This window comes from Pangasianodon hypophthalmus, chromosome 15, assembly GCF_027358585.1.
Source record: "Pangasianodon hypophthalmus isolate fPanHyp1 chromosome 15, fPanHyp1.pri, whole genome shotgun sequence".
Taxonomy (NCBI): Eukaryota; Metazoa; Chordata; class Actinopteri; order Siluriformes; family Pangasiidae; genus Pangasianodon; species Pangasianodon hypophthalmus.
The window spans coordinates 14,327,385-14,449,280 of record NC_069724.1 but is presented as its reverse complement, the minus strand read 5'-3'; the positions used below and the strand labels follow the sequence as shown (position 1 = coordinate 14,449,280).

Below are 121,896 nucleotides of genomic sequence, written 5' to 3'. Positions count from 1 at the left end.
TGTCTTGAAAAAAAACAAAAAAACAAAAGCATTCTTCGAAAAAATGAAAATACAGAAGAAAGGAAAGTGAAAAAATACAGCACATAAAAACGATAATGCAAAATTATTAATAAAAAAGAAAGAAACAGTATAGTTTAAATGCCAGTGCAGGCAAGAACCTCACAGTACTCTTAACACTTTAACTGCACACAAGTGCACTCCATTCAAGTAATTATGTGAGTTCTGACAGATATTAGTTGTAGCAGAACTAATTTAGGGGTTTCACAGCAAATGGGGTAAATCCTTATGTGAATTACAAAAACTTTTAAATTTTTTTTTGCAAACGATATTGATATTTGTACTTCAATATTTTTTGTTATTTTACGTTGATTCATTACATTCAAGTTCAACAGTTGAATACTTATGCAAGGCATTGTATATAAACTTGCTTATAGTGAAAAAGAGGTTGAAATATCAGTCTCTTAAAACAGGCAATCATATTTTAAAATGTATATATTTTAATAATTATGCACATATCATCATAACAGTAGGTGTGGATATTAGCATTTTACAAATCATGACAGGCACAGGACAAAAGGACAAAACCTTTCAAACAACAAACTTTGTCCATCAGAAAAGTAGTAAGAATATTCAGGGAAGTTCTCATAGAGCGTATAAGCCTTTTTCAGATTAAATACATTTTTTAAGTAATGCCTCTTCTCTAAAGACCCTATTTTGCATTTTGGCACAATGGTGTCAATTCTACTCAGTACATTTCCCCAAAAGGACAAACAGGAAACTCAAAAAATGAAACTACAGAACTTCTTGTAGCAAGGTCACATGCATTGCTGAAGAAGGAAAAAAAAAAGCCAAAAAGTAGTAATCTGAACAGAAAGACAAAAAACAATCCCTTAAGTTGATGCACTTGATATAGCCCTGACTCCTAGCTTGGTAGTTGTGGCTACTGATTCCTGATCACCATCACAGAAATGTCTTCAGTGTACAACATGACTACCACAGCTGACTGACTTCTAACAAAGTGCATCTAACATCAGGGTGTAAGATGCTAATTTGTGTTGTGTTTGTGATCAATCACAGTTCGGACACGGCAGGAGAAGCTGAGTGTATATGTATTTAAGAAGTGTTTAACTCTCAACAGGCAGACTCAGTCCACTTCTGTGAGGCCACAAGGTCTTCTGAACTCCTGACCTCTCTCATGGATCCACTTGTTAGACACTGTTGACCAGAACAGAACAGAACGAAATGTTACTGTCAAATAGTAATAGTGTTGACAAAACATAGTTCAAGGCTGTGTCATGATCATTAGAGTAACAAAAAAACGTAATAAAAAAGAAACATCAGCCTGATAAGTGCAGCTACAAACACGCTGAATATAATAATTATACCTTATGAGTATTCCATTCATTTCAAACACAAACCTAAGGGTGACTAAATGTAACCTGTGTGTTTAAACTAAATGTAAAAGTAGCTGTTGTAGTGTGGTACACAGTTTTCAGAAAGGTAGGGGTGTAACGATGCATTGTGATGCAAAAATTTGATGATATGCATTGTGGACTACGTTTACATGCACATCAATATTCCGATATTAAATGGAAATTGGCAATTTTCTAATTAGTATTGAGTCATGTAAACACCGGAATTTGAATGCCCGATTCAGATTACGACAACACTCTGATTCCCACTCCTGGAATATGCCTGTTTTAACTGGAAATACCTTATTCACAAAGTCCACTGAAAGGAGATATATGCACGTGCTCAGTCTGCAAAGAATTGTGGGTACTTGGCTTAACAGATGCTTATGCGACCCTTTCCATTTCGTGGCGGTGTTGTCAGGCATTTTTGATAGTGAGAACTGTTAGTGTCTGTTAATTAAATTAGTGTAAAAAAGTAGTAATAAAACTAATACCTGAGCATACTCCATAACCAACGGTATAGAGTTCACAGGAACATATAAACATCGTATTCGGTATATGGCTGCAACTTGAATATAGACCTTAAACAGAATTTGATGTGCATGTAAATGTAGTCATTGTGGAAATCAGCATTCTATTAATTGTGCATCTAACTGGACTGTTTGAATACTAGATGTCCCAATCTTTGCAACCCAGTGAGTTAAAATTTATAGACAGCATGCTAGGCCTGATAGTTCCGGATCACACTGACACGCATTATATGTTATACAGTTACACAACCACATTATAACAGTTAAAAAATGATCTCTTCAGTACCTTTCAATTGACAACAGGCCTGTGCAGCTGAGATCTAGACTGCCCAAGAAAGAGGTCACAGGTATTTGAGCTGACTTTGGAGCTCTATTTCCAGCTAAAATGACACTTTAGTCACTGGCTATCATTATGTTTCCATCTATCATGTTCCCACAAAGTCAGAGACTTTGTTTATTCAAGCACATTTTTGGGAGAATTTATAAATTTTTATATTTAATCTTAAAATAAGGTGAATCATTATTACATTTTGTTTACAATATTAAACTTCTGTTTTTAGAATTGATTTATTTAGTTATATACAGACAAAAATGCACAGTGTTTTGAACTGATTATGATTCAGAAATAAAAAAGTCAGAAAATAAAATTCTTTTTAGTCATAATTTTTCTTCAAGTTTTGTTCAAAATATTCTGAGAATCACATTGAATCGAATTGTGTATCACGTATCATTACACCCCTACTGGCCAGACATTTTTGTTCTAGAGCAGATTTTGCTGGCTAAGAGAAAATATGTTGCCAGAGCATCTCCCCACAGGAGCCCCAGAGACCCAGGGAAGGCTCAGCATAATTTACAGTTAAAGGGGTCCCTTACTACAAAAATTTTGAGAATCCCTGCCTTATGCTAATAAAAAACTGTCAGTTATAATATATTATACAATACATAATGTAGCATTTTCATGCATGTTTAGATGGTCTTTCAATCATTTCCGTAATTATTAATGTCCCTTTCTAATACATTACCTTTATGGGAATTTATTTTTAAATATGCTTACTGGAGTGAGAAAATGTAAGCTTAATACCATTGGGATGCTTGTGCAGAGAACTGGCAGTCAAATTTCCAAAATAAAACCTGGGTTATACAGGTCTATAAATATTTGGACATTGACAAAGTTAACATTTTAGCTGTCTATCACAGTATAAAAGGTGTAGAGTTGATTTCAAGTGTGGCATTTGCATTTAGAATCTGTTGCTGTTAACTCTCAATATGAAGTTGTGGCAGCAGGGGCACGGTCAAGCATCAGCTGAACCATCAGGTAACCGTAACTGTCACCAGTGTGTGTTAATGGCCAGTTTACTTATGTGTGCTTTGTTCAGCCTTTCAGAGGACTGCTGTGAGCCAGAGAGAAGGAGAGTGACAGAGCCTGCAACACCCACACACACGCACATGGAGCATGAGCTTGAACATTGAACTTCTTCAGGTGTGGTTGTATGCAGCTGTCCCTACTAGTTACCTAAACACAAAAAATATGGGGTTCGGGATGAACAAGGCTATGCTTGACATGGGAGTAATCAAGGAGTCCCACAGTGATTAGAGAGCCCCATGGTCTTGGTGTCCAAGGCTGATGGGTTGGTCCGTTTGACAGACAGTCAGTTACTGGTAGAAAGATTGATGACAAAAATAGATGTAGGGATGGAGTGATACAGGCAGATAGAGGGATAGGGACTGTTACTGGAAGAAAGACAGTAAGACAAAGAAAGAAAGAAAGAAAAAGAAAGAAAAGAAAGAAAGAAAGAAGATGGAGAGATAGAAGGGGAGACAGATGGAGACATAGAGTAAAATAGGTAGGTAGATAGAGTGAGTGAGTGTTACTGGTAGACAGAGATGGAGTGAGAAAGTATTTGTCATAGAAATATAGATGGAGAGATAGAGTGAAACAGGTAGATGGATGGAAGGAGTGTTATTCAGAGAAAAACAGTGAGGGAGTGATACAGGTAGATTGATAGAAGGAAATATGGAGAGAGTGAAATATGGAAAGAAAGAACAGATGAAGATAAAGACAAAGATAAATAAAAAGAAGAGTGCTGGTGGTAGAAAGGTAGATGGAGTGAAAGAGTGTTAACTGTGTAATGACAAATGAAGACAGTGATTTGGATAGAAAGATATGTAGAGTTTAATAGATAGATAGGGAGTCAATACTTGCAGAGTTGATTAGATTGGGTGCCAAAACTTAAAGCCAAAAATACTGGTCAACTAGTAAAAATGAGTAGTTATGCAACCGTAAGTACAGTTAGGAAATCTTCATTCTTCAGGTATTCACCTATGTTTTAAAATTAGGGGTGTAACAATCTGACAATTCAAATCAATTTAAGATCAATTTAAAAGGCAATTGAACTTAATCCTGGGGTGATAAAATTTACTTATAATCAATAATGACAATGAATCAGTATTTACTCAGTAATATATTACTTGATTATGTGAGGCAATATTTGTACATATATTCGCATTAAGAATGTACTAACAGTGAATTTCTGCATTGTTTGACTCAAGACAAGATGTATGATTTTGTTCCTGTGATTCTCCTTATAACACTGTTGATGATACATTTAGGACAGTATGACCCAGACTTCATCCTGTTGTTGTTCCATTTTTGATATATGACATTAAGGGCAAAGTGAGTCAGACTTATTGTCTATTTTAACTTATGTATTTTTAGATCCTGGTTTTCCATACATGATATCCTGTTTTTGTACAAAAGGCATCAGAATCGTGTGATTAAGTCATGTCTAATAAACCCTATAAACCCACAGTAACGAAGCTTCAGCAAAAGGGCTCTTGACTTGTCGGTTCTTGAGAATCTTACTAGTACATGTTTTGCCTGAGTTCTGTCTCTTCAAATTCTTATAGGTGGATTTGTATGACATTTCTTGGCATCCCTGGGTGGGCCCTGATAGCTCAGTGGAGGATTACTGGAGGAGAGGTTAATAGCTCTGGTGCACACCACTTTCAAATTGGATACTTAGTGTATTTCCCCTGTGACGACACACTCCCTGCGATTCTAATGATTTCCCCAATAGGTGACCAGGTAGAAACAGGGGACTGTTGAGAATTCCTATTCTCAGAAAAAAATATGTATTAGAGAAATCGAGGTCTGGGACCCAGCAGGTTCACTGTTTCGAACAGTAACCCTTCCAAAGAAGTCCAAACCTGCAGGAGCCCATAGAGAAATGTTAAGAAGTGGGCACAAGGTAGATGAAGATCAGCTAAAATTGTGATATACGTTAACTAAAGGAAAATTTCCCAAAACTGGCACTCCGAGTATTTTAAATTAAATTAAATTAATAAATTAATTAGAAACATGTAGAGCTATTATGCAGGAGAAAATTCTAGGAGTGGAGTACATTGGGGAGAGTTTGGAAAACAGGAAAGAGAGGCAAGACTTAGCAGAGATGAGAGGAAAGCTGGCACGACAAAGGTAAACCCCCTCCCTATCATAAAACAATGATTAAAACTCAGTTAAAAAGTGATCTTGAAGTGTGTGCTAGTTTGTGTCCTAGGCTGCAGCCCAATGCTCCACCACCTCCATTGTCTCCTCCTTTGTCTCAAGTGAGCACACAACCTCTTCCACTGCAGGAGAGCGAGTTTACTCATCATACGGAAAGACCAGTCGCAGAGGGACAGGCAGAACATTCAGAGATGGAAGAAACAAAGATGCCTGAAGCAGCAGGGCCAACGCCTTCTGAACATAAGATATTCAGAGGAGGTAAGGAATATATGGCCCCTATGGTCACCCGAAACAGCTTCCTTTGGTGGAATTTCCTAACCCTCGTACTAGACCAGGACAGAATCTTGTGGTCTATGTTTATCGACCTCTTGAAATGACTGAACTGGACTCAGTGGTCACGGACATCACAGATCCTAAGGTGAATGTTTAACAATGCATTAAAGACTTTGAAGCTTTGGATGATATTGTCAAGTTAACTATCACCAAATGGACTAAGGTTTTGCAAGTGTTTGGTCTTAAATAGGGAGAGATAAGTACCGAAGGCGATGCACATGCATGGGATCTTAATGGCATTTCTTATTGTGCTCATTCACCTGTTTCCAGTCCACTCTTCATGGTAAAAAAGAAGAATGGTAAATATAGGCTGGTACAAGATTTGCGACTATAAACGATGTAGTATATCCCTCTCCACCTGTTGTTCCTAACCCATCAACCATTCTTAGTGAAATTCCACCTGACTCTCTGTGATTGATTTTGCTAATGTTTTTTTCTCTATTCCAGTACACCCAGACAGCAGATACTGGTTCTCCTTTTGTTTTAAAGGGAAGAGATACCAGTGGAACATGATGCCACAAGGGTTTACTGATTTGCCCAACATGTTCTCTACCCATCTTTTGCAAAACCTTGAGGCTTTCCTGCATCCCCCTGCAGGTACACTATATGGACAAAAGTCCAAAAAAAACCCTGAATGTACACAATTGTCTAGGACGTCTTTGTATGCTGTAGCATTACATTTTCCCTTCCCTGGAACTAAGAGGTCCAAACCTGCTCCAGCATGACAATACCCCTGTGCACAAAGTGAGCTCCATGAAGACATGGTTTGCCAAGGTTGGAGTGGAAGAACTCGAGTGTCCCACACAGAGCCCTAGCCTCAACCCCACTGAACACCTTTGGGATGAAATAGAACACCAACTGGTACCCCAGACCTCCTCACCCAACATCAGTGCCTGACCTCACTAATGCTGTTGTAGCTGAATGAACACAAATCCCACAGCCACACTCCAAAATCTAGTGAACAAGTGATGTCCTTTTTTGGGGGATGAAGAATTATTGCAGAACCTGGATTCCAGATTATGCAGAAATTTCATAACCACTTTCTAAGACACTCTCAATGTATGATCATGTTGAATGGACAGCAGAGGCTCATCTTGCTTTTGAAAAACTGAAAATGGCTGTTTTGTCTTCTTGTTTAGGCAGTCCAGACTATTCAAAGCCTTTTTGTTTGTATGTTCATGAGAAGAATGGGTTTATGTTATCTGTTCTCACACAACAACATGGGGACAGACAATGTCCCATAGCCTACTACTCGAAACAATTGGACCCTGTGATGCAGGGCCATCCTCACTGTGTTCCTCACTGAAGCTGTTTTATGATTGACTGATCTAGTAGATATGCATGATTTACATGTCTATGTACCTCATGATGTGTATAAGATCATCACTAATGCATGAACCATGTATTCATCAAACTCCAAACTTCTCACTTTTCACAATGTTCTCTTTTCTTTACAAAATGTTACTCTGCATTGTTGTAACACTGTAAATCCAGCCACTCTCTTACCTACCATTGAGGATGGAATACCACACAACTGTCTCACAGTTCTTGACATTGTTTCTAAACCTCGTCCTGACATTACAGATGTTCCTGGTTCTAATGCTGATTGTGTGTTCTTTGTAGATGGTTCCATTCTCCGACTTTCTGATGGAGAATGCCATTTGCACATCAGATTCGGTTGCTGAAGCATATCATCTGCCAAAATCTTTTTCTGCCCAAGCAGCAGAGCATTTTGCTCTCACCAGAGAATGCATTCTTGCACAAGGGAAATCTATTAGTGTTTTCACAGATAGCAAGTATGCTTTTCGCACATAACATGATACTGGCGTTCTTTAACATCGTGGTTTCCTTACATCTTCTGGGAAACCTATCATTATGAATCTTTTGGAAGCTGTCCTCTTGCCATCGCGAGTGTCTGTCTGTAAGTGTCTGGCACACACTAAACATGATGATTTTATTTCTTTGGATAATGCCTTTGCAGATTCCACAGTGAAGCAAGTTGACCTCTGATTTTTTTCTTTCACTTCTATACAGGATCAACCTTTCATTCAACAACAAGCTACACCAATGGAGCTGAGAGACTGGCATTGTACCAAAGACCTTGTTACTAATGTGTGGACTGACAACGAGAACAGACCAGCTCTTCCTAAAGCTGTGTTCCCTTTTCTTGCCAAAATTACTCACAGCACTGACCATGTTTCTAAGGGAGGTATGACAAACACTGTGAATAAACAATGGCATGTGCCTGGGTTTTCAAATTTGCTGTAATCATAAAATCATGTTATCGATAATTACCTGATTATTATTGTTATTGAATTATTACTGATTATTACTGATTGTTATTAAAATGGTCACCCATTTTTCTCTGGAATACATGGAAGGGAGGAATCTCAAAAATTAAAGAACTACAATGAACTACATACACTGTACAAACAGAGTCTGCTAGAAGAGAAACACTATGTTTGCTAAAGCATGTGTGTTAATAAGATCTTTACACCCTAATGTGTAAAACATAAATAATATTTTTAACTGATGTGTAAATAATTTACTGAAAATCTGATACTTTTAAAATAATCCTTCTCTACTTCATCATCACTCACAAATAAATAAGAGGCCTACCCCAGACACTGAACAATGTTGGTCACATATTCATAAATTGTATCATATTGTATCATATCGTTTCAGATTCAGTGGTATCGTCAAACATTGTATGATAGCCTTATGAATCAAAATTGTATTGTATGGATGCCTGTGGCTTAAACCCCTAATTAAAATACTGGTATCTCCCTTACTCACCCCATTTACTACCAACTAAAACTGGGCAGGCTGCATGTCTTGTTCGGTAATCTCCCTCTCCACTCCTGAAGAGATTGTACCAGAACACTGCTGTACCCTAGAAGCACAGGAATGAAAAACACAATAAATGGCACTACTAACAACATACAACATGCAGACATACAATATACGGTCAAAGTATATAGTCATCTGATCATAACAGCCATATGTAGGCCTGCAGGTTGTTATAGCAGCAAAGGGGGGACCAACTCCATATTAATACCCATGGATATGGAATGGGATGTTCAATGGTCAGGTGTCCACATACTTTATGCCATATAGTGTATTAACCAAGCTTTGTGTAATGTTCACTGCTAGAGTCACACGGTCAAAAATGTTACCCAGCTTACCTCCTAACAGTGATCATTAAAAAAGTATTATGTAAGCTTTCTGGATTGTTCCCTCATGATCTCACTCCAGCTAGCAAATCAACAAATTGTACATTAGCATACAGTATGATAACAACATATTCAGCTAAACCTGAAAGAGGATACTGAGACACTAAGAAAATTTGTCCTCTAGACACAAGTGAAGTATCCAAAAGAATCCAGAAACCTTGTTCAATGTGGGTTCTAACCTGCATAAGGTTTCTCAAGATAAGATATTTTATACTGATATTCTAGTATAAAGAAATCTTTCACAGGTTAGATTTAGAAAAAATTAAATAACACATAGAAAAGGATGGGTTCCCAATCTTGTTCCATCCTCTTGTCATTGTAGACTTTCCTTTGACTCTTTCCTCTGGCTTGCTCATTAGGACTCTAAATCCATATTCAGAGGCTGCTTCTGAAAGGCTACTTTGTGTTGATGTCTATTATTAAAAGTACATACAAATTAAATTGAATTCACACTAAATTGTAAAATGATTGATATGGAGCTTCTCCCTGTCACGGTTCATGGGTTCACCGGCCCCTTCTGGCCGTTTCATGTACTACGGTTGATTAGTCATTGCTTTCAGCTGCCACTCATTACCGGCTCTATTTATACCTCAGCGTTTGTCCTGTCTTTTGTCAGTTCGTTGTCTTCATGTTTGTGCTTTTTCAGTTCCGCGGTTGCGCTGTGTGCATTGAACTCTGGAGGATTACTGTTTCCAGCTGGCTTCCTGGGACTGTCCGTTCAGCCTGTTCAGTATTTGCAACCTCATTAAAAGCCTCAGTTTACTCGCTATTGAATCCGCCTCCTTTTTTTCGCCGTGACAGAACGAACTGACTATTATTATGGATTCAGCAAGTGCCGCTGGCGTCAACAGTTTTCTCTCGGACACGGCCACGCGTCTTGACAGGCAAGAGGAACAAATGGTCGCCACGGGTCACGCAGTACGGGCTTTGGTGGCGCAGGTGTCCGAGCTCACTGCCCAAGTGCAACTACTGAGAACCGGACTGGTGACATCACCCACTGCGCCAGCTCCTCAAGATTTAACCCCTCAATCGCCGCTTACTACTCAACCCGAGCCACGCCTACCACCTCCCGCCTCATACTCTTTTCTCTCCAGCCCCAGACCTTCTCCACCGAGCGATCCAAGGTGGCGCTGGTGCTGACGTTACTGTCGGGGAAGGCGGCGTTGTGGGGGACAGCAGTATGGGAAAACCAACACCTGTGTTGTGCCTCATTCCAGACACTCGCCGAGGAGATGAGGAGGGTTTTTGATCGGGCCGTGACGGGACGCAAGGCAGCTCGGAAGCTGGCCGACTTAAGTCAGGGCGATCTTCCGGTTTCGGATTACTCTGTTGAGTTCCGCACCCTGGCGGCGGAGTGTAATTGGAACGAGGAGGCGCAGTGGGATATGTTCCTGCATGGGCTGGCAGACCGCATCCAGAGGGAGATATTCATGCTAGAGCTCCCAACGTCCCTGGACGGGCTTATCGCCCTGGCCATTAAGGTGGACGCACGCCTACAGCAGCAGGAACAGCGGGGGCTACGACGCGCAGTTCCGGTTGCCGTGGATCTCCCGGTTTCCCTCTCCAGCGATGCGGTCAGCTCTGCGCACGATCCGGAGCCCATGCAGGTGGGCAGAGCCCGACTGTCCCGGGAGGAGAGGGATCGCCATCGGACAAAAGGATTGTGCCTCTATTGCGGAGGGGCGGGACACATTGCCTCGGCTGTCCGGTAAAAGCCACCGCCCGACAGTAGATCAGAGGTTACTGTCGGGTGGAACAGCGGCGGGTAAAGCCTCTTCTACAACGCTCCTTCCGGTACGGCTGCAGCAGGGAAGCACACTTCACCCCGGTCAAGCCCTTTTGGACTCTGGAGCGGAAGGTAATTTTATGCCACTGCCCGACGGTAGCCACCGCCCGACGGTAGACATATATGAACTGATCAACCATATCTCTCAGCACGTCAGGCGAGTGCTCCTTTGGCTGCTCGAGAATGGGCTTTTTGTCAAGGCGGAGAAATGCGTTTTTCATGCACAGTCCGTTCCGTTCCTGGGGTTCATCGTTTCGTCTGGGGGGGTGCGCATGGATCCCGATAAGATCAAGGCTGTGGTGGATTGGCCAGCCCCTGGCTCTCGCAAGGCCCTGCAGATGTTTCTGGGGTTCGCCAATTTTTACCGGCGTTTCATTCGCAACTTCAGCCAACTCGCTGCCCCTCTGACCGCCTTGACCTCCACCAAGACGGCGTTTAGCTGGTCGAGCACAGCCCACGCTGCTTTTACCAACCTCAAGAGCCGCTTCGTTTTGGCCCCTATTCTTATTGCCCCTGATCCGTCGCGTCAGCTTGTGGTGGAGGTCGACGCTTAGGAGGTGGGGGTGGGCGCGGTTCTGTCCCAGCGCTCCTCCGCGGACGGCAAGATGCATCCGTGCGCCTTTTTTTTTCATCGCCTGTCTCTCGCCGAACAGAATTATGACATTGGTAATAGAGAGCTGTTGGCGATGAAGTTGGCCTTAGAGGAGTGGCGTCATTGGTTGGAAGGCTCGGGGGTGCCTTTTATCGTCTGGACTGATCATAAGAACCTTGAATATATCAGATCAGCCAAACGTCTTAACTCCAGGCAGGCTCGGTGGGCTCTTTTTTTCGGTCGTTTCATTTTTTCCATCTCATATCGTCCGGGCTCTAAGAACATCAAGCCCGACGCCTTGTCCCGCGTTTTTGATGGTTCCGATCAGCAGACTACTCCCGAGCTTATTTTACCCGAGAGACTTGTGGTCTCCACCATCACTTGGGAGATTAAGTCTAAGGTCTGCATGGCCTTACAAGGGGTAACGCCTCCGTCCGGGTGCCCACCGGGTCGGTTATTTGTGCCGGACAGGTTAAGGTCTGACGTCATCCGCTGGTGCCACTGCTCTAAGGTTGCTTGTCATCCGGGGATTAGTCGTACTGCCTTTTTGGTCAAACAACGGTTCTGGTGGCCATTGATGGCTCGTTACATTCGGGAGTTTGTTTTGGCTTGCTCGGTCTGTGCCAGTTGTAAGACTTCCAATCGGCCCCCAGAGGGTCTCCTTCAACCGCTGTCTGTCCCTTCTAGACCCTGGTCCCACATAACGTTAGATTTCGTTTCTGCCCTCCCTCTGTCCCAGGGTAACATGGTGGTTTTGACCGTGGTGGACCGGTTCTCGAAGGCGGCCCATTTTATTCCCCTGCCCAAATTGCCTTCTGCCAGGGAGACGGCAGTTACTGTCGTTGATCACGTCTTTCGCATTCATGGCCTCCCGACTGATGTGGTTTCTGACAGGGGTCCCCAGTTCGTTTCCAAATTTTGGAGAGAGTTTTGTCGGTTACTGGGGGCGAGTGTTAGCCTTTCGTCTGGTTTCCATCCTCAGAGCAACGGGCAGTCCGAGTGAGCCAAACAAGATCTGGAGCGGGTGTTACGATGTTTGGTTTCACAGAACCTGTCCTCTTGGAGCCAACAGCTCTCTTGTGTAGCTTAGGGTACCAGCCACCTATTTTTCCCAGCCTGGAATCCGAAGTCGCGGTCCCCTCTGCCCACACCTTCGTCCAGAAGTGCCGTCGCACCTGGAGAACTGTTCGTCAGACACTTCTCCGGGTGGGTGCGCGCACCAAGGCTCAGGCTGATCGCCACCGGGCGAAGCCTCCCGTCTATGTCGTCGGTCAAAAAGTGTGGCTTTCTAGTAAAGATATTCTGCTCCGCTCCGTTTCGAGTAAATTGGCTCCCAAATTCATTGGCCCATTCATTGTCACTAAGATTCTTTGCCCAGTGGCAGTCCGCCTCAAACTTCCGCCAGCGTACAGGAGAATCCATCCCGTGTTCCACGTATCCAAATTGAAACCTGTTTTTCACTCGCCTATTAATCTGCCAGCCCCCCCCTTCTGGCCGTTTCGTGTACTACGGTTGATTAGTCATTGCTTTCAGCTCATTATCGGCTCTATTTATACCTCAGCGTTTGTCCTGTATTTTGTCAGTTCTTTGTCTTCATGTTTGTGCCTTTTCAGTTCCGCGGTTGCGCTGCGTGCCTTGAACTCTGGAGGATTACTGTTTCCAGCTGGCTTCCTGGGACTGTCCGTTCAGCCTGTTCAGTATCTGCAACCTCATTAAAAGCCTCAGTTTACTCGCTATTGAATCCGCCTCCTTTTTTTCGCAGTGACACTCCCCTTCTCTGTTTGTCATATACAGTTCTCTCCAAAAGGATTGAAGCGGCAAGGCAAATTCTTTTTTTTGTGTGTGTGTGTGTGTTATACATTGAAGATATTTGAGTTCAAAATATGAATATGAGACGATAAATCAGAATTTCAGCTTTAATTTCCTGATATTTACTCTCATGAAACACTTTATTAGGAATCTGTACACCTACATATTCATACAATTATCTAATCAGCCAATTATGTGGCAGCAGTGCAATGCATAAAATCATGCAATGACAGACCAGCAGCTTCAGGGAATATTCACATCAACCATCAGAACAGGGAAAAAATGTAATCCCAGTGATTTTGACCGTGTCATGATTGTTGGTGCCCGATCGGTGGGTTTGAGTATTTCTATAACCGCTGATCTCCTGGGATTTTCATGCACAACAGTCCCTAGAGTTTACTCAGAATGGTGTAATAAAGAAAAAATATCCAGTGAGTGGCAGTTCTGGGGACAGAAATGCCTTGTTGAAGAGCAAGGTCAACGGAGAATGGCCAGATTTGTTCGAGCTGACAGAAAGGCCACAGGAACTAAGATAAACACTATGTACAATTGTGGTGAGCATAAAAGCATCTCAGAACTGGACAACTGAAGACTGGAAAAACTTAGCCTGGTACTGTATGATGAATCTCGATTTCTGCTGAGCCACACAGATGGTAGGGTCATAATTTGGGGCCAACAATATGAATCCATGGACCAAACCTGTCAAAAACCTGTCATTTTACCCATCATCTAATGGCTACTTCCAGCATAATGCACCATGTCACAAAGCAAAAGCTGTCTCAAAAAACTGGTTTCATGAACATGACAATGAGTTCAGTGTTCTTCAGGGGCCTTCCCAGTCACCGGATCTGAGTCAAATAGAACACCTTTTGGATGTAGTAGAACTGGAGATTCGCTGCATGAAAGTGCAAAATGAACTGCGTGATGCAATTATGTCAACATGGAACAGAATCACGGATGTTTCCATCATCTTCTGGAATCCATGCCACGAAGAATTGAGGCTGAGTTTAGAGCAAGGGGAGGCCCTACTCAGTATTAGTATAGTGTTCCTAAAAAAGTGCTCAGTGACTGTATATCTAGCTATGTTAAACAAATTAGAACATGGCACCTCTGGTGGCAGACCACCCAATATTTGGTGAACAAAAGTATTGGAACAGATCATCTTAAAGTAAATTAAATTAAAGAACAGTTAATATTTGGTTGCATATTCCTTGCTTGCAATAATTACATCAAGTCGGCGACCCACTGACATCACCAAACTGTTGCATTCTTCTTTTGTGATACTGTTCCAGGCTTTTATTGCAGCTTCTTTCATTTGTTATTTGTTTTAGGGGGTTTCTCCCTTCAGTCTCCTCTTCATGCTCAATTGGGTTAAGGTCTGGTGATTGACTTGGCCACTCTAAAACCTTCCAGTTTTTTCCATCGATGAAGTCCTTTGTTGTGTTGGCAGTGTTTTTTGGGTCATTTTGGGTCTTGCTGCATGATGAAGTTCCACCCAATTAGTTTGGATGCATTTCCCTTTAAATTGGCAGACAGACTGTTTCTGTAGACTTCTGAATTCATTCTGCTGGTACGACCATGAGTTAAATCATCAATGAATATTAGTGAGCCGGTTCCAGAAGCAGCCATGCATGCCCACGCCATGACAAATCCGTCATTGTGCTTGTATGTTTGGATCATGAGTAGATCCTTTCTTTCTTTATACCAAGAGGTTAATCTTGGTTCCTTTTGTGGATCATCATTGTATTTCTTCATGAATTCCAATCTGGCCTTCTGCTTCTTACTGCTGATGAGTGGTTTGCATCTTGTGGTATGGCTCTATAAGTCTTCTTCAAATAGTGGATTGTGATACCTTCATCCCTGCCCTGTTGGGGTTATTTGTTATATCACTGACTGTTGTTTTTGGGTTTTTCTTCACAGCTCTCACGATGTTTCTGTCATGAGCTGCTGCTGTTTTCCTTGGACAATTTTTTCGATGTCTGGTACACTAGTGGGTTCTTGCTTTTACAGCACATTCCAAATTGTTGTATTGGCTATGCCCAATGCTTATGCAATGGCTCTGATTGATTTACCCTCTCTTCTCATCTTCAAAATGGCTTGCTTCGCTCCCATAGACAGCTCTCTGGTCTTCATGTTGGCTTATCCTTTTTAACAACAAATACAGTCTTCACAGAAGAAACCCAGGGCTCAAACCAAGAGTAGACATTTATAGCTATTACTTGTTTAAATAATCAATCTAACAGGGCACACCTGGGCAACAAGAAACACCTGTCAGTCACATTTTAATATTTTTGATCACTTGAAGAATGGGTGGGTTCCTACAAAAGATCCCATGTTCTAAGTTGTTTTACACATCTAGATGTAAATATCAGTAAATGAAAGCTGAAATTCTGATCTATCGTCTCATATTCATCTATTGATCTCAAACGCAAATGTCTTCAGTGTATAGCAAAAACATATATATAAGAACTGGTCTTGCCATTCCAACACTTTAGAAGGGGACAGTATTTGTACTTTTCTTTCTACTCCAGTATTTTTCTTTTTAAGTCTCCTGCCAGACTATGTGGACTATATTGTGGAGTATCCAAAAACACACCCACTGTCAGTGCCTCCCATGTACTGCAAAAATGTTTTTAAATTCAATATACAATTTATGTTTGAGGTTGCTGACTAAGCACATTGACATAAGTTTTTATAGATTTTTTTAAAATAGTTTTTATAGGTTAACTACTATACAAGTATCTAGAAAGGTATCTTCTTCCCAGATTAAAGCAGTGGGCATGAATGAGACAGAAACTTTGTGAACTAAGTCACTAGAATGTTGTGGGCAATGGTAAATGAATCCTACCTTTCTTGGCCAGATAGCGGCGCCAAAATCTGGAAACACAGTGGCACCACCAGCTTCCACATCACTCATCTGCCATTAGAAAAGTAAATGTAAAAAAAAAAACAAACAAAAAAAAAACGTGTGTGTGTGTGTAAATAATACAAGGAGAAATGGCCCCTGTGTTTTCTTCCCATCGTAACCCTATCACTTCCATCTCTTTGTACTTATGGCATTCTATACTATTAGTAAAAAAGCAAACAGCCACACTCTGGAAATCCAACTGTCTGAACCGCAATCTGACAAAGGATCTGAAGAGTGGTATAGCTATAAAATGATTTTTGCACTGTCACATATAAGATCATTTTCACAGAATAGGTTGATGACTTGAACTCAGTACTGTACAATGCATAGATTATTAGAGACTATTATGGTTCCTGGAATCTTTCAACTAGAAACTTATTGAATGCTCACCTAGCCAGCAATCGTAACTAATATTACTGAAAAGTGCATTTTGACAGATTTAGCTTAAGTAAAATAAACCACTGAGATTATGACAATGCAAATTGAAACTCAGACTGATTGTGTATACTGTCAGGTCCATAAATATTCAGACATTTACAGTTTGGTTTTCTTTATATTGGTCTTTACTTTATATTAGTCTTTACTGCAGCTGTTTCCAGTTCTTATTGGTTCTTGGGAAGTATTGCCTTCAGTTTTGCCTTCAGAAAATGAAATACATCCTCTATTGGTCACAGGTCAGGTGACTGAATTGGCCATTGCAGAACATTCCACTTCTTTACCTTAAAAAAGTCTTAGGTTGCTTTTGAAGTATGCATTGGGTCATTGTCCATTTGCATTGTGAAGCGCTGTCCAATGAGTTTTGAAGCATATGGCTGAATCTTAGCAGCTAATATTGCCCTATATACTTCAGAATTCACCCTGCTGCTTTTGTCAGCAGTCACATTAAATACAGTAAATACAAGGGAACCAGTTCCAATACATACATGCCCATGCCATACATGCCCACGCCATAAGATGGTATGTTTCAGATCAGTTCCTTCCATTCTCCATATTCTTCTCTTCCCATCATTCAGGTACAAGTTGCTTTTTGGGTCCTCTGTCCATAGAATGTTGTTCCAGAACTTTTTTTTTTTTTGGACAAACTCTAATCTGGTCTTCCTGTTTTTGAGGCTTACCAGTGGTTTACATCTCGTGGTAACCCCTTTGTATTTACTCTGGGGAAGTCTTCTCTTGATTGTTGACTTTGACACGGATACACCTACCTCCTGGAGGGCGTTCTTGATCTGGCAAACCATTGTGAAGGAGTTTTTCTTCACCAGAGAAAGAATTATTGTCATCCACCACAGTTGTTTTCTGTGGTCTTTCATGCGTTTTGGTGTTCCTGAGCTCACCAGTGCACTCTTTCTTTTTAAGAATGTACCAAATAGTTGATTTGGTCATACCTAATATTTTTCCTATCTCTCTGAGGGGTTTGTTTTTTGTTTGTTTTGAATTTACTTGTTTACTTTATATTGAGAGTTAACAGCAGCAAATTCCAAATTCAAACACTACATTTGAAATCAAATCTAGACATTTTATCTGCTTACTTCTAAATGAAATAATGAGGGAACATTATTCACACCTGACCAAGGAACAGCTGAGCAATCAACTGTCCATTGACAATAACTTTCTCAATGTCCAAATATTTACAGACCTGACTGTCTATACACATACAGTCATTAAAATGTTATTTTTGCAATGTTAGCTGAAAAAGCACTGGCTGACAATAGGGCCTTTCGCACCGCTTTAGTTCCAGAACTAAATTTACAGTACTAAAGTACTGGGCGATTTTGCGTGAACTATTTCCCAGTACCATTTAAAGGGTTGCATTTGCACCGACAGTGGGCACTAGGAAGTGACGTAAGCCGGTCGACAGCAACGTCATTTGTGCATGGCGTTCAACAACGGAAACAACCGGAGGATGGAGGATGCTGTGATCGGAGCTGTGTTTTTGTTGTGTCTCGCGGGTTTCACAATAATGGACATGGAATGTCGACGTATACGTAAAGCGAAATAAGTTGACACTATAGTATGTTTACACAGAGTTTTAAATCATGGCGGGTGAGGGCGTTTTCATATGCATTTGGCCAATCAACGTCTACTTACGTCACAGATAGTACCAGTTGTGCTAGTTAGACCCTGCTCCGGAGTAGGAGCTAATTTGGTTCTCGAAAAAGGCAGTCTGGTACTAAAATCGCACCCAGTTCCGGAGGTGCAAAAACGCCAAAAAGTAGGTAGTTCCAAAATTAGTTCAGGTACTATGAAAATGTTCCCGCTGTGCGAAAGGCACTACTGTGACTCATGGAATGCTAAATGTACTTTTGTCATATATTTGGCCCAATTTTATGGTAATTATTTGCATCAATTATGCATTGTAAACTATTTAATAAACAAGAATCCAATGCCATAGCACCTTTGTATGACTAGTGAAGATCATGCACACTATAAAGGATATGCCAGAAGAAGCCAGTGTGAGACTTATGAGCAGCTATTAATTTACATTAGATTTCATTAATGTACAGCTATTTACCTATACCTAATTAAGCAAAAAAAAAATATATTTTTCAATGTGTAAAAACATTAAATTATAACACATGATGGCAATATTGAAAAAGAGCACATTTATTGGTGAAATGACCCCGGAACTGTCACTCATTAAAAATTCATTACTCTCACCAGGGGGGACTCAGAGCATACATACTTACATAATTTAAAAAAGTAGCCACACGATTTCCTGTGCCTAATGATTTGAAAGCCTCGGTCTCATCTTTCTATGAAGATAAAATTTCACAGTAAAAACAGAGTAAAGAAACAGCTTGCTTCAGAGCGCACACATGTACTTACGTAGTTAAGAAAGGTGGCAAGCCTATTTCCATCAACCTTGAGGTTGCTGTCAAAAGGACGCTGCAACAGACATTTATAATTTTAAACCAAACTGAACTGACCAGCTGAAAGGGCTCCAATCTTTGAGGTTCTCACCACACAGAAATGGTGAAAAAAAAGCACAAAAAAATGACAAAGAAAAAGTTGAGGACATTTTTCATTTGGATTAAACAAGTACTGTAAATTCTAATGAATTTGAAGTACTTGCTAGTTCAATCTGCCTAAAGATATTTACCCATCCATAGTTTTGGAATTACTTGTAACTACAATCTGTACCAGCTGTAAAGTATGATCTAATACAAATCTTGTAAGATACAATTCTCTGTAAATACAGACAGGTCCATAAGTATTTGGACAGTGACACAGTTTTTGTAATTTTCCTTCTGTACACCACAACAATGGATGTCCTTAATTTGTCATGGGGAAACAGGCCACACCTGGCCATAAAACTGTTTATCAGCCAATTACATGTGAACCTGTGAAAATGGAGGGACTCTAAAAAAAAAAAAATGGCTGTAAGTTAATGCAATATTTTATTAAACCCTTTGAATTAAAGTCTACCCTTCAATCACATCTTGATTGCTTCATTTCAAATCCATTGTGGTGGTGTACAATGGAAAATTGTGTCACTGTCCAAATACTTATGGACCTGACTGTAGGTACTTGCAATTGAACTATCAATATTATAGTGGCGTTTCATTTTCATTTCTGGTAGGCTTTGCTAGAGACAGTTCATGATTAGTGATTTGAATTAAACCTGTTAGGATTGAATTTAAGAAAGTGGCTGTTGCTAATATTTATGCTTTACGCTAATCTAATAATATGATTCCTTAAAAAGTGCCTAACAATTATCATTTCAATTCCCGGTATTATATTATAAATAAGCATTTAATGCACGTTTCGCCAAGCCTCGCCAGTTAGTTACATTTGCTACACTGGATAAAGTGTTTCTTGAAAAGTAAAAGTTTTACCATGTCACATTCATAACATTTTTGTTATCAAAAATTTCTGAGAGTAGATTAACAGGTCTCCAATATGGATCTGAAGGCATTTTAACAGAATAAATACATTTAATTTAAAAGCTTGTAATGAAGTCTTCCACAATGTTTAATCCTAAACCTCTCCTTCTGTGTTTTAGGATTATGAAATTTCAGAATTTCACAATCCATAAATTCTTGCACTATTGATTTACAGGTATCCCACACTCAAAGCAGTGAAAGCTTGTTGAGGTGCCATGTTAAATACACTATATTACCAAAAGTATTCGGTCACCTGCCTTGACTCACATATGAACTTAAGTGCCATCCCATTCCTAACCCATAGGGTTCAATATGATGTCGGTCCACCTTTTGCAGCTATTACAGCTTCAACTCTTCTGGGAAGGCTGTCCACAAGGTTGAGGAGTGTGTTTATAGGAATTTTTGACCATTCTTCCAAAAGCGCATTGGTGAGGTCACACACTGATGTTGGTCGAGAAGGCCTGGCTCTCAGTCTCCCCTTTAATTCATCCCAAAGGTGTTCTATCGGGTTCAGGTCAGGACTCTGTGCAGGCCAGTCAAGTTCATCCACACCAGACTCTGTCATCCATGTCTTTATGGACCTTGCTTTGTGCACTGGTGCACAGTCATGTTGGAAGAGGAAGGGGCCCGCTCCAAACTGTTCCCACAAGGTTGGGAGCATGGAATTGTCCAAAATGTTTTGGTATCCTGAAGCATTCAAAGTTCCTTTCACTGGAACTAAGGGGCCAAGCCCAACTCCTGAAAAACAACCCCACACCATAATTCCTCCTCCACCAAATTTCACACTCGGCACAATGCAGTCCGAAATGTACCGTTCTCCTGGCAACCGCCAAACCCAGACTCGTCCATCAGATTGCCAGATGGAAAAGCGTGATTCATCACTCCAGAGAACACGTCTCCACTGCTCTAGAGTCCAGTGGCGGCGTGCTTTACACCACTGCATCCGACGCTTTGCATTGCACTTGGTGATGTGTGGCTTGGATGCAGCTGCTCGGCCATGGAAACCCATTCCATGAAGCTCTCTGCGTACTGTACTTGGGCTAATCTGAAGGTCACATGAAGTTTGGAGCTCTGTAGCAATTGACTGTGAAGAAAGTCGACGATCTCTTTGCACTATGCGCTTCAGCATCCGCTGACCCCTCTCCGTCAGTTTACGTGGCCTACCACTTCGTGGCTGAGTTGCTGTTGTTCCCAAACTCTTCCATTTTGTTATGATAAAGCTGACAGTTGACTGCGGAATATTTAGGAGCGAGGAAATTTCACGACTGGATTTGTTGCACAGGTGGCATCCTATGACAGTTCCACGCTCGAATTCACTGAGCTCCTGAGAGCGGCCCATTCTTTCACAAATGTTTGTAAAAACAGTCTGCATGCCTAAGTGCTTGATTTTATACACCTGTGGCCAGGCCAAGTGATTAGGACACCTGATTCTGATCATTTGGATGGGTGACCGAATACTTTTGGTAATATAGTGTATGTTAAGTTGACTGGGCAATCACTGATTAGGGGATGGATTTATTGAAAGTCTTAAAAGCTTGAGAGCGATAAGCTATTGAAACAACCAGGAAAGCCTTGCACAGTGCTTACCCTTGAGAAGTCATAATGTGGCTCATATTGACCTCCAACCCCATAGTTAGCAACCTATATTCGGGAAAAAAATAATAGGTCATATTATGAAAAAGGTCATAACTGAAAAAGTCATAGTTTTTATTCCAATAATATAACAATTATTTGCTCCACAAAAGAAGCCAATTTGACCATAAAACCAAACAAACAAGCAAAAAAAAAAAACCCACAAACCCTTGCTCATGCAGTGTTTAGTAAGTGTGTTCTTTTAACATCCTACCTAGATTCTATTATAGCAAAAACCCTAAACAATTAAATGCACACAATGTTCTATACAGACTTAATAGATTATTTTGATGTAAATGAGCATAATCAGGTGTAGACTTGGGGTGGACGATAGAAACTCATTCAAAATTCTGTAGAAATATTTTCTACTATCCAGACAATAATGATATGATATCCTAAAAAGCAATTTTAAATTGGATTATTATAATTATTATTATTACTATTATTATTATTAGTAGTAGTAGTAGTAGTAGTAATAGTAGTTGTTGTTGTTATATCAAGCTGTGCCACAATGGAGTTTATTTGTGTGTGTGTGTGTGTGTGTGTGTGTGTGTGTGTATGAGGAAAGTTTTCAGTGCCAGAAAATGATTTTGGTAGTATTTGAAACCATCAACACTTACACATAAGACAAGTTCTATTCAGTATTAGTACACTAGCACAAACCACTAAAATTATAGCATGTTTTTTTTCCCCATACTCTCTGCATTGCTATGTTCATGATATTCAATATGTAGCTTACTACCAGGAGGCAGGGGACACTAATAGTCAGGATCCATAGCCTCATGCTATACTGCTCATATTGTAAATAAAACCCATATCAGTATTGTCACATAATGTGAGTGGAGAGGGATGCAAGTGCAATATTAAGCGTTTATTGAGAGGCAGGCAGACAAATCCAAAAACAAAGAGCAAACAGGTGATCATAAACAGGCACAGGGTCAGGCGATCAGCACACAGTCATAACTAAGCAAAACAAACACGTGAATCAAGAAACAGGCAAGAAGTCAAAACCGGAGCAAACACACAGAACAAAACGGCTAGGTAAAGCCAGGCAGCAAAAACACTGAACAACAATACTGCGCAAGGCACAAAGACACATGGTGGGGGGTGAGGGGTGTATAAGTATACAAACTAATCAAGGGCAAACTGGGAACAGGTAAGATTTATCATGGCATGTGAGGGGAAAGATCAAATAACGATACAGGGGCAGACACAGGACAGAAACCAAAACAAAAACACACATAGCAACATAAAGACATAACCTGGAAGTGTGCGCTGTCGCGCTGCTGGTTGCTTAAGCTTGCTGAGCGCTTTTTCACTTTGGGCTCAGCACGAGGGGGAAATACCTGACAGATCGTGTACAAAAGTTCGAATCGCATACAAAAGCTCTCCCATGGCAGTTCCGCCCCTCTGGGCAAATTATCGACAAAAGACCCAAGGTCCCGGGGCAGGCATTGTCTCTCCTGTTGGATTCTCCCAGAGGATCCGGGAAGCAGACATTGTGCATATTGGCCGGAGGCAGGCAGTGGGTCAATGACAGGCTGACCGAGGTCAGGTGGCGGGCTAGGACAGGTTCGCCAATGTGTCAGGTGGCAGGAACAAGGCTTGGAAGGCCACGCCATTGGCCTCTGGCGTGAGCGAGTCTTGGGAGGTCGCCTCTTCGGTCTCAGGCTTGAGCAGGTCATGGTAGACCACCTCGTTGGTCTCAGGGTGGAGCTCTGGAGGTGAGGCCGCCATGTTGGCCTCTGGCTGAAGCTCTACAGGGGAGGCCACCACGTTGGCCTCTTCATAGTAGCTGATGAACAGCCAAACGGGTTCGTCCAACAGGCTGGCCCTCCCCAAAAAATTCGAAGCAAAAGTCCCCCTTCCCATAAATCACCCTCATTAAACAAATGAACTCAGCCACGCTTCACAGGCCTATGGTTCCCGTGGTGACCAGAAGCTCCACCCACTGATGGGCCCTGCTGGTGAACCGGTACAGCAAGAATATGAGCCACTGTTTCTCTTCGGACTTGAGGTTCAACAGGCTGGAAAAATATAATAGGGTCTACAGCATGAATCCTTTAAAAAGGTCTTCAGGGCCATCAAAGGGGTAAGGGGATACATGAAAGTCTGGGGGAAGTGGACTGAATTGAATGCCGGCATGGTGATCCCGGTGTAGCGCCCCTCTCGCCTTCCTGCTGCATCCATGTTGTAAGCGCAGTATTCTGTCACGTAATGTGACTGTAGATGGATGCAATATAAAGCGTTTATTGAGAGGCAAGCAGACAAATCCAAAAACGAAGCGCAAACACATAGTGAAAAACAGACACAGGGTCAGATGATCAGCAAACAGGCATAACTAGCCAACCCAGAAGTGCACGCTGTCGCTCTGCCGGTTGCTTAAGCATGCTGAGCTTGGCTCTCAGCACAAGGGGGAAATACCTGACAAGTATACATATTTTCATGAAATACATACAGTTCTTCCTGAAAGTATTGGAACAGCAAGGCCAATTCTTGGAACATGTGACTGACAGGTGCTTCTTGTGGTCCAGGTGTGCCCTGTTAGATTGTTGATTGTTTAAACAATTGGGAAGACTGCATTTGTTGGTAAAAAGGATAAACCAACATGAAGACCAGACAGCTGTCTATGGGAGAAAGGCAAGAAAAAGGGAAAATCAAAAATCAAGAGCCTCCGCATAATCATTGGGCATAGTCAAGCATTGGGTATATCCGTTACAACAATTTGCAATGTCTCGAAAAAGAAAGAAACAAGTGTGTACTAACAACCAGACATCAAACAGGTCAGACACAGAAAGCAACAGCAGTTGTGACAGAAACTTTGTGAGAGCTATGAAGAAAAACCCAACAACAACACCATCAACCTCCACAGGGCAGGGGTGAAAGTATCACAAACCACCATTCGAAGAAGACTCAGAGAGCAGAAATACAGAAGCCATAACAAGATGCACGGTGGAGTTAGTGTCATGGCTTGGGCTTGCATAACTGCTTCTGGAATAGACTTACTAATCTTTATTGATGATGTAACTCATGATGGTAGCAGCAGAATGGATTCTGAAGTCTACGGAAACGTTCTGTCTGCCAATTTACAAAGAAATGTATACAATCTAACTGGGAGAAACTTCATCATGCAGCAAGACAATGACCCAAAACACACTGCCAACACAACATAGGGGGAAAAAGTAGAAGGCCAAGTCAATCACCAGACCCAACTGAGCAGGCATTTCACCTCCTGAAGAGGAGATTGAAGGGAGAAATTCCCAAAACAAACAACAACTGAAAGAAGCTGCAGTACAATCCTGGAAAAGCATCTGAAAAGAAGAATGCAACAGTTTGGTGATGTCAGTGGGTTGCAGGCTTGATGCAATTATTGCAAGGGATATGCAACCAAATGTTTTTTTTTTTTTTAACTTTAATTTACTTTAAGACTATCTGCTCCAATGCTTTGGCTCACCAAAACATGGAGTGGTCTGCCAACCAAGGTGCCATGTTCCAAGTTGTTTAACACAACTAGTTATAAAATATCAGGAAATTAAAGCTGAAATTCTATTGTGTCATATTCATCTTTTCAGTGTATAGCAAAAATAAAGGAATTGGCCTTGCTGTTCCTATACTTTCAGAGGGGACTGTATTTATCAAACTTGTGGTCCATATAATATATTCACATTTGTTTTTGCATATTGCTCATATTGTTTATAAGGCGCCTTTGCACATATTTAATTTTGCACATTTTCATTATGCACATAATCCTTCTGCACATTCTGTCATACATATTTCTTTGTATATAGCTTCATATTGCACATTTAAAAATATTGTTCATATTCATCACTTGATCTATGTATCTCACTGGTAACAACCGCATACTGTAGCCCTGTCTAGTAGTTGTACTGGACCTTATTGCAGCACTTGATACACTAAATCATGCTATTCTTCTGCATTAGCTTAAATGTAGTGCTGGCATCCAGGGGACTACTCTAAATTGGTTTGCCTCCTACCTCAAAGACAGGACATTTTCTTTCATTGAGAATTGGTAATTTCTCATCTTCCTCAGCAGCAATCACCAGTGGCGTACCTCAGGGCTGCATCCTGGGCCTGTGCTGTTCCCATTGTACAAGCATGTACAAGCACCATCCCCTTCAGTCATTTTTTTTGTAAATTCAACAGTTCCTACCATTTTTACCTGACTACACACAGCTGTAATTCCCACTAAAACCTGATAAAAATGTCTCTTTGCAAATTATTTTTTGATTGTATTTTCGATATTAAATGTTGGATATCTAAAAAATGCTAATTAATGGCAAGACAGAAGTGATTATATTTGGTCATCCAGATTCTACAAAAACTAAAGCTAACAAACTGGTGCCTCTATCAAGTAACATACAAAGCTATGCAAAAAAAAATCTTGCTGAAATTTTTGACTATGGTCTGAAATTTGAAAAGCAGGTAAACGCCGTTGTGAGGGGAAGCTTTTTTCAAAGGAGAACTATTGCCAAATTAAAACATGTCTTGTCTAGATCTGGAGGCTGTTATTCACACTTTCATTTCCTCTTGCACTGATTATTGTAATTCCCTCTACATGGGACTGGTGCAAAATGAAGCTGCTCAGATCCTGACTGCCACCAAAAAGGGGGAAGGCATCTCTCCTGTCCTGGCCTCCCTTCATTGGCAGGCAGTTAAGCACAGAATAGAGATGCTACAAGCTACTTTTAACTTTTCTGTCGACTCTGGTAAAGGTGACTGGGCCTTTTCTGTTGCAGCTCCAAAATTATGGAACAGCTTTCACTTTTTGATAAAGGCATTCCCCTACTGTAGACATTTATAAATCCAATTTAAAATGGTATTTATTCTCCCAGGCATTTGAAGGTCTTTAGGATCTGTAGTATTAGGCCTTGGTTTTGACATTTTTTCCAAATTTCATTAGCCTTCATTCAATTTGGAGCTTCTCTTAAGCCCATTTTACATCAGACCATGGTGGCTGCAAATTCAAAACTCTGTCATGTTCATCAGAGTGACCTTTACACTGAGCTTGCAGTGCCACTATTTAAAATAAAAATAAGTGTATTTTTGCATGGCACAGTCATGGTTTGAAGCTAGAAAAACTACAAGATACATTCTATATTCTACAGGGTATCCCTATCATGCACGTGTGTGAAATTTCAGCCAGTACACAGTGCACGCTCTGTTGTCGGTTAAAATCCACTTTATGAATGATGGATAGACTGAGCTCATTACATTAATGAAATTTAGATTAATTAACTTTGTGATCATATAGAGTGGTAATGTTTAAAATAATCAAAATGTCTTACAGATACATGAAGGTTATATTTACTAAACCAGAGCATGAAAGCACAGAAATTAATGCTCTATGCCCCAATGCATGCGGGCCACAATGCTTGTAGTATAAAATTAACCTTACACTCATGAAAATATTATGTGCCATGCATTACGTTATGCATTACCTGACCCAACTGATGGTGACATTTGTTAGCACTTATTTACAGGAAGCAAAGTTCAATAAGGTCGCTGGGCCAGTTACCATGCTTTAGCTTACTTTTTAGTTCCAACCTGGGAGATATGAATAGGGTCTGTTGGCTAATTTAAACACTCACATGGGTATTGTAATGTTAGATGCATTTCTTTCAGGAATAATAATAACCATCATTGTAAACAAGTTTCAACTAATTATTTAAGCAGCTCAAGGGCTGTTTCTGATTGACCATTTTTGGACTAATCATGATATCCAGGTTATGGTAAAATCCATATTGTGGCATTGCATCATAAAGGTATTCAATTTTAATGCCGGTATACCTCCAGCCCTAGTGTGGACAAAAGATAAATTTTTTAGCTTGTCCATGTATCAATTGGAAAAGCCATTGTGCTGTCCAGTCCCATGTTTTGGTGGCCAAGAAAAACAGCTGACTAGCCTAAAAAGTGGTAATGTAATGTGATAACATACAGTACTGTGCAAAAGTCTTAGGTACATGCAAAGAAATGCTGTAGAGCAATGATGCCTTCAAAAATAATGAAATTAAATATTTCTACATTTTAAAAAAAATACTATAAAGTGCAGTAAACAGTAATAAATGGAACAAAGTCAATATTTGGTGTGACAGCCTGTTGCTTTAAAAATAAAAAAAAACTCTCAGGGTACAGTGTGTGTAGTTTTATAAGGAAATGCGCTTTTGCACTTGCTTCTTATATTTGCAGCAAAACCCAGCAGCTTTCATTATGTATTTTTGTCTGAAAAGTGGTCTCTTAGGTAATATTCTGCTTTCTTTATTGCCATACAAACACTGTTCTGTAACATTTAATTTTGTGCTGGAAAACTAGCTTTTGGATCTAAAATTGGTTGTTTCCTTAGACAAAGCATTAATTGTTGGAGACTTTAATATTCATTTTGATAATCCAGATGACCCTCTAAGAACAGCAGTTGTGTCCATTCTTGATTCAGTAGGGATCAATCAGAATGTAATAGGACCCACTCATAGTGGTGGTCACACGCTTGACTTGATACTAACATTCAGATTAAATATAGAAAATACAGTCTCATTTCCACAGTCTGAAGCTATCTTAGATCATTACCTTATCTCATTTAAAATGTGTCTTAATCATAATATATGCACATTGCCACGTCAATGCATCAAACGTACTTTCACATCAGCAACTGCACAGAGTTTTATCAGTAATCTCCCAGATTTATCAACCATGATTGGACCACTGTCTGATCCCGAAGAACTTGACCAGGCAACTGAATGCTTAGAATCAACGTTCTGCTACTCGCTAGATAAGGTAGCTCCACTTAAAAGAAAAATAATTCGAGAGAAAAAGCTAGCACCCTGGTATAGCGATCACACACAAACTTTAAAACAGACCACTCAAAAACTAGAACATAAATGGCGTCAAACTAAATCGGTAGTATTTCAAATGGAAGGAGAGCCTTTTGAGCTATAAGAAAGCTCTTAGTGCTGCTAGGTTGATGTATCTCTCCACCCTAACTGAAGATAACAAAAATAATCCTAGATTCTTATTTAATATTGTAGCAGAATTAACTAGAAATAAGACCACAATAGAAACATGCACACAATTATTATATAGCAGTGATGACTTTATGAATTATGAGGCAAAAAATTCAGACTATTAATTTAAAACCAGACAGTTTTATAGCTAACCCTATAGATAATAATATAATAATATCAGATCAACAAGTACAATGTTTACAATTAGTAATTACAAAATTACTAATTTCATCATCAAAATCATCAACCTGTACACTAGATCCTTTACCTACATGTTTCTTCAAACAGATAATTCCTGAAACAATCAAATCTCTTTTAAAGATAATCAGTTCTTCCCTTAGCATTGGCTATGTACCTAAATATTTTAAACTAGCAGTTATCAAGCCCTTGATTAAAAAACCTGACCTTGACTCCTGTCAGCTGTATAACTATAGGCCAATATCAAATCTCCCCTTTATTTCCAAGATCCTAGAAAAGGTTGTAGCACAGCAGCTATGCTCATACTTACATAGGAATAACATTCATGAAATGTATCAGTCAGGATTTAGGCCTCATCATAGCACAGAGACAGCACTGGTTAAAGTGGTAAATGACTTACTACTGGCCTCTGATCAGGGTTGTGTCTCCTTACTTGTGCTGCTTGACCTTAGTGCAGCTTTTGATACCATTGATCATGCTATTCTCCTCGATAGACTAGAAAATGTTGTAGGCATTAAGGGAACGGCCCTTTCCTGGCTAAGGTCTTATTTGACTGATCGTTATCAGTTTGTAGAGGTACAGTGGGGCAAAAAAGTATTTAGTCAGCCACCAATTGTGCAAGTTCTCCCACTTAAAAAGATGAGAGAGGCCTGTAATTTTCATCATAGGTACACTTCAGCTATGAGAGACAGAATGGGGGAAAGAATCCAGGAAATCACATTGTCTGATTTTTAAAGAATTTATGTACAAATTATGGTGGAAAATAAGTATTTGGTCAATAACAAAAGTTCATCTCAGTACTTTGTTATATACCCTTTGTTGGCAATGACAGAGGTCAAACGTTTTCTCTAAGTCTTCACAAGGTTTTCACACACTGTTGCTGGTATTTTGGCCCATTCCTCCATGCAGATCTCCACTACAGCAGTGATGTTTTGGGGCTGTCGCTGGGCAACACGGACTTTCAACTCCCTCCAAAGATTTTCTATGGGGTTGAGATCTGGAGACTGGCTAGGCCACTCCAGGACCTTGAAATGCTTCTTACGAAGCCACTCCTTCGTTGCCTGGGCGATGTGTTTGGGATCATTGTCATGCTGAAAGATCCAGCCACGTTTCATCTTCAATGCCCTTGCTGATGGAAGGAGGTTTTTACTCAAAATCTCACGATACATGGCCCCATTCATTCTTTCCTTTACACGTATCAGTCATCCTGGTCCCTTTGCAGAAAAACAGCCCCAAAGCATGATGTTTCCACCCCCATGCTTCACAGTAGGTATGGTGTTCTTTGGATGCAACTCAGCATTCTTTCTCCTCCAAACACAAGTTGAGTTTTTACCAAAAAGTTCTATTTTGGTTTCATCTGACCATATGACATTCTCCCAATCCTCTTCTGGATCATCCAAATGCTCTCTAGCAAACTTCAGACGGGCCTGGACATGTACTGGCTTAAGCAGGGGGACACGTCTGGCACTGCAGGATTGGAGTCCCTGGCGGTGTACTGTGTTACTGATGGTAGCCTTTGTTACTTTGGTCCCAGCTCTCTGCAGGTCATTCACTAGGTCCCCCCGTGTGGTTCTGGGATTTTTGCTCACCGTTCTTGTGATCATTTTGACCCCACGGGGTGAGATCTTGCGTGGAGCCCCAGATCGAGGGAGATTATCAGTGGTCTTGTATGTCTTCCATTTTCTAATAATTGCTCCCACAGTTGATTTCTTCACACCAAGCTGCTTACCTATTGCAGATTCAGTCTTCCCAGCCTGGTGCAGGTCTACAATTTTGTTTCTGGTGTCCTTTGACAGCTCTTTGGTCTTGGCCATAGTGGAGTTTGGAGTGTGACTGTTTGAGGTTGTGGACAGGTGTCTTTTATACTGATAACGAGTTCAAACAGGTGCCATTAAAACAGCTAACGAATGGAGGACAGAGGAGCCTCTTAAAGAAGAAGTTACAGGTCTGTGAAAGCCAGAAATCTTGCTTGTTTGTAGGTGACCAAATACTTATTTTACTGAGGAATTTACCAATTAATTCATTAAAAATCCTACAATGCGATTTCCTGGATTCTTTCCCCCCATTCTGTCTCTCATAGTTGAAGTGTACCTATGATGAAAATTACAGGCCTCTCTCATCTTTTTAAGTGGGAGAACTTGCACAATTGGTGGCTGACTAAATACTTTTTTGCCCCACTGTAAATGGTGAGCTCTCTACGCATACTAAGGTAAGGTTTGGTGTCCCACAAGGTTCTGTTTTAGGCCCGCTGCTCTTTTATTTATATATGCTACCTCTGGGCAAAATTATTCGTAAACGTGGTATTAGCTTCCACTGTTACGCTGATGACACACAGTTGTATGTTTCAGCAAAGCCAGATGACAGACACCAGCTTAATAAAGTTGAGGAATATGTAAAAGACATTAGAAACTGGATGCTTATTAACTTTCTCTTACATAATTCTGACAAGACAGAAGTACTTGTACTCGGACCACAGGCAGCTAGAAGTAAGCTTTCTGATTACATAATAACTCTGGATGGCCTTTCTGTTTCATCATGTGCAGCAGTAAAAGACCTTGGTGTGATTATTGACTCTAGTCTTTCATTTGAAGCTCATGTGGATAATATCACTAGGATTGCTTTCTTTCATCTCAGAAATATTGCTAAAATAAGAAATATATTGTCACTACACAATGCAGAAAAATTAGTTCATGCTTTTGTTACCTCTAGATTGGAATATTGTAATGCCTTACTGTCTGGATGCTCTAGTAGATGCATAAACAGGCTCCATTTAGTCCAGAATGCAGCAGCGAGGGTCCTTACCAGAACCAAAAGATATGACCACATCACCCCTATCTTATCCACACTGCATTGGCTCCCAATCAAATTTCGTGTTGATTATAAAATATTACTATTGACCTATAAAGCACTAAATGGTCTCCTGAGTGAACTTTTGGTCCTTTATGATCCACCACGCCTACTTGGATCAAAAGGTGCAGGCTATTTGTTGGTACCTCGAATAGTGCGGGCTACAGCTGGGGGTAGAGCTTTCTCTTACAAAGCCCCACAGTTATGGAAGAGCCTTCTAATTAGTGTTCTCGGCTCAGACACAGTCTCAGTGTTTAAGTCTAGGCTGAAAACATATTTGTTTAGTCAAGCCTTTTGTGAATAGTTTTTTCTTCGGTAAAGGAGCAGGTCTGGAGGGTTCACAGGCATAGAATGTTGTGGTGAACTGGGATGTTAGGATGTCGTCGCCCCCAATCTCACGCGTTCACTCAGGTTTGTCGACGGTGGAGTGGCTGGCTGCCTTATGTCCCAGGGTGCCCTCATGTTTGTGTTAGCCTCTGGCTCTCCCTTTTAGTTATGCTGTCATAACTAGCTTTCCCGGAGTCCCTGCTTGCACTCTGCACGCAAAGTACATTGTCCTTAACCATTAGAGGACAAAAGCTTACCTAACAATCTCTCCCTCTCTCTCCCTCTGTCTCAATCTCTGTCAAGCCACACATGCTGCTTCTGAGATGCCAGTGATCCTGACCCCTTCTGCTCTCCGGACCTGCCTGACCCATCCTGATGCTCTACTTCTGGTTGGAGTTCTCATCGGTTTGCTCGCTGCTGCTGTGGGTGGGGGTTTTTGCATGGGGGTGGCCCCATATGGACGGCCTGAAGAACCATTTGGATTGCTGGGGATGGTGCCACCCGGGGGCTGTGGAGATGGCTTGAGGATCTCAAATGGGGAGCTGTACTGTGATGGCTTGGTACTGTGTTTGCTGTGGCGGCTTTGGGGCTGCAGTTGCCACGAGCACCTTTGTACTCAGGACTCCATGAGTGGACAGTGGATTGATTTTAACCAACTGGACTTCTTGCTTCTTTACTGGTTGCACATTTGCACTATTTGTCCATATAGTACACAATAATAGAAGGGATTTATTATAATTGCCCTATCTGTTGTACCCAGATGAGGATGGGTTCCCTTTTGAGTCTGGTTCCTCTCAAGATTTCTCTCAAAGCTGCTTTGTGACAATATCCATTGTTAAAATGCTATACAAATAAAATTTAATTGAATTAAAATGTTTTTGTACAGACTCGATAATGTAGAACTCATAAAATACAAATCTATAACAAAGTTTGTACTAAAAAAATATAGGGTGCCTAAGACTTTTGCACAGTACTGTATGTTGATCTATTTAGCTTTTTTTTTCTCTATTTACAGACATTACCAACTAAGGTAAATGAAAGGGTATATAAATTCCTGGGTGGGGACGACATAGTAGCCATAGTCTTTTTCCTCTTCTGATAAAGTTTTTGATATAGCAAATTATGTTTGCAATCTCACCAAGTCATTGGCAAAACTCTCAGCTATGCGGTGGGTGGTATTGTCTCCTTGCATTGCAAGTAAGATATTATGTCGCTATCTGGCTAGCAACTATATTTTCTGTTGACATTTTTAACCACAGTGTGACTGCTTATAGTAAGCAGGGGAGTTATGTAATGGCTTTGTGCTGAAATTTATGTTTATCAGTCTTAGTAGTGTTTCCATATACCCGTATGTTCCTAATTCTGAAAAGTTTGTCTGTCATCTGTGCACACTAATTACTCCACCTAGTAAAAAAAACTGATCTACTGTCACCCAGTTTGGTCCTCTGTCAACGTGTATAATGAAGCAGTCAGAGGGATTGGAAGCATGTGCTATGGTTACAGCACTGAGATGTGTTACACCATTGTGAAGTGCATTATTTATAAACATGGGTACCAAAAAAAATACTTTTGTTTTGAGAAAGTCAAAAAGGAGTAGGGTTTATTTTCTTTCTTTTATTGTTGAACCTTCTTGTTCACCAGGCCACTATGCATAAAAATCTATTAGCCTAGCCCCAGACACAAAATCTGCTTGTCTTGGGTTAGTGATTTGTCCACCCTTGGGAGTATATCTACTGCTGGGTTCATCAAAGTAAATGATGATTAGGCATCTAAGGAGGACTGATTAGGCCTGTAAGTGTGTTTTCTCTGACCCAAGTAGGTCATGGTTTTCTACCACCACGGCCTACTGAAATAGCTACATATACAGTGGTTATAAAAAGTCTATATAGCCCTGTTAAAATTACACATTTTTGTGATATAAAAAAATAAAACCAAGATAAATGATGTCAGATCTTTTTCCACCTTTAATGTGATATAGCAACCAACAAGTTATACCAGTGAAAAACAAGCAGAAATGTTTTAGGGGAAAAAAAAGAAAGTTTCAATAAGCTGGTTGCACAAGTGTGCACATCCCTTAACTAATACTTTGTTAAAGCACCTTTTGTTTGTAAAACAGCACAGTCTTTTGGGTAAGACCCTACCAAATTGATTTGGTAATTTTATTCCACTCTTCCTTGCAAAAAATGCTCCAGATCTATCAAATGTGAGGACATTTCCTCTGCACAGCCCTCTTCAAGTCCCACAGATCTTGGCTCTGACTGGGTCATTCCAAAATGTTAATCATCCTCTACTGAAGCCATTCTTTTGTTGACTTGGGTTTCGGGACTTGTGCTTTGGGTTGTTGTGATGGAAGATGGAATTTTTCTTAATCTTCAGTTGGCTAACAGAGGCCAGCAAGTTTTATGCCAAAATAGATAGGTATTTGGAGATAGCCATGATTACCTCTTCTCTTAACTTCATCTTGACTAGAGCCCCAGGCCAAGCTGAAGAGAACCACAGTATGAGGTTGTATTCATCATGCTTCACTGTGGGCACAGTGTTCTTTGGGTGATAAGCTGTCTTATTTTTATGCCAAACATATCTTTTTGAATTACACTCAAAAGTTCTATCTTGGTCTCATCAGACTGTAACAAATTTTGCCATATGATCTCACAAAATTTATGATTGGCTTAGAAAGTTTTTTTTTTTTTGTGAGAAAGGGCTTCTGTCTAGCCACACCACTCCATTGCCCAGACATGTGAAGTATACGAGAGATGGCTGTCATAAGCAGGGACTGACCAGTACCAGATGCCAGATATTCCTGCAGCTCCTTTCATGTTGCCGTTAAGTCTTGTCCTTTCCTCAGTTTTGGAGGGACTTCCTGTTCTTATTAATGTCACTGTTGTGCCCCATTTTCTCTACATGTTGATGGCCTCCACTGTGTTCCATTGTACATCTGATGTTTTGGAAATTCTTTTGTCCCCCTCTCATGATTAATACACAATACAGTATGGCCAAAAGTCTGTGGACTCCTGACCATAACACTCATATGTGCTTTTTAAGCATCTCATTCCAGATTTAATCCCCCCCTTTGCTGTTATTATAACCTGCACCCTTCTGGGAATGCATTCCACTAGACTTTGGAATATGGCTGTGGGGATTTGCCAATTCAGTTAAAAGAGCATTAGTGTGGTCAGACACAAGGAGGCCTGGGGCGCACTAGACATTCCAGTTCATCCCAAAGGTGTTCAGTGAGGTTGATGTCAGGCCGCTCGAGTTCTTCTACTCCAACCTTGGCAAACCATGTCTTCATGGGCCTTGCTTTGAGAACAGGGCATTGTCATGCTGTAACATGTTTGGGCTAGGCCCATAAGTTCAAGTGAAGAGAAATTGTAATGCTACAGCACTCAAAGACATCCTATACAATTGTGTGCTTCCAACTTTTTGGCAATAGTTTGGGGAAGGCCCACATATCGGTGTGATGGTCAGATATCCACTTTCTATTTACAATTTCTGTTTTTTTCACCTGCATTTTTTTGTTTGCTATACCACATCAAATGTAGAAAAAGATCTGCCATTAGTTACTTTAGTTTAATTTTTTTACATCACAAAAACCTGAAATTTAACAGGGGTGTCTAGAATTTTTATATCCACGGTGGACAGTCTCTCATGCTGTGTGTGTGTGTGTGTGTGTGTGTGTGTGTGTGTGTGTGTGTGTGGTTACATAACAGGAGTAGCACCACAGATAATGCTACTGTTAACTATTAACCAGTAAAAAGGTGAGTGCTGTTTGGCTAAGCTTTGGAGAAACAGCAAAAAGCAAAGGTTTGGCCAAGCCATGAGAAGCTGAGAAAAACATGTTTTTAATCATATTAAATGTCTGAGTTTGAACTACCTGTAGAAGTTCGGCAGTATCCATTGTTAGACCAGTAATGTCTTCTATTCTCTGATTGACATGTGCAATGACTGGGTCTTCATATCCTTCCAACCATGCACTGAAAATCATCAAACGCACAGGCATACAGCAGTTAGGAAACAGTTGCCAAGTGTTCAGAGAACTTGTACAATCTTTTGAAATAATACATCTAAATTATTTCACCTTCTGTTTTAAATGCATTGTTTATGAGCTTTTAAAAGTACTGATTTAGCACTGACTCACCTCTTGGACACCCTGTAATGTGCTGTTGTCAGTACACCTGTTTTTGGATCTCGCACAGTTGCTCTCGCAAGCTAGAATGGTTAATAAAAAAATAATAAGAATGCTAAATAAATAATTTGTTAAATTATTAGATGACTCCACTGCCCAAACATCTATACTATGGTAGTATGAAGATTATTTTAGTTTTTTGTTTGTTGACTCAAAAGTCTCTGCTGCGTCTCAAAGGGCCATACATTTTTCAGCCTTTCACATTCATAACAATACGTGTAAAGAAATTCTGTAACACAAAGATGCCTTCAAAATAAGCAAGATGCCTTCAAAATTTTTCCAAGCATCAAGCAGAACCTGCCATGGTTCTCCTGGACACTTTGGCTGTTGCACTCGGTTCTGTTTCTTGTTCCTATAAGATATAGCCTTCATTTATTTATTTAGGGATAGTGGTCTGTTACTTAAAATGTTGCTTTCTTTTCTCTGTAACATTTATTTTTTATGGATAATGAATCTGCTGACACACTAATTAGGGCACCTAAGACTCTTCCATGGTACTCTAGGTTGAATAAATCTCCTCCATGTATAACCCATTTCATAAATAATTCTATACTTATGTTATTTGTGTCTGTATTTATGTCTATATTTTTATGTTTGTGTCTAGTTTGGTTAATAATAGTTACAGCTACCACTGCCATGCTTCTGGGTGGCTCACCCTAGGTTTGGCAAGCTCTTTGATCTTCTCAATCTCTTTGTCAGAAAGCATTTCCAGATAGCGGACAATGTGTGGACTGTCCCACTCATCCTCCTCCTTCATAGGCTTGAGCAGAAGACGTGGGTTCCTGTTCCCATTCTGATAGCGGCAGAACAGCCTGCTATATCTCTGCTGAGTCTGTGGCAGAAAAACTCAAACTCAGCATCTAACAATGAAATGGTCTGCTGCACAAAAATAGGTTTTTGTATGCAGATGCTGAAAACAGAAAAAGGTCCAAAGGAAAACACAATATACGACTGCAGGTAATATTGTAAAGTCAGGATAAGAGGTTACCTATAGGCCATTAGGATCCTCAACTCCCACTAACTGGACTCACATGCCACTTAAGTGCACCTGCACTTTAGACTGTCTGCCCGCCACCTATACATACATCTCCTCTATTATGCACTAGGCTGCACACCACTTCACCACTACTATTTGCATATGGCAGGGTATCCCTCCTCTCCCACTGTTACTGCCCCATTATATTTATAATATCATATACATTTACTGCTTTCCTTATTTATTACACTCCTTTGCATTTTCTATATTTTATATTTTATTATCTTTTACTCTTGCTTTTCACCACGTGTTGTACCCTGTATAACTGTGAATGAGAGAAATAAAACCTTTGAACAGTAGATAGCCTATATTTTTTATTCTCCACTTTTCATTTCAAACCATTTTCTTTTCACCTCAATTTACATCTAATTCATCTTTTCTGCAATTTGGCCCCAGATTTTGGCCTTTCAGTGGCTGCTATGCTGTTAAATAATATATTTTATTGGCAGAGATGTTAGTCAAAATAACTTTCACTTCTATATCTGACAAAGTCACTCATCATATCAGCTGTGTGAGCATTGCTTTTTATTGAGTTTTGTGCATCACCAAATGCAAATCAGCTGTGTCATGCACACGCCTGGTAACATAATTAATGGGTAACAGCACATGCACATGAGTACAAGAAAATGAGCATTTCCGAAACTTTTGTAAATCCGGCTGAAATTTTTAGATAGTTTGGCTTACACAAACATTTAGACACAACTTTACTAAAAATGTGGGCTGTGCTGGAACAACAAGCCAGAAACGGGTGAGGTGGCAGCTCCACCTCACAAATTACAGGACTTAAAGTATCTTCTGCTAAAGTATTGGTGCTAGATACCATAGGGCACCTTCAGATGTTTTGCAGAGTCCATGCCTTGCCTCATTAGTGTATGTGAGTTAAGGTTACTGGGTTTTGGCTATCTTCAAAATGGTAATATGTTTTCTTTTATAGATTTCTTTCTTTATTGCACTCACCATTTTGACCCCCTCTCCTCTACACAGGGCCTCATAAATGTCTCTCTCAGGTAAATAATCTTTTGGGCGCTCATAGGTTACCAGCTGAATGGGCGTCTCTTCAGGCTCCTTGTTGGTCTGGTCCATATCCCTTAGCTCACTAGAGAGCATCTGCTCAAAGTAGCGCAGATTTCCTCCCGCTCTCTGGTGGCTGGGATCTATTAATGAACAGAGACAAAGGAAATGAATGAATGATTAATGCAATAAATAAATTTAGAATGCAATAAGTGTTACCCTCTCCTCTGATTACTATAAGTCAAATAGTTTATGACAGAATCTGGAATGCATAATTAAATCACTACTTGAAATAAGTATTATAGCTAATGCCAATTGTATTTGAACAGACATAAGTAGAGATAGATATAAGTAGATCTATGAACTCTATATAACAGTTCATTTTATATTTAAATGTACACATTTTCATCCAAAGCAACTTACAAGTGAGGCAAAATGTGATTATATATTTATTAGCACAGAACCTTAACCATCACCTTTGCCATGCCCCCAGTTATCAGGTAGGTTAGCACATTTTAAAAACCACTGCTTTAACAGCTGCTATCTACACTATATATATCACAGAACCCTCTGTCCCATATCCTTTTCTGTTTAAGTGTCATCTGTGTCTTGTGTTGTAATCCCATTGTGTGTATATACACACTCCTTTGTCCTATGTAATATTTTGAGTTACCACTATTTTGTGTGTCCAGTCATTCCAGTTCAAAATTCCTTGTTCTGTTATTGTCAGTTATTGTAGTATCTATTGATCATTTAGTTTGCCTGCATTTTGACTTCAAATATGAATTTGCCTCTGATCACTGTGGTTTCAGATCTGTGATGTGATTTTACAATGATCTGTCCCCTGGTGTTGCATTGATTACCAATAGAGACAAGGCGTCGGGTGAGTTCGATGGCTCGAGGAACATCTCCCATCTGATAGACGGAGTAACTCAGGTAGTCCAGGATGTCTGACTTGGATGTTTTGGTTTCCTCACCAGCATCCATCTGTCGGAGGGCCTGTTGCATCCACAGCACTGCATGGTAGTAGTCATTCTCATTGTACGCTGTCTTTCCCATGTCAAAGCAGTCATCTACAGTCAGAAAAGCATTGTAGCGCACACCTGTGGACCAAAGTTAGAACATGGCTTACAGTAAAATTACTTAATTTTATTTAATGCTCATACTTAGTTAATTAATTTTCTCAAATTTAATTCAGTTGAAGCTTCTGTCACCATGGCTTTAAATGTTTAAAGAAATCATTTTAATACCAAAGAAATCTAATAGATATTTACCATGGGTTAATTTAATAAATAATTATCTGAGGCTATAGTGGGCACAGGCTCACCAAAAACTGGACAGTTGAAAATTGGAAAAAGACCAGGTCATATTGTTCCAATATGCCTCAAGTTTAGGAATGTTGTTCTGTTCACCATGGTTGTAAAGGGTTTCAGAATGACAGAAAGAGCCTTTCTGTCAGTTTGGCCTTTCATCTCTACCCTTTCAGAACGTATGTGTGTACATGTAGTAGTAAAAGTCAACAAAGTTGCTATCATAAAACATTACATCTTGAATGTGCCCACAAACAACAAAGCTGTAAGCATCAAGAGATGCCTCCAATTTCTCTCTAATATAAATGTTTCTGAGATATGTATATACAGTCTGGTCCAAAAATATTTGGACACTGACAAGGCTAGTGTTATTTTAGTTGTCTACCACAGTATACTAGAGTTGATATTAAATAATAAATATGAGCTCAAAGTGCAGACTTTCAATTTGAGGATTTATATCCAAACCAGGTGAACTGGACATAATCTGCATTTTTGACAAAATCTAAGATAGTCGACAGGAAGTACACTTGAATTTCAGATCTTGGAGTGTGTTCACTTCAGTATACCCCAGAGCATTGCTAGAGCATTGGCAGCACTTAGCCCAAATTTGTTCAGAATGTTCCTTAGACCCTCCCCAATCAGTGTACCAAGTTTCACAACTGTTCACTAGACAGTTCTATGGGCTGCCACAGACATCCTAGCCAGAAGAAGAAGAAGAAAAGGAAGAATAACAATAGGATGCCTATGCACCTTCGGTGCTTGGCCACCTAATAACAATCTATACTATTTTACTACACCATCCATATATTAAAATTGTATTTACCAAAACAAAATACATTATTGCCACTGAGTAAAGAGGCAGCTCCTTTAAGAGCATTGATGAGGGGAAGGGACAAGAGAAAAAAAGACTCATTTAAACTTAGGGAAACAGTGTGAGATGATGGCATCAAACAAATGCTCAAAACTCTGAAAATGTTCCAAATTGCTTTGATAATTATGTGGTTATGTCAGAGGTGTTTGTTGATCAATTTGATGCCAGAAATGTGCTGATTGAGCTGGAATTGTTTGATTTATTGCTGTTTAAACAAACAAACATTTATGAAAAACAGTAGCTGAAGTTTCCTTGATTTAAACAGCGGTCAATAGGGGTGTTGACTGCCCTTGCGTCAAACACTCAACTCAAAAAAAATTTTTTTTTTAATCAATTAGATATGTAGATGCTAAGGTAGCAGCATCAGACAAGGTAGTCACTTTCTGTTCATTAAGATACACAATAGTTTTGTCAGGGAGACAAGTTTAAATTCTTAAAGCAATATCAACTATTTCAACTGGTCAAATTCAGTAACATTACTGGCTACACACCATTTATCAAATAAAAAAAGGCATATGTCTGGCTGGTGGTTTTGACACCCGTCTGAAATTCTGTCGACAGGTTTCGAGCACTAATTCATCTGCTCTAATGCTTTGTTCCAAAATGAGGGTGGAAAAGACTTCTTGGGCCTTCACAACTGACATACACTGTAAGAACAGTGCCCACAAACCTTCGGGCCTATTAAGTGTGGTTGCAAACGCAGGGAAATATGAATCAAATTAACTTTCTGTAAATACAGGAACCAAAGTGATCTGTCAACTGACAAAACTGGATGGGTTACTTACAGCTGTTGAGTCTGGAGGAGTGGTTGGAAAACAAGAGACGAGGCCTAATTTCTATTATGCCCCAGTCAAGGGTGAGGGTTGATAGTGAAAGTGAGATGAGAAATGCAGGTGAAAATTATTATTATTAAATTATTATCTTTTATTAGATATATTGTACAAAATCTTTATATTCACCAGTATTGCTTCAGGCTAGTCCAGGCCAAAACAACAAACATCCAAAACTAACAGTGCAAAAAGAAGCTGTCTTAGAAATCACACTAAAAGGGGACAGTAGTGAACATCTTATGGATTAGACATACACTCATGGGAAAAAGAATGTACACCTTCCTTAAATTATTTTTAGTTATCAGGGGCTAAATAACGACTGTGTGGTCTTCACCAACTTCTAAAAACAAACAAATCATCTCAGGTGACAACAAAAAATACAACAGATTTCAATATGTAGTCATTTTTTCCCCAAAAAGTAAACCAACATTCAGAAACCAGGTGTGAAAAAATAAGTACATCCTATTATTCAGTAACATGGAGGACCACCCTGAGCAACAATAAATTGAAGTAAATGTTTTCTGTAGGAGTTTATTAGTCTATTACATCGTTTTGGAGAACTTCTGACCCACTCCTCCTTACAACATTGCTTCAGTTCATTATATATATATGAGGGCATTCATTTATGCATAGCTCTCTAAAGATCCCACCACAACATCTCAATGGGGTTGAGTTTTGGACTTTGACTTTCCAACATCCATTCCAACATCTTGATTTTTTTTCTTCTTTAGCCATTCAGATTTTGATTTGCTGGTGAGCTTGAGGTCATTGCCCTACTGCATGACCCAATTTTGTCTCAAGAATATTCTTGTGTAAAGTGGAGTTCATCATTGTCTCAATGACTGCAATTTCTCAGGCCCTGTGGCTAAAAAACAAGCCCAAATCATCACTCCTCCACCACCATGTTTGACAGTTGATATGGGGTGTTTGTGGTGATACGCTGTGTTTGGTTTTTGCCAAACATGGTGCTCTCCATGATGACCAAACCTCTCCACCTTGGTCTCATCAGTCCAAAGGATATTGCTCCAGAACTTTTGTGGTTTGTTCAGATGCAATTTTGGCAACCCTAAGTCATGCTGACATATTCTTTTTGCAAAGAAGGGGCTTTTTCCTAGCCACCCTTCCATGAAAGCCAAACATGTTCAGTCTTTATTTTTGTAAGCTCCCCTCCATTCTTTTAAATTTAAGTTAATTTTTTTTTTTTAAATCTAGGTTTCCACTCCACTTGCAGTTTTTGGAACCCTGACTTAATTTTTGATTAAACTTCCAAACCAAAGACATCAAAAAAGGCTGGGAAATCATCAACCATATCAACTGCTGGGTTGAAAAATTCTGGGCACTAGCAACCATGAGGCTAGCTTGCTAACTTCAGAGACTAATCCTTTAGAACAACTGCCAGAAGTCTCTGCCCGCCCACGAGTTTGCCAGGATCCATTACTGTCAAGTTAGAGAAAAGATTCTGCTGCTGGCTCGTCAAATGCCTCCCCTAACCTTCGAGGGAAAGGCAATTCTTTCCTGAACTTCAAGCAGTGGTGGTAAGGCATCTTTGATGATAAATGGAAGAAACTGAAAGATGCCGGTGCCACGTGTGTATTTCTCTATCCTGCTCATCTCCGTGTTACTCATAACAATGCAACCAAGTTGTTTAGAGGCTAATGTGTGTCTGGACAGTTTAAATGGAAATTGACATCAAGTTATACTTGAACTGATACACTGGGGTTTTTATCACAGAAGGTCACTTCGGGTAGGGTGTTGTTTTTCTGTTACTGACCTTCATCTGTACGTTGCATTATGCGACGCGACCCTATGTTTCTGGTTAACCATTCAGTAAGCCCAGATATTTGTTGATTGATACTTTGCATTATTTGGAGGGGAAGTCGAGTTGATTGGGCTAATGCTACTTTGTAATAGTAGTCAGTTCTCTTTAGCATTGCATGCTTTGTGGATGCAGTCTCTATTGTGTTTATGAAGGGATACTTATAGCCACTTGGTTGGGATTAAGGGGTTAAGGGGAGTGGTGGGGCTGTTTGCTGTTTTTCATGCATATTGTCAGTTTTTCTTTGTTCTTTTTTTTTCTTTCAGGGCACACTGTACCAACTTCACTGCTTGCATGGCAAAATCTGTGCTTTAAAACATAAATGGTTAGGTTGCCTTTGTTAAACAGCTGTGGTGTGTAAATCTGAAATCTCTTACCTGAAATCCCTCTCAGCAGGCATTTTTTTTTTTACAGTATTTTTACAGGGAGACGCATATTAGCCATCTCAGCAAGCCATATTACAATGGAGTTGGGCAGATAAGATATTTCAATACACATTCTCTAGTAAAGCCTGTAAAGTGCCTATTATTATTAAAAAGACAATTCCATTTGAACATATCTCCACTATAACTGATCAGAATGGATGCCTCTGCAAGACTAATGTAACATGAATATTTATGGTCCCAACTTTGATGATGCAGCATTCTTTTGTAAGAGATTTGTCTCTCTATATAAATTGTCCAGCACACATTTGATTGTGTGTGGAGATTTCAATACTGTTTTAGACAAAGCTCTGGACAGGTCATCAACAAAGATGTATAATCTTCCCAAGTCCTCAGTCATTTTGAATGACCTGATTACAATTAATAATCTAGTTGATGTTTAGAGGATACCCCACAGACAGAGATTACTCTTTTTTCCCCAAATGCATAAAACTTATTCCTGTATTGATTTATTTCTTTTAAAATTACTACCCAACACAATTAATACTAAACCCACAATATTCTGATATCAGATTATTCCCCCATTTGCCTGGTTATTGATTTTCACGTCCCAAAGCATAAATATTTGTGGCATTTTCATCAGAGTCTGCTTTCAGACAACTCATTCTGTCAGGGCATATCAGCCAAAATATCAGAGTTCCTGGAGACCAATGACACATCTGACATCTCAAAATCCACTTTATGGGAAATGTTTAAAGTAGTTACATAGGGGCATGTTATTGCATATGAGGCATCATTAAAGAAATTTTGATTTAGCTGTCTGCAGGAAATAGAATCAGAGCTCTCACAATTAGATATTTTATACAGACGTACCAGTAATATTCACACTTAAATCACCCAAGAGCTCCTTCAGGGACTTTACTTACAGAATCCAAGGCAATAAATGATTGTTTTAGAGAGTATTACAAACAGGTGTACCAATCAAGGGTGAATGGAAACATCAATGCCTGGTAAAGTGGCCTTATGTTGCCCAAACTGGATGATGCCTTACAAAAGGCATCCCAGTGGAAAAGCTCCAAAACCCGGATGGGTGTGGAATTGTTAGTCAGATTGCCCCTCTTTTGATGAGAATGTACACTCACTCGACTGAGATGGGCACACTCTCCCTGACACAATATAATGCAAACATCTCGCTTTTGTTAAAACACGAAATTACTTGTGAATAGATTGAATAGATCTAGATATAGAATAGATTACATCTCCTCTGTAATCCACCCTGACCAGACTGGTTTTAATCCTAATAGATATTCATTCTTTAATGTTAGACAGCTCGTGAATATAATGTCCCACAAACTTGATAAGTCCTCCAAACAGGCTGTTCTCTGTCTTGATGCAGAGAAAGCATCAGGTGGAGTGGCATTATATATTAAAGATTCTTGAGATGTTTGGATTTGGTCGTTCATTTATTGCATGGGTGCAGATGTTATACACACACCCATCTGCCTCCATTTTAACTAACCAAGAACATTCAGCTCCTTTCTATTTATATAGGGGAACTTGTCAGGGGTGTCCCCTCTCTCCACTCCTATTTTCCATAGCGATCGAGCCCCTAGCTATTAGTTTTAGAGAACATGTGCTAATTAAACAGGGTGCTGAGCACAAAAAGATAACAGATTTATTTCTGACTGATCCAGAGCAGTCTGTTCCCCACTTGCTTCATCTTATTGGGTCTTTTAGTAAGTATCTGTATACAATATTAATTGGCAAAAAAGTGAATATAAATATTAATTGGCGGGGGTGTGGTCAAGCTCGGTTTGTGAATAGAGGGCAGAACCTAGAAAAGTGAGTGGAATACCTGTACCTATACCTATGCGGGATTTTTGTAACAAGTGTTCTGTGTTTCAGTGAGTGGTGGCAAGGATAAAGAGGGGAGAGACAAGAGCAATGAGAGAGAGTAAGTTGAGTCATGGGAAAAAGAAGTATAACCTCCTTCAGTTCTATGTTTTTATATATCAGGTCTAAATAACAATTGTGTGGTCCTCACCAACTTCTAAACAATCAAATATCCTCAGGTAACAAAACAACAACAACAAAAAACAGATTTCAATATATAGTCATCTTTTCCAAAAAGTAAACCAACAAACAGTAACCAGTTGGGAAAAAATAAGTAAACCGATCCTATTTCCACAATCATTAAGTGTAATTAAAGCTGCAAGCAGCATTTTCGGGGGCCAAGCACCCAGATTCTGTGAGCTGCACATTCACAGACATACGACATTTGTTGCCTAAGCAATCACATGAAAGCAGAGCCATAACTTTAGGCAAAGGGATTGAAGAGTGATATGTAGTTTCACTCATGATGTGTATGATTTGACCACGGACTGTAGGAGGAAAGGTCTAAATGAACAAATGGGCAGGTTACTGCTGTAACTTGTGGTGTTGTCTGTTACACCTGACTTTAATCTGTGGTCATGATTGGTACTGCTCTGACCTGAATTTTTTTTCTTCTTGCAATTTAAAAACATCTAAGCTATTTATGTATTTTTTCATCAGTCTGGGCCTTTTTCCCCCACTTTCCTCAAGTATCTGCACCAAACTTATATCTGTCTTAATTTTTTGTAATTGAAAATTGCACAATAAAAATGCTATTTGATATTAAACCCGGTCAGTCATATGTTGTCTGTATAATAGCACAATGAATGGCTAGAATGGCAGTAGACAGTTAAGCCATAACTACAGGCAAAGGGATTCAAGAACTGTTTGTAGTTTCACACATTTGCCGGTCCATTATGGGAGAATGGTTTTAAATATCAGAGTTCCTTTGATAACTTTTGTTTATACAGGTCTCAAGATGACATGAGCCAAATTCGGTGAAGACAAAATCTGTAGGAGGAGTATTAAAAATGGCAGTTAGATATAAGCATTTTTAGCATGTTATTGTAACTTTTGATCAGTAGGTGGAACTGTCACAAAATTTGTTGCATAGCCTAAGGGCATGGTCCTGAAAATGCCTAGCAAGGTTTGTGTCAGTGCACAAAGTCATTGCTGAGATACAGCCTCACTTCCTGTTTCACAAATTTCACAAATGTTTACCAGGTGGTTCTCAGGGCTGCCAAAGACAAACTAGCCAGAAGAAGAAGAAAAAGTAGAATAACAATAGGGCGCCTACCTTCGGTGCTTGGCCTGCTAATAAGAAAAGACAGAATAACAATATTGTGCCTACGCACCTTCGGTGCTTGGCACCCTAATTAGCAGCCAAGTGGCACAAGATTGGTTAATCCTCATGAAGTGTGACTACCTCTGTAAAAGCAGAACTTTCAGTAGTTTGGTATTCTGGAGCACTCGGGTGTGTGTCTACAGGCTGCATGTGCAGACACACACCGAGTGCTCCAGATTACCAAACTACTGCAAACTACTGACAAATAAAAACACAGAATTGAAGGAGGGTGTACTTTATTTTTCCCCATGACTGTGTATTGTTTCATTTACTCTAGTTACATTACCTTACTTCATTTCACCTGCTATGCCATGTCACCTGTAAATTGAGGGTATAGCAGCCAGCACTTGTAAAGATTAGGCTGAATGGCTTAGCAAATTTCTGCTGTGATTGGTTAGAGTAACGTGGGTGTTTACAAGAAGTTTTCAGGTAACGTGACTAGCTGTCCACTATTTAATACTAGGCTCCATAAGACCTGGAATGATGTGGAGGACCTTGCTCCACTTGGAAACACCAATAGAAAATAAATATAATAAATATTATATAGGACAATAAAGAATTTTTTTACTTTTATAGAATAAAGTGTTAACATATTAATGAAAAGTCGGAGTCATCAGAAACCATAAAAAGTTACTGTGCCTCTGACCTGGCAGTTTGCCTTTGGAGAAACTCTCAGAGTCCAGGTGATATGTATCCTGGAGACGCATCAGAGCTTTGGCTGCACCCTTTTGGTCCTCCTCATCTGGGAAAAACTGTTTGTGCACAGAAATGTTTGAGATGAAACCTGGATAACAGTGAGAGGTAGAGAGATAGAAAAAGAGAGAACCAAGTCATATATCATCATTATCATCACCATCAAAGGAAAACTGCTGGAAATTAGAGCAGATTTGTTACTTCACACTTTTCCCGACATGTCAAGGAATGTTTTCCCATTCATCCAAAAATATATCCTTACCATACCATTTTTAAAATGATGTGAGAAAATTAAAAGGCAAAATTGTAACATCAGTAGCATTTCTTGCAGGAAAATACAGAACACAGAACAAAACAAAAACACCCAGTACTGGCAAGACAGAGAATAGACAGACTGGCTCAAGCTGATTTTACACTAAAATAAGCACTCACAGTTGTGAGCAGAAAAGCATCTCTAAAAGCACAGATGTAGCCTGTTTTAGAACAGGGTTTGAACAACAGCATGGCGGGGGGCGGGGCGGTGGTTGTTGGGAGAGTGTGGTGTCATGATATACTTTTAACCGCAAAAAAAGTGTAGCTCTAGGAAAATGGTTAAGAAGCCCTGATAAATGATACCCTAGGCATTACTCAGAAATCAGGACATAAATTTAACTCATTTGAAGTACTTTTTGATAATATACAGGTCTCTAGTATTTGGAATTTCTATAGGAAATTGTAAACTTCATAATGAGTGGGTCCTATTATATTGTGATTGACCCCTACTGAGTCTAAAATAGGCAGAGACGCTGCTCTTAGATGGTCTTGCAAAATGAATACTGAAGTCTCCAACAATTATATCTTTTTGTACCTAAACAGCTTCAGTGGATATAAAAAGTCTAGGCAGGTTTTTGTAAATTAAAAAAATGACACTAAGATAAGTCATGTCAGATCTTTTCTTACTTTTAATGTACAATTGCAAGATATACAAATAAAGTGAAATCTTTTAACTTTTATAGGGGAAAAAAGAAAAATAAAAAACTTATAATAACCTAGTTGCATAAGTGTGCACACCGCTAAACTAATACTTTGTCGAAGCACATTTTCATTTTATTACATCACTCAGTATTTTTGGGTAAGAGTTCTTGACTTGGCAATATTTTCTCACTCTTTCTTGCAAAAACATTCTAGATCCTCCAAATTGTAAGGGCATCTCCTGTGCACAGCCCGCTTCAGGTCACCCCACAGATTTTTAGTTGGATTTAGGTCTGGGCTCTGGCTAGGTCACTCAAAAACATTGATATTTTGGTTCAGCCATTTCTTTGTTGATTTGGGTCCTTGTCATGCTGAAAGGTGACATTCCTATTCATCTTCAGCTTACTAGCAGACACCTGAAGGTTTTGACTGGTATTTGTAGCTATTCATGATTCCCCCCCCCACAAAAAAATATTTCTGATTGTTTTTCACTTCATTTTTATACATTGTAATTTCACATTGAGGGTGGGAAAAGTTCTGACATGATCTATCTTGGTTTAAATTTTTTCATCACAAAAACTTTAACAATTTTAACAGGGGTGTGTAGACTTTTTATATGCACTGTAGTTGTTTAAGCAGAAAAAGCTGTAATTGTTGGAGACAATTACAGACATCAATATTCATTTTGATAATTCACAAGACCTTCTGAGAGCAGTGGGTCTTTTTATTTTAGACTCAATAGGGGTCAACCAGAATATAATATGAGTCACTCATTATGGCAGACACACCCTTGATTTAATACTAAAATTTGGATTAAATATAGAAAACAGTCTGAATCTCATCACTATCTCATTACATTTAAAACGTGTCTTACTCATAATATATGCACTTTGTCATGCTACCACATAAAACAATGTCAACTACTGTACAGTTTTACTGATAATCACCCAGATTTATCAACTTTAACTGGTTTGCCCTCTAACCCCACAGAACTCGATCAGGTGACAATGCTTAGAGTCAATATTCTGCTACACTCTATGTAATGTAGCCCCTCTTGAAAGAAAAATAATTAGACAGAAAAAAGTAGCACCCTGGTGTAACAATCAAATGTACATTTTAAAACAGACTACTCCAAATTAGAACATAAATGGCATCAAACTAAATTGGTATTATTAAAAATTGGGTGGAAGGTGATCTTAACTACAGGTTGTTTCCCCATGCTTATGTTGTTCAGTTTCAGAGCAGCTTCTCATACAATATATCCAATATTCTCTTGGACAGACTAAAAATGTTGTTGGAGTTAATGGAATGGCTCTTTCCTGGCTCAGATCTTATGTGATCACTATCAGTTTGACTGGTGACTTCTCTATGTGTATAAAAGTAAAGTTTGGTGTCTACATGGCTCTGTTCTAGGCTTGCTGCTCTTTTCTCTGTATATGCTCCCTCTGGGTACAATTATTTGTAAACATGGTATTAGCTTCCACTGCTATGCTGATGACACAGCTCTATGTTTCAGCAAAGCCAGATATGGCCATTGGGAATGCGACTCAAAGGAAAAGGGATCCTGCGATTTCATGCGGCATCACACAAGATCATGCTCTTGCTGCAGGTGCAGGAAAGACAAAACCAGTAGGGGGCAGTCATGTTTCATTTGAACAAACATGGCTTGCTAGTAGATACAGTAGTTCTGCCAGGACATATACTGTATACAGCATATACTCTTTTTCCAACCAAACAGTGCTGTTTCTTGTACTGAAGCCCATGATCTGCTTGTGCTTGGCCAGCAGATCTGTGAATATCTCTCAGACTCATTTTGTAGCAAGCAGCAGAGCACATTAAACATCATCAAGGCTACACTGAAAAAAAAATAGAATGTGTGGTCAGTTAAATTTAACAAAAATATTACATATGGTTTACATAAAAATATTACGTTTCTCATCAAAACATGATTGCACTGCTTATGCTAAATCTAACAAACAAGTTTCTAATTACAAGATTAAATTATGTAAAGTGAGCATGATCAGTTCACGTAGTACAGATACTATAACTATATAATTTAAATTAACATGGCTAAAATGCATGGTAGAATAGTGCAGTGGTAATGTGATTACTGTAGCATGCCAGCAACCTGGGTTTGATGCTCAGCTCTGGTGACTGTTTCTCAATGAGATTTTTTTCAGCGTAGAAAGTCGATTCATGTGTGCATGTGTAAATATGAATGTCCCTCCTCAAAGTGACTTTGAATGAATGAATTCCATTTTCTCCTTTCTGGCCAATAGAAACTTTTGTGACACAGAGGTCCACACGCTGGAAAAAAAACTCACTGAATTTACATAGTTCAAAAGTGTACATCGGTTCCATGTGATTTAATTGAATTACATTAACAGAATTTGTTTTCGTACATCCATACATTAACTATACATAATATTTTTCTTAAATCTAACCGACCACACATTCCATTTTTTTCAGTGTAATTCAAGTTTATTGTACAACACCCGTACTGCGCTCATGCCGATAAAACATTAATAATTCAGTTATTAATAGTATTTTTACGTTTGCCATGGAAATTTGATTTACATTAATTTAATTTACATTTTAAGTTTGAGCACTGATGCATAAATGCATGCATTACTGTAGCATTTGGTTTTATTTTGATTCCCCTTTTTGTGTTTAGACATTTTTAGTCATAATTTTTGTCTTTTGAATTTAGTCAGTATTTCGTCATGCCATTCATTCATTTTTGTTGATTTTACTATAACTAAAATGGCATCTAATTTTAGTCAAAAATAACATTTAAGTTCACAAGAAAGTGCAAAATTAAACCAAATATTCAAAAATTTTAAGTATTAATTTAAGCATGTGGCAACATCTACCAAATGTTGTTACAGAAAGAGCATATTCGCAATGTTATTTACACATTCTGAATATCATGTATAGCTGCGCATTCGTGTCATTTTGTGCAGGTGCAGGTTGTAATATTGCACTTATGTTGTGTATGAATCTGATTAATCTCTTATAGGATGTGTTTGGGCGAGTTAATTAACCCGCTAGTAAAGTGTTTTAGTTTACTGGTTTTCATTCACTCAGCTCACGCGGCTCAAGCAGGTCATTCCTGCTGATATCTATATTACATCTTTATTCTTTATGAGTGCATTATTTTGAAACAATAACATTCTTTCTAGATTTTTCTTCAAGAAACATTGTTAGTGTGTTGTTAATTGATAATCTTTATTATTCTTTGTCATATTTTCGTCAATAGTATATTTAAATTAAAAATGAATAATTACAGTCATGATGTGCATTTTTGTCTGGTCTCTGTTATCATTGAGGAAAAAACATTAGTTAATTAACATTTTCGTCATATTGTTTTGACCAGATTAACACTGCAGTTCCAAAGGCTTAACATTGCATAATGTAGCTACAAAAGACAACAACCAGGAGGGTAAAACAAATTTTATCACACTATCCTTGCCTTTTGCAATTTACCACCAAATAATGACAACCGTAATCCAAGGAGAAAAATAATACTCTTCTGTAAAGATTTTTCACCCCCATAAAATCCTATTAAAAACCTACAAAGACAGAGGCTGTGCCAATAATCTAAAAGGAAAGCATATGTTAAAATTTTCATACGTTGCAGCTTTATATGGCCAAGCCTGTTTTTTTTTTCCACCTCAGTACAGTGGTCTACTCATTGATAATGCTTAGATGATTTATAATAACAAATGTACTGTCCTATGTAAACAGAAACATAAAAATAAGCATGAACTGCATTTAACTAATTATTATTAATAGTATTTTAATTTATAATACATTAACAATTATTAGTTAATCGTAGGCTGCATATGTTCTATTGCTATATTAATATTTCGGTCATTCAGATTTCTAGTCCTAATTACAGTCCCTCAAGTAAATCCATTGATTAGATTACAGTACATAAATCCTATCTAACAAAGAAACAGCACAATGCATGCTACAGTATGGTGCAATAAATAGAAAAACAAAGTGACGCCCATGTATTGCCTATGGAAATAAATTACTGATCACTTTTCAATACAATTAAGCTTTTAGTCAGTCGTCTGTTTTGGAGAAGTTGAGTAAGTCGATCTCTTTTCACCTTCCATTCACGGGGTGTGAGGTGGAATTTCTGACCAACTGGTTTTGCCAGTTTCACGTGCCCCAATTTGGGGGCTTTCTTCCCACAATTCAACTTTAATTCTTGCAATTGTAAGTTTAGGCTGCATCTCACAACTGTGAACTTATTTTCACAGTTATTGTATTTATTATTACTTACATGACCATCTTTGTGTCCATCTTTGAAACAGACCTCGTAGAGCAAAAGTTCAGACGTGTCATGCTGTGTCTGAAATCACTTGCTAATTTACTATTCCCTATATAGTGGGTGTCACAGTATTTTTATGACCTATGTTTGGGAAGCGTATTCGATTGTTGATAAATATAGGTAGGGGGCTACACTCATTACTGTAGCCCTCAGTTTAATCTCATAAATACAAAAATGCAGCAAAATGGTTATGCCAATGAAAAAGTTTATATTTATTGGAAAGTGGTCCGAAATGTACAGTATTTTCATTTTATGGCATTACATTTTAGCCTATGTACGCTACATTCCACTGACTCCACCCTGATGCTCATCCACTGCTGGAAGAACTTAACAGTCTATTTATTTACTTGTTGCATGCCGTTACTCTAAGTTCCTTGAACTTTGTCAGACTTTGTAGTTGGTTTTGCTTCTTTCCGAATATAGTTTTTCAGAGCATGCCACACCATCTCAATGGGATTCATATCACGGGATTCTGGTGAAGTCTTCACCCAGTTTATACTCTCTGCAGCAATAACTCTACTTGTAGCAGTGTGTTTCAGGTGATTGTCTTTGAAAAAGTGGCGACGGACTCCAAAGTTTTCCCTAATGTAGGGAGTGGCAGTTTCTTAGCATCTTCAAAGAAAGACCAATCCATTATCCCTTCGAATACTGCAATAGGTCCTAGTCCCAGTCTGGATATGGCTCCCCAAACATGAACTTTCGGTGCGGTGAGTGTTTCAGCTTTGGTTTGGACACGTGTCTACCACTCTTATGAAATGACATGGTGGCAAAGTGATCCAAAGCCACCATCGTTTCATCAGTGAAAATGACATCATGAAACCTCTCCTTCTCATCGATCCATGTCTGGGCTTGTTGCAGACGTATCTCTTTATTTTTGTCTCTGATCATGGGACAATGTTGAGTTTTCCTGTACTTCCACCCAAGTATTTGCCTGATCCTCTGAATGGAACGCTCACTGATGTCCACTCCATTGTCACGCCAGAGCTGTTATTTCACTGAACTTGCTGTTCATCATTACGGCTAGTTATGTTGTCTATGGCTGTGACAATGTCCCTAAAATCAAGGGCAAAACATTAAATAAAAATTTGACACTTCAGGCACAACCAACAAGACACTGTTGCAACATATTTGTGATAGCGTCATACTGTACGAAGTGAGTAACTTATTTATTTTGTGAGGATTACGTATGCGTGATGTTCATTCTTTGTAATGTCTTCTGATGGTGCTCAATGTAGCATGTACACCAGTGGAACTCAGATGGTGGTGTATTTCTTGAGTGGAACTTCCAGCAGACCTCATCATCCTGATGTCTTGGGAATGCAGTTTGCTGATCTTGGTCATTTTGTGATGCCTTTACATGTGGATGGATTGCATTTAGATGTCAAGGTGTCATTGGGGTCGTGAACAATAAGTGAGAATGGGTTGTAGACACTGTAGGCTAGGCCTATCTATCAGGCCAATATAAACGCTTAACGTAGCGTAATGTATTAAGGATAACGACCAGGTAGGTAAAACAAATTTTAATCACACACTCCTTGTCTTATGCAGAATTTACCACCAAACGATGACACCATAATCACCAAAACTACCTCAGCTGACAAGGAAGCAGGATGTGATGTTATACATGCCACTGTTGCTAAGTTACAGTCCAAACACCCTGAATCTTTTGTGGTTATTACTGGAGACTTTAACCATGTAAATCTGGATTACACTCTCCCAACTTTCCACCAGTTTGTTGACTGCACAACACGGGAAAACAGAACACTGGACCTTTTGTATACAAATGTTAAAGAAGCATGCAGAGCTACTACCCTACCCCCACTTGGTAGATCAGACCATAACCTCGTCTTCTTAACACCTCAGTATGTTCCTGTTGAAAGGCAGCCTGTCTCCACAAGAACTGGGAGGAGGTGTGCTCAGGAAGCCAGTGTGGCCCTGCAGGACTGCTTTGAAACATTTATCCATACAGATATCAAGGTGTCATTGGGGAAGTGGACAATAAGTGAGAATGAGTTGTAGATACTGTAAGCTATAGGCAGGCCTATAGCAGGCGCTAACTGGGTAAATTCATGTGAAGAACCAAAGTTATTGTCATTAATTTTTAAACTATAAAAACACTGTCCCTAACTCAAAGAAGCAACTTTATAAAGCATATTTTTGAGTATCTATATTCTGTTGACTCAAAGTGCGCATGTTTTCATGTCCATGTTTACTGTATTTAGACCTTCTTTAAAATATTTGCCCACCCCAAATTGCCAAATGTAAACACAGTTAAATGGTTAAGACAACTACTTGATAACTACTGCAATTCTAAGAACGACTGGTAACTTGTTAATAGTTCAAATACAGTTTTACAAATCTATGTAATCATCTGATTATTATGAAGGTAATTTTAAAGTGCATTGTTTTTTTAATCCCATCTCATTATTATGAAGGTAATTTTAGTGCATTAAAAAAACCTCACTTTTTTTCCACACAAGACAGTAACATGGTTAGGACAAATACTTGATAACTATTGCAGCTGAAGACTATGAATTGAGTAATACTCACTGAGTTGAGTAATTTTTAAATAATGTACACATTATGACTTCAGAATACATGTGAATAAAAAAGATAACACAATGAGGACTATGAATTTTAAAAATATAGTACACACAATGGCAAGTAAATTGCACAGCAACTATATTTGCATTGGTATTAATTGAACACATTTTACTCTGGAAAAAAAATGAAATAACTCATTTCTCCTTCTACCATCTCTTATCATGGAGCTATAGTTGTGTTCACTGTGCATGTCTTTTCACATCTTTATCCACTGAATTCTTTGCCTTGGAGTTTTTCATTTCTGTACATTTCTTTTCATTTTCATAAAGCACGATCTAAGTGTTAACAGGTCAGAAATAGAATTATAGTTATTGTTTTATAAAAAAATACCACTGCTTGCATAAATTTGATGTCCAATAACAAATATTTGATCAAAATGTATATTTTAGTCTAACTTATTGCACTCATTTCTTTCTTGTGTGCCATCTGTTTGACACACATGCACACTCATCTTTAAAGGTTAACAATGACTTGGTTGCTGTTATGACAAATTGTATTGAAAAATGGAAATATGTGCATGACTTTTAATTCATAATATTTACAGATTATATAAAATGTAAGTTATGCATTGGAGAAAAGCATCTCTTAAGCGCATTAAACAGCACAATCACTCGTGGTCTTGTTTTTCGGCTTGAGACTTAGTAAATGCGTGAGAGTTGGCAACTCTGCAATTGCGACTTTATATCTCACAACCAATAATTGGTGCACTGAATTGAGTAATATTTATGTACACATTATCTTGTGAATACCTGCAGAGAGCGCAATGAAGTGTGCGTTTACAAAGCACATAAAATAATGATCCACTGCAATACGTTCATGCAGTCACGTGTAAATGGATTTTCCAATGTCCGTATTACTAAATAAAATTACTAAATTTGTGTCCATTATTAGATTGTTTTTTATTCATATTTATTGTAGATATTTTATGTTTTCTCGAAATCACAACATTAAACGTGCAGTTAACAAATTATCAGACACTATCAGAGAATGATTTTAATTCTATGTTAAATATTTTAATGTAATAATCTATAAGCCTCGACATATTTAAAGATCGATTCAAGACTAATCATTGCCAAGTTGAAGTGGCCAAGACAGTCTGATCTGGCCTGTAGACTTCTGTGTTCACTTTAAACCAGTTTTTCAATAGTGAAACTTTAAATCTAAGTAAAGTTTCCATGGGAAAGAAAGGAGAAAAACGGAATTCATTCAACGCTACTTTGAGGAAGGACATTAATTTACATTTACACATTTACATGTGCACACATGAATCGACTTTCTTCATTGAAAAAGAAAAAAATAAAAAGCTCACTGAATCCATACTCTCACCGGAGCTGAGGATTGAACCAAGGTTGCTAGCCTTCTACAACAACCACATTACCATTGTGCCTGATTAACATTAACCATGTTAATTTAAATACTATAGTTATAGTACCTCTGCTATGTGCTGCACTATCTGTACTAATTCAGTCTTGTAATTAGAAACTTGTTAAAATTAAGTTTAACATAACCACTGAAATCATGTTTTGATGAGAAACATAATATTTTTTTCTTAAATCTAACCCACCATATTATTATTTCTTATTATTTTATTATTTTATTATTTTCTTATTATTATATATTCTAATTAATACATCTGGGGCACAAATATAGCCTACCAAAAACTGCACACTCAGAAAATGGCAGACTTTTGGACCCTGGGCTGTGTGTGTGTGTGTGTGTGTGTGTGTATCTGCATATGCGGGTGCATGTGTGTATGTGTGTGTGTGTACATACATTACCAGGAAAAGTGAGAGATGGGAGTCTGTGTTTGTTCTCAGCTGAGATAATCGTGTGTCATTTAAGAGGCTGTAGTCCCTTTAAATGTGTTTCACTGGGTTGACCAACCAGAGTGCGCCACTGACAAGCACCTAACTCAGTGCTACTGTGAGAAGATTATCAATTTGCGTAACACTGAAGAACCACCAAGTGCTAAATTAATTTTTTTTCATTACGTTTATTTAGTGGTTGGTTAGTTAATTTTCATTGTTTCACTTTAACTAAGCTGAATGCATAATACGCTAATATTAGGGTGATATGGTTAAGCTTCTGGCATTAGGCCATTATTATGGTGAATTCTATGGGTACTTTCTAATTATATTGTAGTGTTGATTTAAATGTAAATGGATGTACTGTGTTTTTATGGTTTGTTATATTGTAGTTTATATTTAATTAATAAACAGCTTCACTGTTATTCATAGAGCTGTCAATCACACAGTCAGCACGTGAAGACGTCATGTTTGAGAACAGTCTATATCTGCCCACTAGGGATGCAGTGCTTATTATAGAGAATATTTGAGGAAGAGTATTGTAGATTATTTACAGTCATGGGAAAAATAAAATACACACTCCTTCAATTCAATGTTTTTATTAGAGCCTAAATAACATTTGTGTGGTTCTCACCAACTTCTATAAACAAACAACCTCCGGTGACAAAAAAAAAAAAAAAACAGATTTCAATATGTAGTCATTTCTTCCCAAAATGTAAACCAACATTCAGAAACCAGGTGGGGAAATAAATAAGTACATTCTATAATTCAGTAACATATAACCACATTTAGCAACAATAACTGTTAAATTGTGGGAGTTTATCAGTCTCACATCATTTTGGAGAAATTATGGCACACTGTTCTTTACAACATTGCTTCAGTTCATTGATATTTCAGGGCATTCATTTATGCACAGCTCTATTAAAATCCTGCCACAGCATCTCAATGGGGTTGAGGTCTGGATTTTAATTTGGCCATTCCAAACCTTGATTTTTATCTTCTTTAGCCATTCAGATATTGATTTGATGGTGTAGTTGGGATCATTATCCTGTTACATGACCCAATTTCGACCCAGCTTAAGCAGCTGGACAGATGGCCTCACATTTGTCTCAAGAATATTCTGTTATAAAGTGGAGTTCATCGTTGTCTCAATAGCTGCAAGTTTCCCAGGTCCTGTGGCTAAAAAACAAAATCACCACCCCTACACCACCATGCTTGACAGTTGGTATGAGGTGTTTGTGGTGATGCGCTTTGTTTGGTTTTCACCAGACATGGCGCTCTGCATGATGACCAAACATCTCTACCTTGGTCTCATCAGTCCAAAGGATATAGGCATCTAGGTCACATGATGTGGCTCTTGGGTTTTTCCATTATATCTCTGAGCATTAAATAGTTGGACCTTGGACTGAATTTGCTGGGATGCCCACTCCTGGAAAGAATAGCAACGGTCTTGAAAGCTTTCCATTTGTAAACAATCCTTCTCATTGAATGGTGAATTTCAAATTGTTGGAGATAGCCTTTTAACCCTTCCCAGATTGACGAGCAGCAACAATTGCTTTTCTGAGGTCATGGCTGATGTTGTTTGTTCTTGGCATGATGTAGATTCACACCTGAGTGCTCCAGAACAACAAAGTGACAAAAGTTATGCTTTTATAGAGGTAATCACCTTTCTTGATGATTGACTAATCTTGTGCATTTCATTAGTAACACTTGGATGCTAATTATTTGCTTAAGTAGGTAGGGATTGCTTATTTTTCTTCTTTCCTTTTTAGGAAAAATTATCTACATATTGAAATCTGCTGTGTTTTTTGTTGTCAGCAGAGGCTATTTGTTTGTTTATACAAATTGGGGAAGACCACACAATTGTTATTTAGGACCTAATAAATAAAAAAATAAAATTGAAGGAGGGTGTACTTTCTTGTTTTCACTGTGTATTATGCATGTAATATTCACAAGAACCGATGTAGTTATACAGGGTTGATTGCATATATCTTATTGTTGTATCCACCTTATTTTCAGCATCTGTTCGATGTTTTTTTCCTGTTTCTTTCAGCCAACTAGTTTGTATTCATCACAGCATCTATCGACACTGCCATGTAAAGTCTCATCTTTAACATTAATAGTTATGGATTCGTGGAAAACTGGTATTGTGTTGGCAGTTAGAGGTTGATTAAATAACTGACACAAACAAAAAGGTTTCTTGGAGCAAGTTCTTGGAGCAAGTTTTCCTAAAAATGAAGAAACCATTTTCCCCTTGCTTACTCTATACAGCGTAGTGTTTAGGCTCCAATGCACCAGTGAAATCTTTGAGGCGGCATCCTGTCAGGAGAAAATCATCACATAAATGTAGGTTAAACTGTGTGTGAATGAAGTTAAATGTTACTGAGATTAGCTAGTTCTTTGATAGCCCAATGATGTCCAGGGTCCCTAAACAGCAGCTGATGCAGACAAAAATTACATTATTTCAGGAGTTGTTTGTTCTCTGATATAACCATGAAACTGGCTAGCTAGCAAGCTAACATTAGCTATGTCTGTTCATGAAAGTAGCTTGCAGAGTCAAATAGTTACACTCTTGGTTCAAAATAAGCAGCTAACAAATGAAAAAAAAAAAATCTTGTACCTTATAAAAATAGAGATTTTCTACTTATATTTTTTAGATGTAAGCATTTTTAGCATGTTATTGTAACTTCTGGCCAGTAGGTGAAAATTTGTTACATACACTGAGGGCATGGTCCTGAAGATGCCTTCCAAGGTTTGTGTCAGTGTGCAAAGTCATTGCTAAGATACAGCCTCACTTCCCATTTGGTGGTGTCGCCATCAGATTCATTGGCCCATTATGGGCAAATCATTTAGAGTAATCAAAAATTCTTTTGATAAATTTTGTGGGGCTTACTCTGCAGATGACATCTGCCAAATTTGGTGATGATTGGACAAAATTTGTAGGAGGAGTAGTGAAAAAAAGGGTATTACATTTTGGACACACGGTTCAAAAGATATGATCATAAACGTACTTCCAAGTTAGGCCAAAATTTTACCAGACGGTGGTGCTAGAGCGCTGGCAGTTCTTGGCCCTAATTTGGTCAGAATGTTCCTTAGACCCTCCTCAATCAGTGTGCCAAATTTCACAACTTTTTATAAGACAGTTCTATGGGCCGCCATAGATACCCTAGCTAGAAGAAGAAGAAGAATATAGCTGCAAGCAGCGATGACGGGCCCGATCACTACAGTGCCATCGCCACCCAGTGGGTGTATGAAAACAATGCATAGTGAAGAGAGTGCTGTAGAGTAACTTGTTTTCTGCTGATCTGTTAAGTTAAGCCCAGGTCTAAGGCTTTACAACAGCTGTATGTCCAAACGTACAGCTCATATTTGGTGATATAATGCATTAAGAAGATATGAGATATATGTTGTTATCCTTATTAGCCATTAATTTAGTGTAGTAAATTAATGTGTAGTGGGGACATGCATTTAAGGGGGTGCAACATAGCCCCCATGAAAACCATTCAAGATATCAAAAATCGATTTGCAATTTAGCATGTTCAATGTCTTGGAATAATGTTGACCAGGTTTGGTGACAATCGCATTAATCTCCTAGAAGGAGAGCCTGCAATTTTCAAAAAATCCACATTAAATCCAAAATGACCTACTTCCATTTGGGTAGCGCTAATGACTGTCATTTTGGAAGTTGTCCGGCTTGATGAGAACAATATATGTACTGAGTTTGGTGACTGGAGGTAAAACTGACCCCACCACTTTAGTCAAAAGGGGGCACTATAGAGCCCCTCCCTCCACATGCACGTCTCAGCTTTTGCCTACGCATAACGACCAAAACTGTGTGCCAACTTTCATGAACTTTTAAGCGTGCCAAGAGCCTTAGAACACCCGAATATACAAAGAAAAGAGTATTAAAGTTTGATGCATTACCACGGCAACACTATTTAAGATATCAACAATCTTTTTGCAATTTTACATCAGCCATGTCTGGACATTACTCTGGAAGCATTTGAAGCGTTCCGGGTAAATATAAGAAGACTACATAAAAGCCTTGTTTTAAGTGACTGCCAGTTGGTGGCGCTATGACCGTGACTCAAATTAGTCACGTCCATGTGCTCAGCCCACAGTACCAAACGTACAACTCAAGTTTGAGCTAAATTACTTAATGCATGCAGAACAATATACGCACCGAGTTCGGTGACTGTAGGTAAAACTGACCCCACCACTTTAATCAAAAGGGGCCGCTACAGAGCCCCCCTCCACGCTCATATCTTATGTTTTGCCTACCCCTAACGGCCAAAATCTCTGATGTGTGCGCTGAATTTCATGAAATTTTAAGCATGCTACGAGCCTCAAAACACCTGAAAAGAGCATTACTGTTTGATGCATTACCATGGCAACACTATTTAAGATATCAAAAATCCTTTCATAATTTTACATCAGGCATGTCTCAACATTATTCTGACCAAGTTTGAGGCGACTTGGCTCAATATAAAAGGATTATTGCAAAGTCTCTTATAAGTCACACACTTCCTGCTGCCAGGTGGTGGCACTATGACTGTGGCTCACAATAGCCAACCCCATCTGATCAGCCCCAGTACCAAACAGACAGCTCAAGTTTAATCTAAATCATCACTCAATGCACTCAGAAGATATGAGACACTTCGTGTTTCCCTTTTTGCACCATAAATTTATTGCCTTGCCATGGCGAAACCATTCGAGATCCCTTCGCAATTTAGCATCCTCAGTGTCTTGGCATAATGTTTGGTGACAATCATATGAATCCCCTAGGAGGAGTTTTTAAAAGATCACTGCATGCACTTTTCACAAAATCTAAAATGGCCAACTTCCTGTTGGGCGGGATAATGATTCTCAGCGCAAAAGTTGTTCCGGTCGATGAGAACAATGAGTTTCGTACATATACGTACAAGTATGTATGATATATGCACCAAATTTACGTACAGTGTAAAAGAGGGCGCTGCAGAGCCCCCCACTGCCCATGTGCTACCCTTTGCCTGGGCCTATTGGCCGACGACTCTCAAGCGTATGTCAAATTTTTGAGTTTTTGAGCATGTTAAAGGCCCCAAAAGCCCTAAAAGCTTGAATAATAATAATAATAATAATAATAATAATAATAATAATAATAATGATAATAATAATAATAATCCTTAGGAAAACAACAGGGCTCTGTACACTTCTAGTACTTGGGCCCTATTAAAAATAATAATAACAATAATAATAATCCTTTGGAAAACAACAGGCCCTGTGCTTTCAGTGCTTGAGCCCTAAATATATAAAGAGATATGCCCTCATTTCCTGTTTGTTGACTTAGCCGTCAAATTCATTTGCAGATTATAGATGAAACATCACTGATATCAAAAATCTGAGAAACTTTTTTTCACTTCTTGTTTGGAAGACCACAAATTCATTACATGTCAAACTCTTGGCACTTTCCAAGAAATCAATAAGAAGAATTATGACCGCCTGCTAAGCAGTACAAACGATAGGAGTTTTACTGTTTTGTGAATTATAGCACCCCCTAGAAGGGATTTAGACAAAACTTGGAGGCCCTTAGGACACGGTCAAAATCCGTCACACCATTGCTGAGATATGCCCTCACTTCCTGTTTGGTAACTTTACTGTCATTTGTTTGTGCATTATGGACAAACCATCCATCATATCAAAAATCTGAGAAAGAAGTTTTGTTCTGGTTTGTCTCCTGATGCGCTCTTCCAAATTTCATGGCTATTTGACAAAATTTGTAGATGCAAAAAAAGTCGTTTTTTTTAAAAAATTGCCTGTTAACTTCCTGAAGAGAAATCTTGGTCAAAATATGTCATAAATGCAGCAAAAATATGTTCATTATAGTGCCACCTAGAGGTGAATTTAGACAAAGCTTTTTGGAGACTCTTAGGGTGATGTCCTTCAGTTATCTACAAAATTTGTTCAGAATACATCATACCGTTGCTGAGATATGCCTTTACTTCTTGTTTGGCAGCTTTGCCGTCAATTTCATTTGCATTATGGACAAACTGTCCCCAGGGGCGGAGCCAGGGGGTGGCCACCCCACTGGCCACACTGCTGGTAATTGCAATTTTAAAAGACGAAAATAACTTCTCAAATACTGATCTAGGAGAACCTCGATCATGTCTACGATAATGTTTGGACCGCGAAACTCTCGCGACACTCACTGGCACTGATAGGCATTGCGAGAGTTTCCAAAAATAGCACGGTTTTCCACCTTTCATAAAAAGTGGGAGATGAGGAGTAAGTTACAGCACAACACACAACACATAAGTTGAACACAACACATCCTATCAGGTTATAAAATCAGAAAAATGATTATTTGATTCATTTAAAGATTGTCAATTCAGCGCAGTTTTATCAATGTCCTGTGTAAACAGAAGGTAGAAAGCAGTTAGCTTTACATTAGCTGACTTAGCTGCTTAGAACTAATTGTCACATTATCTAACATTGTCACATTCATTATGTTATGTTTTTATCATAAAAAATGTTTAATACAATTCAAACATTACAGTGTAAATGCTAGGATCAAGATTGATTTTATGTATAGCAGAAATTATAGAAACATTTAACCTAAATATGTTTTTTTTTTTAACATGGTAATGCCATGTTTGTTTGCATAATGATATTTTCTGTGCCACCCTAGAGTACCTGCTGGCCCCTGTCTGGCCACCCCTATGAAAAATCCCTGGCTCCGCCACTGACTGTCCCATATATCAAATATCAATGAAATTTTTTTCGAGATAATCTCATGATTCTAGTTTGGTGATGATTGAACAAAGTTTTTCGGAGTTGAAGTGGAAAAAACTGTTTTTGAAATAATTAAAAATGGTGGACAATCCAATATGGTGGACATCATGACATCATGGTGTCTGTTGAACTTGGCCTGACCCAAAGAATCAGAAGAAAGTGGAATCGCATTTCTACAACATTGCTTTGTGGAGTTACTACTGGAAACATATGTCCAACTTTGCCCTATTGATGGTGCTAGAGAGCTTAATTGGTGTACACCAAAACTGAGTTGCCAAATTTTATGATACAAAAAAGCATACAAAGCACTCTATGGGCTGCCATAGACTCCATTGTGATTACCTTTGCAAGGCATGAAACAAGTTTCAAGAAATTTCAAATTGGCAAACGGGAAGTACTCTTGAAATTCAGACGCTGATGAGTGTTCACTTCAGCTTACCCTAGGGAATCATAGGCATGTAGAACTAGGAATGTAGAACTGTGAATTTAGCACAAGGTCTTAAAATTAAATTAGGAAAATTATAAAAGCAGTCATAAAATTTTTTGAGGACATTAGGGCGAGATCCTGTCAAGATCAAGTCTCATGAATATTCGCAAATGTCTTACTGAGATACAGCCTATCATCCTGTTTGACGCATTTGCTAGTCCGTTATGGGAGAACGGTTTTGAATATCAATGCTCCTTTGATAAATTTTGACCATAGATCAGTCTAGTATCCCAATGCTGCATGGCAAATTTGGTGACAATTGGACAAAATTTGTAGGAGAAGAAGCAAAAAAATATATATGTTTCTGAAAAAATTAAAAATGGCAGACTTTCTGTTTAAGGAATCATAAATTCCTCACAGCCACAACATCGGCATCCTTTAAAGGAATCAACACGAATAAGAATCTTGATTTAATGTTGAGTGATTCAAAAGTTACGGGCAATTCTAAAAATTTGTTAATTATAGCGCTACCTACAGGTGAATATAGCATGGTATCTTATTTTTTAATTTTACTATTAAGTTAACTATATCTGTTCAAATTTCTATCATTAGATTTGTACATATGATTAGTAAGAAGAACCTCACTGTGTGTGTGTGTGTGTGTGTGTGAGAGAGAGAGAGAGAGAGAACTGGCTCTCTGCCTCCTCTTGATGAGTTTCATCACTGCATATCTGTTTAGAAAACAACATATTATGGGAAGTTGATAAAGACTATGGTGATGAAGAGTAACTCATGTGAGTAGAAAATAAGACCATATGGAAAATAGGAAACAGGAGGATTTATGTTCATCTACAACCAATCATATGTTTCATGCTTTGTTCTCTGCTGTATGAATAATTCATATATCTCTCCTTATATACCCACGTCTAGTCCAAAGTCCTTTCATAGCATTCTGAGGTAAGGTCTAGTATGGTAAGGTAAGAGTGGCTACCCAAGCTTGTGATTAAGCAATTTTGTGATTAATAAAATATTTGCTTGAGCATACTGAAGCATAGGTAGTGACAATGGTGGTAGAGTTGGAAGTGTCCACACAGTCTTAAGTGTGCAAAAAGTACAGCAGGGGGGCACAGGACACAACCATGGGGGGCTCCAGTGCTGAGGGTGAGGGAGAGTGAGACATGTCTGCCCACCCATACTGCTTGTGGTCTGCCTGTCAAGAAGTTGGAGATCCATTGACACAGGGACGGGCTAAGTTCCAGGTCTTCTATCTTGATGGTTAGTTTGGAGGGAATTATAGTGTTAAATGCTAATGATTTGTAGTCAACAAGCAGCATTTTAACATAATTTTCCTTCCTGGTGTCCAGATGGCTCAGGGTTGTGTGTAGGAGGTGGATGATGGTGTCATCAGTTGAGCGATTGGGACAGTCTGTGAATTTTATTGGGTCCAGTGCGTCAGGTAATGAAGAGGTGATGCGTCTCTAATGAAGAGTCTCTGACCAGCCTTTCAAAGCACTTCATCATAACTGAGGTCAGGGCTACTGGGAGATAGTCACTGAAGCAGGCAGGCTGGGGTTTCTTTGGGACTGGAACGATAATGCATGTGTTTAAAGTTTAAAGCATGTGGAAAGTGCTGACTGTGCCACAGAGTTTGAATATCTCCGTGAACACCGGTGCTAGCTGGTCAGCGCAGGCTCTAAGGACCTGACCTGAGATGCTGTCTGGTCCTGCTGCCTTCCTGGTGTTTACTCTCCCGAAAGCCTTCCTCACATCGTGCTCCGAGATGATGAAAGCATTTCCAGCACTGACACACTCCACATGCATGCTGCCATTAGCACTGTTAGCACAGTTCATCGCTCTTAGCACTGCAAGTGCCATTAGCTGCAGTCTCAAAGCGAACGTAAAAAGTATTCAGCTTGTTCTCCAGAGATGCGTCCGTGTTCACCATTCTGGAGGATGGTGTTTTATAGTCAGTTATCATTCTCAGTCCTTGCCACAGGCTCCTAGATCCACCCTTGAACTGTGACTCTAGTTTCCTCCCGTAGCACCGCTTTGCCTCCTTCACCGCTCTGCGCATATTGTAGGACGCAGCCACTCGTCCATGCTCCTGGTGGCGAGCCCCACATTATAGACAGCGGTGCAAGAGCATCGCAAATGGTTTTATCCTCCTTCAGCTTCTGGTTGGGAAACGTTCTGGTGATGGTTTTGTGGACTGTATCATTCGCCAGTTTACAGATAAATCCCACAACTGATTCTTTAAACACACTGACGTCATGAGAGCTACGCCTGAACGTGACCCAATCTGCATCATCTAAAGCATCCTGCAAAGCAGCCACTGATTGGTCCAGCCAGCTCGCTACCTCCTTCTGAACCGGAGCTTTGAATGGAGTGTTGCAATGGTCCAGGATCCTTTCACCCTTGGTGGGGTAGGTCAGACAGGGCAGGCGAGCATGGTGTGCATGCACCCTCAGCCTGTTGGACCCGGTCAGCATAGATCTGGTATAAAAATGGTGATGTGGGTGGACTGTAAGCCAATAAATATAAGAGTATTTCTATCATATCTGCTAATAGCCTTGGTGAAAAGAAAAAAGAGGCTACAGATGTGGACAAAATTGTTGGTACCCTTATAGCACATTGAAACAATGCTTCGTTCTTCCTGAAAAGTGATGAAATTAAAAGCAATTGTCTCGTGTACACCTGCATGCCTTTGGTATGTCATAAAGTAAAGCAAAGAAAGTATGAAAAGAGATCAATTATTGCCTATTCTACAAAGATATTCTAAAATGGCCTGGACAGATTTGTTGGTACCCTTAGAAAAGATTATAAATATTCAGATTATATTTCAAGCTAACTGTTTTCTTTAATTAGTATCACACATGCCCTCATTCTTGTAATCAGTTATTCAGCCTATTTAAATGGAGAAAAGTAGTCACTCTGCTGTTTGGTATCATCGTGTGTACCACACTGAACATGGACCAGAGAAAGCAAAGGAGATTGTTGTCTGAGGAGCACAGAAAGAAAATTATAGACAAGCATGTTAAAGTCATAGGCTATAAGACCATTTCCAAGCAGCTTGATGTTCCTGTGACTACAGTTACAAATATTATTAAGAAGTTTAAGGTCCATGGGACTGTAGCTAACCTCCGTGGATGTGGTCACAGGAGGAAAATCATCCCCAGATTGAACAGAAGGATAGTGCAAAAGGTAGACAAAGAGACAAGGAAAACTTTCAAAGAGATACAAGCTGAACTCCAAGGTCAAGTTACATCAGTGTCTGATCGCACCATCCATCGCTTTTTGAGTGACAGTGGGCTCAATGGAAGAAGACCCAGGAGGACTCTACTGCTGAAAGAAAAACATAAAAAACCAGACTGGAATTTTATTTTGACAGGCAACAATGCTTCTGGGAGAATGTCCTTTGCTTAGATGAGACAAAACTGGAGCTTTTTGGCAAGTCGCAACAGCTCTATGTTCACAGACAAAAAATGAAGCTTTCAAGGAAAGAACATCATACCTACTATGAAACACGGAGGAAGCTCTGTTGTGTTTTGCGTCTACTTTGCTGCATCTGGCATGGGATGCCTTGAATCTGTGCAGGGCACAATGATCTCGAGACTGATATCAAGTCTCGAAATCTTGAGACTATCAAGGCATTCTCGAGCGAAACGTACTGCCCAGTGTCAGAAAGCTCTCAGTCACAGGTCATGAGTCCTCGAACATGATAAAACCCACAGTGAAAGCATCCAAGAATGACTAAAAACAAAACAATGGACTATTCTGACGTGGCCTTCTGTGAGCCCTGATCTGAATCCTATCAAACATCTGTGGAATCTGTGGAGCTGAAACATGCCGTCTGGAGAAGGCACACTTCAAACCTGAGACAGCTGGAGCAGTTTGCTCAGGAAGAGTGTGACAAACTACCTGTTGACAGGTGCAGAAGTCTCACTGAGAGCTACAGATACTCTAAAGGTTGTGCAACAAAATATTAGGTTAAGGGTCCCGTCATTTTTGTCCATGCCTTTTTCATTTGTTTTATCGTTTAAAATGTTCTGTTGAATCAAAAATCAAAAGCAAAGTCTGATTTTTATTAAATATGGAAAAAACAATGATGGATGTCAATTACTTTTGTCAGTTTCGAGTTATTTCAGAGAAAATTGTGGGTTCTTCTTTTTTCGTGGAAGGGTACCAACAAATTTGTCCACGTCTGTAAAATAAGGGAAAGAGCAAAAAATGAACAGAAACAAACAGAGTGTGGTCGGAGCAGTCGTGATGGCAGCTGACCTCACCAGTGCCATCTTGGAGTGCATGCTCATATGCAAAGGTTGAGGCATGGTCCTACATAGGGGCAGAGCTAAGGTCAGATAACTGTTTTCTCAGTCTGATCAAGTTGAAATTTGGCATGCTGCATCTATGTGCTAATCTATAAGAGCATTTTGATGATGACCTAATTAATAATAATTTTTAAAAAAAACATGGTCGCAAATGGCCAATCAGTTTTCAGCAGGCATTTGACAGGTTTAACATTGAGCTATCATCATGAACCTTGAACGGTAGGCTCAGGTAGTGACCCTCTAGTAAATCATGTAATGTCACTCGAATTAGCCTCTAAGAGGCGCTAATCATATTTTTGCACATAAAAACAAGCATATCCTGTGATTTATGATTTGCATAATACGCAAAACTTACTTTTGAGAACTAGTCCTAGGATTTTTGGCCAAACTTCACAAGATTGATGTCAAACTACTCAGACGAACCTCAATAATTATCAAAAATAAACAATGTGTGTTTAAGTTTTAGCCTGTATCTCGAGAACCGTAACACATGAATTCAAAATTCTTTTTTCCTCTTATGTCATGGCATAAGACGAATTCTGACTCATTTCTACCATGACAGACTTTTTGCTAATTTGCATAATATGCAAAACCTACTTTTGCATACTAGTCCTCAGATTAACTTGAATAATACGGTCAGGTCAATAAGTATTTGGACAGTTACACAATTTTTGTAATTTTGCCTCTATATACCACAATAGATTTGAAATAAAGCAATCAAGATGTGAATGAAATATGGACTTTCAGCTTTAATTCAAGGGGTTTAACAAAATATTGCATTAACCTTTTAGGAATTACAGCCATATTTCACATAGACCCTCCATTTTCACAGGCTCAAAAGTAATTGGACAATTGACTGATAAGCAGTTTCATGGCCAGTTGTGGCCTGTTTCCTCGTTATTTCATGACAAATTAAGGAGATAAAAGGAACTTTCAATATGTAGTACAAAGAGGGGTCGATGCAAGTGAAAGAGGCAAGCATTAGGCTGAAAAAACAAAGCAGAACTATTGGAGAGATAGCAGAAACTTTTGGCCAAATCAACAATTTGGTACGTTCTAAAAAAGAATGAATGCACTGGCAAGCTCAGCAACACCAAAAGGCCTGGAAGACCATGAAAGACAACTAAAGTGGATGATTGCAGAATTCTTTCCTTGGTGAAGACAAATCCCTTTACAACATCTAGCCCAGTCAAGAACACTTTTGAGGAGGTAGGTGTATCATTATCAACGTCTACAATCAAGAGGCACCTTTATGAATGTAAATATGGAGGGTTTACCTCAAGATGTAAACCACTGGTAACACTCAAGAACAAAAAGGCCAGATTAGACTTCGCTAGAAAACATCTAAAAAAAAAAGCCTGCCCAGTTCTGGAACAAGATTCTTTGAACAGAACCAAGTTAATCTTTGAAAGTAAACCCCTATATTTATAATTGTTAGTTTGTCCAATTACTTTTGAGCCTGTGAAAATGGAGGGACTGTGTAAAAAATCCTAAATGACTAATTTTTCAAAAATTGTGACCGAAGAGGACTGGGAGCTCCAGCTCCTGAGTAAAGACCTTGAGTCTCTGGAGTGGCAAATTTAGGTGCTTCTAGACCAGAAAAGCCTACTCTACAAATGGAAAATATGCCTAGAAGAGGCTTGCGATGTCTACTGCTTTGCTAGTGCAACCATTCTATGTGGACCTAAGGGTGGCCACAGGAGAAGCTGTTTGCAAGGAAGGACGAGCACTGGCACTGTGGTGATTTAGACACCAGCTGAGGATCCTCTTAACCTGGCCCCCATCACTCATCCCCCTTCCCGTTTATTTGGGCTTTATTAACAATAGGGATGATTTTCTGGGTAAGACCAGCATTTTTCAGCAGAGATGGTTTGCATCCAATCACATTCAAGAGGCTCATTAAGTCTATCGCAAACCTTTAATATGGTTTTAAATCAAGTATGACTTGAAAAGAGAGGGGTAAATTACAATATAACCAATAAACACTGTTTCTCTCATCCTCCTACTCTTCCTGTGCCGACTCCTCTGATGTCCATCCTTCTTGTAATAAATTGTTGCAAAATTTAACCTCTTAGCAGTTTTAAAATATTGTCAAATATTTCAAATATTGTCCAACTTGATTAATCTTAATGCTGAATCTAAGTGTTTGAGAACAGAAAGCCCTGAAGAAAAATCTCAGGATGACCCTGTTAAATGTAAGAGGTCTGTACTTTCTGTACTTTCTGAGAAGACTGAGGAAAGCACATCTCCCACCCCCCATCCTCTCCATGTTCTACAGAGGGACTATCGAGAGCATCCTGAGCAGCTGCATCACTGCCTGGTTTGGGAATTGCACCGTCTCGGATAGCAAGACCCTGCAGCGGATAGTGAGGACAGCTGAGAAGATCATCGGGGTCTCTCTTCCCTCCATCACGGACATTTACACCTCACGCTGCATCCGCAAAGCATCCACCAGCATTGTGGAGGACCCCACACACCCCTATCACACACTCTTTACCCTCCTGCCTTCTGGCAAACGGTACCAAAGCATTTGGGCCCTCATGCCATCAGACTTCTCAATACTCAGAAACTGGACTGAAGGAACACACACACATACATATATACACACACAACTGAGCATCCTCCATCCTCTCTGAAATGTTTTTGCAAGTTTTTGCACATGTTTATGCTGCTATAAATATTTATTACTGTACACAGGCTGCTACTCTTATCTTTACACTTATGTTTACACTATTTCAGCTACTTGTATTGTACTCTTGTACTCTTTGCACTATTGTCACTAGGTTCACTTGTAAACAGAACTGTGTACTGGTCGGCGCTGCACTGGGACTTACTATGCCAATTGTCTGTTCCGTTGTTTCGTTTCACTATGTACTTGTATATGGCTGAAATGACAATAAACTCCACTTGACCTTGAACTTGAAACTGTATTTTAACGCATCAACGTTATATCAACGTTAAATCATGAATGATTTTATTAATGTCTTAAACACTAGATATCTCATTCCTGTAGAAAACATAGCAGTGCATGAAATGGTTGAAATACTTAATTCACGGATGAGATCAAATCTAGATATAGTTGCACATGACAAGGAAAAAGGATGTCTCTGCTGAAAAAAATGCTGTGGAAAACTGAGCAGCTTCAGCAACTCAAAAGAACCTGCCATAAAGCTGAAAGGGTTTGGAAGAAAACTAAATTAATAATACACTATGAAATTGTAAAAGGTTGTATTGAAAGTTAGAACAGGACAATGTGAAAGGAGAGACAACTAGATTTTTTGAAAGATAATAAACGAAAGTGGCAACAACACCAATCCACAATGAGGCAGATGATATACAAATGGAGGAAATACAGCATAACTGTTACTCTCCCAAGGAGAGGTCATCTAGGAAAAATCACTCCAAGAGCACAGTGAATAATATTATGGTAAGTCACAAAGAACCCCATGGTAACATCTAAAGACCTACAGGCCAATATTATATCAATGTCATGAGTCCACCATCTGGCAAACACTGAACAAGAACAGTATGCATGGTAGGATAGCAAGGAGAAAGTCACTACTCTCCAAAAAGAACACTGCTGCCCATCTGAAGTTTGCTCAAGACCACGTGGACAAGCCAGCAGCCTACTGGAAGAAGTTTCTGTGGACAGATTAATCCAAAATTGAACTTTTTGGTTTAAATGAAAAGTGTTTGCCAAAAACCAAACAATGCATTCCAACAAAAGAACCTCATCCCAACTATGAAGTGGCAGTATCATGGTTTGGAGCTGCTTTGCTGCCTCAGGTCCAGAATGGCTTGCCATTATTGATGGACCTATGAATTCTGGCATGTACCAGCAAATAATACCGGAGAATGTCAGGGTATATGTCCATGAACTGAAGCTTAACTGTAAGTGGGTCATGCAGCAAGACAACAACCCTAAGCACACAAGTAAGTCTACAAAGAAATGGTTAAAGCAGAAGAAATTTAACATTTTGGAATGGCCAAGTCAAAGTCCAGACCTTAACCTAATAGAAATGTTGAGGAGGGACCTAAGAAACGCAGTTCATGCAAGGAAGCCCATCAACATCACTGTGTTGACGCAGCTTTGTAAGGAGGAATGGGCCAAAATTCATCCAACCTGTTGACCAGGACTGATCACCGGTTACAGGAAACTGTAACCCAAAATTAGACAAGAAGCCCACCAGTTTAATATATTTATTAAGGATGCCACCAAAAATCAGCCAAAAATGGTCTAAAATCTGTTCTTTTGGTTTTTGTCCAAAAGAGAAAAAAGGGTGAAGATTTTGACAAATGAAGGCCTACAGTGAAGTGTCCATTCTAACACTTACACATAAAGTTAATGGGGATGATAATTAGAAAGTGAATAAATATATTGTTTTTTTTTCCCCCAAGTGTTCTCCTCCGCCGGTCAGCATTCAGATGTATTCAAACATCAACAGAGAAAATGTCAGCCATGTGGACATTACACTTGTAGAAGGATTAAATCAAAAATGCAGGGATTTTTTTTTTTAAATTATTATTTTTATTATTATGCCTCTCTTAATCTCCTAAACCCTAAAATGGTGAAAATGTAAAAAAAGTAAATCATTTACTACAAAATTTTTAAATGGAAAATCACTAGACATGAAATATCACGCAAGCCTACTCTTACCAGCATGGTTTTAGAGGTGGGAGGAAATATAGGCATGCAAAAAGAGCATGCAAAACTCACAGACAGTAATCTGAGCACAGTATTAAAGTGGACTTTCCAGCTGTGAGGAGGCAATGCTACCTGCTGTGACAACATGCTGCCAAAGTCCTTCATTATATGTTTACAATATACATTTTAACATTTCTTCCATTTCTGAGACATGTCTTAAGTGATATTTCTCCCCATAGGCTCTTACCTTTTGGTGCATTCCACATTTTATACCACATCTTGTATAAACAAATACAACTATGGTTACATACTAAAGAAATTCTTCATGCAAATACAAGAAACAACAAATGAATAAAAGAAAATACAAAACCAAAAAAGATTAATTCTTTAAAATAGAAAAATAGCACTAGCTAGCTCCTTTTTATCATTACCACACTAAGCGTTTACTAGGCTCTTAAAGGAAACCAAACTTTATTCATGAATTAAAAATGTTTAGTGAAAAGTTAATTTTAATCTATAAAGTGAATGGGCTAGAATTCTATCCAACTTAAAGTTTTTTTGTTTACCATCTGAAGCGTCCTGTAGCACCAGACTTTCAAGCTCAGCCCATTCTGTGTTAAGTCTCTTCATCAGCTTGTAAGCATTCACTGGATGAGCCAAAAATGCTTCAGGATCAGTAGTTGATGCAAGAGTTAACACATCCAGCCTGTTTGCCCAACTGTAAAGGATCCAAGAATATCAATATAGAATAAAAATTTGACAAACAATTTTTGTACATTAACATATACACTACATGAACAAACATTTGTGCTTTTTTTGCAAAACCTCCAACCCCACCCCCTTTGCTGTCAGAATAACCTCCCCTCTTCTGGGAAGGCTTGGTTTTCCACTTGATTTTTTTTTTTTTAACATGGCTACGGGAATTTGCCCATTCAGCCACAAGAGTATTAGTGAGGTCAGTCACTGAGGTTGGGCGAGAAGGCATGGGGCGCAGTCAGCGTTCCTGCTCATTGGAAAGTTCAGTGGGGTTGAGGTCAGAACTCTGTGCAGGCCACTCAAGTTCTTCCACATCAACCTTGGCAGACCATGTTTTCATGGATCTTGCTTAATGCACGAGGACACTGTCATGCTGGAACAGGTTTGGGCTTGGCCCCTTAGTCCCAGTGAAAGGTAATTATAATGCTACAGCATACAAAGTTATCCTATATTATGTGTGCTTCCAACTTTGTGGCAACAGTTTGGGGAAGACCCACATATGGGTGTGATGGCCAGGAGTCCACAAATTTCTGGCTATATAGTGTATGTTTTGGCTTAGCTATAAAAGTGCTACGCCACACGTACAATATGTGTACAATATATGTGTACAATATATTAGAAAATTAGGACAGAAACTTTCTTCAATATGTTTGCCTTGTGTAAGGATGTACCTTTTCACAGCATCAAGCTTGGCCTCCTCTGCTTGGATGTATTCCTTCAGGGAGTGAACCAAATCCCTCTCTGCAAAGATCAAATCTGTCATCTGGCCTGAGGGTGAGATAAGAGTGGAAAAACATTTGTGCAATGCTTGAAAACAATAGTGACTTCCTAAATGGGTTGTACAATGGATTGTTTGTTAAACATTATTGCAAAATTTGCATTTTGCAGACTGATACCATATCAATATGGCACAGGCCAGATTATATAGTCATCCTCTGTATGAATATTTTATATTGGCACTACGTGGGTGACAACTGAAATGTGGATTTTTAGAAGGAGGAGCTGTGTTTTCTTATGCCTTGAACCATGAGAACACTGAGTAATGATGGGGTTATACTTGATGTGTGTATAGATACAACAGCAACACAGACAGCATTGTTCAGATAATCGTCTGCATATTTTATGTATAGCTGGAAGAAAATTGATATCAACTAGATATTATCAATATTGATATTTTTCATAAATATCATGATTTACCATTAAAAATATGATTAACAGTTGCATTTAATGTTAACTAAAGTCAGGTCCATATGTATTCGGACAGTGACACAATTTTTGTAATTTTGCCTCTGTACACCACCACAATGGATTTGAAATGAAGCAATCAAGATGTGACTGAAGTGTAAACTTTCATCTTTAATTCAAGGGGTTTATCAAAAATATTGCATTAACTGTTTAGGAATTACAGTCATTTTTTACATAGTCCCTCCATTTTCATAAACTCAAAAGAAATAGGACAAACTAACAATTATAAATATAAGGATTATTTTTAATACTTCAATGCAAATCCTTTGCAGTCAATGACTACCTGAAGTCTAGAACCCATGGATATCACCAAACGCTGAGCTTCCTCAGTTGAGATGCTTTGCCAGGCCTGTACTTCAGTTGCCTTCAGTTGCTGCTTGTTTGTGGTCTTTCCGCCTTCAGTTTTATCTTCAGTAAGTGAAATGCATGTTCAATTGAGTTGAGGTCAGGTGATCGACTTTTAAGAACATTCCATTTTTTTGCATTAAGAAGCTCTTGGGTTGCTTTCATGGTATGTTTCATGGTGTGAAGGGGTGTTTCTTCACCAAGGAAAGAATTCTGCGATCATCCACTTTAGTTGTCTGAGTGTTCTTCCAGACCTTTTGGTGTCGCTGAGCTTGCCAGTGCATTCATTCTTTTTAAGAATGTACCAAATTGTTGATTTGGCCACTCCTAAAGTTTCTGCTATCTCTCTGATATGTCTGGTTTTTTTTTTCAGCCTAATGCTTGCCTCTTTCACTTGCATCGACACCTCTTTGTACTGCACATCGAGCGTTTCCATGAACAGCTACCAAATGCATAATCAACACTTGGAATGAACTCCAGACCTCCTTAATTTGTCATGAAATAATGAGGAAACAGGCTACCCCTGGCCATGAAACTGCTCATCAGTCAATTGTCCAATTACTTTTGAGCCTGTGAAAATGGAGGAACTGTGTAAAAAATGGCTGTAATTCCTAAAAGGTTAATGTAATATGTTTGTAATATGTTGAATTAAAGCTGAAAGTCCATATTTCATTCACATCTTGATTTCTTCACTTCAAATCCATTGTGGTGGGTTACAGAGGCAAAATTACGTAAATTGTCCAAATACTTATTGACCTGACTGTATATACTTGTCTAATGCTAGCTAAATTTAACATACATTGATAGATCTCAAATCATTCCAGATTTATAATCGTACTAGCCTACTTTTAAATGTGTGAAGACTGGAAGATTTGGTAATACAATATAAATGGAGTAAATATCACTAGATGTATCATTATACTGCACAAACCTACCCAGATGACATGTCAGAGCCAAACCATCCCTGTCTTCCAAGTTTCCAAGTCAACCTCTAAAATGTTTAGTGATTTCATACCAATCATTCAGGAATTTGTCTCTGTGCAACATAGATATGTTAAACAGTCTGTAGAGCCTTGTCTTTATTCTCTTTAAAACTTTCCTCTGTTGTCCTGATTGTTGTGATGAGCAGGGTCTCAAACAAAAATCTATGACCTTACACACAAAGGTATTTACTGATCTTAAAGGTCAAGAAAATTGGTATGCAAAGCAGCTTTCTGTATGATGTGGGGTCTTTGATGAAATAAGAATCATGATTTTTGTCTTAGAATTGAGATTTGCTTCTCAATCACAAGTCTTTGGGACAATATGTAATTATATTTATTTATTAATTTCATACATTACTGCAGCAGACTTTCGTAGTTGCTTTTTCCTAGCAGATGTTTTTGAATGACAGCTCATCTGCATTTTAATTACTAATTTACTGCACAGTTATACTGCAACAGCCTGAATCCTGAGCAAAAATAACTACATATAAAACTTTAATCATATTATGGTGCGAAGAACACAGTGTGTCCTCCCAAATTTAAAAGCAACTCAGAAATATTAATTGCTAGTTAAATAATTATTCATGTTTCAAGATTGCATGTCTCTGCTCAGGGAGTGTCCAGTGGCTGGGTTGTCCTACCTTACGGCTACTGAAATATGCTTATATATCACATTACTATAATCAACGACATATTTATTGTCATCTTCTTCCTATTATGAAAGTGAAACTTCTATAAGAATTTTTCCGTAAAAGAGAGGCACGAGGGATTATCTTCATAACCTAACGTTTCATTTCAGTTGATTCAGTCAGCATAACAGATTTGAACATACATTCATGCCCCACACAACCATAGGATGTTTTTTGCTTTTTGCACCATTCTGTGTAACCTCTAGAGACTGTTGTATGTGAAAATCCCAGTAGATCAGCAGTTTCTGAAATACTCAAACCAGCCCATCAGGCACCAACAACCGTTCCATAGTTAAAGTCACAGAGATCACATTTTTCCCCATTCTGATGATTGATGTGAACATTAACTGAAGCTCTTGACATGTATCTGCAAAAACTTCTGTACCATACATATTAGCCAATCGCAAGCCACTGATCATAGTTTGAAGTCTGCCCTTTCTAGTCTGCCTTTCTAGTCAAAACAGGAGCACTCATTTATCTCAGACAACTCAATCTAGCTTTATAGAGTTCTTAGGTGTAGTACATTAAGAATTATCACAATAAGTATTTCTAGCATACATAAATTTTATCTTGTATTTTAAAATCATGCACAAAGATGGCAACAAGATGGCGCCGCACATGGCAGCCTCGGTTTGTTGTTCCTTGGTACTTGTACTGTTTTTGTTTGTTTGTCCTGTCTTAAGCAACTTTTTTCCGATCAGCTTTACAAGAAACGAACTCCTGGACATCGGAAATAGCGCACCAAATAACTTTTTGCCGACATTTGAGCATTCAGACGTTTTACTGGACATTTTAGTCAGAGGAGCTGCGATCCTATACAAACGCTACAGGCGACGCAAACGAGGGAAGCACGCTGGTGCGCTCGTGAAATTCCGACAGCGCGGTTTTAGGACTCCGCTGCCGAGCATTCATCTGGCGAATCTCCGCTCCCTAGCAAATAAATCGGACGAACTACAACTCCTCACCCGCACAAACAAAAACTTTTTAAACTCTGCTGCGCTTTGCTTCACGGAAACCTGGCTGAACGGAGCCATCCCGGACAGCGCGCTTCATCTAACGGGCTTCCAGCTGTTCAGAGCGGATCGCGTCACCGAGTCGTCGGGGAAAACGAGAGGCGGTGGATTATGTTTTTATATCAGTGAAGGCTGGTGTACAGACGTGACAGTTTTAAAGATGTGCTGCCCAAATTTGGAAGCTCTCTTAATTAACTGTAAGCCTTTTTATTCGCCGCGGGAATACGTTTATTCTGGTGAGTGCGTACATTCCTCCTGACGCGCGTGTGAGCGTGGCGCTAGAACTGTTGGCCGATCAGATCACACACACAGAGCAGCGTTACCCGGACTCTTTCATGATCATTCTAGGTGATTTTAATAAAGCTAACTGCCAGTTGGCAGGGACACCAGGGACAGCAATATACTGGACCATTGCTACACTGTTTTAAAGGATGCATACCACTCTGTCCCCCGAGCAGCTCTGGGACTCTCTGATCACTGTTTGGTTCATCTTCTACCGGCTTACAAGCAGAAACTTAAATCTGCTAAGCCTGTAGTAAAAACTGTAAAGAGATGGACTACTGAAGCAGAGCGGGACCTACAAGCCTGCTTCGACTGCACTGATTGGAGAGTTTTTGAGGCTGCAGCTACTGATCTGGATGAGCTCACCGACACTGTGACGTCCTACATCAGTTTCTGTGAGGGCATGTGTGTTCCTACCAGGACTTACTTAACATTTAACAACGATAAACCTTGGTTCAGTGCAAAACTCAAACAGCTTCGCCAGGCCAAAGAGGACGCCTACAGAAGTGGGGACAAAGCCTTATACAAACAGGCCAAATACACACTGAATAGGGAGATAAGAGTGGCAAAGAAAAACTACTCTGGAAAACTGGAAAAACAGCTTTCAAGTAATGACTCTACATCAGTGTGGAAAGACCTGAAAGCCATCACCAGCTACAAGACCCCATACCCCAGCACTGAGGCCAATCAACAACTGGCTGAAGACCTGAACGAGTTCTACTGTAGGTTTGAAAAGCCTGGTCTGACACCTCACACCTGCTCTGACCGTCTCATAACACAGCCATCAACACCCTCCCCGTCGCTCCCCCCTACTGTTTCTCAGCCCGTACTTAAGATCTGTGAAGATGATGTACGCAAAGTCTTCAGGAAACAGAAGATAAGGAAAGCCAAAGGCCCAGATGGTGTCTCTCCAGCCTGTCTCAAAGCCTGTGCTGTCCAGCTATCATCCATTTTCACATTGATCTTCAACAGATCACTGGAGCTGTGCGAAGTCCCCTCCTGCTTCAAACGCTCCACCATCACCCTGTACCCAAGAAACCAAAAATCACAGGACTAAATGACTACAGACCTGTTGCTTTAACGTCTGTGGTCATGAAGTCATTTGAGAGGCTGGTGTTGGCCTACTTGAAGGACATTACTGGACCCTTGCTGGACCCCCTGCAGTTTGCTTACCGAGCAAACAGGTCTGTGGATGATGCAGTCAATATGGAATTGCACTACATTCTCCAACATCTGGACAAACCAGGGACTTATGCAAGGATCCTGTTTGTGGACTTCAGCTCCGCTTTCAACACCATCATCCCAGATACCCTTCTAAATAAACTGACACAGCTCTCTGTACCCACCGCCATCTGTCAGTGGATCACCAGCTTCCTGACAGACAGGCAGCAGCTAGTGAGGCTGGGAAAATTCACATCCAACACCCGCACCATCAGCACTGGAGCTCCTCAGGGCTGTGTTCTCTCCCCACTGCTTTTCTCCCTCTACACAAATGACTGCACCTCTAAGGACCCCTCTGTCAAACTCCTGAAGTTTGCAGATGACACTACAGTCATCGGTCTCATTTTGGACGGCGACGAGTCTGCTTACAGACAAGAGGTTGAGCGGCTGGCTGTCTGGTGCAGTCACAACAACCTGGAGCTGAACACGCTCAAAACTGTGGAGATGATAGTGGATTTCAGGAGAAACCCCCCCTGCTCTCCCCCTTCTCACCGTCATGGACAGCACTGTGGCTGCAGTGGAGTCATTCAAGTTCCTGGGCACCACCATCCCTCAGGACCTGAAGTGGGACATTCACATTGACTCCATTGTGAAAAAGGCCCAGCAGAGGTTGTTCTTCCGTCATCAACTGAAAAAGTTCAACCTGCCACAGGCGCAGATGACACAGTTTTACTCAGCTGTTATTGAGTTGGTTCTGTGCTCTTCTATAACTGTCTGGTTTGGGTCAGCCAGCAAATCAGATATAAGAAGACTGCAACGGACTGTTAGGACAGCAGAAAGGATCATTGGTGTGCACCTGCCCAACCTTCAGGACTTGTACAACTCCAGAGTGACGAAGCGGGCAGCTAACATCATCACAGACCCCTCTCACCCCGGCCACAACCTGTTTGCACTCCTCCCTTCAGGCAGACGTTACAGATCTCTGTGCGCTAGAACATCTAGGCATAAAAACAGTTTTTTCCCCCATGCCATCTCCAGCTTAAACAGCTAACACAGGAATCATTACCTGTGTTTTTTTATTCTATAATTCATTTCTGTAATTCATCTCTAATTACTACCTCTTTCTCAAGTATTATGTAAATACATATGCATATCTCTTTATTTATACAGCTGTATATAGAGTAAATAATGCGCAAATCTGTACATAAATCTTCTGTTCCAGATTCATACACATTATTATTTTTTTATTTTTTATTTTTTTATTGTTAAGTCTTACTATTTAAATGTTTTTTGTTCTCATGTAAGATATGTATGTATGTACCAAGAGCACCTTAAAGAAAACCACAACAAATTCCTTGTGTGTCTGCGCGCACACTTGGCGAATAAAGCTAATTCTGATTCTGAAAGAATGGGGCGCTGGGACAAAAAGAAGAACCTTGTAAAAATTCCTATGGACACATACGGCTAAATTCCTAAAACACTTAAAAAACCTTTTCAAAAGGATGACTGTATTTTTAAAGATTTTTACAGATTATTAAAAGGAATATATGCTTATATAATAATATGCTTTATATAAGATGTATACATTTGATTCCCTATGTACTAGGGCTTCTCTAGAGGCTTCATGATTCAGTGACCATAGTGAGATTATAAACATATTCTTTAAACATCCTGATATAAATTTAAAAAACTGAAAATTTTGAAAAAACTTTTTTAATAAACAAGAATCTACTGAAATCACCATGCATTATCCTCATTAAAATGACTGTATACATACGTTGATTTTCTTTTTGAAATAATAATAAAATATATAAAATATAGCTGAAAGCAGCAATTATGGGGCGAAGCACGACAGAGGGAAAGTAAGGAGCTATCCAAGCATCAGTGCATGATCATGATTTTACATATCAAGTTTCAGTGCAATAGGCTGTAGTGTCGCTTATGTCAGCTTGGATGATGCGTTATATGGAAACGGTTTGAGACATCAAAAATTTTTTTCAACACAAATGACGTATACTAAGTTTGGCCTGAATACACTAAAGCGTCCATTTTGGCGTGCTCACCATCGAATTCACTTCCGCGTTATTCGAGAATGGTTTGACTAATCAGCTTGAATTCCATAACCTTTTGTCAGCATTGTCTGAAGATGATCTGTTTTGATTTTCGTGAAAATGATGTAGGAGGAGTTCAAAAAAGTAGGTTTTTCAGAAAATTCTAAATGCCAGAAAATATAGTTGGATGAAAATCGGAACCTTGGTATGCATTCAATTTAGAGGAATCCGACGAAAAAAGAATTCTGTTTCTAGCCTCTACGGTTCAAATGTTATTAGCATAAATATGACTGCAACTTTGAGCTATTGCTCAAATAACATTTCAGACTGTCCCCTATCTGTGTGCCAAATTTCATAACTTTCTGATGTACGGTTCTATGGGCTGCCATAGACTCAAGGGCAGAAGAAGCAGAAGCAGAAGCAGAATAAGTATAGCTGCGAGCAGCAATTATGGGGCCAAGCATTACAGAGGCAAAGTAAGAAGGCTAAGCAAGCATCAGAGCATGGTCATGATTTTATATGTTTTATATATAAACATAAAATATACATATAATATATATAATGTATGTATGTATATATGTGTGTGTGTGTGTGTGCATATATATATATATATATATATATATATATATATATATATATATATACACATTATATATACATTATATATATTTATTTATTTTACATATTTACTGTTTCCATATAATGCATCTTCAAAGTGCCACATAGTGTTTTCTGCAACATCTTAGCCTACTGCCTAATGCACTGAAACTTATATAAATTATATATATATATATATATATAATATATATATATATATATATATATATATATATATATATATATATATATATATATATATATATATATATGTATGTATATATATGTAGGCTTGCCAAGATGTTGCAGAAAACACTATGTGGCACTTTGAAGATGCATTATATGGAAACAGTTTGAGATATCAAAAGGTTTTTTTGCCAGCATGCTCTAATGAAGATCTATGTGAAATCTGGTAAAGATTGGATAAATGGTCTAGGAGGACTCTGAAAAATCAGGTTTTTGACATGACTCAAAATGATGTACAGACAAAATGGCCTCCTGTGGAAAAATGTATATCACTGGTTACAGACTGACGGTTCAGTTTGAAGTGAAGAAGTGAAGTGAAGTGACTTGTGGCCAAGTATGGTGACCCATACTAGGAATTTGTGCTCTGCATTTAACCCATCCAAGTGCACACACACAGTAGTGAACACAAACACACACCATGAACACACACCCGGAGCAGTGGGCAGCCTTTTTTGCTGCGGCGCCCGGGGAGCAGTTGGGGGTTCGGTGCCTTGCTCAAGGGTCTTACCTCAGTCGTGGTACTGAGGGTGGAAGAGAGCGCTAGTCATTCACTCCCCCAACCCACAATCCCTGCCGGACCTGAGACTCAAACCCACAACCTTCAGGTTCACCTTCGGGTTGCAAGTCCGACTCTCTATCCATTAGGCCATGACTGATTTCATGGTCTATCAACATGAAATCCATAACTTTTTGCTGGCATGGACTGAAGATGATCTGAGTCAAATTTGGTAAACATCAGACGAACGTTTCAAAAAGCAAAAACTATGCTTTCTTCATATCTTGTGAGCACGTCCATTTTGCTCGCCTTAGAATTTGTTGGCACATTATTCGAGAACAGTTTGACTAATCAACTTGAGTTCCATAAATTTTTGTTGGCATGGTCTGGAGATGATCTGATTCGATTTTCGTGAAAATCGGATGAACGATGTAGGAGGAGATCAAAAAAGTATGTTTTCAAATCATTTCAACAAGGCAGACAGGAAGTTGAGCCAACTGAGCCAAACATAGCATAATTGGTATCACTGTTGTCGGCATGACCCAAGGAATCTACAAGACCATTCTCATGACAATAGGCAAAAGTAGTCAAAAACTATTAGCATTTTTTGAAATTGCATTATAATTTTTGACCACAAGGTGGCACTGTCCTGAAACTTTTTGGGAACCTTCAGGGCATAGTGACGATGACACATACTGAGTTTTATCGACACACAAAGGTATTTGTAGAATACAGAATTTTACATCTAATTCAAAATGGCCAACACAAAAAATGGCCGACATAGGAAAATTTGATATCACTCAACTCGGTATGCCACACAGAATCTAAGGTTCATGGTTCATAAACATGACAAGCCGTTCAGAAGTTATAAGCAAAAATGTGTTTTTTTTTTTTTTATATCTCGTGAGCACCAAGTGGCACTGTTCTGAAACTTTGCAAGTACATTCAAGTCATGGTGGCTATGACATACTAAGTTTGGTCTGAATATGCTAAAGCGTTACAGAGATATAGCCTCAAGTCCATTCGGCATGCTCGCCTTCAAATTTGTTTGCGTGTTATTATATTATTATATAAGTTTTTGTCCACATGTTCTGGAGATGTGACTCAATTTTCTTGAAAATTGGACAAACGTTCTAGAAGGAGTTCAAAAAAGTAAGTTTTTCAGAAAATTCAAAAACCTAGCCTTTACGGTTTCAAAAGTTATTAGCATAAACACGAACGAAAATTTGACCTGTCGGTGGCACTAGATGGCTTTAAATAGTAACTCCAAATTGGCTATGATAACATTTCAGACTGTCCTCTATCTGTGTGCCAAATTTCATAACTTTCTGATGTACGGTTCTGTGGGCTGCCATAGACTCAAGAGCAGAAGAAGAAGAAGAAGCAGAATAATAAGAAGAAAGTTGAGAATTACAACAGATGCTTATGCACCTGCGGTGCTTGGCCCCTAATAAATATACCTGCAAGCAGCATTTATGGGGCCAAGCACTACAGAGGAAAATAAGGAGCTAAGCAAGCATAAGAGTCGATTTTGGTGAAAATAAGACGAACGGTCCGAAAAGCAAAAATTATTTTTTACATATCTGTTGAGCATTAGGTGACGCAGACAGCAAGATTGGCCAACCATGGCATCATTGTTTTCGGCATGACCCAAGAAATCTATCAAGACCAGTGTCATCACAATCAGCAAAAGTAGTCAAAAGCTATTAGCATTTTTTGAAATTTTGTTATAAACTTTGACCACAAGGTGGCGCTGTCCTGAAACTTTTAGAATGCCGTCATGGCATAGTACTAATGGCACATATCGATTTTCATCTAAATTGAAAATGGCCAACACCCAAAATGGCCAACACCCAAAATGGCCGATCTAGGAAAATTTCACATCATTTGACTCGGTATGCCCCACAGAATCTAACGAAATCAGTTTCATGATTTTAGGACAAACCATTCAGAAGTTACAAGCAAAAAACATTTTTTCATATCTCATGAACACTAGGTGGTGCTGTTCTGAAACTGTGCAGGTACCCTTAAGTCATGATGGCTATGACATATATTAAGTTCGGTCTGAATACACTAATGCGTTACGGAGATATAGCCTCACGTGCATTTCGGGGTGCTCACCATCAAATTCATTTGCGTGTTATTCGAGAAAGTTTTGTCAATCAAAAAGCTATAAACACCTTTTTGCTAGCATGGTCTGAAGATGACCATGGGTCAAATTTGGTGAAGAGCCAATAAAGCGTCTAGAATGAGTTTGAAAATGTGTTTTTGAGAAAATTCAAAATGGTGGAAAATCTTGTTAGGCAGAAACTGAAACCATGAAATAAAATTAAAAAAAAAGAAAGAAATGAAAGCCAACTCAGCACGAGAAATCAGAGGAAAAAAGAATTTTGTTTCTAGCCCTCACGGTTCAAAAGTTATCAGCATAAACATGAGTGCAACTTTGACCTGTTGGTGGTGCTAGAGAGCTTGAGATAAAATGTATATTCAAACTGTCCCCAACAGCAAGCGGTTCTATAGGCTGCCATAAACTTCAAGAGTGGAAGAAGAAGAAGAAGAAATACAGCTGCAAGCGGCAATCATCAGGGTCCAAGCAGATGGCAAAGTGGATTCCAGTTTGAAAGAACTGTTTGTGTTGTGTATAGGGCATGAAATTACTTGTTGGGAAGAACTTGGCATATAGAATAGGTTATAATGAATTGGTTTAAAAGAATATGTCTGGGGTTTTTTTTGTTTTGTTTTGTTTTTTTGACTGTTAAAAATCATTATATTATATTATATTATATTATATTATATTATATTATATTATCTGTGTTGAAAAAATATCACTGTTTTTAATCTGTACATTTTAATGAATATATGAAATAGCTTTGGAAATTAACAGAAAAAAAAGAAGCATAATAATAATAATTAAAGCTGCAAGCAGCATTTTCGGGGGCCACACATTCATAGACACACTATAATTGTTGCTTAAGCAATCATAGCAAAGCAGAGCCATAACTTTAGGCAAAGAGATTCAAGAGTGATTTGTAGTTTCACTCATGATGTGTATGCTTTGACCACAGACAGTGCTGGAATTCTCTGACTGCAGGAGAAAAAGTCTAGATGAACAAATGGGCAGGGTGGCCGACAGGAAGTACACTTGGATTTCAGACACTGGTGTGTGTTCACTTCTGCATACTAAAGGGAATTGTAGGAAAAATCAACTGTGAATTTATGTGAAAAAACTAAAGTTGTTACAGTTCTTGATCATGGGGTGGCACAGTCACAAATGGGGTACATCTTGGGTACATTCAGGGCATGGTCTTGAAGACACTTATCAAGTTTTGTGATGATATGTAGACGCACTGCTGAGACACAGCCCCACATTGTGTTTTTCGCATTTGCCAGCAGACAATGGGTTTGAATATAAAAATTCCTTTGATAAATTTTATTCAGACACGTCTCCAGATGATGTGACCCAAATCTGGTGAAGATTGGACAAAATTTGGACGAGGAGTAACAAAAATGGCAGTTAGATGTAAGCATTTTATTGTATGTTATTGTAACTTTTGACCAGTAGGTGGCACTATCACGAAATTTGTTGCATAGCCTCGCGTCATGGTCCTGAAGATGCCTACCACGTTTTGTGTCAATGCACAAAGTTGCTGCTGAGATACAGCCTCAGTTCCTGTTTGGCAGCTTCACCGTCATTACACATTGAAGATGATGTGAGCCAAATTTCATGTTGATTGGACAAAATTTGTAGGAGGAGTAGCGAAAAAACTCTTTTTGACAAAATCCAAGATGGCAGAAAATCTAATTAGGCGGAAATTGATGTCATAGGCTGCATTGAACTCGCCTCGACCCAGAGAATCCAGGGATACCTGGCTTTTAAATGGACACACAGTTCAAAAGTTACGACCGTAAATGTACTAAATTTGAGCTAAATGTCACTACATTTTACCAGACAGTTATGTGAGCTGCCATAGACACCCTAGCCAGAAGAAGAAGAATACACAGAATAACAATAGGGTGCCTATGCACCTTCGGTGCTTGGTCCCCTAAATGTAAAGATTACGATAACATTTAATCATCTTTGAGCATTTCACACATTTGTTTCCAAACTAACTTTATAAAACTCAGGAGATATTGTTAGAGTATCATGAGTCTATGCATTTAATCTAATTTCTATGCTTTTTTTTTTTTTTTTTATATGTCGAGTTATTCAGCTATTCAAATTGATGGAAACTGATGGAAAAAGATTGGACTTCTGTGATTCTGTGATTTATAATTCTCCCTCTTGTGGGCAACATTAGTATTACAGTCATCATCTGTCACTCAGATTGAGATAAATGGCTGAACATTTAGAATTTACTGTAAGTCCCCCGAACATCAGAAATTCATGAAATTTGGCATTTCAAATTTTGTTTTGTTGTCCATGTGTTCCAAGTTTCATAAAGTTTAGTCATTGCGTTCACAAGATATAAGCCAATAAGTTATTATTTGCCACACCCACAAATATAAGGGCCTACATCTCCACAACGATTGTATGAATCAAAAATCTTTTGAAAACTTTTTTGTCTGGAGTATCTTGAGATGGTACATGCTTAATTTTGTGTGAATCAGACAAACAGCCTAGGACTAGTTAAAAAAAGTAGGTTTATCAGAAAATTAGAATTGCAGATACATTTTATATATAAAAATAAAAACGAGATATACATTTTGTAGCGCTTGATGCAAGGATTCATAGGAAGCAAGGATGCACGGATGCATAGTTATTAGCAAAAACACAAATTTGCTAATTATAGTGCCACCTTGTGACCGATCCTCGTACACAGTCTTGTTTTGCCACTACGTACGAACATGTCAATTTTCATAACGGTCGGATATTTTCACATTATTAGCTGCTGAAAGTTGATTGGCTGCTTGTGGATATGTTTGTTGATTTGTCCAAATCATATTTAGAGAACATGTTAGCATGTGTACCAAAGATGATGTGTACCAATATTCAACTTCATGGATCATATGGTTGTGGAGTTACAGAGGGTTTTCAGTTTTAGCACAACCTATGGGCAGAATTTGACGTGACTTCTTGTGCCTCCTCAGAATGTCCTGTTGTCTATGAGTATAAAGTTTTGTTAAGTTTGGACATTGCGTTCAGCAGACATAGATCAATTTGTAAAAATGAGCATCACCTAACCAATTAATTAACTCATATCTTTGCAACACTTTGATGAATCAAAATTCTTTCAATAGCATTTTGTCATCAAGGTCTGGGGATGCATGCCAAGTTTCACGCAAATCAGATGAACAGCCTAGGACAAGTTCGAAAAAGTATGTTTTTCAAAAAATCTGAATGGAGGATAAACTTCATATAAAAACATATAAATAAAAATATTTACACTTGTTAGGGCTTAAAGCAAAGATTCAGAAGAAACAAGAATTTGATTCTATCACACGGTTGAGGAGTTATTAGCTAAAATGTAAAGTTGCTTATTATATACCTTGTGGCCAGTTTTCAAAAAATCTGGTACAAATATTCATAAAATGTACGAAGACATCCATTTTTGTAATGGTAGGCCATTCAGATTTCACGTTACTAGCAGCTGAAATTTGACTGGCTGCTGGTGGCTTTTTTATATATCCTAGTAATATTGGAGGATATGTTAGGATGTCCAACCAAGTACATACATACCAATTTTCAGCTTCATCGATCATGCGGTTGCAGAGTTACAGTGATTTTTTTCAAAGTTTCATAACTTTCCTGACAGCGGTTCTATGGGCTGCCATTAGACTTCAGGAGTCCCTAATAATAATAAGAAGAACACTACAAATGAAAACAATAGGTACTTACACACCTGCAGTGCTTGGCCCCTAATAATAACAACAATAACACGAACGATCACAATAGGTGCCTACGCACCTGTGGTGCTTGGCTCCTAATAATAATTAAAAACACAAACGAAAACAATAGGCGCCTATGCACCTGCAGTGCTTGGCCCTTAAATATAGCTGCAAGCTGCAGAGGCATTTTTTAAATTATATTTATATATTTGATATATTTTTATATATTTTTACATATATTTTTTGCATAAACTGTTTTAACAGCACTTCATAGCGGGGCTACAGCACCACTTCCCTCAGTCTTTAGGTATTTATTGGTTGTATTTATTTTTATTTGCTGGGTTAACTTAATGTTTGATTAAAGAAATATCTTAAAAAAAAAAAAAAAAAAAGTATGTTGTGCCAGCCAGCCCAGGTCTCCTCTGCTTATTGTATTAAGCCTGAATTAACAGGTTTTGGCTATTATGCAAAACCACACCCAGGAGTTCTCACTGCACAGTAGTTACAATTGGAGAAAATTTTATCATTATGCAAGCTGAACCACGTCCTGCAGTCTTCTACTTAGCAAGTGGTAATTTTTTATATGCTAAAATTTGTAAAAAGGTTATTAGTATAAACATTACATTTCAGATAAATTGACTTATGTCAAAGTAAACTTACTTGTATCAACAAAACAAATATATTGTTCATTTGCCAACATATGAATTGATTTATATAAATTAGCTATTAGTTTTACTACTATTTTTTCTTTTTTTTCAAAAATGGTTATTGTGGGGCAAATTGTGCCAGACATGTTGGGGTTATGCAGTTCTACTTATTAAAAGCAGTGTTTTTCTTTTATTCTCTATAGAAATATTATTTTTCACTGGTATTTTTTGCACAAGCAATTTTGTTAAAAAATGTAAGTAAATTGTAATGTCAAAAAAAGTAAGATGCCAAAAACTGTAATGTTAGTTACATATTTACCAGGAGGAACCTTTCTCAAGCCACAAACAATCTGGAGTTTCTGGACAAAAAAGCTTCTGATCAAAAACATTAACATCTCATCTTTCACCTTCTGGTTAAAAGAACTGACCTTCTGTTTAAAAAATAAAAAAAATTCAACAACATTTCATCTTTTACCATCTGTACTGTCTGGTGTACAACACAGGACAAAAAAAAAAAGTTGACTTCGCTGCTGAATAAAAAAATCATCTTCATAGAGACTTGATGCGAGTATGTTTATTGTTTATAAATGCTGTTTGGCGTGTGTTTTTCATTTGCACATTATTCGTTAATCTTCTTAAAATCGCAAAGTTAAAACATTACAATAAAACTTTTTAGTTTTCATATGTTGTAGGACTTTTTAGTTAGTACTGTGAGGACACCACACCTCATCCATCACCTTCTGGTTTAGAACACCTAACTTTCTGATCCTCTGTTTAAAAAAACCTAACATCCCATCATTCTCTTTCTGCTGGACAACAACACGGCACAAAAAGAACAAAGAGCAGAATTCACTACTGGAAAAAATCATGTTACTATATAGAGACTTGATGTGAGTATGTTTATTTTTATTAATGTTGTTTTACATACCTTAAGTTAAAACAACAACAGAAAAATATTTTGTTTTCTTGTGTTATAGGAATGCATAGTACTGTGAGGACACCACAAGATCTGGATGCTACATAGTTATGACTACATGCATATTTCCTTTGAGGACATTCACAGCACACATTGCTCACAGCAGGACAGCAGTACCAAAAAGGCTCTATTCACCATTTTTAGTGACTACTTGTCACCAGCATATTCTAAAACATTAGGGGACATACATTTTCATGACACTTTGTATTTCAAAGTTCGACATCAGATTTTCAAAATTATTCTTATTGTATTAGCTAATATAATTATTCTAATTATATTAGCATATAACCCAAATCTCAAGAGAAGTACTGAAAACATGCCGGTTTAAGCTCAATGCAGGAGGAGTGAGCTATGAGCCATCACCTTTATATCCTTGAGGAAAGCACTTAACTCTAGCTTGCTACAGGAGTATTGTCTCTGAAATTGTGTATTGTTAAGTCATTTTACATGAAACCTGAACTAACTGACTGACAATGTGCCCTTCTCAAAATGGAAACCTAAGTTTTGCCGGGGTTTTAGGGTATACATTGTACTTGACAATGTTAAATGAATGATTGCATGTTTGTACTGACTGATAACAATAAAATTTGCTGAGAAACCTGCGGCAAGCATCACAGGTACCTTCAAGGCATATGTGCCAAACACAATTTGAGATAAAACAGTAATGATTATTGTAGTGATGTGATTGCACTGACAGTAGTATTCTGATAGATATATATACACAGTCATGTGAAAAAATTAGGACACCCCATGAAAGCCTGTGTTTTTTTTTTTAACATAGTTAAATATATGGACAGTTGATCTTCATTTTAACAATATTGGGAGATTCAAGTAATATAACTAAACAAATGAAACCAAAGAAAAGTCTTTTTAAAATGATCTGTAAAATGTAATTTAAAAAAATCCAATTTCTTGTGAGGAAAAAGTAAGGACACCCCCACATTTATTTGTACTTAAAATGGCTAAAATACCTACAGGTGTATCACAACACGTGCAAATTATTAGGACATTGTTACAGAGCATTTTGAAGGAGGCTTGCCTTATTTAAACCTCAGACATTTAGTTTGGTTTGCTCTTAATTGTTGAAGTGAGATCCAAAGAGCTCTCTGAGGCCTTCAGAAAGAATATTGTTGATGCTTATGAGTCTGGTAAGGGATATAAAAAGATGTCAAAAGAATGCATAATCAGCCATTCCACTGTCCGGATCATTTACAAGTGGAGAACATTTGAAACAACTGCCAACATGGCCAGGTGAGGCCGTCCAAGCAAATTCACCCCAAGAGCAGACTGCAAGATGCTTAAAGAAGTCTCCAAAAACCCTAAAATATCATCACGGGACCTACAGCAAGCTCTTGCTACAGTTGATGTCAAAGTGCATGAATCTACAATCAGAAAGAGACTGCACAACTTTAATTATCATGGGAAGTGTACAAGGAGGAAACCTTTGCTGTCTAAGAAAAACATGAGGGCAAGACTGAAGTTTGCCAAAGAACACATAGACAAAAGCCAAGACTTCTGGAACAATGTGCTTTGGACAGATGAGTCTAAAATTTAATTATTTGGACACCATAACAGAGAGCATATTTGGCATAAACCAAATACAGCATTTCAGCAAAAGAACCTCATACCAACTGTGAAACTTGGAGGTGGAAATGTTATGGTTTGGGGATGCTTTGCTGCAGGAGGACCTGGCCAGCTCACCATCATAGAACCCACTATGAATTCTACATTGTATCAGAAGGTGCTTGAGGAACATGTGAGACCATCTGTCAGAAAACTGAAGCTGAAGTGGAACTGGACCTTACAACATGTTATGTCCCGTAATATTGTGGGAGGTTTGTTTTTTTTCTATCTGCCTTGTTTTGACCATTACCACCTTTAGATCCTGGGATTGGACAACCGACCAGTCGATCTTCCCTGTTAACATGATGACGACACCCACCTCTCTGAACCAATCAGGCACCCTCAGTCTACTATAAGAACTCGGAAATGACGCAAGAGGAGGGGCGCGTTTTTCCTGATAGCTCTTGTTTGATTGTCACGCTGTCCATCCTTCCCGAGTTGTTGCAATTGTGATTTGTTAGCTTTACATGTTGTAATTACCTGCCTCTGACTTGACTCTGGCTGTTTGCCCAATTAAGCTGTGATTTGATTCCCTTTCTCTCTTTAAGAGTTGACAGTTGAATTTATCTCCTGACTCATCGTGTTGAAGCAAGGTTAGTATGTCACGTGACTTACACAAAGCAACATGTAGAGTATTGCTTGTATAAAAACACTAGGATAGGAGCGGGAGCTAATGCTTGTATTTATGTTTTGTTAGTTTGTTAGTTTGTTAGAGCATAGTTAGATTTGTTTTGTTTTCTTTTTCTTTGTTTAGATTAGTGTTTTAATAATTTCTTTGCTTTCAGCTCCGCTCACGTCTCACACGGTGGAGTTTTTTTTTTATGTATATAATTTGTAAATATCATCTCCCTTACTCTTTGACGTTCTATCGTCACTGTAAATATGCAAAGCAACCAAGTGTTTTGATGGACACAATTCCTCACTAAAGTTTTCCTGATAAGCATTTTCTGGTTTCTGTTTGATTCATTACTCCACACATCGCATTCCTTTAGTAACAGACAGCCTCTCCGATTGTAAAAACATCTTTAATTCTTTTTTTATTAATTTATTCTTTGTGTTGACTTCCTACATTCCTAGACGCTAATTTCAACAACAGCAGCAGCCAATTAGGAAGTCGTAACACAACATGACAATGACCCAAAACACACCAGTAAATCCACCAAGGACTGGCTGAAAAGTAAAAAATGGAGAGTTCTGGAATGGCCAAGTCAAAGCCCAGATCTAAATCCTACTGAGATCCTGTGGGGTGATTTGAAATGGACTGTGCTTGCAAGAAACCCCTCAAACATCACACAGCTGAAAGAATTCTGCATTGAGGAGTCGATGTCAGAAGCTGGTAGATGGCTACAAGAAACGTCTCACTGAGGTTATTTCACTGAGGTTATTTTCAAGGGGGAAACACCAGCTATTAGGTCATAGGGTGTCCTAACTTTTTCCTCAGTTAAAATACTCATTTTTGTTGATTTCTTTTGTTTAATAAGTGAAAACAAAGTGATTTTTTTGTTGTTTACATGCAATTACATCACTTTCATCTACAGGTAAAAATTAAAACAAGATTGACATGTTAACATTTCTTAATGAAGAACTGAATATTTTACGGGGTGTCCTAAATTTTTCACATGACTGTATATGTGTGTATATATATAACATTCATATATCATATATACTGTATTATCATAAAATAATTTATAAACCATAAGGAGAAGTACTTGAGGTGTATTATAATTACATAAATAGATGCACTGTCACCAAATTGATATGGCATTGTCTGGGGATGGTTACAATGGCACATATAAAGTTTCATCAGAATACATCGAAGAGTTGCACTGATACAGCCTCAGATCCTTGTGTTTCCCTGAAAAACTGCATTATATGAGAACAAGCATGTAAAAAGGTGACAGCGCCATCTGGTGACTTTCTTTTAATTTCAAATTTTGCAAAAACCTCTCAGCCCAAAAGGCAAATATGTCCACAGTGTTTTGTTTTGATCAGTCTTTGGTAACATTGTCTAAAAACTCATGAAATGTGATTAGCAGATGGTGGCCATGTTTTTAAGATACACAATTGTTCTCATGGACAGTTATGGACAGGGACATAGGCACTGTATGCCACATGTTAAGTCAGTCGGACTGACAGTTTGGTTTTGTCTATCAAAACGAAATCCTTACCTTATTGCTGGAATGGACTGAAGATGATTTGAAAATAATCAAAATCTATTAGAATTTTATGAAATTTTATTATAAATTTTCACTGTTCTGTAACTTTTTGAGTACCTTCACGGCATGATGCTGATGACACATACCAGTTTTCATAACGACACACCAAGACGTTCATGAAATACAGCATTTTATGTCTAAATTCAGAATGGCTGACATAGGAAAATTTCACATAATTTGACTTGGTATGCCCGGAAGCATAATAATAATAATAATAATAATAATAATAATAATAGGAACACCAACGATTACAATAGGTGCCTATGCTCCTTCGGTGCTTGGCCCCTAAATATTCATAATATAAAGATATGCCTGTGAGTAATTATGTTTTATAAATAAACGAATGACTTAACGAAGTTAAACTTTTTACCAAATGTACTGAATAATACTTGTTCAGTACTGAGCATTGGGACATTTTTTACACTGAGTTTAGACTGGTAACAATAAGTCAGAATTGTATATAAATTAAGCATTATGCAAAATCCAAAATTTTACCAATTGATGTGAAGATCTCTGCCTGTATTGTGCAACAGAGCCAGCACACAGACCAAACTGTCACCACCAAAAACTGCATGTCTCCCTGATGCACACTTCTGAGAGAGAGAGGGAGAGAGAGAGAGTGCATTTATTAATTATTAATCTCCTCAGATTGGATACAGATGCATAGTAGACACAGACATAACAGTAGTAATGATTGCTGATGGAAAGTAGGAAGAGGTTTATCAAAGCCCCTTTTTCACAATACTGCCAAGTGCTGAAAATTACTCTTTCTTGAAAGAAATGAACAGTTCAGTCAAAAAAAAAATCCCCTCTTCAGGAAGTGTAAAATAGAATCAGGCACATTTCTAAAAATGTAAATATGCATGTAAAAATAATGACTACATTCAAAAGTGTGAGCAAAGGTCATATGTTACAATTTGCTAGGCACATATTTTATCCAGCTTGATGAGGTGCCAGGACTTAACATAATGAGCTTAGAGGGGTGTGTGTGTGTTTGTGTGCACGCAATAATGTAGTCAGTGTGATTTGTCGCTGAGGCAAAATGGTTGAGACTAGAGGTATGTGCATCAGAACTGGCATTCCACAGGACAAAAGACATTTATACTTTCATGTGGCTCTTGAAGGTGTGAAGCAGACAGGTCAGGTCTTACAAAATTCCCACCCCAACTTCATCTCAAAAACCACACAGAAGACCTGAAACTACCAAAACTACAAACCTTCAAGACTTCTTTCCTAAGCTGTCTGATGCAAAAGTCAAATTTGACGACCACAGATAAAGAAGATCCTAGAGTGCAAGGAATTCCACAAGCAGCTCACTAGAAAGTAAGAAAGTGGCTTGGAACAGCTTTGTCATAGTGGTTCGGGGCTTCCTGGCAATCACAAAGCCGAAAACTGCGGAGCTGGTTGAGAATCTGGTGAAGAACTACGGCACAGTGGGCTGCAGGATGTCTCTCAAAACCTTGATAAATTCAAGGAGAACATGGGAGCATACTCAGACGAGTAAGGTGAGTGCTTTCACCAAAATATACTGGACTTTGAACGCTGCTACCAAGGATAATATAACGATAACATGATGGGACACTACATTTGGGGGGTGCTTCATGAAAGTGATTTACAATATAATCGTGAATCTCTAATAACTTAAAAAAAAATTGTGGTCATTTTGGATATCTTTAGTATAATTACATGTTAATTTTGATTTTAAAAAATGCCTTTTTCTGACTTTATGTGAAAGAAACTATGCAATTTCACCATGTCCTGGTCACTGCCCAGGAACAAAAATTGTGTTACATAGTGTTATTACAATGTTTCCCCCAATACTTAAGCATATTTTAGAAGTTTATATCATAATGTCACTTCCAGCTGCAACAAAATCTGGTGGCAAAAGTTCAGCTTCATGCAGATTAGCCAGATTTCTGCTTTGTGCCGATGATAGACTGCTTGTCATAGCCAATAGATAAACCAGTGGCAAAAGTTTTATTTCTCTAACAAATATTATATGGTAAATATCAAATCATTTTCAGTACCCTATGGGTGATGATTTAGGTTTTAGGTGCAAAACTACTTTATGCTGTCACATAGGGCTAGCAATTTTGGAGTAACGGGGCATTACTTTTTATTTTTTCTCTATACCATTCCTTGAAAAACAACAGGGTGATACAATATATATTAATTTACTAATCTTAAATATCACGCCTGCACACGTTTAACCACCAACAGTCATCACACTGTCAAGTTTCTTAACTCTTCAGCCTACTTTCATATGCGTTTTTTTTTTTTTTTTTGGTCAAGGCATGATCTTGTTTATAGGTCGTTGTTCTTCTCCAACTCATATTTCTTGCGAACTGTTGGTATTTAATTATTTAGTTTGTGCTACTGAAGCAACTGAATGGAATTACTAAAAAGCCATCAGATTGGGTAGGTCCGCCTTTCGCAAAAGCTGCGCAAACATTAGCGAGATGTTTCTAGAATCTCCCAATCACAGTAATGTGGTATTCACTATATAGGCTTGTAATCATCTTAAAAATCAAGTTAACGCTTAACAATTATATGAGAAGTAGTATAGTCTACAACATGTACACTAAAATCCTAAACCAAAAACCTCGTTGGTACACACTGATTATATTCCAGACCATCTTATTATTATTATCATTATTATTATTATTATTATTATTATTTTGTGAAAGTAACTTTTACCTAACGCCCTAATACAAGTAACACGCAAAGCTTCTCATTCGCCTTAAGAATAATAGCAAAATGTTACAAAACAGGTCCCTTACTTTCATTAAAGATGCAGAGAACCTCTTGAAATCTTATTCTCCAAAATCCTTCAGCTACGTTTTGGAAGAGCACTAAGTTTAACTGCCACGTACTGGTCCCCCACACATTTTATAACACACTGGAGTGTAAGTACGTAAATCCCCTATTCAACGCGCAACGATAGTCCTCTAAAACGTCTAAGGACCTTAAAAACGAAAGGAACTGTTTGTATCAAAAAGCGATTAACTTGATTTCTCTTAGCGTGTTAAGGTAAACGCAGTATTTGTACAGGCCAAAAGTATACAATGCCGAGTACAACAACGCTAGCTGACACCAAACATCCAGGATCCAGTATATCAATTATACTTTCATATACATTTGCAGCCTCTTGGTTTACTCACCTCTGCTTAAGATGCAACAAATTCATTTAAGACAGTCAATACCAAATCTCTGATTTAAGTTGTTTTTGGAGTGTCTATGCGGCGTTTATCGCGGATTTACGGTAAATCACGCCTTGCAAAACTGCATGTTCTTAATGGCGAGCGAAAAGCTTTCAAACGTACGTCATATATGGCACAAAGTGGTGTCGAGTTTCAGCAACTGGGAGTGTTCCAGAAATCGGGTTTAGTTAACCTCAGTCTGTTGAGACAGTGTTGAGGTTTCCGTTCTAGTTACTATGGCAGTTTAAGCAGTGAAGCTAACCTGCTCGGCGGCAGGTTTACTTAACTAAACCAGGCTTTAAAGCCTCAGAAAATGGCTCAACATTCACTCGACAGTTGCTCTTTAATGGAGGATTCAGTAGACATGCATTAACGCATTATTGCATTAGTCACAGCTTTATGTCGATTAGACCCAATTCGATAGATAGGCATAGTTTATTCAAACAAAATTAGAACAGTTTACTGTTCTAGCAATATAAATATAAGAATGTAATAATAAGATAAGAATTTGACACATTAAACAAATGTTCTTCTTTAACTTAATTAAATGTGAAATAAATTGTACTATGTTTAATTTTAAAACATGGGGTACTGGAATACAACGCAAGAAGTGTTCCAGCAAGTGGACAGAAAGGGAAAAGGTCCAGGTATTGCAGAATCATTAGGGATTGTCGCTATAGTGTAGCAAAAAGAATAGTGTGAAAGGTTTAGGACATTAGCAACCGCCTGATATCAGTAGCATCTTGCTACATAGGAGCTATGAAATTTACAAAATGTCAACCACTCAAACCAACTACTCCCAAACTACAAAATGTTAACCACTCAAACCAACTACTGCCAAAATGATTAGGTGAATTTATCAGTTTGGAAAGAATTAGACCATATCATTAGAGCAGTAGTTCAAAAACTAGTTATAGAACAAAAAGCGCCTTTTACGACACAGACTAGTTGGGCGTATTTAAACTCATATTTGTAATGAACATGTAATGGATGTTAGTATCAATTAAAATTATTAATATTTGATACTGATAGAGAAATAGAAAAATGGTAATCAGATATTAGAATTAATGTACGAAAGTGCCTGAGTAGTTGCTATTATATCATAAATGGTCTGCTAAACCCATGTCATTGTGATATTTTCTGCAAGAGAATACTGCTCCAAAACAAGTTGGACAATATTATTCATCTTCTCTAGATCATGCTACACCTCTCAGTTTGGACACTAAATCTTTTATGTTTTTTCTTAAACATTTAATTATGTTGTACTATATTGCTCAAAAACAATATTGTGCACCTTCCCTAGAATATATGACAAGTGTTAATGTGGACACTTTATTTTGTGTTGTGTTACTTCGTCAGAATTGCCGTAGTTGTAACCTAGTCTGTCTGTCTGTCTGTCTGTCTATCTATCTATCTAAGACCAGTTATAGATTCATGTCTTGGTGTAGTTATAGACCCCTTCAGTGTTTGATGAAACATGATGCTACTTGGTTATAGTCTGACTAAAGAATCTATCAAATGGTTGCACAGGTGGGGTAGAGGTGTAAAATTTGGCAGTGAGGAAAATGCGATTCACAACGTGGGAATCAGCATTCTATTAATTATGCATCTAATGCAATTGCACTGACTGAACAGCAGAAGTCTCCACAACCCACAGTTAAATATATGGAGAGAGCATACTGGGCCTGATAGCTCCAGTTCACAATGACTGACATGCATTATAGGTTATATGGGTATATGACCATATTATAAGATTTAAAAAGAGCTCTTCAGTAGCTTTCAAATGACATTAGCCTCACACCGCTGCGATCTACAGTGCCCAAAAAAGAGGCCGCAGAACTCTGGGATATTAGCCAACTTTGAAGCTCTATGTCCGGTTAAAAATAATGTCTCAGGCCCTGTTGCAGAGCTTATTATTTTTCAATCCATCATTTCCACAGGTCAGAGACTGTTTATTCAATCAAAATTTTTTGGGAGAATTTACAAATTTATTTATTTCTTTTTAAGTTATGGTGATCCTGTAGTACATTTATTATTTTAGTACATTTATTATTTTATTTAGTTTTATACAGACAAAAATGCACACTGTTTTGCATTGTTTATAAAAAAATTAAAAAATGGTTGTTTCAGGTGTGAATCAAAGTCAAATTAAAATCGGAACCTTATCGTGAATCGAATCAAATTGTGACTAGAGTGTATCGTTACACCCCTAGGGATTAGCCTGCTGGACATTGTTGCCTCTTGCAGTGCCAGTGAGGGTCAGTGACAGTGTAGGACCAGCTGCAGGGTCATCAGCTGGGAGCCGCCCTTCACTGGTGTTTCGCCCCTTTAATCCCAGAACACCTCCTGGTGGTGGGGCAGTGGCGGAGACATCTCCCTGCCACCCCCTGCAGCTGGCCCAGAACCTGGCCTTCTCTGCTTCATCAGCCAGAACCTGGCCTTCTCTGCTTCATCTGCCAGCTCTTTCAGTACATTCCTCAGTGTCTACCCTGACATTCCAATACCACAGAAGAATCGTTGGGTAGATGCCTATGAAACTGAGACATCCTACCTCCACAGGGCAAATAATAGCCCTACATCCTGCTTCTCTGAACTCACTTGCCAGCACTCAGAGCTTCTCCATCTTCCTTTCATACGCTGCCTCCAGCCCCTCATCCAAGGCACTATAATGCTATAATAATGCTATAATGTCTGGCCAGAGAGAGTTTGAGGTGACTTCAGATTGGAACTGGAGTTGTTGATCAAGTCTCACTCTCAGGTTCCAGTCATACCCAGGTGTTAGGATCAATGTCATCTTCATTGCTGTGTTCTGTGCTACCCTGCCTTCTGCTTCTTTTGCCTTCCACCTGTAACCCAATTGAACCTGAAGCTTGGTGTTTCTTATGACCTGGTCAGTTGACTCCCTCAACTCCAGGAATAGCCTAGTCTTCTTCTGCATGTTCCAAATAGAGAGGCTGTGAGATTTTTCAGCCTTGATTTCCATTCTGGCCCATGACTTAGCTATTCCAACCTATTCAAGAGAATTTTATTCAGGAATTGGATTGACATTAGCTAAAATGTTATCTACTTTTTATTATGGATTACCACCAAAAGACAGAAAGTACTGTTCGGCTAAAGTAACACTTTCAAAGGGTGTAATTCTAGAAGATCCTTAAGGCTTGGCACCCTGTCATTGGTTAAATGATCTTAAGCAGGGGCCTAACCTGCAACGGCCAGACATACAGTTCCCTCCAAAAGTATTGGAACAGAAAGGCCAATTCTTTTGTTTTTGCTATATATTGAAGACTTTTGGGTTTGAGATCAAAAGATGAATATGAGATGATAGATCAGAATTTCAGCTTTCATCGAACAGGTCAGCCAAGAAAACAAGCTCTGCCAAGTGGTCTCGCACTCTGTTTCTCTCTCACTCCCAGGTTAGAGGAGTCCCCTGAAAGCACAAAGATACACACATAAATCAACTCAGGCTAATAAAACACCAGTGACTATCATCACGCATTACCTGCTGGTTCGACCCACCCCCTCTCCTGACGCTTGACCACGCCCTGGCTGCCACATACCCCCACCACCAAATTCAGGCTGGGGAGCCTTCAAGCCTGCAGCTGACTCCCTCCCCCCTTTGGAAGAAGAAATCTCCCATTGCCCCTGTTTTGTGGGTCATCTCAAATGTAAATGGCTATAGTGCCAGATACCAACAATTGATCCGTGCGTTAGCATCATTCATGTGGTGAAGCCAATGGAGCAGGGCGTGATCCGAACACGGACCTCCCATTTGACGGCCAGACACTCCTTCTCGATTGTGCTGTACTTGGTCTCCCTCACCACGAGTTTCCCGCTGATGTACAGCATGGGGCATTCCTCTCCATCCACCACTTGGGACAAAATGGCCCCCAGCCCTCTGTCTGACACATCAGTCTGCAGAACAAAAGGGAGAGAAAAGTCAGGTGAATGCAACAGTGGGCCCCCACACAAAACCACTTTTACCTGGCAGAAAGCCCGCTTGTACGGCGCTGTCCACTGGACCAGATCTGGCACCCCCTTTTTAGTGAGGTCAGTCAGCAGGCTGGTGATGTCCAAAAATGTAGGTACAAACCTTCTGTAATAGCCGGCCAGCCCCAGGAACTGCCTCATCCCCTTTTTGGTCTTGGGCAGGCTGCAATCGCTGCTGTCTTATCAATTTGGGGATGCACCTGCCCGTGAACCAAGTGGAAGCCCAGTTACTGTACTTCCACCCGCCCAATTGCACACTTCTTTAGGTTCGCTGTGAGTCCCGCACATCTCAAGGATCTCAGGACATCAAGGATCACTACTATAAATGATAATATCATCTAAATACTCAGCGGCACATGCATTGTCGAGCAGTTCATCAGTGCGAGGCAGTTCATCAGTGCGAGGCATTGGATATGCGTCAAATTTAAACACCGCATTGACTTTTTCCTGTTTTCGAATTGTTTTGCCGGGAGTTTCTTGCCTGCATCGGCGTCTTAACTATACTGTTTCTTTCTTTTTTTAAATCAATAATATCGCGCTATCGTTTTCATCTGTTGTATTTTTCACGTTCTCTTCTACCGTATTTTCATTTTTTTTTTCTCTCGAAGTGCGCTTTTGTATTTTGTCAAGACAGCGAGCGGAGGCCATTCACACCGGATCCACGCCGTCTACAATATCAACAAATCTTCGACTAAGGTGCGTTAAACAACATGTCTAACATTCAGCTTGTTCAGTGTGTTGAGTGCAGGATGTTTAGTCACTCTTCCTCCGTCGTTAGTATTAACTTTATTTGTGATAAATGCATGTTAGTTAGCTCTCTGACGGAGAAGATTGCTGCATTAGAGGTGCGCATCCAGTCTCTAGAGAGGGTTAGTGAGAGTGAGAGCAGCGTAGTTTCTGTAGGGGAAAGTCTGGATGCCTTAGGCGGAGTTAGTAATCCCCCAACTCCGGCATTAGAGCCCTCACAGCGGGGCGAATGGGTGACGACTCGGCGGCATAATCGCAAAGCCAAAGCTAACGCTAAGGCTCGCCCACAGGAGCACCACTCCTCTCCGCTTCACGTGTCCAACAGGTTTGCTCTCCTCAGTGAAGCACCCGCTGAGAAACCTGAAAGAGCTCTGGTTATAGGTGACTCTATCTTGCGGCACGTGAAATTAGCTAGGCCTTTAGGGGCACCAGCAGCTTTAGTTAGGTGTATACCGGGAGCCAGGGCGCCGGACATAGCAGGTAATCTTAGGGTCTTAGGCAAGCACAGGTTCTCAAAGATAGTTATTCATGTAGGAGCTAATGATATACGCCTTCATCAGTCTGAGGTTACTAAGATTAACTTGGTAGAGGTGTGTAAATTAGCGAAGGCGATGTCCGATGCTGTAGTATGCTCTGGCCCCATCCCAATGCGGCATGGCGATGTAGCTTACAGCAGGTTATGGTCGCTGAACTGCTGGATGTCCAGGTGGTGCTCCCGAAAACAATGTGGGCTTTATAGATAATTGGACTAACTTTGAGGGCAAGGCTGGCCTGTTAGGGCGGGACGGTGTCCATCCCACTCGGGAAGGTGCTGCTCTCATTTCTTGCAGCATAGCACATAGTCTCAGAACAGGCCTAGTTTATCGGTGACAATCCAGGGCCAAGGCCAGGGAGCAGACAAGCAGGCTAAACCGACCGTCTGCTAGCTGCACTGAGTCGTCACTTAGGTTCCACCGTATTGAGACTGTGTCTGTTCCCCGAGCTAAACAAAATTATAGACATACTCAGACAGTTTGTTTTAGTAATCTAATTAACATAAAATTAAACCATACCGAATGCATAGCCAGCACCGTTGATCTGAAGCTAGGACTGTTGAATATTAGATCTCTTACGTCTAAAGCGCTTATTGTTAATGAAACCATTACTGATCAGGAGTTTGATGTACTGTGTTTAACAGAAACGTGGATTAAACCAAACGAGTTTGTAGCATTAAATGAAGCTAGTCCTCCCGGGTACAGTTACATACATCAGCCCCGTCTAACTGGCAAAGGAGGAGGCGTCGCAGTCATTTATAATGATAATCTAGCCGTCACACAAAAACCTAGTCATAAATTCAACGCATTTGAAGTTCTTTATTCTAACATAACATACGTAGCCACTAAAAATAAGTCTACCCAGGTGATTCCAGTAATTATTATTTACAGACCCCCAGGGCCATATTCTGAATTCCTGTGTGAATTTGCGGATTTCATCTCTAACCTGGTTGTTTCTTTAGACAAGGCATTAATTGTTGGAGACTTTAATATTCATTTTGATAATCCAGATGACCCTCTGAGAACAGCAGTTGTGTCCATTCTAGATTCTGTAGGGGTTAATCAGAATGTAATAGGACCCACCCATAGTGGTGGTCACACTCTTGATTTAATACTAACATTCGGATTAAATATAGAAAATATAGTCTCATGTCCACAGTCTGAAGCTATCTCAGATCATTACCTCATCTCATTTAAAATGTGTATTAATCATAGTATATGCACCTTGCCACGTCACCGTGTCAAACGTACGTTCACGTCAACAACTGCACAGAGTTTTATCAGTAATCTCCCAGATTTATCAACCATGATTGGATCACCGTCTGATCCCGAAGAACTTGACCAGGCAACTGAATGTTTAGAATCAACGTTCTGCAACTCACTAGATAAGGTAGCTCCACTTAAAAGAAAAATAATTAGGGAGAAAAAGCTAGCACCCTGGTATAGCGATCACACACGAACTTTAAAACAGACCACTCGAAAACTAGAACGTAAATGGCGTCAAACTAACTTGGTAGTATTTCAAATAGCATGGAAGGAGAGCCTATTGAGCTATAAGAAAGCTCTTAGTGCTGCTAGATCAATGTATCTCTCCACCCTAATTGAAGATAACAGAAATAATCCTAGATTCTTATTTAATACTGTAGCAAAATTAACTAGGAATAAGACCACAATAGAAACACGCACACAATCATTATATAGCAGCGATGACTTCATGAATTTTTTCAATGGTAAAATTGAAAATATCAGGCTAGAAATTCAGACTATTAATTTAAAACCGGACAGTTCTATAACTAACCCTGTAGATGATAATATGATAATATTAGATAAACAACTACAACGCTTTAGTCCCCTTGAAGAGACTGAACTAATTTCACTAATTTCATCATCAAAATCATCAACCTGTATGCTAGATCCTTTACCTACTTGTTTCCTCAAACAGATAATTCCTGAAACAATAAAACCTCTTTTAAAGATAATCAATTCTTCCCTTAGCATTGGCTATGTACCTAAATCTTTTAAATTAGCAGTTATCAAGCCCCTGATTAAAAAACCTGACCTCAATCCCTGTCAACTGTCCAACTACAGGCCAATATCAAACCTCCCCTTTATTTCCAAGGTCCTTGAAAAGGTTGTAGCACAGCAGCTATGCTCATACTTACATAGGAATAACATTCATGAAATGTATCAGTCAGGATTTAGGCCTCATCATAGCACAGAGACAGCACTGGTAAAAGTTGTAAATGACTTACTACTGGCCTCTGATCAGGGTTGTGTCTCCTTGCTGGTGCTGCTTGACCTTAGTGCAGCTTTTGATACCATTGATCATGCTATTCTCCTCAATAGACTAGAAAATGTAGTAGGCATTAAGGGAACAGCCCTTTCCTGGCTCAGGTCTTATTTGACTGATCGTTATCAGTTTGTAAACTGGTGACTTCTCTTCTCATGCTAAGGTAAAGTTTGGTGTTCCGCAAGGCTCTGTTTTAGGCCCACTGCTCTTTTCTTTATATATGCTACCTCTGGGCAAAATTATTCGTAAGCATGGTATTAGCTTCCACTGTTACGCTGATGACACACAGTTGTATGTTTCAGCAAAGCCAGATGACAGACACCAGCTTAATAAAGTTGAGGAATGTGTAAAAGACATTAGAAACTGGATGCTTATTAACTTTCTCTTACTTAATTCTGACAAGACAGAAGTACTTGTACTAGGACCACATGCAGCTAGAAGTAAGCTTTCTGATTACATAATAACTCTGGATGACCTTTCTGTTTCATCATGTGCAGCAGTAAAAGACCTTGGTGTGATTATCGACTCTAGTCTTTCTTTTGAAGCTCATGTAGATAATATAACTAGGATTGCTTTCTTTCATCTCAGAAATATTGCTAAAATAAGAAATATATTGTCACTACACGATGCAGAAAAATTAGTTCATGCTTTTGTTACCTCTAGGTTGGATTATTGTAATGCCTTACTGTCTGGATGTTCCAGTAGATGCATAAACAAGCTCCAGTTAGTCCAGAATGCAGCAGCGAGAGTCCTTACTAGAACCAGAAGATATGACCACATCACCCCTATCTTATCCACACTGCATTGGCTCCCAATCAAATTTCGTATTGATTATAAAATACTACTATTGACCTATAAAGCACTAAATGGTCTCGCGCCACAGTACCTGAGCGAACTTTTGGTCTTTTATGATCCGTCACGCCTACTCAGATCAAAAGATGCAGGCTATTTGTTGGTACCTCGAATAATGCGGGCTACAGCTGGGGGTAGAGCTTTCTCATACAAAGCCCCACAGTTATGGAACAGCCTTCCACTTAGTGTTCGGGGCTCAGACACAGTCTCAGTGTTTAAGTCTAGGCTGAAAACATATTTGTTTAGTCAAGCCTTTTGTGAATAGTTTTCTTAGGTACAGGGGCAGGTCTGGAGGGTTTCACAGGCATAGAGTGTTGTGGTGAAATGGGATGTTTGGATGCTGTCGCCCCCCCACTCTCACACGTTCACTCAGGTTTGTCGACGGTGGAGTGGCTGGCTGCCTTATGTCCCAGGGTGCCCTCATGTCTGTGTTAGCTTCTGGCTCTCCCTTTCAGTTATGCTGTCATAGCTAGTCTTGCCGGAGTCCCTGCTTGCACTCTGCATGCAAAGTACATCGTGCTTAACCATTAGAGGACAAAAGCTCACCTAAAAATCTCTTCCTTTCTCTCCATCTCTCTCTCTCCCTCACTCTCTGTCGAGCTACACATGCTACTTCTGAGATGCCAGTGATGCCAGTGATCCTGACCCCTTCTGCTCCTCCTCGCTGCCTGACCCATCCTGATGCCCTACTTCTGGTTGGAGTTCTCATCGGTTGAGTTCGCTCGCTGCTGCTGGGGGTGGCCCCATATGGACTGCCTGAAGAACTGTTTGGATTGCTGGGGATGGTGCCACCTGGGGGCTGTGGAGATGGCTTGGGGATCACATATGGGGAGCTGTACTGTAATGGCTTGGGACTGCGATTGCTGTAGTGGCTTTGGGGCTGCAGTTGCCACGAGCAGCTTCGTACTCAGGACTCCATCAGTGGACAGTGGATAGATTTTAACCAGCCGGACCTCTTGCAAATACTGTGATGAATTTATTGGTTGCACAATTGCACTATTTGTCCATATAGTACACAATAGAAGGGATTTATTTATAATTGCACTATCCGTTGCACCCAGATGAGGATGGGTTCCCTTTTGAGCCTGGTTCCTCTCAAGGTTTCTTCCTCATATCATCTCGGGGAGTTTTTCCTTGCCACCGTCGCCACTGGCTTGCTCATTAGGGATAAATTCACAGTGATAAATTTAAATATTTACAATATATTTTTGTGAATCCATTTATTTCTGTAAAGCTGCTTTGTGACAATGTCCATTGTTAAAAGCGCTATACAAATAAAATTGAATTGAATTGAATTGAATTGAACTTTTCTGAAGTCCACACAAAAATGAATTGACCCGTTGGCCTTGGGTGCCAAGACGGGGCTGTTTCAGTCACAGTGGGACTCTTCAATTACCCCCATGTCGAGCATAGCCTTGAGTTCATCCCAAACCACATTTTTCTTTTTCTCAGTGTGGTGCTCTATGAGGTTCGTGCGACCGGGTAGAGGTGAAAACACATCGGAAAATTCCTTCTGTAATCCGGCAACTTGTGCTCTCTGGGACAGTGAGAGGTGGTCTCCAAAGGGACCGGGGTGAATTGGGCCGCACTTTTTAGACTTGCATCTGGTCCCAGCTCCTCCTTCTCAGGAACCACCACCGCCAGAACTACAGGAATGGCTTCTCTCCACAGTTTCAGGAGATTTGCTGTGCAGGAGGAGATTTGCATTGCATCACCTCTATTCAATTCAATTCAATTCAATTTTATTTGTATAGCGCTTTTAACAATGGACATCTATCTGCTCACCTAACCTCATACTCAACTTCTCTGACTCGCCATGTGACCTCAAAGGGTCCTTGCCACTTTGCGAGTAATTTAGAGCTTGACGTGGGTAGCAAAATGAGCACTTTATCTCCTGGTGCAAATTCCTGTAGCAGAGTTCCCATTTTTTACAGCCAGGATTGATATTCTTGTTCCTGTAGCAAATTCTCCTGTGTTAATTTCCCCAAAGTGTGGAGTTTTGCTCTCAGGTCAAGAATTTATTGAATTTAATTTTTGCTAGTAGAAGGTCCCTCCTCCCAATTTTCTCTGATTATGTCTAAGACACCATGAGGCTTGCACCCATACAATAATTCAAATGAGGAAAACCCTGTGGAGGTTCCCCAACAATTCATAAAGTTCTTATAGTGTGTGTGACAAACAAAGTGCCCTGGTCAATTAGGATCTTTTTAGGGATCCCGACTCAGGAGATAACACAGAAGAGTGTCTCCGCAACATTGTGTGCTGAGATGTTGCGCAGGGGCACTGCTTCCAGATATCACGTTGCATAATCCAGAAGGACTAGCACAAAGTGATATCCTCGCATGCTCCTTTCTAATGGCCCGACGAGGTCCATGCCAATTCTTTCGAAGGGGACTTCAATTAAGGGTAATTGGCACAAAGGCAATGTTGTGGCGGCTGGCAGACTCACCAGCTGACATTCGCGACACGCCACACACCTCCTGTGAACATCACCACAAATGCCCGGTCAATAAAAATGAGCCATTAGACAGTTTAGTGTCTTATCCTGCCCTAAGTGCCCCTCCATTGGATTACGGTGAGCTGCCTGGAATAACATTTCCAAATGGCTTTTTGGGACCAACAACTGGGTCGTCTCTTCTTTAGTTTGAGTGTCTTGTTTCAGTCAATATAACCTATCCTTAATAACTGAAAAGTACAGGTGGGTTACCTCAGCCACTGTGTGTAGGTGAAGGGGTGCCCGGTCTTAAGGAGCTGCAGCAACCGGAAGCATTGGCAGTGCTCCTCAGGTGTCTGGACGACACGCTGTAGGACCGAGGAGTGCTTCATGTTGGGTTTGGTGGAGGGTGGCAAGGGCTTTGACAAGCTCGGCTAGCAGGGAGTCCACCTCAATCCCAGGTTTTGGCACCACTGTAGAACCCCGGTGTGGGAAGGTGTAGAGGAAGACTCAGGAGACAGTCGGAATTTTAGCGGAGCCCTGGGCTTGTGTTTATGTATTTTTATCACTGGTGATTTCACTGAACTAATAATGGGGTAATGAACAGGAAGTCAGGAAGAGGTTGGTCTTGTGCTCTCTGCCTCCCTCTGCTGGGCAGGTCGTGGTGTGACAGAAGTCTGTTTTGTTGCACTTATCCACTGTCCACTGAGGAAGACTGAGTGCAAAACTGTTCATGGCAATTGCAGTCCTAAAGCTATCATAGCAATTGTAGTCCCAGGCCATCATAGCATAACTGTTCATATGAATTGTGGTCAAAAGCCATCTTCATGGGTTCTAAGTGGTATGAACACACACACACACACACACACACACAAGTGTGCCTAAGGGTGCACAGGTAGTTAATAAAACAAAGGGGAAAAAAAGAAAGCTATATGAAATATCTACCCAAAATAGGCCTACAAAATATAGGCTATATAAATTAATTAATCTAAAGATGCCAGTTAGCAGGTTAGTCTAATTAGCCTCTTACCTGTAATTCCCATTTTTGAGCATAGACTGGAAAATGACATAACTAAACTTAAATGATTGCAATTCATGAATACTTCAGACTACAGGCCTAATCATGGTCTCTTTTAAAAGAACACTTGGAGTGTTTTGGAAAAGTGAAAGAAGCAATTAACTGAAATTAAAACAAAATATAGAAGCTTTAGTTTATTTTAAAGAAAGCACACTGCACTTAACTTGCACTAAGCGCACAGTGTCCGTGTCAGTTAAGAGGTTCTAAATAAGCTATTTCAAAATAGTAACTAAACATCAATGGCTGACATGAACAGTCATTAACTTATGCTTACCTGTATATTGCTCTTTTTACTGCTCCTCTTCTTTGCACCGCTTCCTACCTTGTGTACCTGATAATTTTGTTCTTTTTTTCACTCATTTTTTCCACATATGATAAGGATCCAATTATGCATAGTGTATAATTGCGTATCGCTAGCGGCATAACTAATGCATATGGTAACGGTGCAAGCATGCATAATTAATGCGTTATGGTGATGAATCATAATCACGTCATGATATTTGTGTGCACAGTTAATACGAGAGGGCGCACTTCTGACAAAACAAACAACCAAACAAAAAAACCTCTCGTGCAGTACCCCTCTGTCATTTTGCACCCACCATAGGCAACGACCTATGTTGCCTATGCAATGGGCCGGCCCTGCACGTACTCACAATTAATTTCTCTGACCAATCAGAATAAAGAAAGTTGTACATAGCCCCAAATGTTTTCCCTTCAAATAGTTTACTCCTTGCGATGTAGAATACCATTGATTGTGTGAGTGCTCAACTATAGCCACTTGTGCAAATGCACCGAGAAAGCCAAATTCTACTCTGGAAAGATTTTTCCAAAGTAAATTTTTGGACAAAATTTTAAAGATTGACTTTAAAGATAAAATTTCAATATTGGTGATTATCATAATGCTGACTGCTTGCGCAGCTGGATTTTCTGAAAAAAGGGACCATTGTGCTTTTCACTGCGCACACCATGTTTCACTGTGTACTTGGCCATATCCAGAGCTACTGAGTCTGTAACCTTTGATCAACACACGTCTGGAAAAACTTTTGAAAACAGTGTAAAAACTACAAGCATAAATGGAAAAGAAGTACAACACACATATCACGTGAGTGCAACAAATTTATCCAAGTTTCACTGCGATGGTCTGTTACTAAAAGTGGTGATAATAAATAAAGCTCTGAGATGAAGTCTGAATTAACCAGCTGGCATGATCTACAAAAATACTTTCAACAGATTGATGAATTATTTAAAAGTTGGAGAAAAACAAAGAAATGAAAGAGAGACATGTAAGTCTACATGATCTCTTCTGAGGTCACCACTTGTTACACTTTCAGTGTTGATCAGAAGCCCCACTTTCTCCCAAGATTCCTCCCTTATGACAAATTTCAACTTAAAAGCATTGGTAAACAGGATGGCTTGTGAATTCAGACCCATGTTTTATAGGTTGCTACCACTGATAGTGAAACAGCCTGCTCTGGGTTTAAAGATGGTGAAACATGAGTGAAAAAAGAAAACCACAACAACACTGCCCATCATCTGACTGTTGACGGGAGAACTGTCAGGGATGTGTGACTGATCACCTGAGCCAGCTCCAGCATACATGTTTGTTCAATCCACATGTGTACTATCTACACTTGAATGCTAGGAGATTGGTGAAAAAAAAAACAGTTTAAACCATGGCTGAAATACACCCTGGCCAAAGCTCTGAAGTTCAGCATAGAACGCATTCGATCCCTAGAAAAAATACAGGGCATTGCTAAAGCTGCCCCATGCATGATTGGAGAGATGAGCCTCACATCAAAACAGTTCTGAATGATGTGAAAGACAAAACAAAAGACAGTTGCAGCGATCAAGTTTACGAAGAAGTCGTAGACTATTGGACCGTTCATATGTCCCTGGAAGCTGTTGCTCAACCGCATACATGGGAAACTTCAAAACACGCTACATATATTCTGACTACAAGGGAAGCTTGAAGAGTTTACCTCAGTGAGAGTGAATGACAAAACGGTTTTTGCTAATCATCTTTTCACTGGTATAGAAGCTGAAACAATATGCTCTCATCCCGATGCTCCAAAATGACTGAACGACAGTTGAAGAATATACAGTATATTATACAGAACCAGGCCCTAGGTCTTATGGAGGGATTGAGAGTTTACAAAGGGCTGTTTTTTCCCCTGTTTAAATATGCAAGTTGATTGATGCCTTAAGGCTCATTAAGCAAATCTTTTGGCCTTGCCTTGTACCTCTGGTGTGACGTGGTGTGATGGGCCCCTCTGGGGTACCGGGGGTGGGTGACCTTATCGTGAGATGCTATGGAGGGGGCCCTGGATGCCCTGGATGGGACCTGTCTCACTGAGGCCGTGGGGAGATTTTGGGCAGTGCTTTAGTTTATTTATTTATTCATTCATTTATTTATTTAATTAAATAAATAAATTTATTTATTCTTTTTCTTCTTATTTATTTTTTTCCTCTCACTTTTCCCCATTCAATTGTAACAGCTATGGCTATTTTCACTGCCTTTTATTTTTCATCTCCCCCGCTTCATACAGATATCCTTATAATTGCCCACAGTTATATATACCCTGAACCATTAACTACAGAATGCTCCCAATCATTAAATGCGTACGAACTACCCATTAACATTTTTAACACCTACAATCATAACGAAATTTTTGTCTAAAAAAAAGAGCTATTGTTGAGAAAATATGTAAAACAGTTAATGTAAATAAAAAAAAAAATGGTTAATGGAACAGCATACACTCTACATAAACAAGTATCTGCAAAGCTGAAAAGAAACAGAGTTTGATGAACATTGACAAACAGTGGCAAGCTGATTTAGCTGATCTGTACAGCATGTCAGTGAAAAACAATGGTGTGAAATTTATGTTAACGTGTATAGATACACTATATGGCCAAAAGTTTGTGGACACCTGACCAATCATATTCATATGTGCTTCCTGAACATCCCATTCCAGATTTATTCAACCTATACTGTTATAATCATCTCCACTCTTCTGGGAAGGCATTCCACTAGATTTTGGAGTGTGGCTGTGGGGATTTGTATTCATTCAGCTACAAGAGCTTTAGTGATGTCAGGCACTGATGTTGAGGTGAGGAGGCCTGGGGTGCAGTCAGCATTCCAGTTCATCCCAAAGGTATTCAGTGGGGTTGAGACCAGGGCTCTGTGGAGGACCCTCGGGTTCTTCCACTCCAACCTTAAACACACCATGTCTTCATGGAGCTCGCTTTGTGCACAGGGGCATTGTCATGCTGGAATAGGTTTGGGCTTCTTAGTTCCAGTGAAGGAAAATTGTAATGCTGCAGTATACAAAGACTTTCTATACAATTGTGTGCTTCCAGCTTTGTGGCAACAGTTTGGCGAAGAACCGAATATGGGCGTGATGGTCAGGAGTCCACATACTTTTGGCCATATAGTGTATCATTCCAGGATCAAAACGAAGCCTGTCAAGGTCAACAAAGCCAATTTAAAACCATATATGTACTATCTTCCCCAAAAATAATTTTAAAAAAAATTCAAGTTTAAAGTCACTGATGTTTTAAGAATTTCATGGTTATAAACACAGTTCAAAAAAAGGCTACAGGCAAAACTTTATGAATATTGGATATTGAAAAACTATATGAAAATTTTATGATTTGCAAGTGGATACCAAGAGATCCCCTAGTATACAAATTGCAAGACTACGATGTTGAAACAATTAAGGGAATGTTTTATGAACCCGAGTTACAAAAGATTATCATTGGAAAAGACAAGACAAAATAGAGAAAATCTTGGCTGAAAAGACCGGAAACCGGAAAATAGTTTGTCTGTTGAAATCTGTGGGGTGGCCTGATAAATTCAATTCTTAGGTTCCAGCCAAATACATGGTTAACATACAGCTTGAAAAAGATCATTAAACCATGGGTGAGTGCGGGTTCCTTTTGAACCTCCCAAGCAACTCATCCATGGCCATTTACCCTAATAATACGGTTGTATGCTACAATAGATTTGCCAAACCCATAGATTTGAAAGGTGGGAAACTGCTCTTCTGAAAGTCTAGCATATTCACAATGAGTACTCGTAACTGAGCATGACTGCCTATTTCAAGTGAGTCTGATGGATGGTGTAAACAGAATAGAATACTATCTCTGTCAAATCACATAAGGATATTATGAAAGTATAGAAAAACTGGTTCATGAAATGAACAAAGCAATGAATAAGTTGGGTATTGAAATGGAGACATCCTCTAACCTTACTAAAAATAATGACACAAAAATCCTTTACATTAAAGGCTAATGGAATCTTAATATATATGCTTAGTATGAATCCAGATGATCTGTTAACTTACAGTGAACCAGAAGTGCCTAACCCCACTGATATTCATGCTTTTATAAAGTGTATGTAAATGTAGACATTATTTAGTATCCACGAGTTGATGATAACTTTGTACTCAGCTTTAGTCAGCTTTAATCAGATGATAGCTTTACTCTAATGCTTACAGATAACAGGGGAAAACAACAAAGTTGTCACTATTACATATGACAAATAACATTACATAACTCTCACCAAGAATCACATAACTGTTATATACAGTCCTCTCCGCAAGTATTGGAAAGGTAAGGCCAAATCTTTTGTTTTTGCTATACACTGAAGACACTTGGGTTTCAGCTTAAAAGAATATGAGATGATAAATCAAATTTCAACTTTCAATTTCTAATATTTACTGTGGCCCCCATTAAAAGTCTGAGACCACATTGAAAATCTGGGATTTTTTTCTTTTAATGGAAATAAACAGAAAGTTTTTTTTTTGAAAGTTTATTTATTTGAAAGGAAATATACAGCATCATCACTATTCAATATTCAAGATGTTGCACAATTTCGAGGTCACTATGCTAAAGTTAAAAAGTGTTTTTGGGTTCTGTCAGTTTAGTTTTATGAAGGCTGATTTAAGTGCATTTACTCATTGGAGTACTGCTTCTGGAGCCATTAAAGGTGTTAGTGACCATTAAACAGTAATGATGTTTAGATGATGTGTACTTTTGCAGCCTTGTGATTTATGTAGTTCATTTAACTCAAGTTTAAAATTTACTCATAAAAAAAAGAAAAATGCTAGTTAAATTTACTTACATGCTTTATGAGCATAATCCTTGGTGCCATGTATACTTGACTTAAAATATGCTTAGCTAAATTTACTAATACACTACTACAAAGACACATGTCAGGTGAACAATGGCTAGCTTCATGCCTCAAGGATGAAACAACTGGAGAGATTCAGAGCTAAGGGGTTATCATTTAATCATGTTTTATCTATGTACAGTAATGATTTTTAAAAAATGAAGATATGGTTGTATCTTTTGTTAAAGAATGTACAGTTGAGGTCAAAGGTTTACATCCCCCTTTCAGAATCTGCAAAATGTTAATTATTTTACCAAAATAAGAGGGATCATACAAAATGCATGTTATTGTTTATTTAGTGCTGACCTGAATAAGATATTTCACATAAGATGTTTACATATAGTCCACAAGAGAAAATAATAGTTTAATTTATAAAAATGACCCCATTCAAAAGTTTACATCCACTTCTTAATACTGTGTTGTTACCTGAATGATCCATAGCTGTGTTTTTTTTGTTTAGTGATAGTTGTTCATGAGTCCCTTGTGAAAACTTTTTGAAGATCAGGGTAAATTTAACTTATTTTGTCTTCTGGGAAACATGCAACTATCTTCTGTAGCCTCTGAAGGGCAGTACTAAATGAAAAAACATGATATTTAGGCAAAATAAGAAAAATGTACACATCTCCATTCTGTTCAAAAGTTTTCATCCACCGGCTCTTAATTCATGGTTTTTCCCTTCTGGAGCATCAGTGAGCGTTTGAACCTTCTGTAATAGTTGCATATGAGTCCCTCAGTTGTCCTCAGTGTGAAAAGATGGATCTCAAAATCATACAGTCATTGTTGGAAAGGGTTCAAATACACAAAAATGCTGGAAAACCAAAGAATTTGTGGGACCTGAAGGATTTTTCTGAAGAACAGCAGGCAGTTTAACTGTTCAGGACAAACAAGGGACTCATGAACAACTATCACTAAACAAAAAAACACAGCTGTGGATCATTCAGGTAACAACACAGTATTTCCATTTCTCGCGGAGGGGAATATGATGTTAAGCATGTGGGTCTCACAAGAAAAGGGTATTGAAACAGAGACATCCAAATTAATGGATTCATTTCTGCTGAATTTTTTTTTTATTTCATGTATTTTATTTTGTGCCTTATGTTGTAGTTGGCTATCTGCTGCTTTGCTTAAGTGCAGTTGCCTTTGATGAGCAATGCATGTTATTATGTCTATGAATGAAGACATGTTATGTTGTAAAATTAGTTGTAAAACATGTTATGTTGTAAACAATGCTGTGCTCATCATGTCTTTCATACAGCAGAAACTATAGCCTAACTGGTGTGCTGTGAAATGAAGTAGAGGACATAGTATAGTTGTTTAGGGACCAAAAGGCAAATGTTTTTATTCATTTAGATGGACATTAGATCAATTCCTCAGCTATTTCTCAGCATCTTTAACATGTCCCACACAAACATATTACTCATCCCATATTTGGTCAGACTGCATTTGGTCACCCTACTCAGCACAGAACACCTAATGATGAAGTGAAGGATAAAATTACCTAGTTAGACACAACTGGAGCAAGATACTGAAAACAAGCCCTGTTAGAAGTAAGGCAAAATGCAATGCATTTATAATTACAGAATTTGGCATGCAGTTTTATCCACAGCAATTTTCACAGAGTCTTTGTTGAAAATCAGCAACAAATTTGTAAATTTTTACCTTTTTGTGCTCATTCTCTCTCACATGCAGCCATCACAGGGAGGCCTCAAGAAAGAATCAACAGAGGCTCGTCATGGAATGAGACCTTTGTTCTTTCCCCAGGAACACAATGATCCCAATGCTCTCACCACCATTCACACATTCCACAGAACCCAGCTTTAACAAATGCATCAGGTTACCTTACATCTCCTGTAAGGACAATAATTCTTACAATGATGCACCTTGGTTTGAAAAATTTTTTGTCTTTTTAATGCCATTCCTTATAGGTACCATGCCTATAGCCACCAGTTCGTTATGATGCTTTTGATCATTTAACAGGTATCATAATATTAATGAGTATACCAATAACAGCAAGTATGTGGTTTTTGGTATGTGTGTGATCATTATTTAATTTCCTAAGGGTTGGGATAAAGTAAATTTGTATTTAATACAATGTATTACATCCGTGTTACAAAATTCATGACCGAAGTTCTAAGTTTACCTTGTGGAAAGTTAGAAAAAGCACATAACTCAGCGGCCAGTATGCTAATTAGAGTCAGAGGAGAAAAATGCATTTTACACTCCGACCTAAGATCCTGCTGATTGGAGCAAGCACTTTGGGGTCAGCCCAGCTGGAAAGGGTTAAAACCCTCAGACTACTCCAGGGGAGTTCTCATCCATCAACAACTTGGGAGTTCTCATCAACCAAGAGCTTCAGAAGTTCTTGCCCCTCAACACCATGAGGAGATCCTGCTTGCTCTGAGCCTCAGCCAAGTCTGTAATGACCAGTTCCTGCAAATCCTCCTGAATCCAGTCACAACAGTGCCAAAGAATCGCTGCCACACTCATCAAGCAACCTCCCTGCAATCCACTAAAAGCATGAAAGTGCTCATCAAATGTCTCTGTAAACAGCTTGTTTGACAGTAAATAAATGTTATTGTCAACGAAAAGTACATCACTTATTTGACAAAAAACTGGAATTGTATCTTCCATTGCACTGCAAACAGCAAGTCCAGCTCTGTATTCTACACCATCAACTTTAACCCAACTTGTTGAAAAAACATCTTTTGACAACAACATTTGAAGAATTTCATTGTTGACCACATTCTCAGGTCTAAGGGAAAATGATTTAATTGGCCCAAACTCATTTTGTTTGAGGGTAAAGGTTTCCCAGTGATAAGCAATGACCATCTGATGTCTTTTAGCCAATGATTTTGTGATGTTTTTGAAATTTTTGAAAAAGTCTTTAAATAGCTTGTGTTTGGCCTCAAATCTCATAGTAATATGTAATAAGGGGCCAATTTTCCTTATAGAAGAAAATTTTTTTATGTGGATACAAGGACTTAAATAGTTTGTGGTGGTCCGCAATCAAATGCTTCAAATAAATTGTCATGCCTGTAGTTAAACAAGGTGAAAACACAATGTTCATTATTTGAAGACAAGATGTCTGAATGGAATTGAAACCAATTCCATTACAAGCACTCTCCAATATAACCTTTCTGGGACGGTTTTTACGTTCCAAAAACCCATAATCAAAGGAATAAATCCTTGAAAGTAAATCCTCTTCCGAAATTAAGTTGTGTGTGAGATATCCAAAAAGTAATTTCATTTCATACTGAGCCACACCTTCAAGAAGATCATGCATTATATCAAATGAGTAGTTATGGCAAACATGAAAATACTTCAATGTGTTTAGTGTAGATTTTTTTTTCAAACCATACAGTGACCTCAACTGTGGGTTTTCTTGGAGAGACTGACAATGCATTTCATAAATTTCTTTTCCACGAAGGATCACTTTAGGATCGTCTTCACTGTACACTGTTTGAGAATAATTTTTATCAATTAAACAAAGACGACAGAAATGATGGCTACTAAATGACTCAATAAACCCCAGTATTGAGTGCATCCCTAGATTATCTCCAGTTATCTGTGCAATCTGAACTTAGATCCAGGATAGTAACTATGTTCACCTTTTCAACTTTTGACTGCAAGAGTGCTGTTTCTTACAAATGAAACAGATCAGCATCTCTCAACCTCACAATGCGCTGCAATTAAGATAAGGTTACTGTCTGGTTAAGCAATCTGGCTCTCAAGTCTTTGACTCTGGGTGACTCCTTCATTTGCCCCACATCAATGTTATACACTGTTGTCTGCAGGAACGTGTAAAAGTTGACAAGTGCACTGTCATAAGACAAATTAAACACAAAATGTACTTTGAAAAGTTCATCAAATGCCCCTAGAGAGCGGTTTGCCTGACACGGGATCAGATGCTTGTCCAAGGCGATGTAGAAGCTTTCAATCTTGCTTTTCTGACGTCCAACAGCAAGGAGGTACGGATGCTGCCGCTGGGTGTTGTTGAGATGTTCCTCCAAACTGCAGCATGACTAGGGTTGAAAAACACCAAACATTAGACACAAACATTATGTGCAGCAACAGAGAAAGCAACATAATAAAAATCACTGTTGAATCATTAACTCATTGTCTAGTGCAATATAGCAATGACTGTGAATAATTTCATTCCTCTTTGAGAAACCCACAACACACTGAATAATAAAACTACCTTATGAAAGATGACAAGTCTTTTAACAGCGTCACATGCACTAATTTTTGGACACTTCGGTCCTCCTGGTGATGGTGGAAGGAGATGAATCAGCAACAAAAGGGATGCCATTTCCTGGTCATGAACTAAAAACAGAGATTTACGTAAATTAACTGGCAACTTTAAGTTTGACAAGGACACAGAGCCACTGAGTTGTAAACATTTGTGTTCAGCCTACACTTCCAGAGTTAACAGCTTCAAGTGTACTTACTTCTTGTTTCATCAGGATCACTTTCTTCAGGTGTTTCAGCTGACAGCAACAACTGTGTCAACTCTGGTGTTGAAGCCAGTCGCTTGGCCTCTTTTATTACATTTGGTTTGAAGAACATGTCCCACTTCTGAAGCAGTCTGGAGGAAGTCTCATCATCAAAAAGCAGAGTGAAGTCTTGTTCCACCTTTAAGAAAGATGATATTAAACTATAAATAATACTCTCAAACTGTATGCTATTGAAAACATGTTATTCTAAACTTACCAGCCCTTTTGTGTCCAGAAATCTTGGGAAGGTAGAGAGGATATGAACGGTAAAGCCCGGATCTTTGATAAGCTTCTGCCGATGTTCAAAGGTCTCTCTCATTTTCTGAAAAATTTGGGACCTGTCTGTGGTGTGATTGAGTAAAGACATGGCTTCTTTGCAAGCATCCCCATGAAGTTGCCCTGTAAAATTAGTAGCCCTTTGGCCTTTTGGTCCTCCAGGTGTAACATCAAGAGGGCTATCAGGTGGCAAAGATCCTCGACGGATCTTCCGGTGGACCGTTTTCATACGCCAGGCGATATATCCCGTGTTGCTTGCTGGATCATAGAAGTGTTCCTGAAAACATTACAGAAATTGTAAGCACGTATAAGACAAAATCTCAACAAACTTACATAGCCTTTCTTGGATTACGGATCTCTCAGAGAAGGAAACAACATCACTATGCCTAAAGCATACTGCTCTCTGATTGCTTTAGTGGGGAGTTGCCTAAAAGAAGATTTTTTCAAATTATTCATCTTAATTTATGCAATAACCATGCAGTTATTTGGGAAAACAGGAAATGCAAAATGAATACCCATGTGTTTCAATCATGTGAGCCACCAGTATATTTATCATTTGTCGTCTTGTGGCATCTGTAAGCGTTTCTGTTGCTTGATACTCCTGTATTACTGCTTCACCACCAGACTTGGATTTTAGCACATCTTCAATCAACTAAATAAAACAAACACGAGAATGGTAATTATATTTCCAGAAACTCAGAGCAGTTAACCAGAAATTAAAATTTTTTTTAATCATGTCTGTCCAAACTTACAAGATTGATATCTTCAGAACACAAATGAAGATATGTTTTTTATAAAATCTGACGGGTTTCTGTCCGTGCTTTTTTTTTTGTATACATTTTTTTAAGATATATCATTTAATATAATGAAATGGTTTATAGAAATGTTTGCTGCATAAAAATTGTCAAAAGGAGGAAGAGAAAGCTCTCATCTCTGTATTCTTCAGATAAATGAAAGACTTCTGAGTTCTGACCTGTTTAGCAGATGCTGATGCCTCCTCAGTTCTTTGTCTCTTGTTAGGGACTTCACTTAAGATGACAGTTGATGCACTTGAGCTACTGCTGGAGTCAGACATCTCAGAAGAGAAGGAGTCTGAAAAATCTGAAAAATCAGCAAATATTAGAATTACAAAAATCGATGACTACTACACAAATCTTATTTTTAAACATGAAAAAGCAAATGTCTCATACTTATTGTGTGCTTAATGATTGGCTCCTTATTTAAACTCAATAAAACTTACGATCATTGGAGAAAACACTCAACACCACATTGCTTTGTCCAATGAGGTCACTGAATATTTCTTCATCAACTTCAGTCCTTGATGCATCCTTTTACATAACTGTTGCATCTGGTGGCAAGCAAAATCTCTCAATGACTGAAAAAGATAAAAAGATAAAAATGAAACCCTTTCTTGCTTCACAGCTCAATTATAAATACACATTAATCTGATGCTAACAATTCAATTAAATTTTGAAAAAAAAAATCATTATTTACGTTGCATTATAGCATTCAGAAGTGTATGCTTAAAGCAAAGAAATCGTTATGAAATGACCCAGGCGATATATGCAAACTATTTTATTATATTTTAATCGTATATGTAATCATTTTAATCAAGTGAAATAAAACAAACCTTTTAAGTGAAACTGATGAAAGTCAAAAAGTCCTTCAGTACGATCCAACTTCACATACTTCTGCTGTTCGCCGTAGTTCACCTGGACCAGCATTTTGACACGCAATGGCGACTGACAAAACAATTAACTGCAAATGAAAAAAACGTAGAGCTGACGACATATCGTTGTAGCATTAACATATGATGTGCCGATGCACAGTCTCCTCACAGAGACGATGTAAGCCTTCACCTCGACAGTAAGCGGTGTGCAGTCCTCCAGTGGCAAATCAACCACACCCTGTTTTAATAATAAAAAAAAAACTTTAAATTACGGTACATTATAGCTTTGAGCTTATTTTCTCAGAACTCTTATTTCTGCAGAACTCAACGTTTTAAAAAAGCTGATAAGCTTGATGTTACCTCTATGGAAAGTTGGTATTCTAAGGAATCATCTGCAAATTATATGCATCGCGCGGTAATGGTTGGCACACAATCAAGTCACATTCAGTTTTATAGCACGTTACAATACAGATTTTGTCAATTCAGCTTTATATTTATATAAACATTTAAACTTAGGCAATAGTTGGCGGCTCTGCAACCACCGAATCAGCAAGCCAAGGGCGACAATGAAAAATTCATTACTTTTTTTTGACGGTCCCTATTTTGTTAACCGCGCTACATTGGACATTTGCAAGCAATTATGTCGTTAAAACGATAATTGCCCGTTTTGATTGATTGTGATTTTACAAACATAACTTTATTGCACTTATAATTTGAAAGTTCGAATATAAAACCAACTTTACCGAAGTGCTAGAGCATCAACTTGGAATTACACCGGCTATT

At 39.0% G+C, this 121,896-nt stretch overlaps 2 protein-coding genes across 9 annotated transcripts in view; both read right to left on the bottom strand.

The window, feature by feature from the left end:
* Nucleotides 1-477: 477 nt before the first annotated feature.
* On the bottom strand, nt 478-98,014 carry LOC113543370 (prolyl 4-hydroxylase subunit alpha-2). Of its 8 annotated transcripts, none has more exons than XM_026941496.3 (16): nt 97,546-98,007; nt 94,880-94,977; nt 74,660-74,756; nt 73,799-73,950; nt 47,316-47,453; nt 39,106-39,345; nt 38,189-38,385; nt 36,851-37,027; nt 36,148-36,218; nt 35,884-35,983; nt 21,577-21,630; nt 18,932-18,991; nt 18,793-18,858; nt 16,049-16,117; nt 8,577-8,673; nt 478-1,215 (listed from the first exon to the last, which is right to left on the bottom strand). In XM_026941496.3, the coding sequence occupies exons 1-16, from the start codon at nt 97,569-97,571 to the stop codon at nt 1,145-1,147; spliced, it is 1,713 nt and encodes a 570-aa protein (XP_026797297.1). In that variant the 5' UTR covers nt 97,572-98,007; the 3' UTR covers nt 478-1,144. The 8 variants fall into 8 exon arrangements, with proteins under 8 accessions (XP_026797297.1, XP_026797298.1, XP_026797299.1 ...); XM_026941497.3 differs by lacking the exon at nt 97,546-98,007 and adding an exon at nt 97,165-97,319; XM_026941498.3 differs by lacking the exon at nt 97,546-98,007 and adding an exon at nt 97,165-97,282 and having other exon boundaries at nt 94,880-94,974.
* Nucleotides 98,015-113,367: 15,353 nt separating this feature from the next.
* The window catches only part of LOC113543240 (uncharacterized), a 9,504-nt gene continuing 975 nt past the window's right edge, over nt 113,368-121,896 (bottom strand). The window contains exons 1-8 of the mRNA XM_026941335.3: nt 121,075-121,896; nt 120,685-120,819; nt 120,418-120,545; nt 119,960-120,096; nt 119,386-119,721; nt 119,124-119,307; nt 118,874-118,998; nt 113,368-118,697 (exon numbers count right to left, since the gene is read on the bottom strand). The exon at nt 121,075-121,896 is cut by the window's right edge and continues 975 nt beyond it. Coding sequence (XP_026797136.1) covers nt 118,365-118,697; nt 118,874-118,998; nt 119,124-119,307; nt 119,386-119,673 — 930 coding nt within the window. The 5' untranslated portion in view covers nt 119,674-119,721; nt 119,960-120,096; nt 120,418-120,545; nt 120,685-120,819; nt 121,075-121,896 and the 3' untranslated portion in view covers nt 113,368-118,364. The remainder of the gene's footprint in view (nt 118,698-118,873; nt 118,999-119,123; nt 119,308-119,385; nt 119,722-119,959; nt 120,097-120,417; nt 120,546-120,684; nt 120,820-121,074) is intronic.

Coding starts and splice junctions, on each gene's coding strand:
- LOC113543370 (XM_026941496.3), bottom strand. CDS start 97,571: ATGAATTTGTTGCATCTTAAGCAGAG. Junction 21,631..35,883: donor ATACTGCCGAACTTCTACAG/GTAGTTCAAACT, acceptor TCCCGAATATAG/GTTGCTAACTATGGGGTTGG. Junction 16,118..18,792: donor TGGCTACTTTTTTAAATTAT/GTAAGTATGTAT, acceptor TTCTAATGGCAG/ATGAGTGATGTGGAAGCTGG.